This window comes from Nyctibius grandis, chromosome 1 (genome assembly GCF_013368605.1).
Source record: "Nyctibius grandis isolate bNycGra1 chromosome 1, bNycGra1.pri, whole genome shotgun sequence".
NCBI classification, from domain to species: Eukaryota; Metazoa; Chordata; class Aves; order Nyctibiiformes; family Nyctibiidae; genus Nyctibius; species Nyctibius grandis.
The window spans coordinates 117,285,977-117,430,155 of record NC_090658.1 but is presented as its reverse complement, the minus strand read 5'-3'; the positions used below and the strand labels follow the sequence as shown (position 1 = coordinate 117,430,155).

General features: G+C 42.8%; 1 protein-coding gene and 1 long non-coding RNA gene across 7 annotated transcripts; both read right to left on the bottom strand.

The window, feature by feature from the left end:
* Window positions 1-33,433: 33,433 nt before the first annotated feature.
* On the bottom strand, window positions 33,434-135,663 carry LPIN1 (lipin 1). Of its 5 annotated transcripts, XM_068409813.1 has the most exons (23): window positions 132,497-132,581; window positions 131,553-131,593; window positions 100,355-100,411; window positions 77,589-77,789; window positions 76,195-76,290; window positions 74,624-74,958; window positions 74,128-74,247; window positions 72,866-72,973; window positions 67,454-67,583; window positions 65,209-65,518; window positions 63,636-63,729; window positions 62,100-62,287; window positions 59,699-59,792; window positions 58,248-58,317; window positions 55,245-55,337; window positions 53,761-53,837; window positions 51,625-51,769; window positions 48,967-49,115; window positions 47,471-47,557; window positions 44,409-44,561; window positions 42,531-42,645; window positions 37,943-38,046; window positions 33,434-37,113 (listed from the first exon to the last, which is right to left on the bottom strand). In XM_068409813.1, exons 3-23 carry the CDS (start codon window positions 100,400-100,402, stop codon window positions 36,954-36,956), a joined length of 2,877 nt encoding a protein of 958 aa, XP_068265914.1. In that variant the 5' UTR covers window positions 100,403-100,411; window positions 131,553-131,593; window positions 132,497-132,581; the 3' UTR covers window positions 33,434-36,953. The 5 variants fall into 5 exon arrangements, with proteins under 5 accessions (XP_068265914.1, XP_068265922.1, XP_068265929.1 ...); XM_068409821.1 differs by lacking the exons at window positions 131,553-131,593; window positions 132,497-132,581 and adding an exon at window positions 135,577-135,663; XM_068409828.1 differs by lacking the exons at window positions 131,553-131,593; window positions 132,497-132,581 and adding an exon at window positions 133,166-133,281.
* LOC137668396 (uncharacterized) lies at window positions 98,202-100,348 on the bottom strand. Of its 2 annotated transcripts, none has more exons than XR_011048934.1 (2): window positions 100,267-100,348; window positions 98,202-98,787 (listed from the first exon to the last, which is right to left on the bottom strand). It is a non-coding gene; the product is annotated as an uncharacterized lncRNA (long non-coding RNA). The 2 variants fall into 2 exon arrangements; XR_011048930.1 differs by lacking the exon at window positions 100,267-100,348 and adding an exon at window positions 99,674-100,257.
* Window positions 135,664-144,179: the final 8,516 nt, after the last annotated feature.

Genomic DNA, 144,179 nt, shown 5'->3' with positions numbered 1-144,179 from the left:
GTATAATCATGTTTTCATTTGCAGCTTGGAGAAACTTTCTGAGATTTCACACTTGTCATCACTCATGTTACCTTATTTTTTAAAAAAATTCTAAGACCTTTTCAGAAACAAAAAGCAGAAGAAAAAAGAAAAACAACTGCTAAACAATGTTTAAAAAAATGTAGTTGCAAAGCTTTGGAGCTCTGTGTTTTGCAGGAACCCTGTGTGCAAGAAGAGTGCGGCCTTTGTTAAAGATAAACCTTATTTATTCATTTTTATTCCCTGTGAAATACATCCACATCCTAAAAATGTACAAATCTTTGACAAGTAGTAGTTTACACATACTTCATAAAGACTTGTCAGAGTTTAATAGTTGAAAGCCTCAGGCAGTCTGTCTTCACTGAGCGTGTCCCAGCTCCTTGTAAGTTCTGTATGTGGCTGAATCGTACATGCTTCACAGCCACTGGAAAAAGAAAGTTTAAAAAAAAGTATTTTGCAGCACAGGGCTATAGGAATGAAATCAGTTTTCCTCTGTAAAGGCTGTCTCCACATGTCCTGAGATGGAGGAGTCCTGGGGACTGGATGTGTTACCAGGGACCTGGCACTCCCAGTCCACCCGTTGCTGAAATAGAGCATTGCACAGAAGGGAGCTAGACAAAAGTCTGTCAGGAGAAGGAAGCATGTAGAAAAAGGTGGGCTTTTCTGAACGAGAACACTAGGTCTAGATGTTGTCAAGGAATAGAGACTGGGACTAAACCAGGGAAACCATAAAATCATAGAATGATTTGGGTTGGAAGGGACCTTTAAAGGTCGTCTAGTCCAAGGCCCCTGCAATAAGCAGGGACATGTTCAACTAGATCAGGTTGGTCAAAGCCCCGTCCAACCTGACCTTGAACGTTTCCAGGGGTGGGGCATCTACACCTCTCTGGGCAACCTGTTCCAGTGTTTCACCACCCTCATTGTAAAAAATTTTTCACAGAATAATAGAATCAGTTAGTGGGAAAGGACCTTTAAGATCATCAAGTCCAACCATTAACCTAACATTACCAAGTCCACCACTAAACAATATTCCTAAACACCACATCTACACATCTTTTAAATACCTCCAGGGATGGTGACTCCACCACTTCCCTGGGCAGCCTGTTCCACTGCTTGATAACCCTTTCTGTTGAAGAATTTTTTCCTAATATCCAATCTAAACTTCCCCTGGTGCAACTTGAGGCCTTTTCCTCTCGTCCTATCGCTTGTTACTTGGGAGAAGAGACTGACACCCACCTTGCTACAACCAGGGAGTTGTGAAGAGCGATAAGGTCTCCTCTCAGCCTCCTTTTCTTCAGGCTAAACAATCCCAGTTCCCTCAGCTGCTCCTTTTCATTTTATCTAATCTGAATTTACCTTCTTTTAGTTTTAAACCATTACCCCTTGTCCTATTGCTACAGGCCTTACCAAAAAGTCTGTCCCCGAGTCTGTCTGGGAAGGACACAGCAAACTGGGAAACCCGGAAGAGGCATAGGGGATAGAGCCTGGGAAGAGCAAGGTGTGCTATAGGTCCAAGCAGTGGGCATGGCCATGCTGAGGGAAGAGGTGAGACTGTGTGTGTGTGCAAGGAAACTGCTCAGGAGTGCACAAATGGGATGAGGACCTCAAGGTCAGAGACTGAGTGCTAGTGCAGAGGAATAACACTGACAGAAAGAAGTTTGAGGGCTGACCAAGACTGACTGAAGATTTGGTGAGGGAAAAGGAGTTTTGTGAAAGGAAAAGAGTGAGAATGGGATAAGAATCCCTAAATGGGGCATACGTGGACTTTCTGAGATTTCTGTGGTGGTTACTGCTAGGCACTCTGCTAGGCATGGGACTGGGATGGGACTGGAACAGGACTGGAACAAGAACAAGCAGCCCAAGAGTTCTGCTTAAGGGACAGAAAAGCTGAACATAAACCTTCTCAGAGCTGCAAACTAAGCCCAAAACCTTTCAGCTCAGTCCTTTCCCTGACTACGTGTCCCATGCCCTGGTAGTGCACATGTGCGAAATCTGCAGCATCCCTGTTAGATCAAGCAGCCAAGCTCTGCCAGATGCAGTACTGCTGGTGAGCAATGAGCTATCCACGTGGGACAGCACAAGGGAATGCTGGGAAGAGGAGGTCAGCTCCAACCTGTTTAATGTGAACAACATCTGATATTACTTAGTCCTTAAAACCAAGGAAAACATGACAAGATTGGTGAGCTAGATGGTCCTCCATTGCTTGTAGTGCATGATCTGTACCCCCACTTCTCCTAGGACGCTTCTGCCCTGTCCTGAGTTATTTTCAGGACCCAAGAGCTTTTGAGATGCCTCAGGACCTGTAAGGTAATTGCCAATGTCCTGACATGGTCCCTACTGGATGAGGAGACTCAGCTCCCTAGTATGCTCGCCAGAGCAGGGACAAAGCAGAAGGACCAGAAAACGTTTGGTTGTAACAGGGAGATCAATGAAGGAATTGAAATCCGTATCTGAGCAATAGGAAGGTCAGAGTGTAATTTCCACTTGTTCATGACTGGAAATAACAACCCTGGTTTAAAAGATTTGCACAGTTCCTCATATGATCTTTGTGTCAGAGGCAGGGGTGAAATCCAGTTCTCCTGAGTGACATTCATCTACCTCAGCCACCAGACAACCCGCTTTCTCCCCCACCTCATTCATTTCATATCTTCCAACTTGTGCAACAAATGAGTCAGGGGACTTAACAGACAACAGATGCCTTCACAGCACAGTTCTGATTCATCCCCCTGGCAGAGTGGGAAAAATCATATGCGACTATTTAATTCAAGACTGTAATCTAAGAAAGTGAATGAAAAACCACAGACAACATTAATTCTGGTATTTTGTTAATTTTTAAATCTTTGCATCTGCAACCCTAGAAATGTTCTGTTAATAGTTGTTAGATATTGGGTGGGGTTTTTTGTTTTATTTTGTTTTCTGGTACAACCTATCTTAGACTGCACCACATAGAATCAGCTTTATAAACCCAGGGCAACAAGAGCACAAAGATTCACGTGGATTTATCTTTCCTGATTCACTATAGTAAAAAATCTGAAACTACTAATTCACTGTATTCTTATCCACAAAGATAGTCATATTCAAACAAAAAGATACACGAAAGACCCAGACTGATTTCTACTTCTATATGTATTTGATCTCCTTGTACTGGTTCTGTATATACAATTGCATATTTTTCTGGTGTGTGCTTTTACAGGAATCCTAATCCTTGAAGACTTTGGAGATCTGCCATCTGGCCTGGTGGCAAATGTGATGCACAATCCATGGAACAGTTCTGATGCTACAAACATTCAAAATAGGGTAAGTTTGTTATGCAAAGCATATACACACACACACACAGAGGTCAAAATGCCCCAAATGAGTCACATGTTTTCATTATCCTTTCCACTGGGCTGCAAACATTTGCCATGGAAGATAATAATGCAATAGATTCCCAGCAGAAAAGTTCTCTGTAAAGGAAGAAAAACAAAGTTTTTCAGACATTTCCTACCTGACTACAGATACACTCACGGGATTTGATGAGCTACAAAGATTTTTCATGTGTCAGTGACAAGACTATGATTTCTAAGCAAATCCTTAAAATGTCTCTAATTTAGAGACTATGTCCCCATACTGCCATTGATTCTTCAGGTCCTTGACTATAGAAAATTCTCCATAAAATAAATATGAAGGACATTGAAATATTGTGCCCTACATGATATGGCTAGGCTGCTTGAAGCTTCTTGAACTGCTAGTTGCTGAAGAATTGGAGACAGGGAAAGGACTGACAAGATCAGCCTCAACTTTAGCTAGTAGCTCCCATCCTGCACCTGACCTACTGGGACAGGGGCTGATTTGAATCCAAAGTCCCATTCGCCAGTTCATAAAGAAAGCCAAGATCATAGCACAATAAGTAAGTGAGTCTTCTCAGACTGACTTTGTCCACTCTTTGATTATGAAGGGGACAGAGGAGTTATTCTTACTGTTATTCATCCTAATTTAACTTGCCAGCTTTATGTGTTCCTAGTAGTAAACAGAGAGGGAGAGGCATTCATCTACAGGACCATTCAAAGCAGAAAGCTGACTTACATACTCTGAGATGAGATCTGTATCACCCTTTCATAGCAACGCTTAAGACCCAAGTGCCTGATGCAACAGTACAGCCAGTAGACTCAGAGCTTGGAGAAAGCTCGTGAACACTCCTGCCTGAGTTTCCTTGTCTGGAGAACCTGCCAGCTCTCCTCAAACAAGTTGACACAGAGGCATGTCCAGATTGGACTCTGGTGTTAGCTCACACACTGAGTTCATCAGACAATACTGAAGGTGGCTTTTGAGCATCTGAGTCAGGCTTCACCTCTGAATCACCTTCTGGAAAGCTTTCCTTACCACTGAGAAGAAAGAGAGGTTGAGAGATTTCCCAAGTAAATCACACTTGACTTTGTGACTAACCCCTCCCTTCCACTCACTCTTATTTACAAATCAGGCATGCTTTTAGCACAGAAACCAAGCCAGAGAAGTTCAGATCCAGATATCTTCAAGGCTGCTAAACAAAGGTTTGAACTTCAATATCTCCTTAGGTATCAATTGACAGGTCTTCAAACTCAAACAGATTTTTTGGTCTATCATGCAGTGTTTTACGAACTCCAGCAAACTGCTATATTTGCTATTAGTTGTTTAGTTCTACTGGAAGTATGCATACATTGTCATAAATATGATGCAGTTGAAAAAGGCCCATCTTCTCATACATATCCTCCTCATTATAGAAAACGAAATAACAAGGAAACATCCAGTCAAGAGCAGAAAGGGATTAGGATACAATTTCTATCAAATCTTCAGCATACCTTTCACCGACTCTTGTATTTTCACTTTGTAGGTGCACAGTGTGTACTATACAAAGTGCAAATGTCATCAATCTACTGTTTACAGTCTTTCTAACCTGAACTGCTAATAAGTTTTACACATTCATTTTTCAGTATAAATTAAGTCTGTCAGAATGACTCACACTTCTATATAAAGGAAGTTCTAAACATATTTAAGGGGAAATTTAGCTGCCAAAGTCAGTTAGTTTGTTGAAGTAAGAGGAATCCCATGTTTCTTTGTAACCTTTCAAAGAACACGGTGTTTGACAGATGCAGACCTGCGCAAGACAAGTGGTTTTGAAACTTGTTTGTGCATGTATGCGTGTGTGAAAGAGAGCATTTACAGACTCTGGAGAGCAATTCTGGAGAATTTGAAGACATACTTTGCCCTTTATTACTAGCTAGGGCCTTTCTGTAAGTTAAGTTAGTGATGTGTGAGGAAGGGCTTGCATGCCCATTTTTTTCCCCTGGTTGTGTAAGTTGATATACTGAAAGACATTACTCTTCGTACAAATCTTGCCTTACTGGTGTCCCCAGTTATAACACTACTGCTTGTTGCACTTTCAAGATCATCTTTTATCATTAGTTTCTGAAAGGTCTCATATAAATATTGCTGCTCAGAATGATCTTATCGAGAAAAAAGATGTAGCAAAGGAAAGATCTTGTAAGCTAAACATGGCCGAAAGCCAAACAATTCTACTTTATAGTTTTTCCAACCAAAATGGGAAAAATTTAGAGCAATGCAGAATTTCTTCATCAATTTCATTGGTTAGCTAGATAAGAACCTAATTTTCTGTTCAGGCATTGTTTCAGTGGAAATATTCTGATCAGCTCCTAATGAGTCCCCCATCTCATTGTTGGTGAAGGAGACCTTAGAAAGATGAGATGACATGACAAGAACGCAGAGCAAGCTAGTTGCTTCTCCTGCCATTACTATCCCATATCCCACAAAGAGACATGGGGACATTTTCTATGTCTCTTTGAGCTCATTATGCTGCATTCAGTCCCTCATTTCCCTCTTCGGACCTGGAGGTCCACACACTGGATGAATTGTTGTCTAAAAGGCACGCCAGTAAATGCCAGTATGTCTGTCTCCAAAGCACAGGCCGCTGTGCAAGACCAAAATTCACAGCTTGAAATCCCAACAGAAAGTGGGAACATCATTTGGCCCTGGGCCAAAAAGAAAAAGAAGCAAGAGGAAGTCTAAATTGGGAGCATGGTGGTGAAAGCACTCAGCTGGGAGGAGAAGGATGCTGGTATGGGAAGCATGACTTGTTACTGAAGAGGTAAGGGAAAAGGGACCAATACCCTTGCTGATTTACAACGGGCAATGCTGCTTCATTCTGGAGGGGTTGATAAGAAGGGTCACAAGCTCCTTCCTCCAAACTCCACTCCTGGACTACAGCCCACATCCTTGAACTGAGGTTATTAAAAAAATCCTGAAGTCTGAGGTATCTGGGAAGAAGTCTGGCCTACTTTCTAAAGACAGGTTGCCCTCACCTCCAGGTTGTACACATAAGCTTCTTCAATTTACTGCCCTTAGGAAGCCCAGGCATGCCCCTTAGGCAAACTGTATCACACAAAACAGTTGGAGCCTTTCCCTAGATGCCTAGAAAACTTAGCCAGTGAAGGTATAGTTCATGCTGAGTATGGGCCTTGTGATTTACATTCTTGGTCTTTAAGCAAGATAAGCCATCTGAGTCCTTCCTTAGCAGTCTGTGACCTTTTATGGATTTCAGCCCTTGGTTAACCATTAATGTAACATGTCCCAGCATGCAGCTGGAACTGCAGAGGGATGTCACTCTTTGACTTTTCCTGCTTCTCAGCATCTTTTTCAAAGAACAGAAAATTTTCGACAGAAGTTTCTTCGCTTCAGGATCATGAGAAGATCACCTTCTAATCCAATAGAGGATTAAAGTAAGATACATGTTAATGATGAGGCCAATTAACTAAGTTGCTAAGGATCAAAGGAAGTTTTAACATGCCACCGTCCATTTATCTGTGGGCAGGTAATGCTGAATTCACCCACTACCGGAATTCTTATAGTGTCCTGGGATGGGTGGGCGCAACATTCTTTTACAAGGATAATTTCCAGTTCAAATTGGAGCCCACTTTCAAGACCAATCTTCTTTAAACTCTCTATTTCTCTTTCTGAGAGTGTTAAGCCAATAGGGCATCAACAACAGGTCGTGAGAGATTGCTGTTACGTAATCAAAAGAAGAAGTGCCTTTCCAAAATATTATATTTAGTTCCTTTTCTGGGGAAGGGAAAGGAAGCTCAGCATCTGCTGAACTGTTTCAGGTCAGGCCAGTCACCATGGTAACAAGTTTTTCTGATATTAGAAAGTATCACTTGGGAAGCGTGGTTAGTATAATAGCACCGTGGATCATTTTCATATATTCACTTTAGACTTAGGGCTTAAAGGCACTATGTCCATTTATTCTGAAAAGACTGCGACATAATGCTCAACATACAGATCATAGGTGCAAAAAATTGTGCACACCAAAGAAACCAGGTGATCTCAGTCAAATACAGGCCTTGAAAAGTTTGGCTGGCAGAAACACAGATTTAGCTACCCAGTAACCTGATTAATACGCATAACTGTCCTAGCCCCTTTTTTCTAGGTTGACTATAGTATAACAGTATTTGTCTACTATTTACTATAATTAGATGCACAGATGCACAATATTTCTGAGCAGTGGAGTATTACCTTGAATAGTGACTGTACTTGACTGGTTTTATTTCTTGTCACGTTAGATTGAGCTGTATTTAAAGTATGCTGGTTTTGCTTTTAACAGTAAGGGTAAATATGTAATTTGACTACACTCAGGGGTTTTTTAGTGTGTAATGTCATTCTCTTCACTTCTTTCCTTTCTGGAGGTAGGCACATGTCTTCTAGACGTGCTTGAAAAGAGCTGCTTAAGGATATGGTGGATTCTTAAATTAAGTCTGTTGGAGGATTTGCTCTCATGGCATAAGAAGTGCTGGATTCAGTGCACATACAAGGGATGAAATCTGATGTGTACAAGGCAGAAGGTCAGACACACCTATAAACTGCAATAAAAGTATTGAAGAGTCTTCCTTGTCAGCTAAACAAGTCCAAAATTCATGATTGGACCGAAGAGGGCAGTTACTTCAACTTCACCGATCCAGTATAAACATTACACTTCATGATAAAGCATGTGGCCAGTTCAAAACTGGCTGAAGGAAAGAAGCCAGAGAGTAGTGGTCAATGGGACAGAGTCCAGTTGGAGGTCTGTGTCTAGCGGAGTTCCGCAAGGGTCGGTTCTGGGACCAGTTCTATTCAATATATTCATTAATGACTTGGATGAGGGATTAGAGTGCGCTGTCAGCAAGTTCGCTGATGACAAAAAAACTGGGAGGAGTGGCTGACGCGCCGGAAGGCTGCGCAGCCATTCAGAGAGACCTGGACAGGCTGGAGAGTTGGGCGGGGAGAAATTTAATGAAATATAACAAGGGCAAGTGTAGAGTCCTGCATCTGGGCAAGAACAACCCCATGTACCAGTACAAGTTGGGGGCAGAGCTGTTGGAGACCAGCGTAGGGGAAAGGGACCTGGGGGTCCTAGTGGACAACAGGATGACCATGAGCCAGCAGTTTGCCCTTGTGGCCAAGAAGGCCAATGGCATCCTGGGGTGTATTAGAAGGGGTGTGGTCAGCAGGTCGAGAGAGGTTCTCCTCCCCCTCTACTCTGCCCTGGTGAGGCCGCATCTGGAGTATTGTGTCCAGTTCTGGGCCCCTCAGTTCAAGGACAGGGAACTGCTAGAGAGAGTCCAGCGCAGAGCCACGAAGATGATTAAGGGAGTGGAACATCTCCCTTATGAGGAGAGGCTGAGGGAGCTGGGTCTCTTTAGCTTAGAGAAGAGGAGACTGAGGGGTGACCTCATTAATGTTTATAAATATGTAAAGGGCAAGTGTCAAGAGGATGGAGCCAGGCTCTTCTCAGTGACATCCCTTGACAGGACAAGGGGCAATGGGTGCAAGCTGGAGCACAGGAGGTTCCACTTAAATTTGAGGAAAAACTTCTTTACGGTGAGGGTGACTGAACACTGGAACAGGCTGCCCAGAGAGGTTGTGGAGTCTCCTTCTCTGGAGACATTCAAAACCCGCCTGGACGCGTTCCTGTGTGATATGGTCTAGGCAATCCTGCCCCGGCAGGGGATTGGACTAGATGATCTTTCGAGGTCCCTTCCAATCCCTAACATTCTGTGATTCTGTGATTCTGTGTAATGTACTGCAAATACATAAATATGTGTCTTACACTTTTTTGTACAGGGGATTAAAGAAAATGTTTTGCCAGCCACCTTGTTGTGAGGAAGAGCGAGCCAAATTCTGATTTCACTTTCATCCATGTAAGCCCTGAGCTGCCAAGCGAAACTCCTCAGGATTTACAAGCTGGTAAAATGAGCTCAGGATCCGGCCCGGTATATTGCATGAGGTAATGCTCACCCGTATAGCTGGCTGGAGAGTTTCCTTATGGACCAGGGAAGAACACTTGGTCAGTGCAGGAATCGCCAGGTGAAGCTCCATGGCCTCTGTTCCACATGAGTTCAGACTAGATAATCAGAGTGCTCCCTTTTGGCCTTGCAATCTATGAATCTATTAAATGAAAACAAATGTTACAATTAATCAAGCTGCTTTTCCTCTTCTCTAACCCACAGGGTTAGTCATGAAAAATTGGCCTCTCAAGACATGGTTCTTTATGGCTATTTTAACTGGTTTTGGTGCAATTCTGCCATGAATTAAAGACACGAGAGGTGTCAATCTTTCAGCTTCGTTTTTGCATCTGCTACCTGCCGGAACTGAAGTCCTGAAATCCTTACTCAGTTCTGGCTTAGCTGAAGCTCGAATCAAGTTAGACCTTTGGAAGGTCTAAATAAGTAATTTCAGGGACAGAAAGCAGTAAGTGTTGTTAGACTGGTAACATACAGCAGTAATGTAGACATGTGTCTGTCAGCTGCAGCCTACAACTGTAGGATGCTGAATAACAACAAAGGTCACATGTCACATATGTGGGCAGAGTTTAACCTCCTAAAATGGAAACCCTGTTGCAACATTCTTGTGTAGAGGGTTGAATTATTATAATTGTGTAAGTGTAAACGGGATACGTCATATATTTTTACCTGGATCCTGCACTCAGCATCTATTTGGCATGGTCATAAGCCACGTCCAATGTGTGCTGCAAAACCTGAGACCCATCTGTGGGAACACAAAGCACACAAAAATAGAGATGTTGCCATCACAAAATAAAAATATGACATCTTTACAATCCTACCCAATGATTAAGCTACCCTGAAAACAACTATTCTCAGTCATATTAGTTGCTTAGCATAATAGTTCTACTTCTTTCTGTAAATAAAAAAATAGGAATTGTTAAATCTGTCTGAGGTGTTGAGTAATTTGCCAACAGTTAAAACCAAACAAAATGTACAAGCTGCAAGATACCCACACTTCGGTTGCAAAATATTATCTTCATTATCACGTAAAGCCTTGGAAAATGGGATTTATGAAGCTGAAATACTGCTGTATGTAATGTAGGTTGTTTATTGTGCTTGATACAATGATCTGAGTAAAGATCTTTGCACTCAGGATAATCTTTTCAAAGAAATTTTCAGAGCTTATTTTCCAGAGAAGATATAAAATGAAAATATATTCTTCCTCCTTTTCTCACCACATACTTATATATCTACCAGCCTCTACTACTTTGAATCACCGTAATAGAGTAAGAGATTAGATGCTTTCAGTTATTTTGAGAAAAAATAGAAAATAGCAGTCATAAAATTGGTTGAATATGAAAAAAAAAATGCATTATTTCATGTTTAAATGTATTGCTGTTAACTTTTACTGTCATTCTTTAGGCTTAGACATGTGAATTACCAAACATGCAGGTAGAATATGACCTGACAGTTCATTGAGGTGAGTTTAAAATGGCAGTGTCTCCTGTGATTACCAAAACTAAGAGTGACTTATACAGGCTTTCCTACCAGATCGAATAAAACCTTCTAATGAGACTACCATCATGTAAATGAACATATCATTATATGAATGATTCAGAGAATTTTAGCATTTGTATTGAAGGGACTTCACATATTGCATCCTATGATCTGTGACAAAGGACAGTGCTTTGGTGCCTTCTTGCAATTTTTTTAGGTCTCATAGGATGACTGAGACATCTGCATTGGGCTGGCAGAGATGACCTGCCTCTCCTGAAGATACAGCTGGAGACCAGCCAGAAGACTCTAGAGCATCTACCATGGCACTAGACATCAAAGTTTAGCCAGCAGAATTGAGCCTGAGGTACCTAAGTTCTCACAGTATTAGCAGAGATCTACTCAGTACAGTCACCAGAGTCTGAAGGGTGACTCAACTTGTCCAAATGTAGACAGATAGTGGCTAAGTGCCGGTTCACAACAACCCCATGCGATGCTACAGGCTTGGGAAGAGTGGCTGGAAAGCTGCCTGGTGGAAAAGGACCTGGGGGTGTTGATCGATGCCCGGCTGAATATGAGCCAGTAGTGTGCTCAGGTGGCCAAGGCCAACAGCATCCTGGTTTGTATCATCAGAAATAGTGTGGCCAGAAGGACTAGGGAAGTGATGGTCCCCTGTACTCTGCACTGGTGAGTCCACATCTAGAATACTGTGTTCTGTTTTGGCCCCCTCTCTACAAGAAAGACATCGAGGTGCTGGGGAGAGTCCAAAGAAGGGCAACGAAGCTGGTGAAGGGTCTGGAGAACAAGTCTTATGAGCAGCAGCTGAGGGAACCAGGGTTGTTTAGTCTGGAGAAAAGGAGGCTGAGAGGAGACCTTACCGCTGTCTACAACTACCTGAAAGGAGGTTGTAGCGAGGTGGGTGTCAGTCTCTTCTCCCAAGTAACAAGTGATAGGAAGAAAGGAAATGGCCTCAAGTTGTGCCAGGGAAGGTTTAGATTGGATATCATGAAAAATTTCTTCACAGAAAGGGTTATCAAACATTGAAACAGGCTGCCCAGGGAAGTGGTGGAGTCACCATCCCTGGAGGTATTTAAAAGATGTGTAGATGTGGTTCTTAGGGACATGGTTTAGTGGTGGACTTGGCAGTGTGCGGTTAATGGTTGGACTTGATGATCTTAAAGGTCCTTTCCAACCAAAACGATTCTATGATTCTAAGCAGCCAAATCACTCTCTAGGTTTCAGTGACTGCATTAACTACATCTCCACTGACTATAACAGGAGTCTAGATACCTAGGTTATGTGTAGATGGGTATACGCACGCATGTGGAGTCTTAATCTCAAATGGATTCCCAACCATAGGGCTCAATTGGCTGCCCATAACATTTAGTGTCATTTCAGATATTCAGGGTACCACTCGTGGCATCTAACTGCTTTTCAAGAAAGGCAAAGGTCTACCATATGTCCTGCATTACACCTGCCATCATTATGGGGATGGTTCAGACACATTTTGGCATATCAGCTGGCACTAAGAACATAAATTCAGGCAACTGACCTAAGTCCATAAGGCCTAGCCTTCCTTCCATAACACCTTCAGCAACTGCTGATGCATTCCAGATTGCAAAGACTACCGACCCTAATAAGGACTAAGCATGTTTAAGGTAACACTATATACAGAGTTGAGCAATTAATTAACCAACTGCTCATCCAGTCTGGGTGTTGGGAAAACTCAACTCACTAGAGCCTTTAGCTGATGGCAGTCACATCCTTCCTGTCTCATCATCCATTACCACATTCATTTAGTGGTATTTTAAATCTTTCCTGTCCATGACTGCATTGACAAAATAGATTATCAGGGGCAACCAAGCTCAGACTGCCCAAAAGATGGTCAAATTAATAACTGGGAGGGGGTGCTCCAAAATTGTCAAGGGCAATCAGAATTAATGCTTGAGAGGAAATAAAATCAAGCAGATGAAAACCAAGAAATTGGGACTTCCCTGAGGGATGACAAAAACACTTTAGAATAATGGCCCAATTATTTAATTCTGAATTTCAGTGAAAAACCTATAAAAGTACTTAAAACACCCCCATTAGCAGTAAATGAGCTCATCTTGATTAATGTTATTAAAACAATTGCCAAAGGGTTTAGTAATGATAAAGTCTTTTATCTCAGGTGATAAATTCTTAACATTCTAGTTACATTAGGATAAAACATAAAAATAAAAGTTTATTTTAATTTTAAATTTTCTAATTTATTATATTCTTTCTTCACCCCTTATTTAACCCAGCAACATGTGCACATTTCCACCCTAATCTTAGTAAGTGTTTCACAGGAAAATTATTCAATAATTTTCCCACTGTTTCAGTTGGGTACTTAGGTGCTTCAACCTGTTCTTCCCACTATGTTTGGGCACTATTCAAGTCACCAAATGAGAAGATTAATCCCTCTAATGACTCTCAACAGTTAGTGGCATGGGATGGGCTCACTCAGATAGTCTGACCCACTGTCTGACTGCATCTGCTGCTTTGTAAGGATCTGCCTTAGACACCTTCATCAAATGCCTACATTTAGGTGGATGAATCCCAGTCTTCAAACTCTGCGCAGGCATGCAATTAGAGTAAGAATCCAAGCCCAGCTGAAGCCATTAAAAAGACCCCTGTTGACTTCAATGCTGAATTTGCCTAGACTTATGGTACTGGTAATTGCGAATCATATTTGATAATTTTCACATCCATCCCACAATATCCTGGCCTTTCCTTCTCAGGAGCCTCGGAAGAACAAAATTGAAATGAGTTATGGATTTTGTCTGTGGCACACATATGAAGGATCCAGGACACAGGAGTCCTGCACCACCCAGGAGCAAGCCATCTCACGTATGGAGAAGGCTCGTCCTTGCCCACCTCCATCCCCGCTGGAACAGCAGGGAGAGAAGCTGAGGAGGACACAGCCGTGGTGCTGCCTTCCTCTGCCAGCACCAGTTATGGGCCATTGCAGAGAAAGTCATGCTGTCTTTCTGAAGTAGCTCTGCTGCCACTGTGGATCATGATAGCCAGGGAAACTCCAACTGCACTGTCTACAGGAGCTGAGGTCTCACTCTCAAATAACCCTAAGTGCTCAGCTCCTTGGTATGTAAGTGCCATTTGCAGAGGACAAAATATGCAGAAAGCTTTTATTTGCATGGGTCAAACCTCAGAGTGCACAGCAAATCATCATCTTTGAAGAACTTCAGAAGCTCTAATTCTTTTTCCTCATATATGTGTGTGCATGTGCTAAATCCCTTCCTTTCCTCCATCCCAATGATGAGTGCATATTGATGTCACTGTACTGATGCTGGGTAACAGTTTTGCTGTTCTTCAGGCTCAAATGGTGTGATGTGCATGTCAGAATACCTTGAGAAGGTCCTTAGAACCCTTACTTACTTTTCTCATGTTCCTTTGACATGTCAGCAGGCATTTTCCTTCAGTCAGGGCTGAGAGCAAACTGTGACTCATGAGTACTCAAGCTGTGTCGCACTGAGAATGACAGGAGGTTGCTTTTCCTTATCTTCTCTGTTACAGGCTCTTCTGGCTGCATCAGGGCATACTGAGGTTTGCTCTTGGACAGACATAAAAGGGAAATTTGGGAAGCTTTCTTCTCCTGTGCAGTCAGATGAGCAGTAGTCCTTAACACTGAGTAATTATACAAATATCTCTGTGAAAGCCCTTGGAGACGGGTGCAGACAGCGCCATTGCCCTTCTTACTGGCTTCTGTATATGTGGCTTCTCCTCCTCAGAGGTACTGGGAGTATGGTGCCTATGTGGCAAGGAGATCTGAGGATCTCCCGTCCTCAAGTAGACACAATGGAGAGACCTATAGGCAACCTGTGAAAAGCAGACACAGTGGACTTATAGCCACCAGCTGCAAATGCAGCATGCTGCATGAGCATGTACAGCCTCTGGTGAAGCCTGCATGGCCACAGCTGGGCTGTTCTAGGTTGTTACAGCATATCTTCATGGACCTCTGTCACACCTCTGCAACGTGCTGCAGACCTAGCTTCATACCACACAACATCTCCAGCTCTTCATCCAAAGCCCTGTAGACATCAGTACTTCCTTGTGTTTTTCACAAGTGGCACACAGGACAACCCACCGCAGATGGATACAGCAATACACAGGATAAGGGTCCTGCTAGCAACTCCCATTAGTGACGCCAAGAAATGCTGAAGTGGAAAGAAAAATCACAGAATCACAGAACCAGCTAGGTTGGAAGAGACCTCTGGGATCATTGAGTCCAACCTTTGACCTAACACCACTGTGTCAACTAGACCATGGCACTAAGTGCTACATCTAGTCTTTTCTTAAACACCTCCACCATCTCCCTGGGTAGTCCATTCCAATGCCTAATAACCCTTTCTGTGAAGAAATTTTTCCTAATGTTTCCAAAAAGGTGGCTTCAATCCTGTTAGGCCTCTTGGCCAACCTGCTTCCACATATTGTTATCAAGTTGTTAGAGATGCTGACAAAGAGCTCACTTGATCTGACGTGACCTTTGCTCAGAGTAAGTTTTTGATGTTATCTGTGTGTCTGTGTATGGAACAGCTCTTGGTCTGCACAAAGGGAAGTGACAAAGAAACCTGAGCCTGTAAATGCAGACCTGGGAAATAGTAACACCAAGGGATTTCAGGAAATAAAAAGAAACCCAAACAAGTTTTAATTACTTTCTCTGACTTGAGTACTTTTTTAAAAAGTTACTCATAAGTTGTGCAAAACATCTGGTTTTCCATTTCCTGACATTTCTTCAACAACTTGAAAGATCTGATCAATTCTCTGGAAATGTATAAAGCGTGAAATGTCCTCAAGTTTCACAGATCTTTTCCTTTCATCCCACATTTTGCAACATGTAGCCTTTATTGGATAGCAGTTTGCAATTTGCTTGTCTTCACCAAAGCTTTTGCAAAAGTCTGTATTTGTTGCTGTTGAAAAACCCCCTTGAATTTTCAGTAGTTTCTCTCTATGTGCCAATGAAATGGAAGCAACATGTGCTTTCTTGCAGCTTTCTGGAAAATATTCTAGTTCACAACTTTTGACTCCTAAGGACTCATTTGGCTTCTGAATTTATTTCTCTCTGGCTTTATTTAGTCTCTTATTGAAATCCAGACACTTTTCTCTTTCTCACCCAGAATTTACTTTCCATCTTGCCCCTCTCCCCCCTATCCAGTTTCTCCTGCCCAGGGCTGTTTTTCTTCAGTTCAAAATCACAGAATCACAGAATGGTTGGGGTTGGAAGGGACCTCTGGAGATCATCTAGTCCAACCCCCTGCCAAAGCACGCTCACCGAGAGCATGTTGCACAGGGTCACGTCAAGGCGGGTTTTGAATATCTCCAGAGAAGGAGACTCCACAACCTCCCTGGGCAGCCTGTTCCAGTTCTCTGCCACCCTCAAAGTAAAGAAGTTCCTCCTCATATTCAGATGGAACTTCCCATGTTTCAGCTTGTGCCCATTGCCCCTTGTCCTGTCACTGGGCACCACTGAGAAGAGTCTGTCCCCATCCTCTTGACACCCACCCCTAAGGTATTTGTAAGTGTTGATAAGTTTCCCCCTCAGTCTTCTCTTCTCCAAGCTGAACAGACCCAGTTCTCTCAGCCTCTCCTCATAAGAGAGATGCTCCAGTCCTCTGATCATCTTTGTAGCCCTTCGCTGGACTCTCTCCAGTAATTCCTTATCTTTCTTGAATGGGGGGGCCCCAGAACTGCACACAGTACTCCAGATGTGACCTCACCAGGGCCATGTAGAGGGGCAGGATAACCTCCCTTGACCTCCTGGCCACACTCTTCCTAATGTACCCCAGGATACCGTTGGCCTTCCTGGCCACAAGGGCACACTGCTGGCTCATGGTGAACTTGTCCACCAGAACACCCAGGTCCTTCTCTGCAGAGCTGCTCTCCAGTAGATCAGCCCCCAACCTGTACCGGTGCATGGGGTTATTCCTCCCAAGGTGCAGGACCCTACACTTGCCTTTGTTGAACTTCATGAGGTTCCTCTCCGCCCAGCTCTCCAGCCTGTCCAGGTCTCGCTGAATGGCAGCACAGCCTTCTGGTGTATCAGCCACCCCTCCCAGTTTTGTGTCATCAGCAAATTTGCTGAGTGTACAGTTTGTTCCTCCAGGTCATTGATGAGTAAGTTAAACAGGACTGGGCCCAGTACTGACCCCTGGGGAACACCACTAGCCACAGGCCTCCAACTAGACTGAGCACTGCTGATCACAACCCTCTGGGCTCTGTCATTTAGCCAGTTCTCGATCCACCTCACTGTGCAGTTATCTAAGCCACACTTCTTGAGCTTTCCTATGAGGATGTTATGGGAGACAGTGTCAAAAGCCTTGCTGAAGTCAAGGTAGATAACATCCACTGCTCTCCCCTCATCAACCCAGCCAGTCATGTCGTCATAGAAGGCTATCAGATTGGTCAAGCATGATTTCCCCTTGGTGAATCTATGTTGACTACTTATGATGATTCCCAGTCCTACAGGTGAACCCTGTACAGCCCACAGGAGTCTGTCCAGCCACATCCACACCAGCAAGTTAAGCAGAGCCAAGACACAAGCACAGGTCCCCATCATCTGAACCAGAGAATGGTTACAGCCGGGCATACTCCAACCAATTCCTGGGCACAGCTAGGGAGGTCGCACAGTGCAGGGACTGGACTAGACCAGGGACTATTCACTAGTCAAGTTAGATGCCATCACTCTGTTTTGAAGGCAAAGAGATTTTAACAGCATGGACTTTGCCAGATGGCTTAAGGGACAGAGAATGAGACCTCAACAGATGTACTCTTGAGGTCCAGCAGTCCCTTCTCAGAACCTCTACCCTGCTGCATTTATGCCAACAAAAGCAGGCGTACTGGAGGCTGTTAACCTGTCCTGACCGTCGAATGTGTCTCCGTCCTTTGGAAGGTTCACAACCTACACGAGCTTGTGAACAGGACCATGAACACTGTTTGCAAATGCAGGTGTTCCTCTTCCGATTTCCGTCTGGCATGGGTTTTCCTGACCCCTCCTCCCCATCCAGACACTCCCCATACCAACAAAATGACTTTCAGTGTGGCTGGCTGGATTGTGCCAAGTGACTACTGCTACGCAGGTGCTGGTAAATTCCCATTGAGAAGTAATGCTGAATTTGGCTGTAGGTGTTTTTCCCCAATTAAAACTAGCAGGTCTGAGCTTTCTGTATGGGGGAAAGGGAGTGTGAAAAAAATAGAAGAGCCCCATTCAATTGCACAAGCTTCATGAGCAATTAGTAATTCAGAGGGGAAAGAAATCATGAACCAAATCATAGGAAATGGCAACAGAGCTGCAAAGATGACATCATAGTTTATTTGCATTATTTAAACATCTTAGACATGTGTGCAAAGCTCAGTGGAGAACTCCAGTGCTACATGCCAGTGAAAATCAGCTTTTCATTCAGGATCAAGTCAAATAGCCTTCTGACTTCACATCGGAGTGCTTTACTCATCTTTTTACACATGGCAGCTAAATAAAGCCTCTGTCACCATTAGCTCCGCTGAAACAACCTTGGGTATCGCATGATGATGCGTATGCTTTATCTGATGTGCATCCGGAGAGAAAGCTAACCAGAACCACAGGATATTTCAGACCTCGGGGGGAGGGAAGTGAGCAACTCTGCTGTGGAAAGTAGCTGGAAGCTATCCAGCTTCCCCAGGCCAGTCAGTCATGAATATCCTGCCTTGGCCACAGAGGGGTTGTGGAGGAAGCAGGCTCACAACAATTGGGAAAGGTTTGTAACCACAGGAGTCAAATGAATGAAGCCAAGAGGCCGCCAAGTGATGCAATTCATGGAAAAAAACAAAAAAGAAAAAAAAAAAAAACAACAAAAACCTCCTCAGCTCCTACACAGGAGCATTCATCATTCACTGTGACCTTCCAGGAATGTGCTGACAGACACAAAGCGTTTTGTGTGACATTGTGCCAGTGAACTGGAGTGACTGCTGCTCGCAGCATTGTTTCCTAACAGCAGGGCACCATCTTCTGGAGGCTGCACAGGCTGTCCCCACCGTGCCTGGGGTAGTGCAGGGCGGGGGATGATGCACCATCCCTCTGAAAGCAATTTAGGATCTAAAAAAAAAAAACCACCAAAACCGTGTTCAGACCTCATATTAAAACCAGCCGCTGCCTCAATTAGGCACAGGCGCCTGAGTGCCCCAGAGGGGTGTTGGAGGGGAGGGGGGTGCTGTGCAGGGACCGGATGGAGCTGGGGGAGACCTCAAAAATGTCATATCTGCTGGGGTGGCTGGCAGACACCATTGTGCTGCTCATCAGCACAGCCACTGCTGGACAGATGGAGAACAAAAAAAGAGTGTATTACAAAGAGAACAAAGTACATTTCTCACCTTTGTTGGGTTTTCCTGTATTTTCTGGGGGTGAAGATACATCTGGGTATTTGTTGACCCAAAGGAGGATCGATTTGATCCACCACCTCTGGGTTTGCTGCCTTTGCTGCTGCTGCGGTAGTAGTTGTGGTACTGGCAGCAGAAAGCTGGTATCTCCTTAAGCCACCAGGAACTGATATCAGTTAGAAAATTTCAAAGTAAAATATACTTTAATTTTAGGTGTATTTTATGTTAAAAAATGCAGCTTATATACTGGATACAGGCATATCTGGTGGCTTACACTGAAATTTATAAGATAAATTAGTGGCATTAGGACACCATTTCCCATTGACTCACCCATTAGTCTCCTTAGGCTGTTTTGGCCATGCCATGCCTTATTTCTGCTTCCAGAGCACAACGTCCCCACCACTGCGGCATTGCCTGGGGACAACCTCAGTCCCCACAAGCCTGCAGACACATCCTGCTCCCTGCTCATGATCACCCACCCATCAGGAAAGGGGGAAACCCAGAGCTGTGGCACCCCACAGGGCTGCGGGGCGAAGGCAGCGAAAGGAGGAAGAGCGCCCACTTGAGTCTCAGCCAATTCATCAGCTTTTCACATGTATGGAAATACTGCTGTAGGTACAGGGAAGGCACAGGTAGGGTGACTGAAATTTCCCTGAATTTTTATTGTAGGAAAACCCTTAGGAAGATCCCCAACATGGCCCTCTGCCATAAAGATACAAGCAGAGCTGTACACAGCATTGAGAGATGCAGGCACTCCTGTAAAATCAGTAGCCAAATAAATAATGAAAAATAAACAAAAAATAAATTAAAATGTCTTCTGTGAGTCTCAGTATACACCAAGATGTTCAGCTCCCAGAGCTGTGTCTGCTAGGAACAGGAAAATTCAGAAATGTTACTAAAATCACTCTGCCAGCAAAAATGTTACAGGAGGGAGACACATTTGGGGTGGCAGGTTTTTTCCCTTCAGCTGCACCTCTGCTGCCCTGGGTGCTGCCATTGGGGCTGCAGCAGCATGGTGTTTACAGACACCACTTCCTTATGTGCAGATGACATGGCCCTGGAGATTTCGAGGTCATATCAAGCCATACTTAGTGCAGATGACAGTGTCTCATTCTTCAGAAATACCTCCAGGGCCCTGTTCATGTCCTCATAAGTGGGGTAAACTTTATTCCCTGGTGATGAGCCAGGTAACACCTTGTTGGTTTGGTTATGCCTCCCATGTCATCTCTCAGATCATCTTTGTAGAGTCTGTTGCCCTCCCTTTTCTACCCAGTCCAGACACTAACTCAATATAATGTACATTTGCCTGAGTACAAGTAGAGTGCATTTTATTCTCCCCTGTGTCCAAACTCTTAGACTCATAAAAAAAAATTATCATCTGCTCCATTTTATACCTGCAAAACTCATAAGTCCTATGCCCTTTGATGTCTGCCGTACATTTCTTGCTATTCTGCTCTTATTAAAACAGAAGTCACATATTTTAGCTGAAGGACAATGCCATAGGTACCATGAACAGAAGTGTCTAGGCAGCTAGGTACATCTAGGAGGACAAGCTGCTGACCATCAGCTGAAGGGTGGCCAGGCAGCCAGAACGTTTTCCTACCCTCCTCTTCTATTGCTTTTCCTGAAAACCTTCCAGAACATCACATCATGTGAAGGGAGAAGGAGAAGAAGGAGTAATTCAGGAGCATGTGGTGTTAAGCTGTCCTTGGCACCTGGTGTTTGCCTTGCTGAGGACTTTGGCTGCCAGGTTGGCAATTCAGAGGATGCAGGACAGCAGAAAAGAGGCTGTCATGCTGCAAGTATGGATGGTGCAGCCCTCTCTGAACAACAGGTCTGACTGCTCTTGGCCAGACTTTGTGCCTGAGTAGACCTGGGGTTCAGCAGCCTCACAGCCAGGAGGAGAGAAGCCTGTCCAACAGGACAGACAGATGTGGGTAGCAAGGTCCGGGAGATCCTGGCCATGGCTGGGGTTGCTTACTGGGGGATCCCCATGTGTCTTGCTCAATTTCAATACTGCAGACTGGAATAGGCTCATCTGAACAAGAAGAAATAAAATAAACAGTTCCAGTAAAAGGTGCAAGGGGCTGCTGGCTCCACTGTGTCCTCCACAGAGCCAGTGGGTCACCTGGCCAAAGCCAGGGAGAGGACACGGTCAGGTAATACGAAGACAGAGACTGGGAAATTAAGAAGCCAGTACAGGAATGAGTGTAGGATTACAGTCCAGGCTCAGAGACGTAGGACATGGGGAAACAGTTGGAGAAAATAATAGATGCTACAACGCTTTAATAAAAAGAGAGTAGAAGATGCCAAGATAAACTTATTCTTCTGTCCTTGCCCGGAGCTAAATTTTCAGGTCCATACAGGTGATGAAATGATCAGTCAGGCAGAGATGAAGGATTCACAGCACCTCTGTGTAGCACTGCCACTGTAAAACTGGGTGCTCAGTGATGTCCAGTGTGCTTGAGACAAGCATTTGGGTTTCTCACTTCAAAACCAAACACGCTGCTTCATTTCTCACAGTCCAGCTGCAGCCCTCAGCCTCCCACCGCTGCCGTTGGCTGCGGTCACCAGGCTGTTCCCATGCCCCTCGCTAGCTTGCTTCTTGGCAGCCACTTCTGGGAACAGCCATCTGTGTGCCCCGTGTATCTGGGAGCATGTGATCCTGGGCAAGCGCTTTATACCCTGCATGCCTCGGATCAGACTGGCTGGGAACTGTTCCCATGGACTTCCTCAGTAATTGCCCACTGGTCTCGTACATCGTTTGTTGGAAAACGGGGAGACAATCAAAGCAAACCTGTAGGGAAGCATAAAAAGATCAGATCTAATCTAAGCTGTGGGTAACAGCCTGGCTAGACAGAGTAAAAGCTTCCAGTTACAATTCATTTAAGAGACTAACTTGCTCCTATTCTGTGCCTGATGCAATAGCCCATTTTTATGAGGTAATCAGCCAGAGCTCTCCAGTTATCTCAGGGAAGGCTTCACCTGCCAGTGAGCAATGAAATACTAAGCCCACCTGGTGTTAAATGGCATAATTTAACTGGTGGTAGTTTACACCACTGGATATCAAAGAAAGATCTAACTCAGTATCTGTAATGTTACTGAGAGGTAATACCTGTCCACTACATAAGTGTGGGTTGTGGCAGCACAGCACCAGAAAGTCTGTGAAATAAGAGAGTATTGTCAGCATGCATGGGACCTTCATCCCCAGGTATCCCAAGCCTTTTGTGCTTGACACATCCCATGAATCGTTCCTCCCTGTATAAAGACAACAGAGTTGTGTCTACCTTTCCAAAACAAAGGCTGAATTTCCACAACCACTTCACTGATTTACGCTGAAGATCTAGAAATCTGACACAATGCTCTTTAAAAACAAGGTTATAGATATGACAATTTATCAGAAAAGCAGGGCTACCACACTGTAGTAAGGAAATGAACACAATGTTTTCTTTATCATGAAATCAAAGCATATTGCATTCAATAATTGCCAATTACTTTTTTTCTAATTTCACACATGTTGGAACATGGAAAATTGGGTAAGGGGAGGCTTTTAAGGAGGAAATTGCACGTTACAGTTTTTAATATGTTTCCATAACTTCCAAGCTTTTCAAGAGTTACTGATGAATTAGAGGATCTTAGTCCTGAGAACTGAATTTAAACGACCATAAAAGGACTTAAATTTCAGATGATGGGTGCTCAGCCATTCTGAAATTCAGGCGTTATTGCAATGTTTCCAGTTAGGCACCCAAAGTCATTAGTCACTTCTGAAAACCTTGGCATAGAGTAAAAGAGAAAATCTCCAACTGAGCTAACATCCTTCATGTACAGTCTCATAAAACAAAAACTAGAAAAAAATGTCCTAAAGCCCATGAGTGAGTCAATCTCATTCATTGTGACTGCACTAAGCTGTAAATTATTTTTATTTAATAATAGCTAATACCTGGCTTTTATACAGCTTTTTTTTTTATCAGTGGGCTATAAATGCATTGTAATCTTTGAATACAGCATCATGGAGCCATTAGTACAAGAATTTCATCAGTGTAGACAGACCATCATAGCAAAAGAATCTGGCTAAACAAAATACACACCAAAGTATTTGCTCCTCAGAAGACAATGGGAAATTTTAAGCAGGCAAAAATTCTGATGCCTTTCTCACATATTATTCTTAAGAATGGATTTCTCGGTCAGATCAAAGGCAGTTGCGGTGTTACTTCTTTCTCTGGTTTCTTCTGGTTTCTCCCACCAAGCCAAAGGGAAGGTGGTTCTATCGCAGAACCCAGCATCAGGATTTCTATCCTATCCTTCAGAGCGAAAGGGCAGGAGGAAGCGCGTGGGTGCATGGTGTCTCCTAGGACTGCTCGTAGAGCGGTTGTTCAGGCATTTAACCAAGGCTGTACCTGAAACAACTCCCTGGCCCATAAGCCACAGAAATTAACTCAAGAGTCGAGGCACCAAAATCATCCTCCGCATCACTCTCAGCCTGGGGTATTTAAATATCCTTGTGTACTTACTGGGGTATCAATAGTTTGGTTGTGGCAGCAGGTTCATTCAAGATGTGCCAGCATCATGTTCCTGCTGGCCAGGCTTGGTTTACCATGGAGTTACTCGCTGCCACCCAAGATACCGCATGCTTGCATGAACCTGATCAAGCAGAGGAGCCATTTGCAGATGGGTCTGGCTTTCTCAAATTCAAAAGCTTCAACCTTGCACGGCCAGCAAGCACCAGCGCTGGGCTCCAGAGCAGAAAAGCCAAAGCAGTGGTTATTGCCCGAGCAGGACCGCATTTCATCCAGTGCAGCAGGTCTGTGCCAGATCCGTCACCCTGCAGCTTAGATAAGCCTCAAACTGAGCCTAAGCTGCGCCGAGCTCTACTTCTCTCACCACAACATTTTTGCTGACTGGAGCCAAGTTTTCTGAACACTCTTACACGGGGTTGAAAGTATGCGCAAAGCCAGGCTAGAGCTGCAAATGGAGCCCGTCGTCTGGCTCCTGTATGAGGCCTTATAAAGGTCACTTCAAAAGTATATTTGTAAGCATTTTTGTAAGCGATGCCATACAGCTTTTCTGCACAAACCTGTTGCACCGTTACTCCTAGCTAAAACTGATGCTGGACTTAGGCAGGCTGAGGGTTGATACAGGAGTGGCAGCTCCAGCCATTTTCAAGAGGTTAATAAATAAAGTCCTTGTGAAACCTTTGCAGCCAGCCTTGGTGCCACGAGCAGCTATCGCTTCATTCCTGCCACAACCCTACTGCCTCGCCTCCTGACAACAGGGAAGCAGATGAGCATATAGGCAGGATCAGACCCAACGCAACCCCAGCTCACAGTCCGTCTGAAATAGAAACAGCTTCGGGTACTGGCACGCAAAACAGACAGCTCTCAGGGAAGGTAAAACATCTAGGAAGAGAGCAGGATCTGAAATGCAAACACAAGTCTCCAGGAAAGAAGGAGGGACAGGTGGATGCAAAAGAAGAGAGAAATGCATAATAGGCAATAATCCATCCAAAACACCAAAGTGAATCTCCTGGATAGATGCAGTCAATACAATTTTCTGGATATTTTCTTTCTAGTCCAGTCTTAGATTTCTGTGGTTATATGGTAGTTTTATATATTCATCTAACAGTCAGACCAACCCTCTGTCTCATTTTTACCTAGTTTTAGAAGCTGGAGTTTCATTTGCTTTGCAAATAAGACTTTCTTTTAATGTAAAATGCTTCCAGATAAAAAAAACAAGCCCACACCTGACAAATTGTCACATAAAAACTTTAAAAAGGATTTTAAAGAGTTAAGGACTACAATATAATTGTATAGCTCATCATTAAAATAAATACTACTTTTTCATCCCTAAGTGCAAAATATGAAATATTCATGTAGGACAAAATATTTTGCAAAAAAGGAACATAAAAATTATTATCCCACTCCAGAAAACAGGCAATTGTTTTATTTGACTTATGTGCTTACATCTCTTGGATTTACTGTTTGCTTACCATATGGGTGGCCATGCATGTGGTTCTTACTAACACATATTGATCTATCAATTCTATTCTATGATTCTATGAATCAGTTTCACAGGTAAATTAGTAGGTACCTAATTTGACCACATATCTGGAATTTCCCATTATTTTAATTAAGAATTGCAACCACAGCATTATTTTCCAGAATGGTTATTACTATTATCTTCAGTATTCCCCACCAAACACTCTCTTTTCAAAGGCAACGTTTTGAAATTCAGATTAGTCAAAACTCTACCTCCATGTTTGTCACTGGTACATTCTGGAAATGTTATCCCTGGGTCAACACTCTTGTTGCTGCATTTCAATTAATGGTGTGAGCCCTTCTGATTTGCATAACAGCCTATTTTTTCAAATCCAGCTGGAGCCAACACCATATTACCCCCTTTCACAAGAGCACCTGGATAGCAGTGACCTGGACACCGCACCTTTGCCATTATTCAGTGGATGTCAGAAGTGCTCAGAGCTTCTGAAAACCAGCCTGAATTTGTTAGGTAGCTAAAAATACATAGGCACAGGCTTGCTTATGAGCCGGAGCTCTTTAGCCTCCCCACCCTGCCTACACGTCGGTGCCCCCAGCTATTTCATTTTCTTCTCGGCGATGGGGGCTTGGAAGTGCTGTGATACATAACTGCATCCTTGTCACTTAGCAACCTCTGCTGTGTTCCCTAAATGGAGGGTTGTTTTGAAGAATTCATGTAAGTTCAGCATTTATAACCAAATCAAAGGCTTTTCCCTCTGTCACCAGATAATTAAAGTATAATAATCAAAGTTTAAAATAAACCCGTGAGGGCTGTTTCTCACTGATAGAAATAGAAACTAGGAAAAACTGATCTAAGGTTCTGCTGCCAGTTACTGAGATTGCATTTACCTGATTTTTAAACCCTTGCCACCTTGTTGTGAAAGGGCACTGCTGAGCTGGGGTGCTTGTGGGGAACAGCTGCCCTGGAAACTGCCTCTTGCCAGAGCCTCAGGCAAGTCTTAGTGACACTTGTAGTTTAGTACAGTAAGAACAACTGTAGTGGGAGATGTGATTGTTTCCTGACTTATTTGTATCAGTGTAACTTTTAGGTTGGATGGATTTTAGCATTACGGCTTATTCTTCTTTTTAATGTAAATAATAATAATAAAGTATTGTTACATACACAGGAGAAAATTTGAAGCAGCATAACTGCATGAGAGGCTTGTTCAGATTTAACAATGCACGTATGGGTAATACAACAATATTTTTTGCGTGCACCAAGCCAGTGACTGAAAATACGGCCCAGTAGCCCTGAATAGCTGACAATGGCTATAAGCACATGCTCCTCTGCTGAGCAGATTGTGGGTGATGGTCATCTCTCTGCATCTTGACCCTCTCCACCAGCTGCCAGCCCACCCTTGGCTGCCTCTGCCTTGGCTGGTGGAGACAGTTTGGGGTGGGGAGGGAAACCGAGGCAGGGCTGCATGTGGCTGGAGACACCTTGTGCCATGGGTTGGGCAGCAAGGAGGGTCTTGAGAGGACGTGGATGCTGTGTATACGGACCAGGACACTGGTGCTCAGGTCCATCAGCAAGTGCCAGGCTGCAGCTGAGACTGAAAGCCAAGAGCTGGCTAAGCCGGCTGTGTGTGTACAAGTCCTGCTCAGCCCTCCTCGCAGGAGGGGGTCCCCATCCCCAGCTGAGAACTTCCTCCCGAGCAGCCCCGGGAGGCACCGAGCAGGAGACACAGGTGTGTAAGGCTCTTCGAGTGATTTTTTTTTTCCCACAAGACAGCACTAAAAAAGGAAACGAGAAGCGGCCTCCTTCATGGCTGAGATTCGCTCTGGAGGGCTGCTTCTTGCCTGCTGCTCTCCTCCTATGTTGCAACACAGGAAATTTGCTTCTGCTAACACCTGGTGTTGTTTCAAACAGCCAGATGGTCCTAACCTCAGTCTCCTGTAATTGATGGCCTACTTGTCTAACCCTGTAACTATCTCTCACTTTAGACACAGATGCTGCATCTCTCTAAATACCGTCCCACATTAAAACATCCTACCTTCCTGTTTCACACATCAATCAATGCGGCAATTCTTACAGAAACCAGCAATGGCCTGTGTAAACCAGGAGACAGTGGGTGTCAGCAAGCGGAGAGAAAATTATGCAGGCTTAAATTATAAATTGGGTGTGCGGTTGAAGGATTTAGACTCGCATTGCAAAATTAGCTGGGACATAACCAGCAAGAAAACAAACGTTATGCAGTGACCCCAAGAGCAGATCTCCTAGCTGTTTGGACTTAGCCCACAAAAGTCAGGACGCCCTGGTATATACTGCTCTCTGTTACGATGACGAACACTAATTTGGTGTTTCTATGCACCACTCTAATTCTCTGCCCATTTCTAGCAAATCCAAATAACCTTATATTTGCAATATCAATTTTCTGGGTTCTTCTGGTAGGTGGTCTTACTGTAGGGATCGTGATGAGACATACTAGAGGCCACCACATTACCAGAAGCCATTAGCAAAGCAGTGACACTTCATGAGTTTGAAGGCCAGAAGCTTTTGACTTGACAAATTAGGGTCTGCCCTGAGATCCCTGCTTCCTCTCAATCCTTGTTCTGAATAGACCAAAGGCTGACACAGTACCTGGGACCTTGACAATGGACTCAGGAAACTGAAGCTGAAGTCCCTGAGGGTACCAAGACCTTTTGTTTCCTGATGTTAAATGGAGACAGTATTCTTCCCTCTCTCGTGGGCCAGCAAGGACAAAACTTGACCATCGGGTGTTCAGAAGCTGAGCCACTGGTGGTGGTTCAAATATCTTTCTTCCCCAGTTCCTCAGTTTCATATCGCAGCATCTCACAGGCGTTAATGCCTTGTCCTCAGAGCATGCCTGAGACAGAGGAACTGCCTTGTCTGTCATCCCTGTCTTGTGTATGGAGAACTGAGCCACAAAGCACATTGAAGGATTCACCTCAGCCAACACAAGATGTCTGTGTCAGGGCACGGGCTGGATCCCATTCCTGACTTGGGACCAGGTTTTTGCTTCCCAATCAGTCCTTCCATCTTGGGCAGATGGTTTTGATCCCACATTTTCTTTACTTGTGGTATGCCACTGCTCATGGTCTCATCTGGATGTGGTTATGTCCATGCTGTCAAGTTCACTGTTAGACACCAGGCACGTCACCTTATAAGGTCTGCCCACAATTACTATAAGAATAAAGAGGTCAGGTGTAGGATGGAGACAGACATAGTAAAATATAGGTTGCAGTTTCATGGGACATAGACAAAGGCATAAGGTCGTGCTTCCCTCTGAGCCCATTTAACTTGCTAATGAAGAACAAAACTATCCCAGGAGTACAGCGAGGGAGTGGGGTGGAGAATCAGGAGGAGCAAAGGAGCAGACAGGGAGAGTGACTTTTTTCCTTTAGGCAGAAAAAAAATGGTAGATCAGATCAGGCGCCCATGAAACCACAGCCTTGGTTTACAAGAATTTACTAGGTCAAAAGAAAATGGAAGTGATTCCACGCCAATGAGAAGCAGTCCAGAAACGAGCCTTGCAGGGAGGTGTAATACTTGTGCGGGCTCTCAGGCTGTGCAGAGAGTGCATTAGAAAGCAATGTGGGTGTGAACAACCGAACTGCTCCCTAAGCCACCATGTCTCAATACAATCTGTAACTGACACAAAACAAACAACCAGCCCCCCTAAAAAAACACCCCACCCCATCATACTTTGAGAAATAAAGACATTTCTCATGTTATTTCCATTCACACAGTACATGGATCAGAAATTAAGTCAGGGAGTTGCATTTTTACGTGATGCCTGGATCCCTATAGGAAAGTGAGCATGATAACATTGGGTCTCCATCTTTGTTTCCTCTCAGTACTTTCCCAATAAAGCTGCTTCAGTTTCTGAGCCTCACAACTTTTCCTTCCAATTGTTGTCTCTGCCAGCTTGAACTTGACAGTTGAGATGGGTAGCTGAAAGGTCACATTTTTAACACAATCTGTTGAATTCTTGCTTTCCCGACATGTTTATTTGTTCTCAAGTATGATTTTCTGTACCTCCCCATCTACAGTTTGTCTCTAAGAAGCCTGTGCTAGCAGAGCTTTTAGATTTTTCTGGCCTTTTTGCAGAACTGCAGGGATGATCTCTGGCTCCCTATCATGCTTTAATATTACACAGACTTGCACTAGACAGAGGTGAAAGCAGTTCAGGATGAGATAGTGCCTCCTCTTGAGATTGAACTGAACTACAGAAGAACTGAAGCACCTCCTTAAGCCCGCAGGAAGAGCCCATCCCAAACCCTCTGGAAGGAGAGATCCCAATATCTCATTATCTGACCAGCTGGGACACGCATGGAGAAAGGAGCTACAGCCCAGGGACCCAAGACCCCCAGCTCCTCCCAGGTACAGCGTGGACAACCCAGCAGGGTGCAAGCCCAGGCTTCAGCACGCAATCCCCTCTCTGGTATGCTGCTGGCATGGTCCCTGGCATGACCTCGGCCAGGCCAGCCAGTGCTCCTCCAAGCAATGCCTGGGCACAGCCTGAGGGTTGGCAGAGGCCAGGATCACCCCGGCTTGGCAGCAGGCAACTGGACACTTGCCAAAGCGTGCCAGCGAGGGGGACAAAGAACGGCCCCTGCCCTTTACTGGGCAGCGATTTATCTGTACAGATGTAGCCACTGAGCCTGAAATATAAATAGTTGTATCTAGCAATGGGGAATGGAAACTGTCCCGGTCACTGGTTTTGATGTATTTATGGCTGCTTTTAACGTAAATCTAAGTTTTCAGTGCTAACGGTCCAAGCTTGCAGAGGATTCTCTCCCGCCACCGTATTTTTGGCAAAAGTCAGAAACAAACAAAATACATCCGCGTCTCCTACCTCTTTGCCTCCAGTACCCTAAAGGGATGAGAGGGGCTGGGAATCAGATGGAAATCTTCAGCACTCGCTGTTCACGCTTCAGATTGAGGTCATAGCTGTGCGGATCTGAGCAGCCATCCAGATGCTGACGGAGCTGCTCCTGTGTCAGTAAGATCAGAGAAAGGCCCCCACTGTTTAATTTCTGGGTGTTTATTGGCTATAAATCAAAGGGCCAACACATATTGAGATATCTGGGAAAAAGTCTTTTTTGCCTGTGTTAACAGCCATGTTCTAAGATAAAGCTGTTATTTTAAAACAAGACCTATTTTCACTTTGTGCTAGTCTTTTTAACCGTCCCGAAAAGAAGGATGTTTATACAATTCTGCGAAGAAACATGAACTGCTCTACTCCATTTACATTTCTTTGTTCCAAAACGTATCCCTCTTGTTGAGATTCCAGCAGACAAGGAAAGCAGACACAGCGGTTACTTTCCAACGTGAAACTTAAAACCACAATCTCCGAGCGCTCACAAAACACAGAATGAGTCACAGGAAGGGGCCACTTGCTTGCAAAACTCATTAAAAGCAAGGCAAGGCAAAATGGATTTCCTGTATCAATAAATAGATCGCTGGCAGCAGGCAGCACACCTGACAGCGCTGGAGGCTACAAACCGGCCCAACCATTAGGGAAGGCAGATCAATTGTTCAGCTCGGAAACTCTATCTCCCCAGCACACAGTTTTCTTGGCGTTAAGTTGGCTTAATCCAGCAAAGTGCTTAAGAATATGCATAAATTTCAGTGCAGGGAGGGGTGACTTAAGCACATGCTTAAATAGGCTGATAAATTATGTCTGTATTTATTTTCCAAAGAAAGCCTGATTGATTAAAAGGATGCACACATGGTACTACAGACATGTATATACTGCAGGAGAAAGCTTTGTTTCCCAAATTCATGAAAAAAATAAAGAAGCCCTAGTCCTTACCTAAGCTTAAAATTTAGCTGTAATTGCAATTTTGTTTTGCTGTTAGCAGTACCCCTTGGACACTTAGGCATAGATTTCCTTTTGGTCAATGTTATTCTCTCCTGCTTGGCAAACGAAGCCGAAACAGCCTTCTCACCTCATCCATGCAGCGCAGACACACGGGATTTCAGGCAAGAGTGCTGAAGAGGCAGAAGGCAGAGCTCAGCGCCTGACCTGGTACCACCTAGGTTCAGCACGGGGATGGAAACAAGAAGCTGCTTTTTGGCCACTTGCTCTGTTTTTGTTCCCTTTCTCTAGTTCCTCCTAGGAGAAAACTTATTTCTCGTTTTGCCTTTATTTTTCTCCCTCACATCTCAATGGCTGGAAAGGTTTTGATGAGGATCTCTTCTCAAAAGCATCCAGCAAATGCAATTCCTCTGCACCATTGCCAGCTTTTCTGCAGAGCCAGTCTCTCGTCTCCCATTTACAACCAGCCCTTTCCTCCTGTATCTCCAATGTGCTACAGAACAAAATCAGGGTCTAGATTTTACTGCAAGCAAAAGAGCGAGGACTACCTGAGGTTGTGGTGCTGTGAGTGTACTCCCTTCACCACCATATTTTGCTGGACTTTTATGAAAAGAAAAAAAACAAAACCAACCCTAAAAATCCCCACACCAAGAAAAACCTCCAGGCTTCACCTTTTTATACATTCACAGAAGAGCTGAAAGTTATGTTAGTTACGTTTTTAGGCACTAGCTCTTAGTACCAACGGTCTTCTGCCTCTTGCAACAATCTATCCTGAGGTACTTGATGGCATCTGCAATGCATATTGAATTAAGGCTATTTATTTTAAGAAAAAAAATAATGTAGTATTTTGGGAATATTCCCTACCTTCCCCGTGGCATCAAAAAAACCCTCCAACTTCATGGTCTTTGCTTCTCAGGTTTGCACCCTCAGACTTTTCTACCTGTAGTATTAATGGGATATTCCAGGAGCAATGAATACGTCTTTACGAAGTTTGGTTTGCTGATGCATTTCTCTGACTTTTAATTAAAAAGGCACCTTCATTTCAAAGCCTGTCTCCAGAGCTCCAGTGTAAATGTTTGTACAAGCCAGAGACATACAGAAAATAGAGAAGACTGAAGGAGCAGTGACTGCAGGCTGCCCAAATACGGCTGCTCTTGTATTTTTAACACAGAACTTGAGCTGCCGCAGAGCCTTATCAACCCCAAACATCTTTGTTTTCATACCATCTAACACAAGGCTGGCAGTATCACTGCGGCTGCCGTCAGTTTGCTCAGCAAACCCTGAAGAGGGAGTAAAAGGCAGCGCTGTGTTCTCAGGGGCAGGAGGAAAGAGCATTTGCTTCTCACCAGCAGAATGGCTAATGGCAAAGACGAGAAAAAAAGAAACAAAAAAAGAAGCAAAAAAAAAAGGCAGGAAAAAAAGGAAAAAAAGAGAAGAGAGAAGAGAGAAGAGAGAGGAGAGAGGAGAGAGGAGAGAGGAGAGAGGAGAGAGGAGAGAGGAGAGAGGAGAGAGGAGAGAGGAGAGAGAGAAAAGAGAAAAGAGAAAAGAGAAAAGAGAAAAGAGAAAAGAGAAAAGAGAAAAAGGAAAAAGGAAAAAGGAAAAAGGAAAAAGGAAAAAGAAAAAAGAAAAAAGAAAAAAGAAAAAAGAAAAAAGAAAAAAGAAAAAAGAAAAAAGAAAAAAGAAAAAAGAAAGGAAAAAAGGAAAAAAGGAAAAAAGGAAAAAAGGAAAAAAGGAAAAAAGGAAAAAAGGAAAAAAGGAAAAAAGGAAAAAAGGAAAAAAGGAAAAAAGGAAAAAGGAAAAAAGGAAAAAGGAAAAAAGGAAAAAAGGAAAAAAGGAAAAAAGGAAAAAAGGAAAAAGGAAAAAGGAAAAAGAAAAAAGAAAAAAGAAAAAAGAAAAAAGAAAAAAGAAAAAAGAAAAAAGAAAAAAGAAAAAAGAAAAAAGAAAAAAGAAAAAAGAAAAAAAGAAAAAAAGAAAAAAAAAGGAAAAAAAAGGCTATCTGGTCGCATTGCCGTGAATGACAACACTCCCATTCAAAACAGATGGCTTGTTTTTCCTTAGGTCACACTCGGAATTAGACAAAAGGAAGATTCAAAGAAATTCTGGGGTGGGGTAGGATTCCTGACTGGTCCAATTTGCTCCAGTTCCCATCTGGTTGCTCTTGGTCCCGAGGTGCTGTTCCCACACCCCAAACCAGCCAGAGCCCACATCCTGGCCCCGTCTCCCTCAATAAACTCTTTCCATTTGAAAGGGCTCCGGGTCAAACGCTGTAGCTGAACACCAAAGTTTTGCAAGTGCTGGACATTACACCGGATAGCTCTGACAAGAGACGGGCAATTGAGGCTGGAGCTACGAAAGCCACGTTTTAGTTTCAGCAGTTCTGCAAAAGCACTCAGCCATTATCAAAGCGTACAGAAAAACAGAAAAGTCAGGAAAAACTATATTTGCCTTTATTACAATATATATTTCTACCCTTGTTGCATTCAGCAGATCCAAATGAGGTGTTAACATGATTTTCATCATTGCAGTAGCACATACATATACAGAGTAAATACTGTATATAAATAGGTTTTGAAATAATAATCCATACCTACAAATAAAAAATACCCAATACCCTGTTTCTTCTCCCTCCCTAAATTACAGCAGTAACATTTTATCTTCAACGTAACTAACGCAACAAGTATGGTATTCTTTCCCTCACACAACACAGCTGGAGCAGTATGGTCATCAACTTCAAGAAAATAAACATTAGTCACTCCTCACTGCTGCATATTTTAGTTTATGTGTATTGTATAAATAGAATATACTGTGATTTCATGTGTCTGCTTATTCATGTTAGCCAAATATTCTTTCTGTAACAGAAACCAGCATTACACTACAAGCAAGGTTGAATTTTTTTCTTTCACAGAAAGAGTAGGAATTTATTAAACCACCCCTTTTTCTTCTACATGAATTAACAAAGCAGTTCAAATATTACACTAAAATTGCTCAGCTACCAAATCAAAATGTCTTAAACTCTCTGAAAAAGTATGGTGATGTTTCTCGCAGGTCAAAACTTTGATTTTTGTGTCTTCTCTGTGAGCAAATTTGATAAACATTAGTAACAGAAACACAGATTCATTTCACTGTTCAGCTATATTTCAGCTTTCAGCTACAAAGGGGTACACAGTATGTCAGAAGTAAGGCATTTAACTTCGCAGAATCACCGAAATGTTGGTCAGAAGGGACCCCTGGAGGTCACCCAACCCAACTTCATGCTCAAAGCAGATGATTGCCAACACTAGATCAAGTCAGCCATAACCCTGTGTAACCAAGTCTTGAAAAACTCCGGGACAGAGACTCCGCAGCACCTCAGGGTTCCCTGTACCGGTGCTGCACTACGCCTACAAATCCGATGGAATTAAAATGACCACTCATTCACACTATCATTTGGTCTGAAATACTAATGGCAACAAACAACCCTGGGTTAGCTACTTATTAAGTTATAAATAAATATATCACAGGCTTTACTTGTGGAGAACTTTCAGGGATCATCTTTTCTGGTGGAAGCAACAGTGTGTGGTACCCTAGGAAAACAGATCTTAACTACTGTTAGGGATAAAAACCACAAACCTGACAGCCTCTTACTGAAGGGAATGGCTAGCTTGGTTTTATTTTGCATAATAAATGGATTCAAATAGGCCTCTACTGAAACTGAATTAAAATAGGATGCAGTTAGTATATTCATCCATTTATTCAATCATTAACGACATGTATTGAACAGATACTTAAAGGAAAGTGTGGCTATACTTAGAGATGCAACCATCTCAGTTAGCAACCTGCAATCCCCACTGATTGTCTTTCAGAAAATCCGCACCACATTTCTTCCATCTTTAAGTAAAAAGATATTTGCATTTTCTTTAAACTTTCAAGAGAGCATAATCAGTCTGGGTTACCTCTTTGTTTTTGTCTAATCCTAGTACCACCAAAGCAGGCATGCAACTTGCCTGAAGCAGCAACGTTCATGTGAAAAGGAAGACTTAGGGAGGGCTCACCACTGCACACTGCAGCTGTATAAAGGATTGCACTTATATTCATTACTATTGAAGGCACAGAGAAATCATAATTTGGCCCCCTGACATCCCAGATAAAGTCTGCAGCACTAAAAGTTAGAAAACCCCTACTAGAGAACTACCATCCTACCTACATCGCTGTCACTCTTGACATGCAAGAATAGAATTTGTGATAGAAATATATATATTTCTATAGAAATAGAAAAATGTGATACAGAGCAGCTGTTCCCAAACTTTTGGGTGCTAACCAACAGCAATCACATCCTAAATTTCTATATATAGAAATATATATATTTCTATAGAAATAGAAAAATGTGATACAGAGCAGCTGTTCCCAAACTTTTGGGTGCTAACCAACAGCAATCACATCCTAAATTTTCTCCTGGACCACTCTGCCTTGCTATTATTAAACTCTTAACTGAAAACACTACAAAGCAGCTGCAAAACATGTACTATAGCCCCACAGATCACAAGCTGGCAGACACCACGACTTGTGAACCATTTTTTTAGCCATATTGAAATACAATATACATGGAATCCCATGATGCCATTTTCAGTGTTTCAGAGAACAATTAGACTTTTAAACATATTTTAAAAGGGGAAAAAAAAGGTTTCTTTCCTAGCTACAAGCACATTGGAGGATCATTTGGCGTATGGTCACTTGATGTCTACATGTTAAGTAAAGTACCGCATTGTGTAAAGGCAGACCGTTTGGAAAACATTATCAACTGCTCTGCAGTACTGCTTTTAGCACGCAGTCAAGTCTTAAGGCTGTCAAAAGCAGGTAGCAAAAAACAGTATCTACAGCTTGTGTCTGGACAAATAAGGCAAAAAAAAAGATGAAAGAGAAGATTTCATTATCTTGGAGGAGAGTAAATTGCACTAAAAGTATCCATTGTTTATGATACAAAAACAAAAAAAAAATCTATATGGTAAAAACCTGAGATGCATCATTCACCAGCATCAAAGTTCACATTTTAGCCAAAATGATGTTTCAAATAAAACTACTCCATTTTGACAAAATCCTCAGTGTTCTTGGCTCAGTAACAATCTTGAAACTCAGCTCATTCTGTGGGTAAGATGCCTTTACTGAAAATTACTGACTTCAGTAAGATGGACACTACACACAGCAGCCCGTATCTTCCATTTGCACACTCACCTTAGTTATTCTTGAAGCATGGTACTTCTCAAATTGAGAAAGACCGCCAGAATCTGGCCATCTTATTTCATTTGCTTTCTATTTAGATTACACATCATTTATTTCCTCAGAAAAGTGGTACCATGTCAAAACAACAGGCTGGAATAAATCAACACAGCTCAACTGGCTTTGATAGCTACACTGATTTACAACAGCTGAAGACCCAGACCAGTAATTAACTCTTACACAAACAGTTGTTGGTCAAGCAAGGGGGAAGAGGAAGAATCATTTGCTCCTTCAGAGAAAGGGATTTTGACATATGTGTTGCAATCCCTGTCCGTGTCACCAGGCGATGTCAGAAATGGTGAGCACCTTCAGCTCCCTTACTTGCAGGAGGTTCTGCTGAGATGAAAGATGACTTCAGTGATGCAGAAGAGATACAGAATCACTTTACAACCTTATGGCACGTTTAACTGCAACTCCAACATCACTTATTTTATTTGACCTTAAACAATGAAACCGTATGGCACAATTTGAGGAGCTGGGTGAAGAGCTAGAAACACAACTCCTGTTCCTAGTAGGACTCCTTCTTGTCATCTGGAAATGTGACAAAGTATGAAAAAGCATTTCTAAATTTGCTCACAGCAAAAGAATACAATGCTCACAACATCACAGATTCCAGCTGAACCATCAACAGCAAAAGCCAAGTAGTGTCCTTTCAATACAAGCTAACTCCTTCTTTGAGTTTGGAGATGCAGTTAAGATGAGGCTGGACGTGCATCCTGAGTTTCAAAAGGCTGTAGAGGTTCTCTCCAGTAGGTGAACTGACTGTAGGTATCAGAACAAGGGAAGTCCGAAGAATGGCTTCTTTTTAGCAAAGGGAAAATGTGATCTACCACTTCACATAGTCTGACATAGCTGGAAAATAAACAAATAAAAAGAATGCTGAACCATTTCAGATCTTCTTTCTTTGAATTTTTCTAAGTCCCCAACCACTAAGGCATGGCTATGCTTACACGGACAAGTCACCCTCCTCAAATGAATAAAACTAAACTTGATTTTGATGCCCAGCTTCCAGAGAGGATTCACAGTTCAGATAAGAAATTAATTCATTCTAAGCAATGATACTGACCTAGAAACAGATGCCATTTTCCGCCCAGATCACCTGCCAAAATATTCAAGCCTTATATTTTGCTTCTCCATTTCTGTCCAGCTTGGCTCAAGCAGCTCCCTCCTCAATCAATTATTCATATTTTATACACATATGGCTCCCCTTCAATTAAGGACACTCTTAACATTACTAAAGGCCATTTCCATTCAGTGTGAGGTGCTACAGTGCCTAAGCATCTGGCTGGAAGCCCTCAGCCCTGTCTTCAGACTGTTTTCTGGCTTTTCTAGATAGAAGCTCCAGGAAAAGGAAATTTTTAAAAGGCCATGAAAAGGTAGATGACTCCAGGAAACTAGCTCGTCTCATTTTTATGCAGACTAAATTGTACACTGATAATTCCTTTACATGATTGAAGTAGATGGAATATATTAAACTAAATACTAAACAATTTCTTTTTGTCAGTTTAACTGAAGGAAAGTGGAAAGTCTACATTTTATTCTAAATTTTTTACGTTTTGTTTGAAATATTCTAAGGAAACTTTCATTAGTAAAATCAAATGCATCTTTGGGCAACTTGAGTCATAAATTAGAACAGCAAATTAATTTATTCTAAAAGGTGTTAGGGATAGAGATTACTTACGATGAGATGTTTGTCTTTGCATGCTCTTGTATTAGTTCTCCTTTGGGGTTAACTGTAAATATCCTGTTTAAAGAAACCCCCACCTGTTTGTATGAATAAACATCCTAAACAGAAGAGGAAAAAAAAAAAAACAAAAAAGAAAAAGAAAAATCATGATTCTGTCTTTGCCAACAATGTTTGTTCTTGCTGGAATATATTACACAGAAGAACATATTTGCATAGTATTGGTACTAAATTTACCTAGTTAATGTGTATCTGAAATTCTCCCTTATGTTACAAACAAGATCAGTCTAACAAAATGTTCATGAAACAGACAATTTGCAGCTAGGTAAGGAGCTTGCCACTTCTGTTTAAACTATTGATCAAAATCATGTTCATTTTTTCAGTAACTTCCCTTGACACAAAAATAACATTCAATAAAAAAACAATTATATTTGGTGTAAAAGCATTTGCACTTTCATTTTTCTTTCATAGAATATTTCATTTCTTGAGTGCGTTGTACTGAGTATCTTGCAACAGTGTACGGAGGTTAAAACATAACTGACAAGTAAAATAGTGATTACTTTGTAAGGACAAGGTCACAAAAGGAAGCCGTAACAACTGTGTCTACATTAAAACCCCTGGAAACATTTCCTAGCTCCTGAGTTCGGATTTGTGCCTTACCCATATATTGACTCCATGTCAGAGCAAGGGGGAAAGAAGGGAAAGCAAGGAACACATGCCAAAACAGCAGCAGTGAGACCCAGCAGGTAATGCAGGTGCAGCTCTGGTAAGTAGGAGGCCTGCATGGATGAACAAGGAGCTCCTGGATAAACTCAGGCACAAGAACGAAGCCTACAGAGGATGGAAGCAAGGGCAGGTAGCCTGGGAGGATACAGGGAAATTGTCTGAGAAGCCGGGGACCAGGTTAGGAAAGCTAAAGCCCTGACAGAAATAAATCTGGCCAGGGATGTCAAGGACAACAAGAAATGCTTCTATAGGTATATCAGTGATAAAAGGAAGACTAGGGAAAATGTGGGCCCTCTCCGGAAGGAAACGGGAGACCTGGTTACCCAAGATATGGAGAAGGCTGAGGTACTCAACGACTTTTTTGCCTCAGTCTTCAACGGCAAGTGCTCTAGCCTCACCACGCAAGTCGCAGAGGCAGGGACTAAGAGGATGAAGAACTGCCCACTGTAGGAGAAGATCAGGTTTGAGACCATCTAAGGAACCTGAAGGTGCACAAGTCCATGGGACCTGATGAGGTGCATCCACGGGTCCTGAGGGAACTGGCGGATGAAGTTGCTAAGCCGCTATCCATCATTTTTGAGAAGTTGTGGCAGTCTGGTGAAGTTCCTGCTGACTGGAAAAGGGGGAACATAACGCCCATCTTCAAGAAGGGGAAAAAGGAAGACCCGGGGAACTACAGGCGAGTCAGTCTCACCTCTGTGCCTGGCAAGGTCATCTTGGAAACTATACTGAGACACATAGAAATCAAGGAGGTGATGGGTGACAGCCAACATGGCTTCACCAAGGGCAAAACATGCCTGACAAATTTGGTGGCCTTCTACGATGGGGTTACAGCACGGTGGATAGGGGAAGAGCAACTGATGTCATCTACCTGGACTTGTGCAAAGCATTTGACACTGTCCCGCATGACATCCTTGTCTCTAAATTGGAGAGACATGGACTTGATGGATGGACCACTCGGTGGATAAAGAATTGACTGGATGGTCGCACTCAAAGAGTTACGGTCAACGGCTCAATGTCCAAGTGGAGACCAGTGACGAGTGGCGTTCCTCAGGGGTCGGTATTGGGACCGGCCCTGTTTAACATCTTTGTCGGTGACATGGACAGTGGGATTGAGTGTGCCCTCAGCAAGTTTGCCGACGACAGCAAGCTGTGTGGTGTGGTCGACACGCTGGAGGGAAGGGAGGCCATCCAGAGGGACCTTGACAGGCTTGAGAGGTTGGGCGAACTGCATGAAGTTCAACAAGGCCAAGTGCAAGGTCCTGCATTCCTTGTTAAGGAAAGCAATGAATAACTTTTGATCTGTTCTGAAGAAAAACTTGACAAAAGCAAAGATGAAAATAACTCCCAGAAGATCAGAGCAAAAACAAGCTTCCATTTTACTAACATAAATCATGGTTTTAAAAGCTGAGGTGGTGAAAGACTGGAATGTTAATGAAGACAAAAAGATTATTTTTATCTCTGCATTGTAAAGACTGTTCCAAAAAAAAGTAACTGAACAAAAGTGAACAGCAGTCACTTCAAGAATTCAGCATCCTGGCAGTCCATCCACTATCTACACCTGTAACATCCAGGAGAACTGAAATGTCACCGAGTTTGTAAGGGGGAAAAAAATAAATAAATAAATAAATAAAACCCAAAACAAGCACTGCAGAAAATTGAGAAAGCAATGATCCTGATCTTCACAAAGCTAGTGGCACATCTCACACCTGAAGACTGCACTCCAATAGCGATAAGAGGAGTGAGTTAACAGTAATTCTTTTAGAAACATTAACTTACTGCTTTACTTGAAATTTTATTGAAGCATGCATGAAAATAATGATTTTATTTTATTTCCCTGAGGTTCAAAAAAATGGAACCAGAGGAAGACATCATCTATAATATAAAACAACAAAAGTGTTTAAAAAGTTATTTCAGAACCATATGTCTAAAGGTACCTTGATAATGGAAATTAAGCTGTGTATAATACAGCAATATAGCAACTGGACAGTGAGGACCTCCTGTCTTCTGACATAATGCTTTTAAAAATGTAATTTGCTAAAAGATGAAGCTGAAAAAGTTGCTGCTTATAAATGTCAGGAACCCTAACAAAAATATGAGGCATATGTAGAAACAAAGTCCCACCAGAAAGGCATGCTGAATGCTCTCAAATGTAGCTACAACATCCCTGGTTTCAGTGCCAAAATATCTTGCCAGGCATCTGTCCAACATCAAGGCATCTAAACTGCCCAGTCTCTGGATGTTCATTTCACATTCGCAACGGCCAATGTCCCCATTTATACTGATAATTTTCCCAAGCTATCAACGTTTCTGCTAGTGAATGTATCTCAGCTCTTACAGTGCTGAGCAGCTAGGGCTGGAATCCATGGTCCCTGGGTGCTTCAGTGAGAAGCCTTTAGCACTTGTGGAGTCAGTGGAGAGAGATGGTCACCTAGCACATGAATTATTCTCTCACCAGATGTGTCCCATTCCTCTCCACCAACTAAAGAAAGACGTAAGCAACTGGAGTGTTCTCTGGCTAATCATACTAGGAAATATGAAGGGTCAAGGACCACTCTTCTCAAGATCGAATTGCATGGCCAGGACACAGGCATACAATTAAGGGGTTTAGCTTCCAAAACAGGGTGGATACACCCAAGCTGCATGTCAATGGTCCTTAGCCATAGACACCAACCTGGTGTTACCAGGTTTCTTGTTACACGTTACTATACCACATATCAGTTTCTACAGGAAATATTACCCGACAATACAGAGCTGGAGGAAGTACCAAACGCTCTGCGGGGCTCCCGGGCACAAACAAGGGGCCTACCTGTCCAATTTAGTTAGCATCTGAACTTAGGTGCCCAGTGAAACTGTAAGCATCTAAAGAAGTAGGTTTTCTATAGATCTCCTGCTGAAAGCGGGATGCTTTGAAAGACTTTTAGTGAAACAAAGCCTCCATCCTTCCTCAGGCACCTATAATGATATCTACGCTAGTAAACTAAACAGTGTGAGTGCCTATTCTCAGACTTGGAAGTCTCTTGACATTGTGTCAGTATTTCTAAACTCCTATACCACTCCCCTCAAAAAAACCCAAACCCCACAACAAAAAACAACCCCCCACATCCCCACTTACACACACCACCCAATATGGCTATATCAAATGCCCACTGGGGAGAGTCCATGCCCCAAGCTAACACAGCAATCACACCCAGAAACTGCCTGGAAGACTGATAGCTGCCTGTGTCAACACAGTCTCTTGGATCACACTAACAATTTAAAAGAGGGGATAATGACATGCCAGGGTCCCTGCCTCTGCCCTAGACCCTGAGACTGTTTCCTTTTCTGGATGCATAAAAGTATTCTTTGGGCTACAAGAGGAAGGAGTAAGAAAAGCCTATAGCCCTATTATACAGCTTTCAATGGGTGACGGAGATCTGTCTTCCCTTCTGCAAACAACGTATCACTTTACAACGCAAAGTAGAACCTTTTGATTTCAGTGGGACATCCAAGTTCCTTTGCGTGTACTTAGAGTTTGAAGTGTAAGTCCCACCAATATTCATCTGAAAGATTTTCTGCCCTTCCACAGGTATCTCACTGACATTGTATCAGTGTGGAGTAAAATGAGATCAGTGTTTTCACACAAGCTTAACTTCTAACTTATGCAGATATAACGTAATTCCTTTTTGCTCTTCCATCTCAGTTTGCATCCTACATTGTGAGATCTTTGAGTAAGAACCTTTATATTTTCCTCTGTACAGGGTCTAATAAAGTATTGTTAACCCCCATTTAAAGCTTCTAGGTTCTAATGTAACAGAACCATGAAATAACAGCAAACTTTCTGTTCTCTGCCATAGAAATAAATTCAGCTATTACTTACAGCAGGTCTGTTTCCAAAAGCAGCATAAAAGGGTTCTGTGTTAGGATAAAACAAATTTTTGATGTCTGTCAAACACTGAACTTTAAATTTTTCTGGCTTCTTTTCTATCACCTCCCTGAAATGATAAAAAAGGGAGGCTAAGTAAGTACACATGAAATACAGCACAAACCATTTTGTTTTCTTCATTCAACATTTTCACTTAGCTGGAGCCCCAACCCTTCTCCAATAAATCTTCACTTGGAAATCACGGTGCCCATGAAGACAAAATAGCATTCCCAAGCTTACATAATGGGGACAGTAAATAAATCCTCTGAAACAAGGGAACTTCTATTGAAACCAATGTTGTAAAAATGGCTGCTGAGCAAGGATGGTTGATTACAGGGAGTAGACACTAAATAAAGCCTTATGAGACATAAATTGTTATCAAGTAAACTGCTTCCTGAGAACTACAGAATGATTCATAGATTTTTATTAGCCTTCACTGTGTATAGCTTTTATTTTTTTAAAAAATTTTTAAAAGGATTGCAATTACCATATGTGCTAGAAGCACCTCAGCCTGTTAAGATACTTCCACAGCCAGGGCCCTCCATCACTGTTATTTAGCAAAACTTAAGCAATAAAGGAATCTTCTATTTATCTTCAGTTGCTCCTTACAGAATACAGAATTCATTAATGAACAGAAGAGTTATCTCATCTCTAGGCAAAAGCCCTTTCACAACAGCTTCTCTTGGCAAGGAGACTGAACAGGTGGCAGAGTCTGGAGTTCCCATAACACAGGAAGATGCCAGCATGACATGAAAGCACTTAAGAAGCTCAGAATCCCACATCCTAGCCCCAACACATATGCCAAGGAAGATGTCAATAGTACAGAAGCTTCACAGAAGTACTACAGCCCTTTGGAACAGCAGCTCCATATATAAATCAAAGTTTGAGAATGTGCAAAAGAGGAATAAAGCCATCTTTCCTCAGTCATGCATACACCTGATCTCAGAGCCCTCAAAACCACAATGATTAAATCTATGTACAACAATGAAGTCATTTATTGCCCACACATCACAGCAGTTACAATAGTGTATGCTGAAAGATGGGCATTCTTTAGTCTAAACAAGATACCAAAAAGAGTATCACTTTAAATGTATTTCTAGATATGAGGAGCATAAGATAACAGTAACTACCCTTTCATTGCATTTATTATCTAATCAGTCTAAGAAGTGCACTGTAATACCTCCACGTCTCTTATATTTAGAACATGACTGGTAAGACAGGTGGTAGCATGTCACTCAATCAGGAGAATATCTGAACAACCTGCCATTAAAAATTCTAATGAAATTTATCCTGTCACAGCAGCTTTTAACAGCTTAAAATATTTTCAGTAATCACTTTACATGCTTCACTGAATTAGGAAGAAGGTAGGATATTCATAATCTGCGCTATTATTTTTCACTTATTACAGTTCAACACCTAGAAAGAACAACGCTGTCCACACAGAATACCACAGCGCATTCAGGAGTATAAAAAGTTCATTTCATTTTCACATTAATTTCTTCAAAACCCACCAAGTAATATTCTTCCACAAAAAAATATTCATGCCAATTGGAATACCTTACAAGTCAAGACGAGAGTGATGGTTATTAAAATGTGTATTGTGTGTATATTAAAAAGATGTATATTGAGGCATGTCTAAGAGATAAACTAAGCAACATGACTGTCTACGGAATTCTGGTCTTTCTCTAACAAAATTTCTTCTTAATTAAATTTTGCATCAATATCTAAAAAAAAACATTATGAATTATTTCAAGCACTCCCACAAAAACTGATTAGAATTCAGCCTCCACCAACCTCTGAGTTTCTTTCTGCATAAAAGTGAAATGGCAGTACCTGTGAAATGCTGAGAATAAGCTGCTTGGACTCAGCAACACTGGCCCTTGAGGCAGCACAGTTCCTCGTTCATTGACCCAGTGCAAGTACCCTCTGGTCATGTCTGCCATTCCAATAGCACGTGCTGAGCAATACAAGAATTTATATCCATTTCTGTGAACAGAAATAAAAGAAGACATTACTGTAAAAATAAAGCAGGTATTTTGACGTTAATAATTTTGTGGGTTTATTTTTACATGAATCAAATCACGACTCAAACAGACTTACGTTTCACCTAGACTTATTTAAAAGGAATAAAAACATTTATGCCAGAACCTTGGATAATTAAAATCCATCTAGCTCCACACAGTTAGTGATTTACACCTAAAGAGGACTCATTTATCTTGGTCTTCTTATGTCTTATGACTTCTTATGGTTTTCTATCTGCCCCTGCATACTGGAACCATACTCTTCAGAATTAACTGAAATGACATCTGCTAAGAGGAAAACACTTGGCATAAAGCAGACAAGGGTGTATTAATCTTCTCTGTATTAACAGTGTTGTACTCCTGCCTCTTGGGCCTCTGCAAAAAAAGATCAGTCTATGTGAAGCAGTAACGTATTCCTTCAAGTCTAAGCAAATTTGAACTTCAAAATACAGTATGAGAAGTAATCTTTGACTTGACACTGAAATAAAAGTTTTGGCAGAAGTTACAGGTTACCCTTGATTCTGTTCATGATAGAACAGAGTCCAATTATGTTAATTCAACTTAATAGCAATTTATTTTGCAAGTCCGATAAAGAAATTGTTCATAAAATAAAGAAATATTGTATTCAGTGCATGCATGGTCATTAAATCTAACTATTGAATATTTATATAGCGTTCAGCTATAATATCTAGCCACTACATAATTAACTTGGTAATCTGAAAAACAAGATGACTCAAATCTATTTTTTTCTCTTATGTTTAAGCCCTAACAATCGACAATGCTGGCAGGCATAGAAATAACAGCTGCAGTTAAAAAAATTAATTAACATTTTCAGCAAATGTAATGTAGAGGTTATACACAGAACTAAATACTGCTCAGCATGTGAATTCCCAAGCTGTCCTGTCTTTTCTGTGATCACACATGTCTATTTACAATAAATGCACAGACAACTGTCTCTGGCATAATTTAGATTCCATCATCCATAATTTATAATTCATCATCCATGTAAAACAAAAAGCAATAAACCAACCTTAGCATAACCCTAGTTAATCTGATTTGTCCTGTGTACTAAGAGGACAGCTCTGATGTGTGCCAGAGGCTCTTCAAACATTTATGGTAATTTGAATATATTAGAATAGCTGAATTTTATGTAATAAAAGAAAACCAATTCTATTTTCTGCATAAAGCAGAAATATCAAGCTGAACAGACAGCAGTCAGTAATCCTCCCTGTAAAAGTTAAAATCTGAAAGCATTACTCAATATATCAGATACTTCATCTGATTCCATTCAGACATCAATCAATTTTTCCCCTCATTTCTTTCATTCTCTCAATTGCTAATCACAAAACTCACCATACCCTCAGTCTTTGATCCTCCAGTGTACACAACAGCTTGACTACACTGTAAAATGTACCCAGGGAACCAACAGCTCACCTGTACTCTTGCGCTAGCCTTGCTCACCTAGAAGCATTCCCACACATCACCCCATGTGAGTTGGTACGGTCTGGTTGTTTTCATCCTGCTCATATTCATCAGAGGAAATATCCCAAGTTTTTTGGAACATATTGTTCTAGGTCATACCAGGGTACCCTCCCTGTTAATGACATTAACTGACCTAAAGCACAGCTGATCTACTGTTGCCCAATATTTCAATAGCTAATGGAAAAAAATAATTTTTTCAAAACATCGTTAGATCTCAGGTATATTGAGTTACTTTTTGAGGATGCCTGTCTTTCTCCATGGATTACACAGAGTGTACAAGCCACATGTAAACATGACGAATTCTGGTCCTTACATCCACATAGCACAGAAGGTATTTATTATTGTGGACCAACAGGCACCAGTGAAGATCAACTATTGAGCTATAATATAGCAGCTCACACTGGTGTTGCCAGGTAAGAGCCAGTTCCTCAGGCTCTTCACAGCATATGTCTTATTGACTTTCAGTTCCTTTGGATTGCACTTTAAGCAATGTTTACTTATCACCTAGCCTCAAAATTAAGCAACGACACAAAAATATTCTAAGACTGATCCTTCCTAAATTTGCAATTTAATAATGGAATTAAAAACAAATATTTATGTACAGAAATAACAAAATAAATTGTATAATCATCAGTAGTAAAGATCATCATCAACATCTTTGAAGCTCATCATTATTTATACAACAAACAAAACAAGAATATTAGCAGTGAGTATCCAAAATGGGTCCGTTTCTACTCAAAATAAGATACCATGATGTGCTTTAACGGTGAGATTTGTCTTGCTTAACTAGAAACCTAATGTTTAGACAGCTCAAGTCTAAGCTGTTTCACTAATCTCCCTTTCTAGCCACTGGAAAGAGAGGGAACTCCCCCAGACAGATTCATCCCATGTTCTAGACTTCATCCCTGCATGACTGCAGGTGAGTGAAGTTTGGCAAGAAGAACTCCACCTACAGTGACCACCCTGGGGTAAACAGTCCTTACGCATTTCACAATCTCCTCAACAAGGAGAGAAGGGAAGGTGTAAAAGCATCTCATGAATTAATGCTGCTGCAACTCCCAGCTTGCAAAAAAGTTCCACTTGCTGCAACTGCACAACTCATTCAAATTACTACAGCTTTTGGAACTAACGGTAGCTGTCTGTTTGGGATGGCTGGAAGCAATCACTACTCATTGTTAGGGGGCTTTTGCTTTTGATATCACAAAGCAGGTTTTGCTCTGGATATCATACAGCAGATGTTTACACTGTGTAAGCATCACTGAACTGACGAGTTATTGATGAAATTGTCACCCTTAGAGGTTAAGAGAAGCCTGGAGAAATTTCAATTTTTATGTGCAAATGAAAAAACACAAACAAGCCACAGATGCATGAACAGATTTACTGAATACTCACTGGCTCACTTTATGGTACAACTTCGCAATCCCTTGGTGTGTCCAGTCTTTGCCAAGAGTCGGCAAAATATGACCTAAAGTATCTGACCTGAATAAAGGAAAAACAATATAAATGAACTGAAAAATACCCAATACTTATAATAACAGATGAGGCTGTAGCCTCATCAGACCCGTGTAGCAGGCTGGACAGTACTAAGCTTACTTTTTGAGGTTTACATTAAACGTTTTCTAAATAAGTCAAATCTACCCATAATGGAAGCTCATGGGAAGTTACAAGCCTGAGACAAGTCACATTCTAGCTTACTTCAAACTAACGTCTCCACGTAAAGCTGGCAGTTGGTCATGTAAAAGTATTATGAAATAGTTATACTGGTTTCAATGTATTTCCTGCTTTACATGAGAGAAAATTACTTACACTGTAATAACATCTAGAGTTGAAAGAAATGAGCACCTCACTTGACTAAGCATTATACAGATACACAGCAAGAAATCCACACCATCAGTATCTTGCAGCTTAGAGAGAAAACTTTGGGCAGTGGCTTAGTATGGATTTGCAATGGTATTGTAAGGTGAAGTGATTCAGTAACTCTCTAGTCAGCTCAACAGCAGAGAGAATTCACTTTATTGAAGCTTAAGAAAAAAAAAATGGGGGGAGTGAATATTAATTTATGTTGGCACCACAAAAAAAAACCAACAACTTTGCCCTACAATGGATAATCACATGGAAGAAAAGAGTTTCAATTTAAAGCAAGTATTTTAATTCACCCCAGATTGTTCTTGGAAATTATTTTTCCTTGTTCTTTTTTTCTAATTAGATATACCTAAGTTTAACTTTGAAAGAAATTGATTTTGAAACAAATCTAAGCATTTCATTTTAAAAGGTCAAAAGAAAATGCTTTTATTTTTATTAGGTGTTTCCCTGTTCAACACACAATTGTTTTCCCCAATGTTAAATAAATAAGTAAATACATAAATCAGCAAATGAGTGAATTGTTTTGGTCACTCCAAAATTGTGGGGTTTACCCAAAGCACTAATCTGAAACTTTCCATCAAATTCAAATTCTGACATTGATTCTGGAGTCTTGTCTTCTAAACAATAATGCCTCTCACTGGAATGCCCCAGTAATGCCTTTTAAAAGGGAATTCATGTGTTTCTTCTTTATAATGTTGCCAGTGTACTTTGCAAGTGTGATGCAGCAAGAAGGTTACGATTTTGCAGAAGGTTCTCCAATACTACTGTAAATACTATCATGAAACACCAACAGGTGAAAAATAATGGGCACATATGGCATGTGTCTTTATGAAATTAAGGATTCAGCTACTGATTCTTGCATTGTTTGAAAGCCAAATGATTAAAAAAAAAACCCCACACACCCCCCACAAAACACTAGAATACGATGATTCTGTGACTCAAAATTCCCTGTAAATTACTTTTTCCTTTAGTCACAAAGACAATTTGTCCTTGCAGATAAAGCCTCTCCCTGTTCATGAACTCACCGTGTGATTGTTCCATCAATGTCAGAAATAATAACTTTATCATCCCAATTCCATAGGTAAATGGTGCCTTCACAGCGGCAAGTGCCTTGATACTGTGTTGTAACGCTAAAGGTCACATCATTGGGGCCATTCTTAAGCTTTAAGCTTTTCTGCAAGACATTATCAGCAAGATAATCAACAAACCGAGCATGCAAAACTGACACAGTGCAAACACAAAGCCACAGATGATCATTGCCCTGAACCTTATTGCTTTCAGCAGAGCTACTGTCTAAATAATGATAGCAGAGGTTTGCCCTGTGTGGTATACATTAGGCATTGATTTATAGAGCAGAACAAAACAAACAAACAAAAAAAATTCTCTTTCACAGTCAGGGATATGAAAAAAAAAAAAACACCACAAAAAGTTCACATAAACAAGTTATGGAATAGCGACTATCCATGGGGGTTTTCCATTCTGAGATATAGATACACATGCAGAGAGAAATGTGGGTAACAAGGAGTTCCAAGAACTCTAATTAAGAGTATTTATATGGGGATTTGTGTTCTATGGTATTACGTCTCTTTCCTATAATAACCCACTTCCCATACCATATGACCTATTACCCTTCAGTCTCCACCAAATTTCCTCAACTCTCCCACTTCCCTGCCCTTCCCTCCCGCTGTGTCCTGCGTCACTTAGCAACACGCCGGGCAAGACACTACTGATTTGATTCTATTTCTAGACCTAACCACTCATTTTCACAAAACCTGCAGGAGTTTAATACTTTAAGTGTCTCTCTTTCTTAGTTATATTTCACTGCAATTGTTCAGTGAGTTAAAAAGTGAAAAGGAGGTGAGAATGCAGAACAACCGATGGGTAACTGATGAGTCTCACCCACTGTTTCATCAAGAAACCAATCTAAACCGAGTGCACCCTCAGTAAGTTCACAGACAAAACCAAGTTGGGCGGGAGTGTTGATCCGCTTGAGGGCAGGAAGGCTCTGCAGAGGGACCTCGACAGGCTGGATCGATGGGCCGAGGCCAGCTGTATGAGGTTCAACAAGGCCAAGTGTTGGGTCCCGCACTTGGCTCACAACAACTGCATGCAACGCTACAGGCTTGGGGAAGAGTGGCTGGAAAGCTGCCTGGTGGAAAAGGACCTGGGGGTGTTGATCGATGGCCGGCTGAATATGAGCCAGTAGTGTGCCCAGGTGGCCAGGAAGGCCAACAGCATCCTGGCTTCTATCAGAAATAGTGTGGCCAGCAGGACTAAGGAAGTGATCATCCCTCTGTACTCGGCACTGGTGAGGCAACACCTCGAATACTGTGTTCAGTTTTGGGCCCCTCACTACAAGAAAGACATCGAGGTGCTGGGGAGAGTCCAAAGAAGGGCAACAAAGCTGGTGAAGGGTCTGGAGAACAAGTCTTATGAGGAGCGGCTGAGGGAACTGGGGTTGTTTAGTCTGGAGAAAAGGAGGCTGAGAGGAGACCTTATCGCTCTCTACAACTACCCGAAAGGAGGTCGTAGAGAGGTGGGTGTCAGTCTCTTCTCCCAAGAAACAAATGATAGGACGAGAGGAAAAGCCTCAAGTTGCGCCAGGAAGGTTTAGACTGGATATCAGGAAAAATTTCTTCAGTGAAAGGGTTACCAAGCACTGGAACAGGCTGCCCAGGGAAGTGGTGGAGTCACCATCCCTGGAGGTATTTAAAAGACGAGTAGATGTGGTTCTTAGGGACATGGTTTAGTGGTTGACTTGGCAGTGTGAGGTTAACGGTTGGACTTGATAATCTTAAAGGTCCTTTCCAACCAAAATAATTCTATGATTCTAAAAGTAGTTTTAGCTTCAGCTAATTTCTGCAAGGTTTCTGAATCTGAAAAGTATCAATATATTTGTCTAATCCTTGCTTTCTGTTTGCTATAGAAAATTACCAACACATCCCATCTGTCTCTCAGGAAAAGTTCTACATTTCTTACAAACTGTTCAGGCAGTGAGTGATGGGCTGTTTAATACTGTACACTTTCTGTGGGTTTCCTTCAGAAAATTAATTGGCTGTAGATAAGACAACAAAAAGTATTTCCCTAAGTAGCTCATTTTTCCAGATCAAATTGGAATATGCAGAACACAAAACTGTAACAGTTTTGTCACCATTAGTCAAAACACCTCTGTCACAGAGGAAGAGAATTGGCTCCAAAAAAATTAATAGCACGGCCTCATAGTAAATTCACAAGCAGCTCTTTCAGAAGTTACTAACAGAAAACTGTATTTATGTAAAATCTGACTGTCTGCCTATGAAGGAGGGCAAAGGAAAAGAGAGGAGGAAAAAAGAGAAGAAACACCTGTGGGTTAACATATACACATTATGCATAATACAAAAAGGATGTGGTTCCAGTACACTTATTCAGGTGACAAAAATACATCCTTTGGAATTTAATTTTGATATTTTTCTAAATGAGATCCCATGTCTCCCAATCTCTGAACCCCAGCACTTGCTGCAAGGTACAACATTCATGCTTAATACTGAAAAGAGAAGGGAAAAGATTTTTTTGGAAAAATACAACAAGAGAGAAAATTAAATGCAAGACGTAAGAGCTAATTAAGTTTTGCAAGCCTGAATAACAGTATTGTTCATGTTATATTAGAAACGACATTTCAGGACAAGGATGTAAAATTAACTCACAAGCTGGTCAGAAGTGAGTCGAAGTGTTTTTTTGTAACTGATTCCAGACAATAATGAGAGATGACTTGAACTGGTTTGTAACGACCCAAGGTTTTGTTTGGCAGCTCTAGGGTCTTCATCGCTTGAAGAAGATTCATCTTTTATTCTGGAACATTGCACACACGGAAAATGATGTTATCATGTCAGTAAATGCATCTCAGTGTCCATTAAAAATGCATTAACAGTGAGTCACCAAGTAAGTCATTGATTCTCTGCTCCTAAGTACTGTCTCACAGGAGGCCATTCGGATCATGGCTTTAAATATATCAACGAAGTGCCGAATTTTCATTCACACATGGTCCCCATTATTCATACTTGGATTGTTCTAGCCATTCACTTGTCTATAAGCTAGTTTTCATTACTTAAATTTAACGGATGTAAATTAATGTGCCATATTGACTCAAAAATCTCACAGTGGTAAAAATACCCATTAGATAATGTAACTACAAAAATTCCTCAGTTCTCAGAAGCAGAAAGAGGCCTTTGTTATGTTGGCTTTCTCTTCCCCCCCTTTTTCTCCTTCCCCGAAGAATTTAGGAATTAATAAAAAAAATCCAGGTGACGGACATTTTATTATAGACAGTAACTCCTCCTTCTCTTTCAATGAGCAACTTTAGATCATTGGATTACTCTTTTCCAGGATTTGCAGGATTACCCCATTCAGGATATGATGATGAAAAGTCATAAAACCTGACATCCTTTACACAATTCTGTTTAAATGCACATCAGTATAATTTTTTTTTTTCTGCTACAACTATTTTTTCAGAAATTTGTTAAGGATATTTTTCTTCAGAGATAAAGTTTTCCTACAGCAAACAAATCTATCACCTTAGGCAGAAGGTAAAAATCCTTTCAAGATCCTACAAATCTCATCTTTAAAACAATCAGCATTTGGCCTCTTATTTCGATCACACCTGGATGTTGTTTGACGTTAGGAAGCCTTGACCTAATACCAAGGTATCACATGTCACGCCTAGCAACATTTAAACGCCTATTTTATCCTTTGTAACATCGGATCTCAAAAGCTTTACTCAACATTCCACTTGTCGCATTTTGCTTGTGAGCAATAAACTCTTAATGACAGATTTCTAAGGTCAGTTAAAATCCAAAGAATACCAATTACAGTATCTAGTCTGCTTGAAGTCTTAATCCTACTTTAAAGCTTATCTTTAAACAACCATGTAAGAAACAGACCTAAATGTTCACTTTTCATCCTTAAAAGGAAAATCAGCCTTTCCGATTTACTCTGTGGCTCTCACAAACTCAGAGAGGCAACTGAGACAACAGCTTGTCTCCTACAGCACGAGGAATCCTCCCTTCCAGCACATTTGCCTGGACTGCAACGGTTGACCTCCAGAAAGAATGACAGCTAATGCCTTTTTGTTTCATAAAGGTGATCCTTGAACTTACTTAATGAGCATAAAGCATATTTGAACCTGGCCCTTTTCAGCTCTAAGTGCGGACAGCATACAGACAGGCTGTCTTTACAGTAAGATCTGTATATACAGAAAAGGGGCAAGGTAGGAGAGCTGTCCCTCCAAAGCATGTTAAAGCTCATCTTGGGGAACCCTCCTGAAGGGGAGATTCCGGCCATACAGTATGATTAGCTTGGAGCATGAGAAGGAAGAGACTTCTGCAATCCTTGAAAGAAGTAATAGAAAACCATGACTATTGCCTGTGAAAAAAACCATGGAAAGTCTCAGGCCCCTGAACTTCCCAAAATATGCAGGACCAAATTAAGTTGTCAGGACATACATATAAGTAAATCAGAAATTTTAGCACCTGGGATCTGACAACAGCATGGGGTCATCTGTGATGTTCCTTTCAAAACTCCAGAGAGATACATACAGCTTTGGAGAACTGCTCCAATTATTGTTGGTTTTCAAGGGGCTGGAACATGTGTCATGGAACTGCCAGCCAAACCACAGAAATGCCATGGGTAGAGCCTTCCTATCTGCACTTATTTGGTGCAATGAATAACAAACTAAACATACTTCACTGATGTAGTATTTCTCTGTTTAAGCACAAGAGGTAGCTTACTTTCATTTTTAAATGGTAATTCCTGCTCATTTCAGGTAGAGATAATTTTCAGGATACCTGTTTGACATGCTCATCTGTGAAGAGTCTTCTCCTGTTAGTCCACTCGCACTCATACCTTGCTCTGGCTTTGTTTCCTGTAAAAACAGAAGTATGAGGAGCTGTGCATCTCTTGCTGGGCAAAGAGCAAATGTTTTTAGAAAAATATTTGAAAACCAAATTCTGTCTTGTACAGACTTGGTAAAAGTCAACAGCATGTTCGCTTCCTTTGCTTGTAGGCAAAGTAAAACTTCAGGGTTTTCTTAAAGAATAAAGGCTGCACAAAGAACTTAAAATTGCAAATATAAAACTCAGAAAAAGAATTAAGATTTAGTCTTGCATGGAAGAAGTACAGAAATAACAGATTTCACATCTAGCACTGTTGAAGTTCTGGGATCAATCCCAAAACTACTCAGTTTATGCACCTCAAATAGCTAGATTTCACTTGAAAAACCAAAGTATGACTCTGAAGAAGAAAAAAGAAAAATATGATTACCTGTCATAGAACCATTAAAATCTTTAATCCAATAAAATTTCCAAACTGCTTTCACCTTGAGTACATGCTAAGCTCTATCAATTTCATCCCACAAGATTTTTAAATAGTGAACAATTTTATGACACACACAAACAACACCTCCCTTTATCCATTTATAGCTGCCACAGCTCAAGAGGTAACCAAATACTTTCACTCAGAGAGAAATTCTAAAAACTTCAACAAACTGTAAAAATGAAAATCTCTTGTTCTGAAGCTCATACTCACAGATCAGTATATTGGTTATTGCTTGCAAGGCTAGTCATCAGTTCATCGACTGAGGCACAACCATAAAAATGTATTAGAAGTCATTTTCTTCCCTCAAGTACTAATGCTTCAATAGTATAAATTAATATGAAGAGGTTTTATTAGCCAACTTTAAAGATTAAATATGTCTAGACAGGAGATCAATATTTCATACAAAGTTTTCCTTTTTTCACTGTTCTTTAATGTTCATTCACAGCTTTAAGACTGTTACCACAAATTTGAATGCTCAGAAAATAAATTCAAAAAGACTTTAAAACTAATATACAGTCAGTTTCCATCTTAGGTATTGCTGAATTTTACAGCCCACACTACTCATAAATATGTCTGTTCTTCAACTACCAAAAGAAAGCTGCAGAAAGGTAGGTAACCTGCATGAAAACATTAAATTAGAGGCACAGCTCTTCAATTCCAGGTTCCCAAACACAGATTTAATCCATAGATAATACAGCCTCAGGTTTGTGTAATGAAACGAAATGCAGAACCAAAACACCGCAGGCAAATGTTTCAGGTAGGGTCTGACCCAAAGCTTTCTAAAGTCAAAAGAAGTCAGACTTTAGACCCTGTTTAAACATCTTTTAATGTGTATATCCTCAGTCAAACTGAATATTGAGTTACTCTCAGAAGCAAAGTTCTGAGGGATGATTATGGAGGTATCCATCCTTCCCACTGCAATAAGAAGGAAACTCTGCTTGCTTCTTAAACTTACCTCTTTAATAGTGCTGTTCCTCCCTCGCCATGAAAACCACCACCTTCCACCTTTCTTGGGCATCTTGTCCCTCATTATAGATTCCACAGTAGCCTGTGACAAATGGATGGTAACATAAAAAAAAACCAAAACAAAGGACAACCTGATATATGTAAATGAAAGAAAGTGCCAAACACACAATTTTAACTGATAATAAATAGAATAAAAGTAAACATACTGTCTGTGGACCATAAATTCTACTAAAGCAAAATCTAATGGTATCCAGAGCTGCTCTGAAGTAACTTAAGCATGAATACTTATGGTATTTTTAAAAGGAAAATAAAAAAAGAGAGAGAAAATTAAAGAAAAAAAAAGCATAAATAGGTATTAGTATAATGTCTAGAATGGAGAACCTACTGTTTTTAAGTTGAAGTTACTTAGTGCAAATTATATATTAAAAAAAAAAAAAAGAAAAATATCACTTCCTGAAGGAGCTCTCATGCAAAACAGTAACAAACCCACATGCACAAGATATTCTCATTTAAAAATAACTACAAAGTTCATATTTAATCACCAGTTTGGAAAAAAAGCAAAGAAGTTACTAGTTTTTATGCGTTTATTATGATGCTATGATTTTGACTGACAATGTTTGAACCTTTTTTATTTTTTTTAAATCCTGGCTACTTTTCATATATAAAAGACCTCAGCAGAGAAAAGCTTCCTTCAATACCCATAATGACTGGATACCCATAATTTGCTTCAATACCCATAATGCACTGTAACAAGGAGAGCTGAATTCTTTCACTCAGAGAGCAAGCTAAAGACGAGAAGGGAAAATATTACAGTAAAGGTGGCCACAGTATTTGGTACGCCCTAAAATAGCTTAGCCACTGGCTTTCTGAGATGATAGCCTCCACTGTGAGCAAAGTCAGCAAAGAACAACTGTGATGTTGATTGGTGATTTAAAAAAAAATATAATTATTCCAAGAACTCTTAGCAGTTGAGAGGGCTGAGTTCAGCTAACGCGTGGGACAATGCATCGCTTTTTAGTTTTTCCACAGGTTCTCTTCACTATACTATCTAAAGTATACAAGAAAAGAAAGATATGACAGAGGAATAAAGTCGAGCAAATAAGTTGAGAACTTTTTAAACAAAAATAAGAAAAACAAGGAGCAGATGGAGCTACTGAGAATGGAATGCAACTGTTGAGAACAATGGCTGCAATTTAAGGAGGTTCTCAAACATACGGACAACTTCAAGCAGATGTGCTGTTGACTTTTAGTGACATAATTCACATGCTTACAATTAGCCATGTTTAAGTGTATTTTGCAGAACATGAGTGATTTTTTTGCAAAAACTCCAGTTTTCAATCACTTCATAAAGCCTGTTTTGATAAGTATCTTAATATCCCTGTTTTGATAAAGTATCTTAGTATTTCAATTCCTTTGTTCCATTATTACAGCAAATGAAAAGTCTAATTAACAAGCCATTAAGAAAACCATGATGACTGGTAGCATAAATAAGTAATTTTAGTTTCAGAGGTACAGTTCAGCCAGTAAACTTTCCCAATCATACAGCCTGTTCCAACTATGTATATTGGCTTCTCCACTAAATTAAAACTGCATTCTCTACAAAGTTATCGCCATTCAGAATATGTTAACCATTAAAAAAATGAACACACTGAACTTCACATTCATAGAAGACTTTTCTTAACTGATAACCTACATGAATAATGGCATAACCATGATGCTATTGAAAGAATTGCCATTTCCCTTAACTTAACAGCAAAAATATTTCATATCAATTCTTTCCATTTACTCATCCTAGGCAAAACCCAAAGCATATGGCTCAGGCATCAAAGTGTTTAATTAAAAAATGCAGTTTCCTTGAATTATCTTTATTGCCACTGAAGACCCAATAGGAACCTATCAAGGTCTGAATCACTCTGTGGAAGTGCCCAGCAAACACCAAGCAGGGTAACTATATGTCTTCTGTAGGCATTTGAGTTCCATGGGATGAATCCCACCTGATGATTACTGGAATATCTGCAGTAAAGCACAAAGCATCTGGCTCTGTGACATCCTTGAAATTCAAGCCAGGTTTACCAGATGTTTGGGACTTTTAGGATCAATTTACTTTATATTGGGATGCTACAGTGCAGCTATACATGACCGCATATATAGGCAATGTGGCACTAAAACAGAAAGAACAGAGTGGTAGAGAGTATTCTGGGCTTTGAAGAAATTTTTATTCCACGTTCATGGCAATAGAGACAGCATTTGAATTCACATAGATTAAACCCAAAGACATGTGAAGTGCTGCAAATGGCAGAAGGAAAGTTTAAGTTCCAAAATGGATTAAATCCATGGCTAACCAGGATACAAATTAGTGCCAATGGTGCTACTACTTCTTTATATACATTTACAGTAATGTGTATTTCTGTCCTGAGCATCTATGTGGCACCAGGTCACGTGGAACTGGACTAAGTTCACCAATGCATATAATATAAGCCAACATATAGCTGTCACATAGTCATAGCTATCTGCCACTACCTACCTGGGTTGGTTAAGAACAACCAACCGACAAATAGAAAATTAGCAAGCTACAGGCTTTTCTTATCTAGTAGTTAAAGCTTATTCCCTGAGGTTAAAATTCCTGGCCTCTATTTTTATTTGATAATATATGCTGTATACAGATAAAAGCGAAAGCAGTCACAAAAGTATTCAGCTACAGCAAACACTAACATGGGTCAATATAATTTATGTTTACAATCCATATTAATGAAAGAAAACAGGAAGTTTCCCTCCTTCAAAATATTTGGAAAGATCTTAGCCTAGCAAATAAACACTATTCACAGACTAAATTTAGTCCTGCTTATTTAGCCCTTAGGATACGCTAGATGGCTACGTGTGGATGGATACTACTGATGCGCAGATTCTTTTGTACAACAACTCTCATCCCTGCCTTAATAAAAGGCAGAATGTCACAACTCCTCCTCTTACCAACCTTCATGCTCAATCTCACCTTTGGCAAAGGTTTCTGAAATGCCTGCATTGCCAGCAGAAGGGGACCAGCTGTCGTCCAGTTGTAGTACCTGGGCATGCAAGAGAGACGATTACTGCATTTTGTAATCCCAAGGTTCCAATTCACAATCTACCTATCATTAGGCAGGTTAAATCCATGAAGCCTCTTTAACACAGGTCAAACTCTGGCCTGCACCAGTAATAGCAGACCCACTTTATTCCACATATGTTCACAGGTATTTACGGCATATACTTTTCAAGGTATGCAAGAGAAACTAGGTCCTTAAGCAGAAAAGGTATTTGTCGTACATTTCATGTCTGTACTATAACTCATCATCACAGCATGAGCTACATTTTTCACAAGCTGTTTTCACTTTTTTCCATCAAGTAACTACATAAAAGTTAGGGGCCGTAGTCTGTAGGATGTCAAGCTTTTGCTATTATGTGCTGAACCTGGGTCAACTCTTGTTACAGACAGTAGGACAAATACAGAATTATCATCCATCTGTCTAGGGAAGCTGAAGCTCACATGACATCCGGAGAATATGACAGTAAGATCCTCACTAAGTACTCCTCTCTTCCCAGCGTATCAGTAGGCAAGTAAACATTATCATCAATCGCAGAGAACTATGGCAGGGAAGCCATAAGCGACTCACCTCAGACCAAAGAGAGGATCAGGTATGAGGCCGTAACGCACACAATACAAACTATCACATAAGGATGCACTAGGCAGGTCAGATTTGTATAAGCAATGTCTATGACTAAGGGCAGCCTAACCCCTAAGTGAAGCACAGTGCCATGATCTCTCCTCTACTCTGTAACACTGTATGCCAGATGCAAGGATGTCTCAAGTTAAAACATCCCCCAAAAAGCTGCATCTGGCATAGACCATAGTGCTGCACTGCTGCCAGCAATAGAAACATATGAAATATTGTCTTAGCCTTGCAGAAAGAGAAGTCACATATTTCGTGGGTGAAGTTTGACAAGTCTTGAAAAGCAATGCCTCCACAGAGGCACATTAGCAAAATATTCAGTATATACAGACAAACCACTGGGTACAGAGTGCTTGCAAGCAGTCTGTCATATCCCTGTAAATATTAATTATTCAAACTCGCTCAGGGCAAGCCTTGACAAGTTCACATCCTATTTCATTTTTACTCTGCCAACTGAGTGTGGACACTATTAGCATATAATACTAGCTTCTTGAAATGCAAATTGTGTCAGTTAGCTGTAACAGGTCATCTGAAACTGCTCTTTACTTTCCATTTAAAGGAGGAAAGGTAACTAGAAGAGCCTTAATTCACTGGAGAGATGACTCTTTCTGGATGAATCTAAGCTATGAAATTTCAAAACCTATTTTTCAGCTACGGTTAAACTGATCTAATGCACTGAAGTGCCACAGAAGTGTTTTTGTTACAACAGTAAAATATTTTTTTCCTGAAATATACTTACTTATTTCCAATCTTAACCACAAGGTTAGGGTCGTCAATGATAGCAGGACTGTCCACAAACTGCTGATATGTTACTGCATGTTCTAAGAATTCCTCTGTGGGGGGAAAAAAATACGTATGTAAAGCCTACAGAAAGGTGAAAATGTCTGAATAAATACCCATTCCACTGGCTGTGACTCCTTTCACAAAATCTATGCAATTTACAAGTGATTCACATGACAATACAGCTCCAATAAATCACAGTATATTTGAAATGTTTTAATAACTAGCTTTTGAAGAGCAATCAGTCTAGCATCAGGCTCATATGATTTTATGATGCCATATTACTGAAGAAAGTGCAAGTCTTAACGCATTTATCATAGAATCATAGATTCATAGAATGGTTTGGGTTGGAAGGGACCTTAAACCCATTATCTTCACATTATGCAGCTGGAAGTTTAAGGCACAGAGCATTGTAAATGATTCATCTAAAAGTCACACAAGAAATTGGAGGTATAGTAGGAACTCTGGTTAAAGTTTCCAACTCCCCCTCCTAGTGTCTCCATTTACAGACCACCTTTTTCATTCCTGACACCAACAGCTGTGAATTTCCTAGCTATACACTGTACCAAGTGGCAAAAGCACCATTAACACTATTGTGATACAAACTCAGTACTATGAGGAAATAAAAACACCCATAAAATACTTTCAAAAACTTTACAGAATCACAGAATCACAGAATGTTAGGGATTGCAAGGGACCTCGAAAGATCATCTAGTCCAATCCCCCTGCCGGAGCAGGATTGCCTAGACCATATCACACAGGAACGCGTCCAGGCGGGTTTTGAATGTCTCCAGAGAAGGAGACTCCACAACCTCTCTGGGCAGCCTGTTCCAGTGTTCGGTCACCCTCACCGTAAAGAAGTTTTTCCTCATATTTATGTGGAACCTCCTGTGTTCCAGCTTGCACCCATTGCCCCTTGTCCTGTCAAGGGATGTCACTGAGAAGAGCCTGGCTCCATCCTCATGACACTTGCCCTTTACATATTTAGAAACATTAATGAGGTCACCCCTCAGTCTCCTCTTCTCTAAGCTAAAGACACCCAGCTCCCTCAGCCTCTCCTCATAAGGAGATGTTCCACTCCCTTAATCATCTTCGTGGCTCTGCGCTGGACTCTCTCCAGCAGTTCCCTGTCCTTCTTGAACTGAGGGGCCCAGAACTGGACACAATATTCCAGATGCGGCCTCACCAGGGCAGAGTAGAGGGGGAGGAGAACCTCTCTTGACCTGCTAACCACACCCCTTCTAATACACCCCAGGATGCCATTGGCCTTCTTGGCCACAAGGGCACACTGCTGGCTCATGGTCATCCTGCTGTCCACTAGGACCCCCAGGTCCCTTTCCCCTACGCTGGTCTCCAACAGCTCTGCCCCCAACTTGTACTGGTACATGGGGTTGTTCTTGCCCAGAGGCAGGACTCTACACTTGCCCTTGTTATATTTCATTAAATTTCTCCCCGCCCAACTCTCCAGCCTGTCCAGGTCTCTCTGAATGGCTGCGCAGCCTTCCGGCGCGTCAGCCACTCCTCCCAGTTTTGTGTCATCAGCAAACTTGCTGACAGTGCACTCTATTCCCTCATCCAAATCATTAATGAATATATTGAATAGTACTGGTCCCAGTACTGACCCTTGAGGGACTCCGCTAGACACAGGCCTCCAACTGGACTCTGTCCCATCGACCACCACTCTCTGGCTTCTTTCCTTCAGCCAGTTCACAAGCCACCTCACTACCCGATCATCCAGACCACACTTCCCCAGTTTAGCTGCGAGGATGCTGTGGGAGACCGTGTCAAACGCTTTACTGAAATCGAGATAGACCACATCCACAGCTTTACCATCATCTATCCACCGGGTTACATCCTCATAAAAGGCTATCAAGTTGGTTAAGCATGACTTCCCCTTGGTGAAGCCATGCTGAGTGCCCCTAATGATCCCCCTATCCTTGATGTGCCTAGAGACAGAACCAAGGACAAGTTGTTCCATCACCTTTCCGGGGATGGAGGTGAGGCTGACCGGTCTATAGTTACACGGGTCCTCCTTCTTGCCCTTTTTGAAGACTGGAGTGACATTCGCTTTTCTCCAGTCCTCAGGCACCTCTCCCGTTGCCCACGACTTAGTAAAGATGATGGAGAGTGGCCATCCACTAGTATATAGTGGATTATTAAAATGAGTTAAAAATCATAAATCCTATATAAGTCTAATATTTTAAGTATGAAAAATTCTAGGAAACTTATAATTACAGGGACAGTATTTATCTTCTCAACACATTCTTGAGTACAGCCACAGGAGGGCACCGCTTCCTTGGTCTAGGATGATAACACTTGGCTGACAGCACATGCCTGTAATTCAGAAAGTCATTCTGTACCTTTGGTTATTTCTTTGCTGTCTGTAAGGCCTCCACAGAGAGAAAGGGCAATGGAGGGCAAATCTCGAATTCCATCCGAGGTGCTTTCAACTCCACTGTCAACACCTGAGCCCCCGACAGACTGCGGAGACTGGCTGGCCGACCGCAGCCCCGTGTCGTTCGTGTTCTTGCTTTGGACGTTATCCCCACTGGAAAAGAAAATCAGGAACTCAGCCTTTGTGTATTCATTCCCAAAATCACTCCCTTCAACAATCATCGTTTACATCTGACACACACTTAGGGAAAAAGAAAACAAAAAAAGAAATTTGCTTAGATTTGCCATAAAAATTAAACAAAGTAATATAGGCCTCAAGTACCCTCAAATATTAGATTGCTTCTACTTACTTGCCTAAACTAGGCATATATAATTATAGCTTCACTTATTTACAAGAGGTAGGAAAAGTAAGACAATAAACTGTACAATCTTAGCAGACAAAATAATGCTACTATAAGCAGAGGTTATACTAGTAGAACTATTCCCATACAGGAACAAGAATAAACATATTCGTTTATTATTTAATTTATATTAATTATACAAACTGACAGCTAAACCCAAAACAAAGGATGTGTATGCTTGTGTATTTATATGTCATGGATATATAAATAAAATACTCTACATATAAACTACTAGGATTAAAATTTTAAGAAACAATAAAATCATTACACCCATTTAAAGCCTGTGTATAGATGAGATCATTATTACAAAGTGCAGGCTCATCAAACTCTGCTTTCCATTCCAGATTTATATGAATGCATTTGAGAAATGAATTTTTCAGTCCAACTTTTTTCTCCATATTACTAATGTTTCTCAGTTTTACTGAAATGCTAATATTACAACAGCTGAGTTTAAGCAAGCAAGAAAGAAAAATAAAATATGCAAACTACTTTAGTTGTTGCTCTATGACTGTAGTCAAGACTAGAGTACTACGTGGAAAGAGGACTATAAATGTTCTAAGAGGCTCTAATAAAGATGGGAACAAGTTGGAAGTTGTATGTTCAGGGTGCAATATTTTCATGAATAAATTTGTCATGTGTCTTTCAAAAATTATTTTCTAACATTCATATTTATAGGTGATCACCCACAGTAGAACAACATTAGAGTAACAATTTTGTGCTAATAGTGTTAACAGTAAGGTATGTTCTTCACTTAGTAAGCAAGGACATGGGGATAAATATATCCCAAGGCCAACTGCTCTCCCAGGGCACGTGAGTAACACTCACAAACATCAGTGTACATTACGTAACAATCCACAACCAATATACGATGCTTAACTGACCAAAATAGAAAATCAGCTTCAAGCACACTTCTCATGCCCAAATGCAGAGCCTTCTAAAAGCTCTAATATTCCTCTACAGAGTTTTATTTTCCTTCTGTCTGAACCTCTGCTTGGACTCTGAAAAAGAGGTCTTATCTGTTTGGCAATGAAGAGTTTGATCTAAATCTGGAAGGTGACAAGAGTTCTTTGAATAGTAAAAATATAAGCAAAGGACTTATACTTCTTGGGGAAATAAAGTGCAGCAACTTCTGGATCCATGTCAGTGAGGTCATCTAAATAGACACCATCAGCGCCAAGATGCCGGCTTCGTTTGTCTGTAAGGGACGGCACAAATAAGCTATTAATGAGCATTTTCTGGGTAAGAAGCCAGAACTGTTATTACTGTTTAACTATTCATTTTAAGATTGAGAAACTAGACAAGTTATAACATTTTGCGAACTGTATTTGTATAAAATGGTACTGCCAAAAATTTCAAAACAAGTTGCTCATGTACATTGTTCAGACTTTGAATACACAAAATGGAACAGCAGAGGACTAGTTCTGAGCTATGCTGAAGCCTCCCTATCCCAGACAAAACCACTGGGAATTAGAACTCAGTGGCCACTGTAGGCAAACAGCAAAAGGAAATTTTTCTGAGTATTTGCCTAGGCCTATTATCACAGTAAGGCAGTCAGAGCATTTAATCTCCTAAGATTAAATGAAGAACTAATCTTCAATCCCCCCTTGCAAAAGGGAAGTAACACAACAGACTAAACTATAGTCACCAACACACTGTAACTGGTTTGTTATGGAGACAACTCGCTGTTGAGCACATACAACTGATGCGTTGTGTGTGCACATGCACCATTGCAGGGGACAAGACAACCCTCCTAGGTCTTTCACTAGGTCCAACACACAGTCATCGCTGTCCTGTTGTTGCTGGTACGCCTAGACAAGTAACCACTGTAAGGCCAAAACCTAATTTGGAATTCATTCTAAAACCCACGACTTCTCACTGTTCAAATTTCCAACATCAAACATCAGAAAAACAACCAGAAAAAGATGTTATGTAAAGACTGACTAATAAGCAGCGTAACACTGTCATTTTTGCCTTCAAAGGCAGTGGAATGCATGGGGAAGTGGCTAAGAAACTTGTATGTTTACTGATTAAAAAGCAGAAGCACAAACTAGGCTTCTATGGGGCTTACATAATTATAGAATAATCAGAGCTCTAAAACATAACATCTGTAAGCAAACAAATTTCGTGTGAAGATTGTAACACTTATTACAAAATACAAAATATAGAGCCCAGAAATTAAGAAGCAGAAAAGCAGGTGGAGTTATATTTCACAAATTCAGGACAGGACATGTACCACATAGAACTGAAATTGCTCATATGAAACAAAAGTACCTTATTTTCTGGCAAATCTGTTGTTTTTTGCAAAAGACGAACTACAACTTTGTACTAGAGCAGAGAGGTTCCACAATTACCAGCAACATATAACAACTCAGAAAGTAGTCAGAGCAGCTGAACCAGCAGATCTACAGTGTGCTTGTACCAAAAAGTGAAATCTCTGAATCTGTCAAATACAATGAATTTGGAGCAAGTTTTGTAGTCTTGCTCTTACTATATGGCTCCTGTGAACAGCGTGCTGTACAACTCAGGTTTTGATGGTTCTTTCCAAAGCTTATCCCTTTCCAGATCTGAAAGTGCCTTCAGGGCACAGATTAATTTATGTGACAATGAGGTGCTTTATCACCATGAAATTAAAGACAAAATCATACATCTAAAAGTGCAGAATCAATAGCTTTACCTTTCTTTCTAGAAGGAGAATCTGTCTTGCCAGCTGGTTGGGCTGAGCAAGCTGCAGCTTGTTTTATTTCTTCATTGGCAGGCAATGGTGGTACAGCTGCTCCTGGAGACTCTGTCTCTGGTTTATTTGTCTCAGCTGGTAAAAGCTCACTTTCATCAGCAGTTGCTGCATCTGCTTGTCCAAGGGCAGGCAGAGGAGACACAGTGTTAAACTCCTCTATAGGAGAACTTTTGATGACCCGAAAGTGAGTGCTTTCAGAAGGATTTACATCCACTACGCTGGGTTCCTTTGCTTTGAGCAGAGAACTGGCCTGTGAGGAAAAATAAACAGATTGCTATGAAGAAAAGCTCTTAAAAAATGCAAGAGCCAGAGTTTAACCTGTTTTGCTCACTCCACTGAGATCAGATTCTCAAGGTAACCAACTACAGCAGAAAGCCACCAGTAACTGAGGTGGAGACTACAGTGTAAAAAAGACCTCTCTGTTGTGTGTTTGCTTGTGCAAAATTCATGTTTATCTTGGGGTCAGGAAAGATTTGCTCTGCAATGTGCCCTACAGTCTTCATTTCCCACTCACCTGGCTGGGAGCACATCACAGCTCCCACCCTACCCTCCTTCCTTCCTGCGCAAATCCTAGCTTTTCTTCAGAAGATAACCCCAACAAACATGGGAAGGGAGCACAGACTGGAGTCCTCAACGCAATCAGGATGCTCTCAGGGACCAGGACAGGGGTACACTGTCATTCATCTATACTGCAGATTTAGATTTTAAATCACTTTATAGGAACAATTCTAGTCTCTCTGAGTGTGGGGCAGGAGGTGTTCTTACAAAGGGGAGCTGAACTCCTCCAGCAGCAGCTGTATAGCTGCTATAACCTTCACGTCATAGCAAACAAACACTTACATGAAGATCGACAGCATCCAAAGCATAACCCCAAAGCACTGGGTGCAGGTATGGCCAGATCAACTCTGAGTAGCTTGGCTAGGGACATAGACAGGGACTGCAAAGGGAAAAGCCTCCAGGAATAAGATTTGCAATACACACCAGGCTGTGTGACTGGGATAAAAATGAAACACCCAAATCTACTAACAGGAAACCCTAAATTCTAGAATGGAAATGCCAATTTGAAACTCCTGCCTGGACCTGTGCACTTAAATGTGTTCTCTATGTACAGAAAATAGCTCCCAATTTTCTTGTAATATACATGAGGAGGAGAATAATGCAGAGGTGATGGGACAGCTCATCTTTCGCCTACCAAAGAACAGGCCAGAGCTCTTCTGAAGGAATTAAGAATTCTGGATTCCCATCCCTGCTTTTGTCACTAGCTACCAACAGTGAATTAAAGATAAATTATAATAGTGCCATTATAATTCTGGTGCCACCACCAGAATGCAGAAGTCTTCATTCTGAGGAGAACACCCACTTCCCTGGCCTGCAAAGCAGGAATTTTGTTTCTTTATACTGTTCCTGACCCAATCACTCCTGCAGTCCTTTCTGCAGAGAAGCCAACCTTCAGCAGAAGGGGCCAAACCCTGCACCATCCCTGCCCCCATAGTTGTAGTATGCCACTGAAACCTGCCCTTTATTTCTCACACCCTGAAGCAGGCATAAGCCCTAAGTGTCCCCTTTCCTGTGTGAATGCTCTGACTCCATAGCTATTGTAAGGGGCCGGTCAGTACCTGACTGACCTGCAGCATACTCAGTTGCACATGGCTACTGCGCAGCATGGGAGACAATGCTGCTGGCACACTACAGATCCTGCCATCCAGCTGGGCCAAATGGCTTCAGGGAGGAGACAGGCACCAAGCCAGCCAAGAATGGCATGTCTGGGCACGCAGAGATACAGAACTGCAGGTGTTTCTGGATGCTTATGTACTCAGGCAACCGATTTTAATTTTTGTGAATCACACTGCTGACACCAAGCACCTAGCTTCCATCTAAGACCATTTATGAATTTCAATGATTTACCAAAGGATTTGATTTATATGTTATTTAAGCTTCTAACTTTTTCAGGTCTTGGGTACTTCTTAATTTTCTACTGTAAATCATCGGTGTTGAGAATGTCCCTGGCACAAGGTACTTTCCTGTACCTCCTAAGGAGCAAGATGCAATTCTCTTACAAAAAACATCGCAATTTTATGTAAAAACAGGATCCATTCCCTCTTCAGCAGTCTGCAATTGAATAAGCACATGTGCCCCATTAAAGCACAACAGATGCTAGCAGGAATTAAAAAATTACGCTGGATACCTTTGCAGCCTGAGGTAGCTCTCCCCATGCCCAGTGCATGTGGGGATTATTCTTCAGTCCACTTCTGTCCATAGGTTTACTGACTAATTCTGAGTCACTTTGAGGAGTAGGAGGGCGTGAACCTGATGGGCTGAAGAAAAACAAACAAAAAATATTACAAAACCTAAAGTAACCACAATGCACTAAGCACTTTCCAAACTGATATCCACCAACCAAAAGCATTAAAGATCTAGATAATCATTAGCCAACTGAAGGTGTGAAAGCATGGAAAAACAGTTTAAACAGTTCAGGATCCTCTTAGACTGGCATTCAGAGGTCTCATCCATTTTTTAGTAAGTGCTGTCACAGCAATAGGATTTGAGAAGCTGAAAGAAATGGAACACAAGCATTGGACCTGAACATTTCAGAAGGATTTTTGGTTTTCTGTGTGGAAAAAAGAATGGGGATAGTACTAGCAGCAGTACATGAAGAGATGTTAGTATTGTTATAATGGATGTAAAGAAATTACTCACTCGCATCAACAAGACATTTTATCCTGACTAAGTAATAAATTAGTCTAAGGAATCCAGTTGATTACTTCCTTCTACTAACTTGTTCAGTTCTACCCTTGGATGCATGTTTATAGTGAAACCAGCAGGACAGCTAGACAAAGAATTTGAGCCCTTCCAGTTCAAAAATATTTAACTGTTTGTTTTGCTGACTACTCAAAATAAAATATTTAATAATTAATTAGTAAACTATCAGTTTGTAGCATATTTTTCATGTGGCGAAGTCAACAATGTGATGTCAAGTCAGCCATTAATAAATAATGATTCACTGATTTCAAGGACAAAAGGAAAAATTCTGATTATCTACTCTGCCTTTGTGCATAACGTAAGTCATAGAATTTCACGCAGAACCCCCTGAACAAAGCCCACTATTCTTTGTCTGAGCCATAGTATATCTTTGGTACACTTGTGCAATCCTGATTTAAAAACTACAAGCAACAAAAGAATCCACAACATTCCTAAACCAAAGGTCCAAACTGAGTTACCTTCACTCTCAAAAACAAAAGGTTTCCCATGTTTAGTATAAATTCTTCCTGTTTGTTTTATTCTTTACCTTCTTCTGGATAAACTGAATATCCAAACTAGTTTTGCTCTTTCAATGTAAGGCAGTTTTGTAGAGCTAGCTGGTAGGGAAGTCATTGGTCACAGGAAAATAATTACTTCACGCTAACACAAATCAGCTTTTAAAAATCTGTGTATTTTACATCTGAAAAAATAGCAACCTAATTATCCACATTATTCCTTGCTTCCATCTATGATGCAGTAAGATACACTTTGAATATGGACAAACGCTATGACTTTTTAGCTACAGATAATTACGTTATCTAACTAAACTATAAAATTTATAAGCAATACCACTGTAGAAGATCTTTTTTGGTCCTAAGAATTTCATATTTCTATTAGTCCTTAGGGTATAACCTACCATTTGACAGACGGAGGAATCAATACAATGTGATTTAAAAAGTATTTTCAAGCGCTAAGAATTCAAGAAATGCCTGGTGTGTTTTTCAGCAACTTCTACATCGCCCACTGACAAGTTTGTAGAACTTACAGGATTTTCTATGCACCTGGGGCCCATTGAAACCTTCGAAATCAGGAGCCTGGGCACTTCAGAAAATCTCAGCAGGCAATAATGCTTCTATGGCTGCTTTAAACCCAAAACATCTAAATTTGAGGAAATGTCACTGCACGAGTTAATCTGTGCACTACTCCCATTTTAACCTACCAAATACCTACTGTTTACTTACACAGAATCACAGAATCACAGAATGTTAGGGATTGGAAGGGACATCGAAAGATCATCTAGTCCAATCCCCCTGCCGGGGCAGGATTGCCTAGACCATATCACACAGGAACGCGTCCAGGCGGGTTTTGAATGTCTACAGAGAAGGAGACTCCACAACCTCTCTGGGCAGCCTGTTCCAGTGTTCGGTTACCCTCACTGTAAAGAAGTTTTTCCTCATATTTATGTGGAACCTCCTGTGTTCCAGCTTGCACCCATTGCCCCTTGTCCTGTCAAGGGATGTCACTGAGAAGAGCCTGGCTCCATCCTCTTGACACTTGCCCTTTATATATTTATAAACATTAATGAGGTCACCCCTCAGTCTCCTCTTCTCTAAGCTAAAGAGACCCAGCTCCCTCAGCCTCTCCTCATAAGGGAGATGTTCCACTCCCTTAATCATCTTCGTGGCTCTGCGCTGGACTCTCTCTAGCAGTTCCCTGTCCTTAGAAAGATCTCTAGTCTGGGCTTTGGGATATGTTCAGCCCAGGTTTACTCACCCAGACAGATGACCTGAGAGAATACAGGCATTGCTTCAGTTTGGGCTAGAACCTCTGCATTTTGCAGGGAGAACACTGATGGGGGTGGGGGGAAACCTTGCCTTTTCCATAATTTTCCCTGAAAATACAGTTCCCTTGTGAGTGGGAAAGAAGTCGAGGCTGTTACTCAGCACCAAGAACCATGATGTATATTCCCAGACACACACATGCACGTGCCAGAAATATGGCACTTGCATACGTGTGTATGTTAAAAAAGGCAGAGTTCTGCTCTAAGAAGGCTCTTGCTGCAAAAGGCTCCCCAACGAGCCATGAACGCGTCTGGGTTATTGGTTCAGAGTAGATATAGCTACAAGTATAACCATGGTAAGTTAGGAACAGGGTGAGCATCTAACCCCCAAAATATTACCTCACTCTCCGAAAACAAAGTACACAGAATACACACTATCTACTGAACTTTCAACACAAGCACAATGGAGACATCATAACTGTCATTCTGTAAATATTACTTTTCTATACAACAAAATATAAGGATTTAGTAGTAACAAAATGTTAGATCTTCAGAATTTTTTTCAGTTGATTTCTCCTTGTAGATTAGTGTACAAATGGTAATACAACCTCAGGGTAGACCAGAATTACCACTGCAATGTCATCTTAATTTAAAAGGCCCAAGGCCAAATCAGACTGCAAACATGCATCCACAAGGCAAACGGGGTAAATTATTTTGTTTGTATAAAACAATTCTAAAGCATTCTCGTTCCTTATATCATCTGGAACATAAGCTGGAATTTTCTATGCCACCCACAAACATTAATACAGGGTTGGTGGCCTCCCAATGAGAGCTGGTTTTCCATTACAGAGAAATACCTTTACTTTTTTCTGTTTAACATTGAATAGCTACTTTCTCCAACTAATATCCTTCTGGAACAGCAACAATAATCTCTGTATCTTATGGACGCAGATGGCAATTATGCCTACTACAGTCCTGTCTGTGTAGTTCTGCTTCCATATGTAATGCCAGATGTAAATCTTCTTTACCTGCACTGAGACTACTTTGGCTGTTACTTACTTCATACTATTGCCACCAAAGTAAAATGAGACTGAAGACTAATAAAGCTCACAAGCACATTCCTTTAATTTTTTTTTAGCTCAGTTAGGTCAAACTAAATCCTGAATTAATGTTACGTTTGCACTAGGGGTCAATAAGGCTGAATACCAAGACTCCATAGGATTTGTAACCCAGTGCCAGTACCCTGCAAATGCATCCATGGATCAGACTCAAAATGTTTTCTTTATTCCTTCCACCACCAACACGTTTGTCCTGGGCTGAATTATGCCTTGCAATTCCCCCATCCTTTAGTTAGGCACTGATCCAGCCCAGCTGAAATTCTCTTGCCTTACATAGATTGTTGAGATATTGCAGATCAAACTAGAGCCACTCATCCTGTCAACACTGCACAAGGAAGGGAAACATCAGTTCAGTCATTTAGATCAGCATATATGATTCACATCCCATAAATGCTGAATATTTGTGTCACAGTCCTGTGTATTCCTTAACAGCTACGATTGCACTTAATGTAATCTAATGTCAAAAGAATAAGGAACTTGGCCTGTAGTTGGCAGTTCTGCAACAGCAAACCATGCTGATCTTTGCAGTGTTTCCCACTGAAAGCAAAGAGAGCCCTGAGAAAGCAGCAGTGTGACCTGAGAAAAAATCCTGTCTCGACTGAGGCCAAATAAACCGAGAAAAGATAGAAGGAAAGAGGCATACCTCATGTACATGTCACAACAATAGCTGAGAGCCTCTGAACCTCCTTTGAGGTGGCCATAATAGAGTTTCTTATTTCACATACAGAAAAACATTTGCAGACACAGAGAGGGTCTTACTCAGACAAGTTACTACAGCGCTTTTGCTGTCTATCTAGACTGCAGGACAGGTGAACTCCAGAATAAAGTTCATGGAGCCACCCAGAACACATCACTGCTCCGTCCCAACCTGTGCGCCTGCCCTTCCTTCCCATGAAAAACACAGAGAAGAACAGCCATGAATGTCCCAGGATCTCACCTTGACTTGGTGCTGCAACATGGTCAGGTTAAAGAGGGCAGACCTAGAAGCTGGGAAAACCTCAAGATTATCATCGTCGATACAGCCTTTGGCACCTAGTATGGCACCCATCTTGAGATAAGCAATGAGCAATTCAGCCTGATTTATTACTCAAAGCTTCCCCAGCACTAACGGAGAATTGTAGATGTCATATTCAGACACCTACTTTAAATTTTTTAACAGTTGTTGTGACTTAATGAGAGAAAGGGCCTGGCTGCAGAATCTTGAGACATCTCGACTTCAAGATACCATAAAATGTGTCTGTATTCACTTCTAGCTCTGTAGAAAAGAGTCCACAGTCAGAGGAATCCTACACTACAGCAAAGGCTTAAGTCTGGGTCTCCTAAACCTTAGATAAAATGCCCTAACTATTGTGTCATCTTTACTCTGTAAGATGCTCTCCCACTGTAATCCAACATACAGAAAGTCTTCCCCTCCCTCAGACCAGGGAAGAGAAGTTCTCTTTTGCTGTTGGGCTCTTCCCATTACAAGTTTTGTGCTTCTTATTGCTCACTTAATCTCTGAGGCCTTTGTTTTGCTTTTACTTTTGCAACCTATGCACAAGCAAACAACTCCGGAAAACCATGGGATAAAAATGTCATTAAAATATACGCTGACTGTAAAAAGCCACACGGAAATGTCGATCTTGAGAGGAATGTAAGTTTTCACAAGCTAAGTTCTTCCTTTTTTTTTACCATCTTAATCAACTTCAGTTTTAATCCAGGTTTTCATTGGCCTGATTTTATATTAGCCATCCTCATTCAATGGATGATTCATCAAGGTAACTTACCTCCAGTCTATGCCCACAAAGAAGCAAACAGAGGAAGTGGTTTTCAGTGTCACCTTCTTTCAAAGTGTCTGGGTTAGCAATAAGTGCAGTTGTAAGATCAACGAAGTTCACATACTATTAATGTGTTAAAAGTGTATTAGTGTGTTAAAAGGATTAAAGAGCAGCCCAGAAAAGAGGGAGGATAACTGTTCTACCTGTCTGGAGGAGAAAAGTGAGAAGATTGTTGAGGACAAGAGTTAGATAGGCCTCCGTCTGCTGGAACACTGAGAAGAGAGGATTGCCCTGTGCAATCTATAGGCTTACTGGACAGCACAGCATGTTGGTAGAAAGAAAAACAGGGTTTCATTATTCACAAGTGCTGATTAACGTAAGCTCTTTGTGCATTAGCTACATGAATGCTGAATGTACATCTAGAGTTTTCAAAACCCAGAACACTGCAATCAAGAAACAAACAGAACATACAGTTCAAAAAGCCATCAAAAGGGCAAGGTACTGACACATACTATCACCAGATGGGTGAAGCTAATCGCATTAAGCTTTCCAGTCAGTGGAGAAAGTTTCTTCTAGAACGCAATTCAAAACATTTAAATTAAGCCCTTGCTCTGAAATAATCTCTTTGCTCTCCCTTCCTCTGCCCCTCAACTACAGAGGCAGTATATTGAGATTAGACTTCTTAAGATAAGGTCTTGTGAATACTGCTCCACTCCAGCAGTCTGCATGGAGGATGTGGGGCACATGTGCACAGGGGCACACACAAACAGAGACTTCAGTGGAATTATAATGCAATGCACATTAAGTGAAAAATTGTCCCTTTTTGACAGTGTTCCACAGACACAAGAAAGGAGGTCCAAACTGATCTGTTTTGACATCAAAGGTATACGAGGCACACAAATACACATACAGGAAAAAGTAAGCAAAGTACTGTATGTGTTCTTTTCACACAATAAATATTTCATGTCTATCTAACTGTGCAATTCAATAGATTAGCTTTGAAAGGGGCACAAAAAGCTCATATTCTTATTCATTAAAAAAATCTTTTTTATACATCAACCCAATCTTGCAAGTCTGTAAAAGGATTACACCCAAAGTACTAAAGATTTATATACTTGCATTCACTGAAGTCCTTACAGGTGTGTGCATCAGGCAAAGACTCAGATTTCACAAAACGTTCATCTTCTCTACAGGATTTATATGCAAACAGCGACATTAACAGATATAAATACTCTTCAGAATTTGTGGACCTGCATTTGTATGCATGCATTTGTTGAAACAAGGATGAAACTAACCTGAAGTTTTTGTACACTATCTGATTTCAAATATTGAAAGCATTCATCTAGTGGTTGACTGTGATCATGTTTGACACCAAAATTTTTAGTAAGACTTCACATAGCACTAGCATATAAGACATTAATAGAAAGAGAAGGATTATTTAGAACTGTACTATCAGAAAAAGTACCTTTGATGACGTGACCATTCTCCATCTGAATGAGGGTAAGATGCAGACTGAGAAAACATAGAAACTGAAGGAGCCTTTATGTCAGATACATCATCAACAAACACATCTGGAACAGGGATCCTAGGTATAGGGAAAGACGTGACATTAAAAAAACAAACTTGATTACTGAACTGTCATATGCTTCAGATAACAAAAAACCCCTACTGCAGAGAAGAATTAGTATAACCTGAACTAAAAGGAGATAGAGAAATGTTATCTGATTCACACCTCCTAGTTCACAGCATGATGGACGATTGTTCTTATGTTTTCAATGACATTTTCATTATTTTTCTAATTAACATTCCCAATATCTTTCTAGCCTAAAGCTTTTTCTTGAAGAAACACGGTCATCAGCGATGTGTACTGACTTAAGACAGAAATTAGTGTTAGAAGGTATGGAATGGAACGTTAACCCAGCAGTAGATTTCCATTACATATGTCAATTCCACTGTGATACCTTGAATTGTCCAACGGTTCTTTTTCTTCTTCTGAGCTAATCTCTATAGGAAACATGTCTTCATCTTCTGATGTGTCTCCATTGTCTTCTCTTTTTAAGCTGTCTATTTTATGGGTAGACTTCCTCCTCTTTTTCCTCCTTTTTTTCACAGAGCTACAGACTGGAGGTGTTTCAGTAGAAGGCTGGGATCCGTGGGCTTGGGGTGGTACTTGTGAGGATGCATTGGTGTCCAGGTTTCTTATCCTGTCTATGGAGTTCCTCTTCAGTTGAGCTTCCATTAAAGCAGTTCCCTCAGACAGAATGGGAGATGTGCAGAGATGATAAGGAATTACTTCCTGAGAAAGAAAAAATTCAAACCATGCAACATATTAATTCTTCCACCAGTAATAAATCTGGTTCTAAAATCTATGCCCAATTGCCAAAATTTAAGTCATTTATTCCTCAGAAAAGTAAGAAAGCTTAGACATCTGGATGCTCAGTATGATCCCATAGCATATGGAAATTGTCGCATAGCTGCATCTCCTTAGACAAGCCAGGAACAATACTCCTAATAAAGAGGATCCTCTGAGCATCTGATGTCGGCCAGGTTGTGGCATGAGTCTCTATCCACTTGATGCTAGGTACAGAACAGAAACAAAATCCTAGTTTATAACCTGAACGTTTTGAAAAATCCAGTTCTCCTTCACAACTCAGATGACACATAACAGTCAGACAGATCAGCAGTTTATAACTTCAATCACATATATACATCTCTAGACACTCACGGAAGTATTTCTAGTAATTTTCAGTCACCAAATAACTGTTAGCACACAAAAGTTTTAAATATAAATATCAGAAGATTTAAACATAAAGATATAGAGATGAGTACTGCACATGCACACAGCTCTCATCTGAAACCAGTAATATTGTACTCAATATAAGAATTTGAAAACTCAACCCACTCTGGAGAGTGACAAAAATTATTGGGGATATGTGAAGAGAAATGCCTGTAAAAAGCTTTTTTTTATGTTACATTATGTGTGGATTATTCAAAATTAGTGTGACCATAACTTATATAGACTAGTATTGAATCACACAGCTCAACAGCAGGCATTCTCATGTAAATGTAATAACAGTTGCAAGATCACATCTTTGGTGAGCACCAGAATTACTACGTGCACAGATGTTTCCAGGGCATGCACACTTTTGCTGGCAGTCTGTTGAGTGCATATGTTCAAAGTAAAGATTTCTGCAAAAAACAGGTCCATGGACATATTAACCTCTGTTGTACACCTCTTCATAGCATGTGAACTCTGTACATGTTATTTCTGTTCACACACTGGCATGAACACAGACTGTGATTTATTTTTCAGTTATATGACTACCTTCTTTAGACTTTTCCAAATCTCAGCAACTCAAAAAAATGAAGTAACTGCATAGTATTGAATTTCCACAGCAGAAAATTGTCCAGAAACTTTCAAAACTACAAAATGGGTAAAGGTATATTTTTCAACAAAATTCCTAAACTCAAAACTGACTCTGAAGAGCATGCACTGAATTTTTAACAAATTAAAATTAGTTTTGACTCTCACCTGATCATTATCCATCTCCTGCACAAAAAACGCCTCTCCATTGTCTCCTAGTTTCATGTGCAAATCTACAGCCTCTCCATTAACTTCTATGTCAACCTGGAAGAAAAGAAATAAATTCTCATATGAAAAGAAAGTTATTTTAGGTACACAGTTCTTATTCAGCTATCCTACTGCTGTCACTGGACAAATGCTTCTCAGGGAAGTGTAGGAAACAAAGATAAAATAGTGAACTTCTCTGTTTCTCTCCTCATCCCTTCACAAGGCCATCAATTGTCAAAATGTTTTTCTAACTCATTCAGCTTCAGGAAAATTTATAGCCCTTATACGAAGTCCTGAATCTTTTTAAATGTAATTCTGAATGCTTCACTCACCACACAAATCTTTTTGTTCTTTTAATTCATAGCCTAATTTTGAATTGTGCAAGAAGTACTACCACATGCAAATTCTTAATATGCTGTCTTTCAAATTCATTAAACAAACTTCTCTTTACACTATGAGAAGCACAAATAAGAAAAATTGTTTTACATTCTCGACACAATTCATGTGTCTGTTTCTTCCGCACATTTATCTCACCGCTATACAGCCCCAACTATTTCAAATTCTTCTCAGGAGGATCTCTCTCTTTGCCTGTAACTGTTCTTGCCACCAGCTCCATTTTCACTGTATTTTTTTTGAGACCTGAACAAGTCTATATTTATGTTATATTTCAGGACACAGTATACTACTGGCACAGCAACATTTTGAACTTTTACCCATCCTAACTATTGGAATTCCTTTCTCATTTATGTAAGAATTGAACAATGTCCATGATGACATTAGGATCTTTCTGCTAAACAATTATAGCTACATTAGAACCTTTACTGTATGCAGTTACAAATTATTTCCTAAAATAATCTGTCGTGCATTACTCACGGGCAACTTCACATCTGGTATGATATTGGCAGGTCACTCAGCCTAATTACATTTATCTCAAGGTCCTCACTGCTTTTTCTAATTTCAGTTAACCTCTACACTCTGTTATCTGAAAATATTGCTTCATTATCACCTCCCTTTTTGTAATCATCATTGAACATGTTAAACAAAGGGGTCTTAATACAGTCACTAATAAAATCTAGTATTGGCCCAAACTAGCACATTCAAAATACTGCTCTATTGAAAATAAATGTTACAAATGTCATGGCTCGTTTTGTTTTTATTATAGTCAATGTCTTATGAATTATGCTTTGAAATGAAAGAATCAGTACCATTCCTTTTAATCGAACCTTGCCTCAATTTGGGCACTTTAAGTGTGTCTAAAGAAAACCTTGACTAGCATACCACAGAACACTCAGTAACTTTCATGACATTAGAGCTAACCCACAGAGAGAACACATCAACATTGTCAACTTTCTTACCACTTTCTCCCTAGAACGTAGAACTCCCAATTTCCCAAAGCGTACGTGGAAAGGGGAACACTGAAGATTTCCATCTGGCTGACGCACAACAATTATATCTATACATCCCGACAATGTGGCTGGGTTTAGTCCCTTATAGAGCTCCTTCACAGTTACAAACACTTGCCCTGCTAACTGTCCAACGTAATTCATGGTTTGGACCTGAAAGGCAAAAGACAGAACAAATAAGATTTTGATCCCTGCTTTTTATTTTAGAGACATTTGAGAGATGGAGATTCCAGCAGTGGGGTACTCTCCTGTTTTACAAATTAACAACATCACATAGAATCAGTATTTCCCACCTAATTTCTTTACAGCTGATGTGACTTTGTAGAGAGCTATTAAAAGACAAAAGCAAAAGAGACCTTGTAAATCAGAGAATTGCAGCAACTTTCAAAAGTTCATAAAATCAGTTGCATTCAAAACCACTGTCCGACTTTTCGACTGTGCAGCTCATAAACGTCTCCAATTATCTCTGAAGAGAAAAGCATTACTTCCAAAATAACATCTCCTCCCACCATTTATTGTGCCCTCAACACCAAATACACTTCTCTCATGTATTTCTACAGGCTTCCAATGGCAAAGCAAGTGAATGGTTTTAAGCAGATCTAATTTTCGACTACACTGACGTCAAAGACTATCTTCCCACTTTACAGGGATTTTTCCTGTTAAAAGATTATTCTAATGCATACGCACAATAGAGATGCATTAAGGTTTGACAAGTAACCGTCAATACAGAGCGTTTGAACATTAGAGTGCTTCCTAACGCAACTTTACCATTCTTGTTTTAAAACCAGCCTTTCAGTATTAGCAGGTTTATTAAAAATTAGACACGTGCTGATGGTTGAAGTGATTGGCTTTATTTCCCCTGCTGCTGGATTTATTTAGTGTTTAGCAGTTAGTTTCCCGCTTAGAATCACAGAATGGTTTGGGTTGGAAGGGACCTTAAAGATCATCTAGTTCCAATCCCCCTGCCATGGGCAGGGACACCTTCCACTAGACCAGGTTGCTCAGCACCATCCAACCTGGCCTTGAACACTGCCAGGGAGGGGGCAGCCACAACTTCTCTGGGCAACCTGTGCCAATGTCTCATCACCTTGCTTCTCTCTGTTAACGCATATGCTGTTTACCTTCCATTAATACACTGAGTTCCCTAAACAGGACAGCATGCATACTTAGAAATACTTAAAAGTTCAAAAAGTCTTTTACGGGCTCTCAAAATATGAATGAATTTAAGCAGATACCTTCCTGAACAGTACAGATTTTAAGGACTTCCAGTGTCTATTGTTTTCATTATTTTTCCAACACCTCTTACAGATTCTAAGATACCGATTTCAGCGAAGTGCACTCAGTACAAAGCATATGCCTCACATGCAAGTTCTTTGCTAGGTTGTACTACATCAACTGGACATCAACAAAAGAGACACTTGCAGGGTAGACAATGCTAAAACTCCCATTGATGGTGACGAGAACAGAACTGAGCTCAGAGCCTGAGAGACAGTCACCGCACTGAGCTGCGCAGCATGTGTTAGCCAGCATCATCTGCTACAATAGAGACTCTTTCAGCTGGGTGCCATACACAACAAAAAGATCTAAGTGTCAGAAGCTGTAAAAATAGCTCCAATTTTTAACTGTGATTTATACTTAAAAACAAAAAACTATTAAAAGAAAGAACACAGTGAAAGCATTACAGTAAATCGGAAAGTTAGGAAATGCTATAATTAAGGCTGGTCTCCTCACACATAGCTGTTCTAATTAATTAATGATCATCTGTGTTTTTTTCCAAAAGTCCCTTCACATAGGATGGACTGAAGCTTTGCTTTCTTCTCTGTTTCCATTGCAATACACGGGTATCAGGACACAAACTATGCTCTAAAGGAAGAATTATTTATGTTATTTCAAGCTTTATGATAGTCAACACTACATTGCTCCTAAAAAGCAATGATGGTCTCCCCATCTGACATCTGGGGAGCTGTATCACAAAAAGATTAAAACTAGGCACTTACTTTGGAAACCAAACAGACTTTTTTGAAGTATTTAGTATACAAGATGTTAACTAATGAAAGAAAAATCCCTAAATACTGTTTGGAGAAGCATTTCTGCACAGCCCTCAATTCAGGCATCTAGAAAGTGCCACCTTTGTGAAAAATCAACACAGGAAAACTTCATGGCAGAAAGAGCAATTATATTCAGTTCTCCAGTATTCAACTGGTATTAGCACTTCTGCGCTCCTATTATACATTCGAAGCATGCCTTCCTGAATGCAAATCTAGTGGTAAGCTGTTTCATAGGGAACTGCACTTGAACTCACACCACACCCTATGCTGTGTCACAGAACAATAGGTTGGAACAGACCTCTACAGGTCACCTGGTCCAAAAGTCTGCCCAAAGGAGGGCCAACTTGGACCAGGTTGCCCACAACCTTGGTCACGTTGAGTCCTCACTATCTTCAAGGACGGAGATTTCTCAGCCTCCCTGCACTCCTGTTCCTATGTTTGCCTGTCCTCACAGCAAAAATTTTCTTCCCAATATCTAATTTGAATTTCCCTTGTTGCAACTTCTGCCTGTTGCCTCTTGTCCTATCGCTGTGCACCTCTAAGATTCTGGCTCTGTTTCCTCTATACCCCCCAACAGGTAACTGAATACCCTGAAGACTGAACAAAATCAGTTCTCCTAGCCTCGCCTTTTACGTGATAAGCTCTTAGCCCCCTAATTAACTTGGTGGCCATCATTTAGGACAAGAGGAAACGGCCTCAAGTTGCGCCAGGGGAGTTTTAGATTGGATATCAGGAACAATTTCTTCACTGAAATGGTTATCAAGCATTGGAACAGGCTGCCCGGGAAGTGGTGGAGTCACCATCCCTGGAGGTATTTAAAAGACGTGTAGATGTGGTGGTTAGGGACATGGTTTAGTGGTGGACTTGGTAATGTTAGGTTTATGGTTGGACTTGATGATCTTAAGGGTCTTTTCCAACCAAAACGATTCTATGATTCTATGATCTGAACTCTTTAAAAAGCTGGTAGCACACAGGCTCAAGCCTAAGCTCAGAAGTGAGCCTCCAGGGTGACAGAAGTAAGCAAACTTTTTAAATTAGCCCTTTGCTTTGGAAAAACGCTTCAGTTTCTACTGAGGATTTCTCTAAGCTAAAGCACAATAAGAAACACCTTTCTTATTGAGCTAAGATTAAATTTAAAGATGTCGATAATTAGACTCAAAATTACATGGTGTAGTTCACCCCAGTTAATGCTTGGTCTGCTGAAACAACAAAATTTCTAGGTGCAAAACAGCCACAACTTCCTTGGTGGGGAAGGAGTTGCTGGGACAGTACATACACCTCACTGCTGAGGAGAGTTAGGGCCAAACAACCCAACTATGAGGACTCACACAGCCTCTTAACACCAGCAGGTCTCCTAAACTCCTAAACAGAGAATTTTGCAACTATTCTTGTTCACAAATCTTAGCCACACTGCATGCCCCGCCTTAGGACACAGAGATTATTTTTATACTTGTGAATTTAAAAATTAGACAGCATCCTCAAGCTCTGAGGCCAACTGGCCCAGCACAGCTTGCTTCCGTACAGTGAAAATCTCTTATCCCTTAAAAATAAAGTGCCACATTCAAGCTGTCAGCTGGTAAAGGACTCTCCTTTCAAGCTGAGCTGAACCTGGCCTGTGCAACAAAATCACAGTGGAATTAAAAAACAGACTGGCAGACTAATCACATAAACTCCACTTCCTCAGGAACCCAGACAAAAGTGGTTTTATATTTCAAACGTAAGGAACAAAAGATGCTGTAGTTAAAATGGGGGAGAGTTCAGAAACTGGACTCTGACGGATGTAGGCCCTTTATCCTAACTTTTATACATGCCAACCAAAGCTGAGATTGTTTGGAGTCAGAGGTTTGTGAATTTATACTCTGAACCTAAAGTCAGTCCATACTATGTCAGTACTCCAGGAAACCAACATTCCTCAAACCCCAGAGAGACTGCATGTGGTTTTGGAGCAACATTTTACTCTGGTCGCTCCAAGAAGTCTTTCACTTACTAACCAGACAGTAGCAACTTCAACAGCAAACGTGAGTTTACGTCATGGGTTAAACCCCCAGTGCCTGCCTGTTAATTATACTGAGTTTAGTAAAACTCTTGTTCTCATACCGTGCTAGTGGACACAGCATAGAATATTTTTTGCTGCCGAGAAAATTGAGAATCCTTTTGATCTAAGCTTACAGCAAGTGACAACAGTCTGTACTGCTTCTCTCAGGATTTTCAAATGGCTTGAGGTTTGTTCTTTGCCAGGAGACACTCCACAGCCCTACACTATGCATCTATTATGAAATTACACGTATTTTCTAGTATCATTTTTAATGTCAATTTAACTAGCATCACCTGCCACAAGGCTCAGAAAATTTCCAATTATTTTGATTGTTAGACAGCAGTCATTTTTCGGAATTTATAATCTCATGGAAAAATAAGTGAAAAATAAATAGCTAGGTGTTACCTTATTACTTAACTGATCTATTAACTTAGCAAAGATTAACCTAACAAAGTTAATCCTTTAAAGTCCCGCTCTACTGGATGCCACGGTAAGATCAAATGCACTGTCATCTAGATGATCCACTTCTTTCATACAGGTACACCACACTATGTCCTAATTCCACTGGAAAGCCAGTAACTGTACCCTTTGTGGCCCGTTTTTTACAGCCCACCTCTTGCCCATACCATTTCATCTTTCTTTGTCTTATTTTATAAAATAAAATACTGAAAGACATAGGAACTAAAGGCCTTTTTCCCTTTTGCAAGACCCAGTGTCTCCTCAGGTGCCACAACACAATGCATAACAGGTTGTGGGGATCTGTTCCGTGTCCCCCTTTTTTTTTTTTCTTCTTCCTTTCGGCATTGTCTCAGAAACCGTGTGCCACTTGCTCAGAAGCCATCTTGTGGAAGCCCGGCCGACCTGACCTTGGCGACGTTTTATGACGCAATAAGTTAGGCGCCGACTTGACCAGGATGCCTCTGCCCTCCACGCCCTCCCCGCCCTCCGGAGACACATCCGGCGACAGCCTGACAATGGGCCAATCCTACGGCGCAGGAACCGTACATGTCCCGCCCTCGGACCTGTGATTGGTGAGAACTGTTGACCGGCGGCTCCAAGTCACATGACTCTGCCGAAAAACTCTATAAAAGAGGCCGGATCGCTCGACCACGCGGGCCCCCACCGCCATCTTCCAAGAAGGAACAAAGGACCCTGCGGGACGCCGCTGGATCTCAGGGGTGGTGACTATCCCTCTCAACTGTTCTCTTTTCCTCTCTTTCTTTTACTCCTCTCTCTCTCTCTTCCTTGCTCACTGAGTTGCCTCATTATTGGACTTAATAAAGTCAGAGTTAAGTTTATTGATACCGTGCCTCGGTTGTGCTTTGTCCGAACTCAAGGATCACGAATCTATTTTATTTCGGGTCAGGATTTTGGGGGGGTGCTTTACCTGCAGGCAGGTTAAGCATACCGGGTGATTTATAATTTGGCGGGCCCCGCGTGGGGGCTGTCTGCATTGAACCAGGCACGCCGCACGTGGGCTGCACTGGAGTTACTAATTAGGTGGGTCCCTCTCGGGGACTGTCTGCATTGTATTTCTAGATTTACTCCTTTTTACTAATTAGGTGGGCCCCCCAAGTGGGCTGTCTGCATTTTATTTCTAGATTTACTCCTTTTTTACTAATTAGGCGGGCCCACGTAGGCTGTCTGCATTTTATTTCTAGATTTGCTTTTGAGGCAGACCTTAATCCGGAACCCAACACAGGTTAGATATCCACACACGTCCAAATTACTTAGGGATGCAAGGATGATTTGCAGCAATGGTAAACATAACACAAACCAAACGCTCAGCACAAAGGAAAACAACACATACAGACACATCTTTCGGTTATGCTTTTAATACCTGATGTCATGATGAGACCCTGGTCCACAACTGAAGTGATGGGCATAAGCACAAAACAAATTGACGTACCTAAGAATTTCTCCATACAACATGTGAAATGGTGAAAGGGAGCCAAAAATTCATGGGCCAGTGTTCAGTTAAAATAAATCACTGCAGCTCTGCTGCTGACACTGAAACTATGACAATTTTACAAACCTGATCCATCTGGTCCCCTGATTTGCCCTTGGCTTCTGTTTTGAAGATGTAAAGCTTGAGAGAGACCAGACTATATTTGGGAATCAGACTGTGGCCCCTTCAAGAGAATTATTCCTCACTTACAAAAAAGTAAATGACAATATTTCAAAGACTCCTAGGTAAGTGCCTACTGCCACTCTTTTAGTATGTATCAAACATTTATTTTCTTGACTCTGAAGCGATTCAGTTTTGTGTGCAGTATTGAACACCAACTCCCTCTAGAGCAATTAATGGAATTTTACTATTGACATATTCTTTACCATGAAAACCGGTATTAGAGGTTACATTCTAAAAAAGATTTATGATAAAAATGGAGGAGAGAGAAGGAAGTATTTCAGATGAAGATTCCCTAGATGGATTCTTTCAAAATTAGGCTTAGACCTTCATGTCTGTACCACAACCACAGTAATGATGACTTCTTAACTACAAAAGCTCATAACAACTATCATTCTATTATATTTAAAAGAGGTACTTCTGTTTATTAGTAAATGGTCAATGCATTGTAAAGTCACTAATGCTGTGTGACCATCACATTCAAACCTCTTAATACTTTAACTCATTTCAGGTTGGAAACTGAAAATCATTAAGAACATTCGAAAGCCTTTTTCTTAACTATTTGTTAGCTCCTACATCAGTCCAACTCAGGATCGCTGTCATGAACTCCCACCCCACTTTTTTGAGTAAATTCCCAGCCAGAACCTCACAGTTGTGCATTTCTCAAACCAAAATCAGAGCCTGGATTTACTTTCTCTAGAGAAGCAGCGAAGGCATGGCACAGCACTTTGCGAGACCTCAGTTTAGGTCCCTACTTTCCTACAAGATTCCCACACAGTCTTGCAAAAGTTACTAAGGCTTAGATCTTAGAGGGTGTTTAACTCTCACTGGTTTCAAGCAGGGTCTATCGCTGTGGCTATACCTCAACTGCACCATGCCAAGCTCATCAGAGTGAGATATTGTATTGGGTCTGCGTGGCAAGGTTTTGACAGCAGGGAGGCTACAGGGGTGGCTTCTGTGAGAAGCTACTGGAAGCTTCTCCTATGTCTGACAGAGCCAAATGCAGCCGGCTCCAAGAAGGACCCACCGCTGGCCAAGGCCGAGCCCATCAGCAACGGTCGTAGCACCTCTGTGATAACATAGTTAAGAAGGGGAAAAAAACCACTTGGGACAGAACAGCAGCTGGAGAAGAGAGGAGTGAGAATATGTGAGAGAAACAACTCTGCAGACACCAAGGTGAAGAAGGAGGGGGAGGAGGTGCTCCAGGCGCCGGAGCAGATATTACCCTGCAGCCCGTGGTGAAGACCATGGTGAAGCAGGTTGTGCCCCTGCAGCCCATGAAGGGTAACAGCGGAGCAGATATCCACCTGCAGCCCATGGAGGACCCCACACTGGAGCAGGTGGATGCCCAAAGGAGGCTGTGACCCCATGGGAAGCCCATGCTGGAGCAGGCTCCTGGCAGGACCTGTGGCCCGATGGAGAGAGGAGCCCACGCTGCAGCAGGTTTGTGGCCCCGTGGGGGATCCACGCTGGAGCAGTCTGTTCCTGAAGGGTTGAACCCCATGGAAGGGACCCACACGGGAACAATTCATGAAGAACTGCAGCCCGTGGGAAGGACTCACGTTGGAGAAGTTCATGGAGGACTGTCTCCTGTGGGTGGGACCCCACACTGGAGCAGGGGAAGAGTGTGAGGAGTCCTCCTCCTGAGGAGGAAGGAGCAACAGAGACAACGTGTGATGAACCGACCGCAACCCCCATTCCCCGTCCCCCTGCGCTGCTGAAGGGGGAGGAGGTAGAGAAATCGTGAGTGAAGTTGAGCCCAGGAAGAAGAGAGGGGTGGGGAAAAGGTGCTTTAGTTTTATTTCTCATTATCCTTCTCTGATTTGATTGTAATAAATTAAACTAATTTCCTCAAGTTGAGCCTCTTTTGCCTGTGACGGTAATTGGTGAGTGATCTCTACCTGTCCTTATCTCGACTCATGAGACTGTCATTATATTTTCCCTCCCCTGTCCAGCTGAGGAGGGGAGTGATAGAGCAGCTTTGGTGGGCACCTGGCATCTAGCCAGGGTCAGCCCACCACAGACATAGACAAGCACTCTCCTTGCATATTCTTTTTTCCTGGGAAAGGAACCTGGACACACAAGCGGGAAGGAAGCCATAAGCAGCCAGGACCCTGATTTGGACAAGTTGTTGAGGGAGAACTCCAGAGCACTCTGCTGAGCAGCGTGATTCTGGTTGTTCTGTAAAAAGGAGGGCAAACTCCGTCCAAACCTGATTACGTGCACATTTTTTCCAGACTTCCCCATAGTTACAGTGGCACGGGACAGACCACGTTCCTGCAGGTGATTTGACAATACATCTGGTCAATCGGGAAACGGGTGCAATTCACTTGTATGTCCCAAATCAGAAAGCAACATGCAGCACGTGGCTGGCTCTACACCAGAGTAAGAGCCTTTTGCTTCCTGCCAGCCAAATCTCCAGAAATATTTTAGCATTGGGATTATTCTGGGCTTAATTCTGTTAGAAACTATTTGACTCCTATTCCAAGTTAGTCAAGGCCAGTGCCAAAATCTGCGACTTCTTATAATGGCCAGAGAGTCAAATGGATTAAATGTCAAACTTATCTTCCAAGCTGCCAGTCCCTTCCAAAACCCACTCACTCACTCACAGATACGGACTTTGACTATGACATGACTGTTCACTTGGTTCTGGTATTGCACTATCTTTCAAATACTTGAAACATTACTTGGCCCAATACTTTGCAAAGTCTCTGTAAAGGACAGAATATTTTCTTAAGAGCAGCTGAAATCAAAAATTCAAATTGAAGACTCAAAACTTGCCTGTAATGAATCCTCGTGTTCAAACGAAGGGAGGACTGGCCTATAGTCCCACAGCCAGGGTATCAGACTGCACTCAAGAGGCCAAGAGAATTATTTCATGGCAAGTTGAAGCATACAACCACAGTCCCCACACCAACCTCCCAACCGTACATTCCCAACTCTCCCAAATCTTGCCCTTGTGTCAGCACTGAAAACTAACACCACTAAAGCCATACAAAAATAATTTCCAGCTGGATCAATGGGATGATCTGACTCACCACATACGCATACAATTGCTAGTATCAACTAAAGAGAGAAGACGAGAAAGAGCCGGTGGTGGGTAGTACAGGGACACCTCTTTTGGCATTTCAGGCAATCTTGAAATCGTATCTCAAGACTTGTCTCCTCCTTTCCTAGAGATCTCCTGGGAGACCTTCCACATTTCCCTTGATCTCTCTGTGTTCCAGCTTCCCAACTGTACAGTCCTTCCCAGCTCATGGAGACACTTTGAGGGAACGCACACGAGGGCTCACACCCTTTTGGACTGACGCTGCATAAATACAATCAAACTTTAGAACAAATCGAAAAGTATAAACTGATCCCTGAAACCGAGAACTTTTGAAATAACTGGAGAATATATGGTAGATCAAGGGCTGTGCTGCCCTGTGCTACTGTCCTGATGTCAGAGGAGGAACATAAATCAGAGTGGAAGCACAGCAGCCGCTTTACTCTATTTTGAACCTCATGTGATTTGGCATCCTTTCTTTCAGTGGGATTGGAAAATAAATTTGTTCTTTAGGCTATAACTTTATATTTTACGCATTTTCAGAGTTTAAGTAAGGTCTTACTGTATTTCAAATGTTTTTGATGATTGCTGAGTGTATGTGTGTTCACAGAGAAATGGATGTGCGCACCTGCACATCCACAGGTATGGAAAAGGGCCAAAGACTAACGCTTGCCCAACTCCCTTACAAACAGACCACGCTGAGTCAGGTAACCAGATATTATCAGGCAGTCTATATTCCGCTGTACTGAAATGGAGCTATCAGAAAAGCAGAAACTACCTAAAACCATTAGAAGCTATTTTCATGGCTTTATGCCTAAAAACATGACATAATTATGTTGAGTCTTTCCCATCTTATCTCCTTCACTGTCTCCCCACTTTTTCTCCAGTTCTCTTCAAGGAATTAGGCTCATTTTACTCTAACAGTATATCCATCTGACTTCTGAGTACAGTGATGACAGCAAAACCTTATCTGTGTACAATAAACATTTGCTGGTATTTGTTTCCTAAGACAGCAGAGACACAGATAAAGCTACCCAGAAAATAAAATAAACAAACCACTCCAAAACACCCTCCAGACTGTGAACCACATCAGAGGTCAACAGATCTACCGAGGTCGATGATTTTACATGTGAAAGCAAAAATGATTTGCTAGTTAGTCTGCAACATCAATGCTGAGATCCTCTTATTAGTACAGGCCTCTACACAATTCCTCTTTTTGACAGAGATAACAAAAATATTGCACAGTTTTGTCTCCTCCCCACTCCCCACAAGATACATTCTCTTTTACTTTCTCTTCTTGAAGGTAGAGGAGATAATCAATACAAAAACTAATAGCTGTTCTTAGGGGGGGATCACATGAAAGAAATCCAAAATATCTGAAAGTTTAGTTTCGTATGTCGCAATCGCACTACTGCCAGCCAGGCTCTGCTATGCCATTAAACCCCTCCGGCCTGTTACTGCTTTGATTATTCCGTCTCAGGGAAAGTATCAGCCGAGCAGTGGTACTAATGCAGCAATGTGCATCAGCAGTCGCCAGCCAAAGGGAGGCAAAATACCACCTCTAACGTAAAAGGTAAAAGGGGAAGCAGCGCATAGAGGGGCACTGGACTTCACAAGCTCACACTGCTCGGCAGGAGCCGGGACCCCAAACCCGCACCCCCCCCGCAGCTGCCCGGCGCTGGGTACCTCCCTCTGCAGATAAACCTGGAAAGCATCACAGTTCCCCCTCCCCTCTAACCCCGTGCACAAAGCACTGTCAACCCCAGGTGAACCCCACAGCTCCGCTGCTCGCTGTCACTCCCAAAAGCCGGACTCCTCGGAAAGGAGAAGGCAAGTGCTGCGAGCAGCCGCCCGGAGCCCCGCCAGGACCGGCGGGGTGCCCAGGCCGGAGGGACCCGCCGCCTCCAGCGGCTCCAACGCTCGGCGGGCCAAGCCTGGCCCTCCCCGCTCAGCTCCGCGCCGGCAGCAGCGCTCCCCTTCCTCCCCCTCCCCGCGCACCCCGGCACCCACCTCTGCCGCTCGTCGCCGCCTTTGTGCTCGCCGCGGCGACAGGGACGCACCCGGCTGCCCGGCGGTGCCGCCCCGGAGGAGGGACCGCAGCGCCCGGGGAAGGCGCGGCGGAGCGGGGGGTAGAGGGGGGGCGCGGAGGGCGGCAGGGGCCGTTGCTGGAGCCGTCGCTGTCTAACCCGCCTCCCGCCGGCGCACGGCGGCGGGGAACGGCACCGCAGCGCGGGCAGGCCAGCCCCCGCCTACCGACCGCCGCGGGGGGCAGGCAGCACCACAGCCGCCGCCCCCCCCACGAGCGGGGTCGAGAGCCGCAGGATCGCGTAACGGCAGCCGGGGGCGGGGCGGCGGCTGGGTGGCGCGGCCTGGCGGCGCGGCGGCGCTGAGTCAGCGCGGGGAGGCGCCGCGCTGGGGTGATCCCGCGGCCGGGGGCGGGCGGCCGCCGTCCTCCCCCTGCCGTCCTCCCTCACCGCCGTCCGCCCTCGCCGCCGTCCCCTTCGCCGCAGTCCTCCTCGCCTCCGCGGGGCCGCGGCGCCTCTCATGGGTCCCCCCGCGGAGAGCGGCGGGGGCAATTTCTCCTCCCGCTGCTGTGCCCTGACCGGCGGGGAGCTTCGGCAGCTCGGGGTAGTGTTTTTGTTGGTTTACTTAAACCGTTACTTCAAGCTTGAAATAATCACAGAAATACCTTCTTTCTTTTTTTCATTTCCCAGCTAATTTCAGCCGATGTCAAAATAACAAAGGCAGCATCTTTATTCAAGTTTGTAGATGGGAAAACCAGAGAGTGGAAAAGGGAATCGTTCTGATCCTTGAAAGGCAGGGATTGAAGCCAGGGACCCCAAAGCATCAGGCCATAGGAAACACATCTTTCAGTATCATATGCTTTATCGCTGTAAACAAATGCGATGAAATAAAGTTTTTCCACCAGATAGTGGTTCCCTTCCATTTAAACCATATTGTAACCTGCTTTTACACTGAGTGCCTTAGGCAACTAAATGGGGAAGTGGATGTCCGTGATAAAGATTAACTGATGGAGGGATCTTCCAGGCTTTTTTTACAGAAGGCGGAAGAGGGCGGTGCCAAGTGCCAAACAAATGAGTGGGAAACAGAATAACACAGAAAAAAAAAGAGGACAAAGAATATGCACAAAAAAAGGATCAAAGTTCATTCGTTGAAGAAGAGCCTGCTAATTTTAGGCTTGAAAATAAGTTTTTCAGAGCTGGATTTCGTACATCTACATGTTCTAGTCCCCAAAACGTACACAGAGCTGAAGCCTGGGAAGAGTTCCTTGTCGAGTAATTAGCGCTTAAGCCTTCCATTTTGTGTTCCAGTTATACTGTAAAACAAACTCAGTGCAGTCTTGTCTAGGTCATCATTTGATTGTAATCCTTCAAACTGTTTTTCTCCAGCACATCTTCCTCCTGTAGTTCTGTCTCCACATCGTCTAGTCTTTGTGCAGCGCACAACTACAACTGAACCGCTGGGTGACAGGGCCTGGTGCACACTCACAGACTCGAATCCCTGCTTCTTCTCCATTCCCAGTTACACAGCTATGCTCATGAGTTCACCTCGGTTTTAGAACAAAAATGTCAGCGAAGACATTTTCTGCCCAGGCACAGCAAACAAGGGTGTTTACTTAATCCCAAAGAGAAAACAATATGGAACTGAGCCCAGAAATACCTGCAGTTTCATTTCCCAGGCATATCGTATCTAATCCCTTGTCAGTGGGCAGTCAATAGGCAATGAGACGTGCTGGTAAATGATCCCCTCCCTGACGTAAATACAAGAAGCCATCCGTGTCTGTGCTAGCTGTGGATGCTGACCAGAGCTCTGCCCGCCACATTTGTGTGAAATACGATCCCGTTTTGTGTTCCCTCTGAGCGGGTGGTGTCCTCTAGCCATCACCATCCAGGACTGCTCTAACACATTGTTCCACTACAGTCTTTCATTACTGTACTAAAGTAAAAACATGATCATAACACACTGAATCAAAACCACTGTCTTTCCACAGCCTCAACAACACCCACCCTTCTCTGCCTCTTTCAGAAATCCAGAAGCTAGAGCCTCAGCTTTGGAAGCACCGTATTGTGTTTAGGTATTCATCATGTTCAACCATCTGCTGCTTGACGTAAAATAACCCACAGAATAATGCTCTACATTTTAAATGGTTCCATGTGCGAGGTCATGTTTTCTCTTCCTGCTGAGCAGTGTAAATATAGCCGTGATACACACAAGATGCTGTGGAAAGTGCCAAATGCTTGCACAGCAACAGTAAGCTTCCATTAACAGCAGCGCACCATCTTCATCATTCTGTACTTTTTTACTCGGTTCTTACTGATGGTGTGACCACGGTGCAGGGCGGTGTTCCTTGGATTACTTCTCTGGAACAACCTCTGCCCACTGATTCCAAAATCCTTGCTTGTCTTGTGCTGCACTTCAACTCATAACTATTCTCACCAGTCACATCCATATAGAGGACCAAGCACTAGTACATAATCTTCCATTCCGTACAGGCCTTAGCATGGTCATGGCTGTGGTTTTGGCTCAGCCCAGTGCAGAGTTTGGAGGACAGTATGGTCAGGGATGATTCCTAAGAAGCAATCTGGAGTTACCCACAAAACCAGATGGCTGGGGGAGTACGGTCAGCAGGCATGCTCTGCCCTTGCAAGAGAACAGTCCCTGACAGTGTCATTTCCAAAACACACTCAGGAATGATGAAGTTCTGAACTATTACTCTTTTCTTCCTGTAACATTTCCCCCTTGACAGGTTTCTTTCTGGAGGCGTTGTGTTGGACAACACAAGTTTGTTTCCCAAGGTTTGAATTAAAACTTGTGAAGGACCTGCTAATGAAAGTTTTTCTTTCAACTCCTTTACTGGTCTGTTTATATCCATCCGTTGTTACCAAACTCTTGATTCCTGTCCCAAAGAGCTCATAGTTTACGTATTCACTCTGTGTTTGCACAGTTCTGCCACAGTGGAGTTCTAGCCTATGAGCTGGGCTCATAGTTACTGTGAAAATACAAGTAAGAAAAAAGTTGAGCTATGTAGTCTTCTGTAAGTTCATAGAATCATAGAATGGTTTCGGTTGGAAGGGACCTTAAAGATCATCTAGTTCCAACCCCCCTGCCATGGGCAGGGACACCTTCCACTAGACCAGGTTGCTCAAAGCCCCATCCAGCCTGGCCTTCAACACTGCCAGGGAGGGGGCATCCACAACTTCTCTGGGCAACCTGTGCCAGTGTCTCACTACCCTCACAGTAAAGAATTTCTTCCTAATATCTAATCTAAATCTCCCCTCTTTCAGTTTAAAACCATTCCCCCTCCTCCTGTCACTACTTGCCCTTGTAAAAAGCCCCTCTCCCACTTTCCTGTAGGCCTCCTTCAGGTACTGGAAGGCTGCTAGAAGGTCTCCCCAGATCCTTCTCTTCTCCAGGCTGAACAGCCCCAACTCTCTTATCCTGGAGGATTCATAAATTAGTAATTAATAAAACTGGGTTAAAAAAAAAGTCTACAAGCACAGAAGAGTTAAATAAAGCTCAAGAACAGATTCCTAGAGAGCCTTACATAAGTTCATGGAGGGGAAAAAAAAAAGGCCTTCAACTCTAGCTTGAGACACTAGATTTTCCTAGCAAGTTTGTTGCCAGTGAGCGAAATAACTACTTAAACCAAAAAGTTAATTCTTTAATGCATTATCAGTAATGTCTTGCATTTCCCCCACTAAAACTGGAGTTCATGTTCTGGCACATGGTACCTGGGTTACGAATGACTGCAACTGTTAATGTATGCACACTGTGCATGTAAAAGTGATTCAGTAAATAAAAAAATTGAGCTTTTAGCTTTTAATTTATAATGAACTTACAAGCAAAGATGGCTCTGCAGTCTGGTGCTGACCTTCTCTGAATTAGTATTAAACTCAGAGTAGCTCAGGCAATATAAGTTAAGAGTTGTTCTAGTTTTATTCCAATGTAGACATCAGAAAGTAGTTGGACTCTGATTCTGTGATTACCTAAATAAATGTCCCACCATCTTAGCAAAGGAATAGTTCTCCTAACATAAGCAGATATTTTTATACAGTTCCTCTAGTTACCTGTGATAATCTACTGAATTCTCTGTCCGGTTCGCATTATTTTTTCCCTTTATTTTTCTTTTCCCTTCAAGTCCAATTATCTAGTACTTCATTTTGTCCTTCACTTGAAGGCACAGTAAGGCTGGTTATTGTAGTGTGTAAATCCTGGCATTTAATCTGCCTCTTAGCGCTTGATTTATTTGAGACCTTTTTTTAAAAAGTGTAAGTAGATGTTGTTTAGTTGCAGAGATTTCTAAAACGTTTGCCCCCCGCCACCACCACTTTGACTTTAACTTGTTGCCAGTTTTGTCTGTCCTGCTGGTTTTGCTTTTTCTCTGTTCCTGGGATCGACTGTTCCTGCTATTTCAGTATCAGGTGCTTGAAGGTCTGAGTAGCAAACAACTTACTTTGAAAAGAGAAAGAATACTGTCCTTGTCCAATATAAAGCTGTAGAGGACAGACTTTATTCCATATGAAACCATCTTGCTTTTGGCAGTGTGTTCGATCTGCCACGTTTAGGGAGATGCTTCTGGCCTGCATCAGCCATCAAGTCTGCCCTGCCTGAGCTCCTTGCACTTTGCCAGTTTCATCTGTTGGATTTTGCTTTCCATATGGTCACAGTTCCCGAGTATTTTAACTGTCTTCTGGCAGTCGCACATGCTAGCCAATACACTTCTGACATCATTTCTTATCTTCCTTCTTTGGCCTCACTGTTAAGAGATAAGATGATGACATCATCCTCAGGAGGACTGTGATGTCATCAGAAGTACTATAAAGTTGAAGTCATTAGTGAGGCAAGGGATGACAGGTGAGAAGGGAAACTGAGAGCGTTATTTTGTCAAATTATCAAACGTGGGACTGTAATTTTCCAGGAACTGTTGCAGCTGAAATTTGAGGCAGGGCAGGAGGCACTTGGTCAGGTACCAAAATGCTCATCCGTAATGATAACACGCTTATCAGCTGTCATGCCGTCAGGGCCTGCATTGCATAACCGAACTTAATTTTGAACTAAGTACTTTTGAATATTGTATTGTGACAGATACACTGTTTTTTCCCCCTCACTGAAAATATAGTCCCAAAAACGGGATCTGTAGCCGACGAACTACCAGACAAGCTTTTTTTTTTCCTTCCCAGAATATAACAAGTCTTGATGATGAATGTTCTCAAAAGAGCCTTTCTGTTTCCTCAAGATCCACATCCAGCCTTGCAAAACCATGAAAACCTCAATGCTTCCTTTATATTCTAGTTCTTTCCACAGTCAAAACTCACTTCTCTGCTACAAAATACTTGGCTACTGCGAAACAGAGGCATCTATTGACTCCTGTGATGCAAACATGGCCAAAGCAGAAGAGTGTAGCAATATTTAAATATATCAACCCTGCTGGAGGTCCACTTATACCAGTCCAATCGCATCAGAAAGTAATATAGCTCCAAATCTGTAAATAACCAAGCTTGAGCTCCCTAAATATAATCTTAGAAAGGTTAGAAAATCTTAAGCCCTGATAAAGCAAAGCAATCACAATGTACAAGATTAAGGATATAAGAGTGAAATCATCAACATGTTCTTTCTTCAGCCAAAGCCCAGAATTCCTGCATAGGCATGTTCAAACACAGACCTGTACTCTGCTCAGGCAAAATACGTACTGATGTTTAAATGCACACACATACACAAGAAATGAGAGGTCATGCACAACTGCATGGAAACCCCCTCCATCCTCTTCTGGACTGAAATGCTTTCCAGCCCAAAAGGTAGCTTTTCATCAGTCCAGTAAATCTATGCGTGACTAGCAAAGCTTTTGCCCACAATACTGTTTTCAAAGAACAGCAAATCAAAAGCAAGATGATCAGTATTATTTGTTTAGAACAAAAGAGTACAAAACACACTTTGAGAACTTCAAACAAAGCTGCTCTGCTTCCCAGGGTATAATCTTTTCTTTACAATTCCTGCTTCTCTTGCAAACTAAAACAGCAATCTTAATCCTGAAGATGAAAAGATATTTGGAAACCAGCTCCTTCTGTTGAGAAGGTTGTTGCTTTCTTCTCAGCCTTATGTCTGCAATTTCTACATCAGACTGCCTACCGATACTGAATTATCCTCGCAAACATGTTCTGAAAGTTATTGCTCAGGGATTATAAAGTAGCACATCTTGATTAGTTTACTGTATTGTTACCTCCTTACTACGCAAGCTAGTCCCTCTATCCTGTAGCTAGCAAAGATGTAACAGCTATAACCAACTTAATAGGAGGACAAAGAGATATATTTTTTATAAAGCTTTTTCTTATGGTAGGCTGAGCATTAAGCGCTTATAAAGCTTAGCTTGAAGTGCATTCTGTAACTCCACTGAGAGAGTAAAGTGTCTAAAATCAGCTTTATAGTAAAAGTAACAATATTTGGTGACAAAAAAATTCTTCACTTCTGTGCAGACCAGAGTATAAAAGTGGTTCTGTGTGTGCCCTTCCTGCTGAATGGTCTGAGTGTCCCTTGCTTGTAGTTACAAGCAGCAGGTTTACTTTCTGAAGTCAGAAAGTTCTGCACTCTCTCAGGTGCTGTCATTAGTTCAGGCTGTCGTCCAAACTGAATGAAAAGGGTTTTAATCTCCCCTCAAGAGAGAGGCAGATGTAGGATCCTGAGCAGGCTTTCAGGAGGAGAGGCAGCCCCTGGCTGCTTTCCCCCCTGCCAGTGAACTGATGGGGGAGGCCTCTGCAAGCTTTGCCCCAAAGTTGCCCTCTTCAGCCCTATCTTATGATTTTTTCTGGAAAAAAGTGAGATAGTGTTTTTCTCTCTCACTAAGACTCAACTATCTTGAATATTTGAAGTGGTAGAATGTAACCAGATTAGGGCACTCGCTTTCCCTCTGCAAGGCTTTCTGTAACAGCGATGCAGGCACAAGGGTGCAAGTCTATTCATTCAAGAGCTTTGTCCCTGAGGTCTTTTCACACTGTGTTCTCATTCCTTCTCGTGTGCCAAGCTGTGAGGACACCTTTGGATGTCAGATCTCTCTGTTCTTTAACCTCTAGACTGAGTATCAGGTGATTTTGGGGGAGAGGTGAGATACTGTTTTGGGATAACCTGTCTTAGAGGCATTTTCTTTGCAATTCCATTCTTGGGGATTTTAGTGATTATGGTTTATGCCAAGGACTATGCTTGTTTTGGATTTAAGGTACAGTCATCCTTTGAATGCTTGTCATAACAATTTCTTCAGGCAAAATTTGAGCTGTATGGAACAATGATAATGTTTAAAAATATATTTGGCTGAAGCAAATGATCTTTTCAGTCTTGCTTGCTGTCAGAGCTGACTTAATCTTACGGCTTCTGGGATGTATGTTCTCATGATAGAGATATAATGATCAAGATTGTACTGAAATCCTAGAAACAAGTTGAGGCACAGCATTAAATCCTGCACATGCAGTCACAGGACAATAAATCCTCCTTTATTACTTGCATCAAGTCTGAGCAATTTCTCAGTAAATAACATTGTTTACCGCAGTCTTTCTCTTATCTAAGCAGTTCACTCTCCTGGTTTAGGCTGAGGACTTGTACAAAACTCACTGGTGCCTCTAAGTCAGGTATTTCAAAGCAGGAACATCATCATTTATTTCAGTTTTGCACTATCTTTCTTGACATCTTCTGTAAGGACATGCATATCTATGTGACCTTATCTGAGGAACTGGCTTCATTTTTATGATTTCTGCATCTGGAGTACTTATATAGTTAATAGATGTGATTGGCTTTGCAAGAGCATGAAAATGGTACTTTATTTCAGTTTCATGTTCAAATTTCTGTGAGTGGGAGCAGTGTTCCTTGTAACACAGTAGTAAATACTTCCCTCAAAATATTCTTGATGTCAAAGGGAGTGCAGTCTCTCCAAAAGTGTTACAGCACTACAATCCCCTAACATGGTAATGAGTGTTATTTTAGAACTGTAATTAAACAGTTTTTCATCTCCATCAGCCTAAAAATAACAATTTGGAAAACTCAGCTTGGGTTTGCTGTGACAAAGAATATATCAGCCAATTTGGATTTGGAAAATTAAGTATTTAATGGAGGAACTACAGTCTGTGGACTGAAAGAAAGTATTTCCTTTTTCTGATTTTTGCTGTTGTGTTGAAAGCTGAATAAAAATTAGAATTTTACCCTAATAGAAAGATTCAGTATTTTAATATTAATATTGAACAAAGACTCTGAAATATAAATGGGTCTTGATGTATACGATAAACAAAAGTTTTTGCAAGTGAAACATCTGTCTTAAAGGGGGGTTATTATGAATATGTAATCTGGCTAAAAAGTATGACACATTCGAATGGCTCTAAGGAGGCGATCACCCATTATAAGGAAAACTAATACAATGTTGAACTGAGAAATTTGAAACCATTTATTTGGTCCAGTATTAAAATACTGTAACTGAATGTGTAATCAGCTCTGCCTGCTCTACTTCTCATTCTCTAGACTCTGACCCTGCATAAAAACCAATGAGAGTCAGCTCTGTGTCATGTATTTCTGTTCACGATTTGAAAAAAGCTTGCAAGCACTTGCACATACATGCAAGAACTTTTTTAAAAATTATGTTTCAGGGTTATTTCGAGAAAATGGCTGCGTTCAAGAATTAGCACTCTGTGAAAATCATTTATCCCTGTTCCATAAATTTGGCAGCAGTGTTTCTGATATACAAGCATTTTGCATAAGTTCATGGAAATAATTTATTTCAGTGAAATTAGTGGAATCCTTTTCGTTAGGTCCTGCGTGTTCTGGGATAGAAAGCCTTTGTCCTGGCAGGCTGTATGCTTTACATGTTCCGTTATGCAAATCTGAGAATTCATCAGAGGCTTTGCCCCATTCCTGCTACCCTTGTTATGGTTTACCGTACAGTTTATCTACTGCAGACAAATCTACATGCCATGAACCGTCTCTCAAACCTAGCAGCTTCTGCCCACAAAAGCAACATAAGCTTGTTTTACTGTTATCCACACGTCAGCGACATTGTGTTCAGCGTATCGTGCGCAAAGAGGATTCCCATCCCAGAGAGTTTAGAGCCTGAAAACTATCATCAGGCCTGACACTCAGTTCACACAAAGCAACATAATCCCATTCAAGCCAGTAACTCTGTATTACACAAGCAAAGGGTATTGCTCATTGTTTCAAACAGGTGGAAATTATTTTTAAAAAGCAAGACTAGGAACAGGCAAGCAGATAGTGCTTTGTATCAGGCTCTGCCATAGTACAAAAAGAGACAAAGGCCTAGTGAGAGAATACAGAAAATAATTCTATTTAATAGAGTAAAAAACAAAGTCATACCCACAGGTAGCTCAGAGTCACGTCAAGGTACATGTCTGCTTCTGATCCAAACACTTCAGACACCCTGTTTTTCCCCATGCCCACCCCCACACTGCAATTTGGGCACAAACAAAAAAGCCTCCCTGTGCAGTCATCCCGGTGCTATCAGCTGCCCCTCCCCTGCAGCCCTCGGTGACAGCCCAGCTCATTCACCCTGCGTGCGTGGGGTTGGGATCATGCTTATTGCTCATCTGCATTGTCCAGGTCAGATGTGATTTAGCCTGTGCAATTCTGCTTCCTGTGGCAGATTCAGGTTGATATGGTTTTCTCACTTTCTTTTTCATACTGCTAACGTGTCTGTACAGACATAGGCACAGCTTGGTGAGAACACGTCTCTTGCCTGCAAAATCTTCGGGATTTTTTTTGTTGTTAGTCGTTCACTAATTTCCCATAATCTCCCTTCTGTGTAGCATGTTTTAAATAGAGCACATCCACATTATAAAATTCTTCCTCTTCCTCTTCTTCACGTATTTCTGTACTACGTTATGAGTAATCTAGGACAAACAATGTAATAATGATCTATAAATATAAATTCAAAATTTTGCCCAAATAAAACATAAACTGATTCTTCTTAAAGTATTATCTTACTGAAAGAATGCGTTATCCTCAGTTCTTTCAAAGTTACAATACAAGTTCACATGACATGTTTTGGTTACCCAGGAGATGTTCTTGTAAAGTTCAGAATCTCACCTGAGTGCAGATCCGAATGTTTCCCATGTTTGGAAAGAAAAGATCACATCTGTAGTATTGTTTTACATGTATTTAGTTTTCAGATTTTATGTTGTCCTTTGCTAATTGGAGCCCTTTCCTGTTTGTTTTACTGGCATTTTGAATTCCCAGGTACCTTTCTGCATAGCTCAACTACTGAAATGGATGTCCAAACCCAACCCCTGCCAACAGCAACCAACCTCACCCTCATTTCAGACTGCCTGTTTGACTTATCCGCCTGTACAGTTTACATGACATTGCTAATATCAAACTCATTGTAAAGGTTAGATCCTCAATTTGTAAAAGTTGACATACCTTCATGGAGAGCTTGACCCATATCTGCCAGACCCACACTTAAAAGCTGCCAGGCTCTACCAACCAGCTAGCACACCGAGAAGCTACATGCGAGTCTCCAGAAGAGACTCCGGGATCAGAAAGGTTCCTCTGTAAACCATAGAGCATATCCTACACTGCACTGTGTAGGTTGTATGGAAACACCCGAGGGGGATCTATGTGAGATAGCAGAATAGCTGTGCTAACATTGTACTCCACCCAGGCTAATACATCTCCTGTGAAACCTATGCAGAGCTGTACGGTGACTCCAATAGTTCAGCTGAGCGGATGTGTCTACATGGCACTGCTTGGTGCTGCATAGAATTGCTGTGGTCCTACCTGTGATTTCAGACATGTCAGCCTCTAAATGTTCTGCCCCACCGTCACTGTAAGAGTAGGTCACTGCTGAGGAATAGAGTCCACAGTCACTTAGGAAATCATCAGGTTGTTTCCTGGATCTGTGTCTTTTCCATCCTTTACCAATCGTTCAGCAGTGGCAGCTCTATAACCAGGGTGGGAATTAACATTGTACCTCTCTCATTACCTCTCCTGATGAGTTCTTCTGCCCAGTTTGTGGCTGTGTCCCAAGACCACCCCCTCACAAATGTGCTCTCTGCCTTTAGCAGCAGGCACATCTGGGCACATTTTCCCTCGCTTGGGACATGTGTCGCATCTCACATTTGTCACAGCTTTGCTGATTCTGTTCCTATTGCCCAGGTTAAGTGCCAAATTTCTGAATTTTTGTGCTGTTTCCATCCTTATCCTGCTAGTACTGGCCAAATGTGAGGGCCACCAGTTTCACACAGCCACCCAAGCTTTCACAGCAATAATAATACCACAGTGGACATTTAGTAACGCAGTGTCCAAAGGGTGATGCTTGGACATGCTGTGCTGGGTACCAGAAGGTGGACAAGAGTTAACCACTGCCTTACCCTGTTTTCCCAAAGACCCATCAGGCTTCAAGCTGGGCCTGCCCTAAGGCAGTGGAGTTAAAAAGCAAAGGAACAATGAAATTCTTACATTTAGATTGCGAGTCCAGACATTTCGAATCCAGCCAGGATCTTTCATCAATGGAATCTGAAAGAAAGAAAGAATAATGAGGAATAACACAGTTAAATGACTATGCACAGAAGTTAATGTATCCAGGCCTCAATTATGGTCCTTGAAACCCAGCTGCTCTAATAGCTACCTCTCCTGTGATTCCTTTGTAATCCACATTGCTCTTGTATCATCCTCACTTTTTATCTGTACTGAGACATGTTCTCGATTCTCTCTTTCTGTCATATCAGTTTTCAGGGTTTTTGTAGAAGGATTTAATCCTCTGCTAGTAGGTTCTGTATCACCAGCCAGAGAGAGCTTGGAAGCAGGAGATCCCTGTGAGCTCAAAAGAAGCATGGACCACAACAAGTTCCGTTTATTCTTTTGCAGGATGGGGATGCCCAATGCAAATCACAGAGGCAGAGCTCTAATCCCACCCCACTGCCTAGGGAAAAAATCTTTTCATATGGCAACATCCCTAGATCTGTTTGTGGTACACGAAGACCTCTAATACCCAGCAGGATAGGAGAAGGAATTTTGTAGGAAAAGAAGAGCACACTTCATCCCCTCTGGAGCAATCTGGGGTTCAGGGGCAACATAGCAGAACCAGGACTTCATTCCCGGAGTAGTCCCCTGCTGACAGGGACCACAGGAGCCCCAACGCTGAGGTGGCACACAATTACCGTGACAACCTCTTTCTGAATAGATAGAAGTAGGAGTGAATGGTGACTTCATTTTTAAAGAAACCACAGTTGCAAGACACATTGAAATAAATTAATACCTAGTAAAAAGGGTAAGCTTCCAGTGTTGCTGGAGATGATGGGATTCATGTTTAAAATAAAGAGAAGACAGTAGAGATCTGGCATGTAGCCCTTCTCTGTTCATGATAGTACCTTGCCCTTGAGCATTCCATTAGGGATTGCACCACACTATTCAAACACAATTTACCGAGTCTCTCAACAACCTTAAGACCCAGGAAGCATTATTAATTCCATTTTCCAAATGAAGAAACTGAGATACACCCTGATTAAATGACACTCTGTGTTGCAAAGGAAGTCTAGCATCAGAATTAGAAACAGGTCTTTTTCCATATGGCCCATTGGAGACGGTCCTGAAGGGCAAAGGAGTCCAGGAAGGCTGGACGTGCTTTAAAAATGAATTGCTAAATATTCATGAGCAGGCTGTCCCGGTGTGTAGGAAGACAAGCCGTCGGGGAAAAAGACCAGCCTGGTTAAACAGAGAACTTAGGCTAGAACTTAAGGAAAAAAGAGAGCCTACTTGCTCTGGAAGAAGGGTTGAGTAACTTGGGAGGTCTATAGGGATGTTGCCAGGTCAAGTAGGGAGAAGATTAGAAGGGCCAAAGCTCAATTAGAGCTTGATTTGGCTGCTGCAGTCAAAGATAACAAAAAAGTTTCTACAAATACAGTAACAGCAAAAGGAGGGTCAAGGAGAGCCTCCACCACTTGCTGAATGAGGAGGGTAGTGTAGTGTCAGGGAATAAGGAAAAGGCAGAGGTGCTCAATGCCTTCTTTGCCTCGGTCTTTAATGTCAGGACCGGTTGTCCTCAGGAGACTCGGCCCCCAGAGCCTGAAGTTGGGGATGGGGGGCTGTGTGAACCCCCCGTAATCCAGGAGGAGACGGTTAGTGACCTGCTATGCCAATTGGACACCCACAAGGCTATGGGCCCAGATGGGATTCACCCCAGAGTAATGAAGGAACTGGCAAAGGAACTTGCCAAACCACTCTCTATTATCTACTGGCAGTCCTGGTTAACTGGAGAAGTTCCAGCTGACTGGAAATTAGCAAATGTAACGCCCATCTACAAGAAGGGTCGGAAGGATGATCCAGGGAACTATAGGCCTGTCAGCCTGACCTCGGTGCCAGGCAAGGTGATGGAACAGATCATCCTGAGTGCCATTACATGGCACATGCAGGACAATCGGGGCATCGGGGCCAGCCAACATGGATTCATGAAAGGCAGGTCCTGCTCGACCAACCTGGTCTCCTTCTATGACCAAGTGACCCACTTAGTAGATGAGGGCAGGGCTGTGGATGTAGTCTATCTAGACTTCAGTAAGGCATTTGATACTGTCTCCCACAGCATCGTCCTAGACAAACTGGCTGCCCGGGGCTTGGATGGGTGGACTCTTGGATGGGTTAAAAACTGGCTGGATGGCCGAGCCCAGAGATTGGTGGTGAATGGGGCAAAGTCCAACTGGCGGCGGGTCACTAGCGGTGTTCCCCAGGGCTCAGTTCTGGGGCTGGTGCTGTTCAATATCTTTATAGATGATCTAGACGTAGGGATTGAGTGCACCCTCAGCAAATTTGCAGATGACACCAAGCTGGGTGGGAGTGTCGACCTGCTGGAGGGTAGGAAGGCCCTACAGAGGGATCTGGACAGGTTAGATAGATGGGCCGAGACCAACGGCATGAGGTTCAACAAGAAAAGTGCCGGGACTTACACTTGTGCCACAACAACCCCCTGCAGCGCTACAGGCTGGGGGAAGAGTGGTTAGAAAGCGGCCCGGAGGAAAGAGACCTGGGGGTGCTGATCGACAGCCGGCGAAACATGAGGCAGCAGTGTGCCCAGGTGGCCAAGAAGGCCAATGGCATCCTGGCCTCTATTAGGAATAGTGTAGCCAGCCAGTCTAGGGAAGTGATCGTCCCTCTGTACTCAGCACTGGTGAGGCCGCACCTTGAATACTGTGTCCAGTTCTGGGCCCCACACTACAAGAAAGATGTTGAGGTGTTGGAGCAAGTCCAGAGGAGGGCGACCAAGCTGGTGAAGGGTCTGGAGGGTCTGACCTATGAGGAACGGCTGAGGGAGCTGGGGTTGTTTAGCCTGGAGAAGAGGATGCTCAGAGGTGACCTTATTGCCGTCTACAACTACCTGAAGGGAGGTTGTAGTGAAGTGGGAGTTGGCCTCTTCTCCCAGGCAACTAGTGATAGGACAAGAGGACATAGCCTCAAGCTTCACCAGGGGAGGTTCAGGTTGGACATTAGGAAGAATTTCTTCTCAGAAAGGGTTATTAGACATTGGAATGGGCTGCCCAGGGAGGTGGTGGAGTCACCATCTCTGGATGTGTTTAAGAAAAGACTGGACATGGCACTTAGTGCCATGGTCTAGTTGACATGGTGGTTTCAGGGCAATGGTTGGATTCGATGATCCCAGAGGTCTCTTCCAAGCTGATTGATTCTGTGATTGTTTTATCAAGTCTATCCTTTCTTTCTGTTCTCAGAAGCAGAACAGAAATACTGGCATTATTGCACCAATAATTAAACAAACAGAAATACTCTTACAGGCTAAATTATTAATTGAAATACAGATGTGTTGTATGCAAATGCTGGGTTTAATATAATTACATTTTCCTCTTGTATGTGCCTGTTTGGTTTTAAGATTCATCGTGGTGCTTTGCTGACCAAGACAGCGGCTTGAAGATATCATAGCAGTTGCCTGTTTGTGGATAACGTTGAATATTTAGAACATGAAATATCAGATCAAGCTCACAGTAAGTGTTTATATACTTGTTATTTGTATTCCTGGTGCATATAAAATACATATGGCATATATGTTCTACATTTTGCTAGGGAAAGTTTCATCTCATTTTACACAGTCTGAGGTGTGGGTCTCACTGTATATCTTTAGTCTTTGTCACTTTTTGAATTCTAGGAGCACTTCCACCTCCCAGAGAGAGGTGCCAGCCCCATCCAAGCCTTGACCATGTAAGAAGAAAACCCAGATGTGCTGGCTGGATGCAGTGTTTGGGGAACAACTGGGTTCATTCCCAGGAAAACATCTGCCCCACAGTTTGGCTGTAGCCTCTGGATTTCCCAAAGGAAATCAGCTGTGCAAAACAAGAACCAGGTAGGGTACCAATCTGCCACGTGGGCACACTGCTGGGTCCAGAATAGCTGCTGTGGAGATGGGCTGGAAGGAGCAACTGTGAAGGCAGGCAGTACACTGGGAGGTGCCACCTTCTTACTCCAAACATCGGGGACATGTTGGCAGAGTGGATCAAGGTTTTTCTGTATTAACTCATCCCTTCTTCCTCTTTCCCCAGCCTTTGCAGCCTGATCTGGAGCCCACCCAACTAGAAACAGCTCAGATGAGTAGATTTATTTTCAAATAGCTATGTTCGTGAGAGGACTAGACTGACCCTCCCTCCCTCCCTTCCTTCCTTTCTTCCTTTGTCCCTCTGTCTCTCTCTCTTTCTCTCTCCTTCTTTCTCTTTCTTTCCTTCACTTTTGTTCCCTCTTTCACTCCCTCTCTCTTTCCTTTTCTTCCTTTCTTAAAAACAATCAAAGTTTCTGATAAATCACATCCATGATTAAATAAATAAATCTCAGAAACACAATAATAGGAACTGCCACAGGAAAACAGTACATTTCATTCGCAGAGAAGTCAACAGTGTGTTGCAACAGAGTTGGTAATTGTACAATAGTGCTGCTGCCTGTGCATTCAGTTCCTCTGAAAAACAGTGATCAGAGACAGTCCTGTAAAACATTCTTTGTGTACTGGTGTAACAACCACGCGACTCTCCAGGATCCCTGTCAGAAGTTTAAAAGTACAGTTAATGCTGCAGTTAAGTATTTGATCTTTAAAGCTGTCTAATCTCTGCTCCTGCTCGCATTTGAAAAACAACCCTAAGGAGCTTTCATTCAGTCCTGCAAATAACAGAAAAAGTTAGTATTTATTGAATGATATTTCATGCATTGTTTAGAGTAACTGTTATAAATTTCCTATTTAGTAGGCTTGGAAATGCAAACTGACACGAGTAAAAATTATTTTTTAAAGCAGACACAATGAATCAAATCTTTTCTTCAGCTGTGCCAGTCTCTGTAGTCATGCTGCTGACCGGAGAACAAAGCTAACGTGGGGAAAAGATGACTTTGCATTTAAGCTAGTGTAATAGGACACAAGGGCTATTCCTGTACAGGAAAACTAAAGAGAGTCAAGGCACAGGCGGAGAGGCACTGGGACACTCTGGTCTGTGCCCTGATGCTGGCACAGCTGCAGCCCCAGCCAGCTAGCAGCTCACAGCTTGGGAAAGAGCACAGAGCATTTCCAACAGGCATCTGAATGGGGCCAACCGGTTTTGGGGGTTGAAGGAGCTTAACAGCATAGAGGTGACTAGATCATGCCAGGTAGCATCAAAGCCAGAGGATGAGCATTGTCACTGTTTAGTTCACTAGCACCGGTGTAGCCAGGAAATACAGATCTCCTCTGGAGCTACCTGAGCTTTCTTCCTTCCAGGAGTGTGGACATATCACAAGCCCTGTTGCTTATTTCTCCTGATGTCTAACAGGAATAATATCCTCCTAAGAAAGGCTTTATGACCCTATCTTGGGCAGTCTGGCAGCATTAAGCCAAGCTGTACTTTCCCCAGCTAAATATGAAATGTTTCAGAATTAAGAGATTTCCTATAGCTGATAGAAGATGGAGTAAAACAAAAGAAGATTCAGAGGTAACCGATATTGTAGCATATTGTGGCATCTAGAGGAGAACAGATTAGTGTATACTTCATACTCTCACTAGAGTGAAAAATACGTCTTATATAAAAACTGCAAGAAAAAAATGAAAAGGTGGTAACTGTAGTCCATGTCTCCTTGGGAGACGTATGGAGATGCAGTGAGCATGAAATACAACAGGAAACATTTAGGTATTAGGAAAACTTTATAATACCAGGAGTAGGCAAGCTCTGGAATGGCTTGGCGGAAGAGCCTGAAATCTTTCAGAGCAGGCTGAACACGCATTCGTCAGAAATGTTTTAATTATAGTTGAATTTGCCTGTAAGCATAGAAATGGACCAGATGATCTCCAAGTCTCTTCCAGCCTCGTGTTCTATTATTCAGTGACAAAGTGACACAGCAGGACAAGGCTGCATTTTCAGGAGTGCTTTCCTAGCAATGAAATCTCACAGTGGAAAAAATTCAGAAACTGTTGATGAAAACCCTGTTACATGAAATGTGTTGAATCTCATTAAGAAAACAGAGCAGAAACGAACTGTAGGGAAGCATGGCAGAGTAGCCAAGGGACGGGCTGGGTGACCTGAGAGGTTCTTCTGTCTCAAACTTCTGACTCAGTCTCACGACATCACCTGACTGATATTTAACTCATCACACTGATGCAACAGATGTTGTAAACAAAGTTACTCATTTGTGAATTACTTGGGTAATTTGAATCTGGTTCCTACAGTAATCATGCCTCTTAATGTAGTTAAGTACAAACTGTACATGTGCTTCGTTGCTGCTAATACCAGATAGAAACATCCTATTTCTTCCCTTGAGGAGCATCTGATTTTAAAAAACAATTATAAGACCCACCTCTGATGCCCAGAGGTGACTTACATTTCCTCTGTAGTGTGGGTGCCTAGTGCAGAGCAGCTGATCTGTTCTTTCACAGAGACCCTTTTCACAGAGACCCTTTGATGAGGGGATGCTATCTATCTCCACTAGAGTTTCTTTTAAGCAATGAAGAAGAAGGAGAGCTGCCTTCTTTTAAGATAAGATTACAATCCTAAATTCAGTACATGACCAAATTACCTTTCTAAATGACCTCCAGAAAGAAAACCATTTCCTAGTATCTGGGATAGTCAGGTTTGACCGGCAACTTTAAGTTTTCCTTGAGAGGTGTAACTAGAGTCGGGTGAAGCTTGGGACACCAGTAAATAATGTCAAAGAAATGTAACTACAGAGAGCTCTGTCAGAAACTGCAGTAGTGAGATCCTAGTCAAATGGCCAGACGTCTTCACCCACCAAGCCAAAGAGCTGCTGTCTACATTTTCTTTCTACAAGAAGGCTACCAAGATATAGCCGTAGGTCTGTAGGAGGCCATATGGGGGGCTACAGCACATGGAGATCAGCACAGAACAGTTTAAATACTTTGTAACATGAAAACCATAGTCAGGCTTTATCGTATGAAGTGGAGGAGGCCCAACAAGAAACCAGTTCTGCTTTATCGCCTCACTCAAACTTGGCCTGCGTCATTGCTTTCAAGTGAAAGGAGCCATTATACTCAAGCATTTTGGTAGCTCCATGATCCCAAGGCATCACATGGAGAGAGAAGCACAGATATAGGATGGGAAGGTCCCAAGCAGCTTGGAGCCTCCTTACTTGTCCAGCCCTCACAGCCTGTATTGCTCTGGGGACAGTGTGGGAGCCAGGGCAGCTCCTGCAGCCTGAGCGTGATGTTCTCCCAGCCCCATTGCTGCTGAAAATACGGATAGCTGCATTTTGCACTACCTCAAGTTCTTAAATTATTCTAAAATCTAGACCTATGCTGAATGCTTTTTAATAATCCAGCATCCATGGCATTTCTGTTCTGGAGCTCCAATCTTCCCACTAGTTGTCAGTGGGAGAAGAGGAACTGTTGGACTGCTTCAATCTGCAACAGATCCCAGGCACGGTGGTTTCCTAACCACATTTGAAAGTGAGTTTGAGCAAAGGTAGGAGAAACACTACACAGCAGTTAAAGTATTTAGCCAGGCACCTCGTTGAGTACATCTCAGCACTGGGCTGAGACTCCAGCACAGGTCTTTGAAATACACCCGTCCAAGTGCCTTAGACCAGGTCTGAATTCTTTCTGCTGAGCTCCTCCCATTTCCTAACCCCACTTAGTCACAGCAAAAATTATCAGCTGTTTATCTAAAATCCTATGACACATTATTGACAGCTGATAAAGGCTGTTTCCTCATCTCCGCCAAACCATTCAGCTCCAGGAGCGTGTTTGACGGCTGCCTCCATTGGCTGTCGTGGTGGCCCCACCGCCACACCTGCTGCTTGCTTTTGGCGGATATTTTAATGACTGCAGTTAACACCGCACCTGGGAATGTTCCTCTTAGGAACTACCCCAGGCTACCAAAAGGTGTTTCATGAGGTGATGTTTCCACATCACCCCATCATCACTCCGTCCCTCGTGGCATCAGCCTTTCCAGACCCAGAGGGCTCCCAGCCCTCTCCTTCACAGGACAGCTTCGCCATCAGGCCTGGAAATGGGGGCTGCTGGTTGCAGCTCTCCACCGGACCACTGAGGAAGGCCATACATGCCTTTTACAAGCAGAGGGTTAAAATGACTGCCTCCGTCTCGCAGTTAGGGGCAGAAAGCTGGTGGGTAGTGGAGCTGCACGACTGTGGTATCTGCACTACACATGCTCTTGTACATTGGGCTTAGCCTTGTGGCAAGTTTTGGGTCATCCGGACCCTTGCTGTTAAGTACGAGGCAGAGGAGTCCAGAGCTAGATTTGGCCAAAAACGGGATTTGCACCCATGAGGAATCTGGAAACCTTTGTGTTTTCATGATAAATAGAGAACTGTCCGAGCTGACGCTTGCCCTGTTGATATTCATTCTGATGATACCAGACGGTTTAGTAAAAGTAGGCCTCAAAGCAGGCCCTGAAAGGCCTACTCTGTGTAACCTCTAGACAGAACCAACTCTCCTTTCAGTAATTTTCCTTTCAGCTAAAATAACTGCCCTTTCTGAAGCTAACTGCATGTTTTGCAGACAGTGTCTGCTTCTAGGACTGATAACGCTTAAAGTTATAGTCATCACTGACTCTTGCTTGTGCTTATTCTTAGAGAATCCAAGGTCTCTGTTAAATTCATCATTAATTACAAAGAAAGGCCAAAGATAAACAAGACTGTGAACAACATCTTTGTAGTGTCTTAACTGACTTGATTTACAGCTCTGGCACCAGGAGAAGCGATAAATCCTGTAAGAACGAGAAGAGTATTTTTTCCTTGGAGCCACCTGCATGTGTCAACAGAAAGGCATCAACCACGCTTGCACAGAAGCGGGGTTATACAGCGGACAGCATAACTATGGGGGGATTACGACCACCAGAGACCACCCAAGACCCCTTCCCCAATTTAGTACGCATGCGCAAAGATAGTTACATAATGTATTAGCATATGCATAAGGTTTCTTGCAATAGGCAGGCTTTTCTCGGGAATTGTATGAATATTAATTTTTCTATAATGTATATAATGAGTGTGCTTTTGTCCCTAGGTGTGCATGCTAGGAGGAGAGATCCCCCATTCACTCAGCGCTGCAATAAACCAATGTCGGCTTTCTAAACTATCATTTGGTTTAGAGAGTTTTCTTGGTTACTATTTTCAGGTAACACTGAGATACCAGATACATGCTTAGTCATGTACACAGAGGACCCTCAGGAAGAAAAAAAAAGGCAGCAGCTATTAAGAAGCTCTTGGCTTAGTTCAGACATATTCTGGTCAAACAGGTATGGCAGCAGAGCTAAACCTGGAGCAGTCTGATTTACAGGCTTGAGAAACTGTGTTTGTGACACACGCTGGATCCTCAGGCTCTGGAGCACCCAGAAGTACACAGGAATAAAAACTGCTACAACTGCTGTGCTGCTGCCTGCTCTTTAAATAACACCAGGCACAGTTTGTGTGTGTTTTCACTCGCTAGTAAATTTTGCCATAAGTCACATACAAATACCTTACAGAGGCTTGTGGGGAGCTTTCGGAAAGGAGCATTTCCCTGTTACCATTTGTTTCCTGTGTAAATCCGGGCATGAGTTTCAGGAGTGGGGATAGGTTTGGGAAGGTGAAAGGCACAAAACTGGTGCTGCACGCTGAAAAGTTGTACGAGCCTTTCGTGTTGTGAATTGAAGCCTTTGTCCGTTTGCCTAATGCAGCTGCCTCTGCAGCGTGACATGAATGAGAGAGGTAGCAAGTGGGAGGTAATGGTCGCATCTGGGGTTGACCTTTAAAAATCAGCTGGACTTTTTATTCTTTCTGTTTACTTGCTTTGTTTGCTTTTAGACTCACAGGTCTTCCCTGTGGGTATCATAGCTGTTTTAGACTGCAGGTGATGCTTCCCATCCCCCTGCCCATTGATTTGTGGTAAACCTCCCCATCAGAATGCAATTTATTCAGGGCAGATTAATTTTTGCCACAGACTGACGTTGCTTCAAGTCAGTACTGATATGTAAGTACTTATGCATAAGTTACCATTCAGAGTCAGCAAGTGTACCAACAGAGTAATGTGCACATCAGATTTCAAGGTATGGCTTTATGACAGGATTGAAAGAGTGATAACAAGCCTGCATTAAAATGCAAGTGAATTAAAATATACATGGGGTTTTTTTCCCCTTTTCTCTGCCCATCTGGGAAAAAAATACAGATAGGTTTGCTACGATTCTTTCAAACCTTTCATGCAGTCAAATCTTAAAGCTTCACACGCACATTATTAAGAGCAGAAAAAATGTATCATTGTCTTATATGTAGTCGCCATAGTTTTTTTTGAAGAGATTTGCTAGCCACAGCCTTTTAGGGAATAAGTTAAGATCATTTTGTGGAACATGAGTATGTTTGTAATATGGAGAGGATGGAACTTCTGTCCTAAGATCAGATTTCTGAAGTGGTAACAACAGGAGAGGAAAAACAATCCGACATCGGAGAGGTGGGTCAGGAAGTTTGGAAACTTCCATTGTGGCTGGCACTATCGCAGGCTTTCTGTGCTCTGCTGCACAACCCAGCTAACCTCTCTCTGCTTCTGTTTTTTAAATATAAAATAAAGAAAACAGTATCCACCTCAGACTCCTGTTGCGAAACTGAATTTCTCAGTGTTCACAAAGGGTCTGACTTCCTTGGGTCAGTACATAGGGTTCACATGTAGTAAAGACTACATGTAAAAGTAAACACAAGTTCATAAATAGACTTCGGAAGCAGTTCCCTGATGGAGCTTATCCAGGAGATGAGAAAATAAGGAGGAGTGGAAAGCTAAGTGTGCCTTTCGTTCCATGTGATTTGTTTTTCTCACTAACTCTACACGCTGTTTAGGACTATTTCTAGGAAGAAGGAGGTGGTCGTAAAAACCAATCAGAATATGCTACAACTTTGCTGACTAGTAGATAAACAGCACGTGCAGAACAACAGGAAGTTTTTAACTCAAGTTCTTGGGGAGAAGCATCACAGAATGCAATGGGGCAGGACCGTATTATTCTTGCAGAGCAAGTTTAGTATTTGTTAATATAAAAAGCTTTAGAAGTCTTTAGAAACATTTTAGAACGTTAAAAATCCCTTGGGCTTAACTGGGCTTTAATTAATACTAAAATAATTGGATTGGCTTTGAAATTGTTTAACCATCTAACAATATCACCCTTTTAGAGGTTTCCTGACTCTCCTCCTACTTCCCTCTGTATTTTGCCTAAACCAGGCTCAGTGGTCTGGCACCTATCGCTCTCTTTTGTTAAATGTCATATAGTTTTTCTCCAGGCAGCGCAATGCTATGGGTGAAACTTTTACAGATCTCTGACTGTAGAGAATGCAGTTTACGTCACCAGCAGATACTCCACATGGGGCTGGCTGACCCCAGAAGAGAGGAACAGGTCCTAACATTAACTACAAGTGTCCATCTTACACTCCTGAAGATGCCAGTGCTGCTAGGCTGGTGGTGAAGCAGCGCTGAATTAATACAGCAGCAACCAGCTGCCTTCAGGAAAGCCTTGGGGCTCTCTGTTTTCTGGATTTGTAGCTTAACAACAATATGGAGAGACAGGTCTCAAGATCTGTGCCACAAACCTCCCCCAGCATCCAGTGACATGGCCGAGGACATCAGAGATCCACCTCTGTCAGTGGAGGATCCTGACTGGTTTTTCAGTTATCTACACAAGGCTGGTTTTCCCCACAATGAAATCAAGGAATTCAAAGCTCCAGTTCATGAATTATTTTTATTAAGTGTGTTGGATTTTAAAGGTACTCCTGCATTTGGAAGGATGAAGAATTATTAACTGCTCTGTGAAAATGAACACCTCCTAATACTCCAGGCTAGCAGGATCAATTTTTAAATTAACTTCACAGATTAGGAAGTCAGCAAAAAGTGAGATAGTGAAAAGAAATTATCTGTTCACTATAGCAGGCTCCAGCACGTTTACTTGTTTTCTCTTCATTATGCAATACCCATAATGTAATTATTCCTGTGCAAAGGGATTCTTGCAGAGAGCAAGCACAGAGGTTTAGCTGTTCTTCTTTTGCTTGAGGTGGCAACACAGGACTCTACGTTTTCAGAGCCTTTCTCACCCAGGTCACAGTTTTCATTATGTGGCATCAGTTGAGTAGAAAGATTTCCTGCCTCTGGGTTGGGTTGGTAGTGTTAGTTTTAGTGAGATAGCGTTAGATTTGGAGTCCCCATGGTATACAATGCAAAGATGTTTAACATAAGAACCCTCCTATATTCAGCCCAGATGCACCTATCTGACTTTAAGGACAGAGAACAGTCCCCCTGACTTCAAGGCCACCTTTCTTAAGTGGGATCAGATCCTGGGGCTGCCCCTCTTACCTTAGACACCCATAATGAAGATGGGTACCTCTGGATTCCCTTCCTAACGAACAGGAAGTGTCGCATTGCTAGAGCATGATCCATCTGACCTGCCTTAAGACGGCACGACACAGAGCACTCCAATATAGCCTGTTTTCTGTAAATGGACCTCTGATTACAGAAGACCATTTCTGTAACCTCCCACTATTCTTTTTCTTTTACATTTTTCACCCTTTTTCACCACAGGATAGATCTTCTTTTGTACCATGCCTAAAGCACACCGCTTCCATCAGGGGTTGCAGCTCCATGAAACAAAGTGAGCTTTTCTTCAGAAAAGCTCTTGTGGGCAATGGAAAAGTGAAAACAAATGCAAATACATCATGAAAATCAGTACAGCAGTCAAAAGAGCTTCATTTTTGTCAGTATTAAGTTATTCCAGGGTTTACAAAGGAAAAGAATGTGCACTAAGACTCACATTTTATACTGCTGTTGGTTGGCCTTCAGCAGGGCTTAGAAGCTTTAATTGTGGCCCACTTGGCCACAAGTTGTACAGGGACAAAATGAAAAGGTTGTGCCAGGATCTCTCTTTTGTGCAATCCTCCCTAATTTAAGAAAGTGAAGGATTTACAAATATTAACATTCAAAAGTCTGGTCAGTCTTTCACTGGCTGCTGCTCGTCACCAGTTTTATTAATATAATAAGGAACAAGACGTCATTAATGTAGGCAACGTAAGATGAGCTGAAAAGTTTGCTTGACTTGTATGGCAGGGTGAGGAACATGCTGCCCAGCTGCTGCAAGACTGGCGAGTGGTCAGGAGGTATGTCTGTTCCAGCACACCCAATGTCCTGGTTTCAGGGACGCTTGTCTGGGGATTTATAAAGGCCTTTTACAAAGCAGAAAATACACTGGCATTACGAAGCAAATAAGGCCACGGGTTTTCAATAGCTGTGAACTGGCACAAGCCGGTTGAAGTGGATAACTGCCTCTCCCATGTGGAAACATCATGCAGATCCCCAGTGAGCAGCATCCTCCCTAACCTCAGCCGAAGCCTGAGCGAGCTTACAGTTCCCTCTGTAGGCAATGGAGAGGTAAAGACGATTTCAAGGACTGATTTACTCCAACGGGATTGTTGTCTTTAGATTGCGGAGATTAATCTTTCTGTTGGTTCAAATGAACCCTCTTTCCATTGAACACAAATGTGATAAAAACCCTCCAGCATCCTATTTTGCTCCCTCTGACGTGGGTGGAGACAAAATGAGTCCATGGGAAAACAGGAGTTGGGAGCCCCAGGGAACCTGTGGGAATCCCTGGAGTGGCTGGGATTGAGGCTCCTTCCCCAGATACTATGCAAGGAAGGTCTAAAGCCTGATGCCTCTGGCCTTTGGCAGCCCTCCTCAGTCCCGGGAGAAGGCTCCCTCCAGCTCCTGCCAAAAGCTAAGGGAAAGTATTGCTGGGCTGGATGCCCACACATCTTGCAGACATCTTATATGGGTGTTCTGTAGAAGGTCTTTTCCCCACCACCCAGTGCCTCCATCCCTCTGGATCTGTCATCCCTCATGCCCCAGCTCCTTTTCACTCTCACCACTAGCCCCCTATCTCTGCCCAGCCTTTCTTCCAAACCCGGATCCATCACCACAGGCTGTCCCCTAATAAGGCTGTGCTGTCATTCAGCGAGGCTGGAGAGCTGGGCGGAGAGGAACATAATGAAGTTCAACAAAGACAAGTGTAGGGTCCTGCACCTAGGGAGGAATAACCCCATGCACCAGACAGGTTAGGGGTTGACCTGCTGGAAAGCAGCTTTGCAGAGAAAGACCTGGGAGTTCTGGTGGACAACAAGTTCACCATGAGCCAACAATGTGCCCTTGTGGCCAAGAAGGCCAATGGTATCCTGGGGTGCATTAGGAAGAGTGTGGCCAGCAGGTTGAGGGAAGTTATCCTCCCCCTCTACACTGCCTTTGTGAGGCCACACCTGGAGTACTGTGTGCAATTCTGGGCCCCCCAGTTCAAGAAAGACAAGGAACTACTGGAGAGAGTCCAGTGGAGGGCTACAAAGATGATCAGAGGACTGGAGCATCTCTCTTTCAAGGAGAGGCTAAGGGAGCTGGGTCTACTTAGCCTGGAAAAGAGAAGACTGAGGGGGGTGATCTTATTCAATACTTACAAATACCTTAGGGGCAGGTGTCAAGAGGATGGGGCCAGACTCTTCTCACAGAATCACAGAATCACAGAATGTTAGGGATTGGAAGGGACCTTGAAAGATCATCTAGTCCAATCCCCCTGCCGGAGCAGGATTACCTAGATCATGTCACACAGGAACGTATCCAGGCGGGTTTTGAATGTCTACAGAGAAGGAGACTCCACAACCTCTCTGGGCAGCCTGTTCCAGTGTTCAGTCACCCTTACAGTAAAGAAGTTTTTCCTCATATTTATGTGGAACCTCCTGTGTTCCAGCTTGCACCCATTGCCCCTTGTCCTGTCAAGGGATGTCACTGAGAAGAGCCTGGCTCCATCCTCATGACACTTGCCCTTTATATATTTATAAACATTAATGAGGTCACTCCTCAGTCTCCTCTTCTCCAAGCTAAAGACACCCAGCTCCCTCAGCCTCTCCTAATAAGGGAGATGTTCCACCCCCTTAATCATCTTCGTGGCTCTGCGCTGGACTCTCTCTAGCAGTTCCCTGTCCTTCTTGAACTGAGGGGCCCAGAACTGGACACAATATTCCAGATTCTCAGTGGTGCCCAGTGGCAGGACAAGGGGCAACGGGCACAAACTGAAACATGGGTAGTTCCATCTAAATATGAGCAAAAACATCTTTACTTTGAGGGTGCCAGAGCACTGGAACAGGCTGCCCAGGGAGGATGTGGAGTCTTCTTCTCTGGAGATATTCAGAACCTGCCTGGACATGACCCTGTGCAATGTGCTCTAGGGGAACCCACTTTGGCAGGGGGTTGGACTAGATGATGTCCAGAGGTCCCTTCCAACCCCAGCCATTCTGTGATTCTGTGATAGTCCTTTCTTACTTACAGGCTACAGGAGGCCCATGCAAAAGCTCGATACCTGGGCTCTGCAGTAAGCACTGGGTTAATACTTACTACAGAACATTTTCATAGTGCCTCATCTCTCGCAGAAACCTCCCTCTCCTACCCAGCTGCCCAGAACTGCTGAGAAAACTGAGTCGGGAAACTTGACCATTGCCTCTCCTGCTGCACTGACCTGTCACCCATTAGGCACAAACTCCCTGCAGGAAATCAGACACCTGCTTCGCTCTGCTTCTTGCAGTCATTAAGCGTTGGTATAGTATGTCTGCCAAATCCCTATTAATAAACCACCTTTTTGTCTGTTGCAGAGTTATGCCAAGATAAAATGCCATTCCCCTTCTACCATCCTCCTTCTTTGCGTTTCATGGGTCCTAACAGAGCTTTCTTTTCTTTTCTGTATCATTTGCTGATCTCCTGAGATTTGTGCAGCGCTTACAAGAGGAGGAAGAATATAAAAATCAGTGAACTAGTCACATAAATCAGAGTTACAGGAAACTGCCTGTTCTCAGCTATACCATTAGGGCCTGACTATCCACAACCTACTACCCTAGGAGGAAAAAAAGAGAGAGAGAGACAGAAAGTATATTAATTCTGAGCAAAACATAATCTTTATGGCACAGTTTATATCCAAATGTGTGGCTGCAGAAATGTTCTGTGGCCGTCTTCATGGGCTCCTACTTTACAAGTCTAATGCATCTGCCAGAGGGGAGCAGAAGGGACAGATGAAATGAAAAATAACGGAAACTTCGTTCTTCCATGATTTTAACTCCCTTCACTTAATGTTACATTTTACATAGGAGGGGGGGGGAAAGTGTTATTGTGTTTATAATCTGTTTGTTAAATGCATTACCCCTCTCACACACAGCACAGCCTCCGTGAATCTCAGAGTATATTACCAAAAGTGTTATTAGCATAATCGCCTTTTAACAGATGGAGCAACTGAGAAAGTTGCAGCTGGTTATTGAATCTCATCCAGCAGCACAAGGGAAAATAGCTCCATCATCGTGTCCCAGGCCAGCGCTGCACTGCTTAGGTAAGAGCTACAGTTCATTTCTCAATCTCAGCTGAGAGTCAAGTCTCACTTGACATACATTCAAGTTTTGGCCTCTAATACACACACAACCTAAAATTTCCAGGGGCAGGGATTTATGAGTACCCAAACATTTTTACCAAAGGTCATGTCTGTATTGCTTTAAAATTTAAAGCTCAGTTGCAATAACTGTTGCATTTCCTCTGACCTTCCAAAAATGCCAGGACTCAGCCAGTGAATCCAATTTAATTAAGGATATAAAGATGAAGGACACTTAAATACCTATGGGAAAACTCCCCTCCAAGTTTAATCTGTTTTGTTTTAAATTAGGCTAATACAAGTTAAGGAAACTGTTGTTTTTCAAGAGAGTTGTCATACAAATATTTCTTGCCATTTATTTATTTATTAAAGAGTATATTTCCATTGAATTTCCTAAGTGTCCCCCTGCAGGAAAGCCCCCTGCAGATGTCTTTGACTCATAAAAACCTCTAAGCAAAAGCTGGCAGACTGGAGGTGCTCAGACATTTCTGATGAAAGGAGATCCCTGCAGTCTAGAGATTTCTTAGAGATATTTACTGGGATGGATATCCCACAAAGTCCTGACTTATACATCTGCCTCATGTTTCTCTGCCTTCAAACATCCAAGAAACAATGAGTCTATGGGATCCTAAAATACTTAGGACAATCCATCATGATTTCCAGATTTTAAAGGAAAATTAATGATTTTATTAGCAGAGCTTGCAGCACTCCTAAGTACTTGTGTAAGTAAAAATTAACCTTGAGATGCTTGATTATATGTTATTTGCTTTTGTATGTATGGAGGATGTTAGCATCAAAACTGTACTACGTGCAGAGGGTGAGCAAAGAGAACGGTGCTTTATACCCCAGCATAATGCAGAAAAAACACCCTGGAGATGTAAAACACTGATGTAAAGGTAAATAAATGAAAAATTTCCATGCTGGTTAGCAGGTATACAAAATACCTGGATGTATTAACTGACCTTTTTTTCTTTTTAAGGATACATCCAATTTATTTGACCATGCTTGCTGCAGGCTGTTAATTATCACATTGCCTCATTTCTAGCAAGAGGAAGATAAATACTAGTCATCAGCCATAAATAATGTATGTGACCACTGGAGGTCACTTTGGCCTTAGAAATCCTCTACTTTAGAGGCCTTTTGGCAGCAACACAACTTTGCAAGAGCAGAAAGGAGCACGACTGGAGTTTTCAACTTGTTCATGAACATTCATTGGAAAATATTTATTTCATTTTAAGATATTTTGTAGCCCAGAAGGGCTTCAGGGAATTATAGCAAATTATCTTCATGAAACAGCTATTCTCGCTAATTTTTTCTGTATTATAGAGTTTTGCAATGCGGCTATTTTGGCCTGAAATACAATAACATTAATAAATCAGTGAATTGAAACAACAACTGTGGGATTGGGTTAGACTGAAAAAGAACATTTCTTTTTGTCTTTGTAGCAATGCAGACACGTTACTGGCTCTGTATTTAAAAGAAGAAAATGTGAAAACTATTCACCTGATCCGTGGATCAGATATCTACCACTTAGCTCAAAGGCTCCAAGTTTCAGGCTTTTACCACTGAAGAAGTAAAGAAGGAGCAAAGAAAAGTAGCAATATTCTGTCTACTGGATTAATTTCTAGATGAATCCTGCAAAATTTTACTCCTCTGAGGGTGTCATCCTTACATGATTGATACAATTGACTTCAGAGGCAGAGTGTGTCTGAATAAAAAAGGTTTTTTTGACCAGTCTCTATGTTCAGCCTCTTTCCTTTTGCAGTTTTTGTTGTTTGCTCAGACTTTATGAACAGGGGCTGCTTCCTGACCTCTCTTGCTTGGGAGCAGCCATGCAATCCCTTCATCCCTGGTATTCCCCATCTCTGTTGAGCAAAGGACAATTTGCTCATTCCCCTATAGCAGCGCATTTCAGCAGCGATGCCACAAAACCAGCATCACTCCGAGATCAGACCAAGGCTTTTGTGAAATTCGGAAGGCAGAGGGGGAAAAAAGGAAGAGAGGGCAAGAGAATATAGAAACCACACAGATCCCTCCATCAAGTATTTTCTTCTTGGCCTTTAAGAAGGAAGGATGGAGAATTTACTGTGAATGGGCATGTCTCCATTGCCTGGCAAGAGTGCCTGTAATATAGTGCCTGCTGTGTTTGAGTCAATGATTGCTCTTTTGTGCTGTGGTCTGTGGTTTTGATGATGAACTTCCTGGGAGACTGTAAAGATAAAAATCACAGCTTGCCACTTGTTGAAGATTTAAAGAGCTATAACTTCTAAGTGGTACTATTGAGGGATAAACAGGGTCTTGACTCCCACCCCTGAGCACCATGGGAGTGCTGCAGAATTTTCCAAGACACTGAAACCTCATCTCCCTGGAGACCTTATTAAAAATATACATTTTTAACTTTTCTTACTTACTTCATTTTTTACTTCAATTGCTGAAACCTAAACAAAACTCACACGTAAGCACACAAAATTCCTGTCCACGAGGGGCTGGATGGCCGAGCCCGGAGAGCAGTGGTGAATGGGGCAAAGTCCAACTGGTGGACGGTCACTAGCGGTGTTCCCCAGGGCTCAGTTCTGGGGCTGGTGCTGTTCAATATCTTTATAGATGATCTAGACGTAGGGATTGAGTGCACCCTCAGCAAATTTGCAGATGACATCAAGCTGGGTGGGAGTGTCGACCTGCTGGAGGGTAGGAAGGCCCTACAGAGGGATCTGGACAGGTTAGATAGATGGGCCGAGACCAATGGCATGAGGTTCAACAAGAACAAGTGCAGGGTCTTACACTTTGGCCACAACAACCCCCTGCAGCGCTACAGGCTGGGGGAAGAGTGGTTAGAAAGCGGCCCGGTGGAAAGAGACCTGGGGGTGCTGATCGACAGCTGGCGAAACATGAGCCAGCAGTGTGCCCAGGTGGCCAAGAAGGCCAATGGCATCCTGGCCTCTATTAGGAATAGTGTAGCCAGCCAGTCTAGGGAAGTGATCGTCCCTCTGTACTCGGCACTGGTGAGGCCGCACCTTGAATACTGTGTCCAGTGACATTAGATTGGTAATCTCTCAGAAAAATGGTTGCAAATTTTCCTGTGAGGGTGGCTATTGATACCAAAAGAGAGAAAATGAGTTCTGAGGATGGTCTCAGGGTCACTTTCCCTCCTCATTTCATGAACTGCAGTCCCGGGTGGGATGTGCCTTCTTTCTAATACACGGTGCATGTAAACTGGGAGCGTGGGGACTTGAGCTGTGAGGCAGCATGCCCTGTCAGGACAGGCATACACAAGGCTTTGCACTAAAATGAGCCCTTCTCTTCTCGCTGCTCCTTTGCTTCACAGGCAAGCACAGCTTTGCTTTCTGCTCCCACGCTCTCTTCCGCACTCATCTCTAGCCATCAACATATGCAGCTCCATTTGCAATTTCTTAATTATTTCTAGCTCTGTAAAAGTAATGAGATCCACAAGACTATTGCTCCCATTTTCTTAACACTCCCCCCATATATATAATTTTGAACAAAGTAGAAGTCAGTTCTGCATTTCCTGAATCATTTTGCCATGAATGCTCTTCTCCAATGATCCCCCCAACTTGCGCCCATTAAAACCAGAGAACACATGCTCTGGGGTGCCAACACGGTGGTCTCTTTTCGTGCGCACCCTGTTATGGACCCACAGGCTCGTGGCTGCCTGGGTGATGGCAGTGGGAAACACTCAGCTGATGACAGCATAGCCCTTATCGGCTCGTTGATTTGGAGGAGAAGCTCTTTGGGAGCCTGCAGCGTAAGCACCAGACTTCTGCTGCTTTTCAGGAAGCTTTGTCTTGTCTCCCAGAGACACGGGACTTTAAATGGAAAAAAGTTTTTGTGGGGTTCCCACGGGACAATGGTCACGTACTGAACGAGCTATGCCCAGGCATGTCCAGGGGGTGGTAATGGGGTGGTGATGAACTAGCCAATCATAATACAGAACAAGGGCCTTGGCTATGAGACCAACAAGATATGGGGGAAGTTGAGGACCTTGGCTATGAGAAAAATAAGATATAGGGAAGTTGAAAAATAAGAAAGAATGCTGCACCTGCAAGATATAACTTTTTAGCATAAGCCAATCAGAACTAATATAGAGGCATGTGAACAAAGCATACTAACCAATCATAATAGAAATGACATGTACACAGAGCGTGTACAAAAATAGAATAGTATAAATGTACCCTCAATAGAATAGTATAAATGTACCCTCAGATACGTAAATAAACGAGATCTGCTTAACGATCGTATTGGTCTGCATGCATTTACTCCGTGCCCTCTCAACAAGTGGCGCCCGAACAGGGACCTTCCCCCGGACCAGGGGCCTTCGGCCGGAGACTGCGGAGAAGCAGCGGACAACGGCACGAAAGGAAAGGGTGAGAGGAAGCCAGCTGTAGAGTGCTGCCCCGGCACTGGATTTTCGCACCGGCAGGAACGGATGCGGTAAGCCTGGGTTTTGCTAGCAAAGGAAAACCTGGGTAGGGCTTCCCAGGCAGCTGGGGGAGGAATGGGGTCTACCCTGACCAAGACAGAAGTGGCAGTGGTGAAACTCCTCCAACATATACTCTCTGCGAGAGGAATTAAATACGATGAAGCTGCGTTAAAGCAGTTACTATCCTGGGCAAAAGATAAAGGACATTTTACAACCTTTAATGATGTCTTTGAAGTGCCTTTATGGGAGAAGATTGGTGACTCTCTCTGGGATGCGGTGTCGAGTGGTGATAAGGAAGCCTATAAATTGTCTGCTACATGGAGGCTGGTTAGCAAAGCGTTAAAAGGAATAAAAGCAGAGAGAGAAGTCACACATACAGCTTTTATGGCTTTAGGACCGCAAGTGCCTACTACCTCACTGTTTGCGGGACCAACACCTCCCACGGCCCCGGTGGCTGTACCAGTGACAGCTCCTTTACCGCCGTGGGTACAAACGGCTCCGAAAAAAGCTGAGGAGCGGGGAGCAAGTAAAATAGATACAGATCCATCAGAACCGGTAGTGCGCCCTAAAACTCCATTTGGACTAATTGATTCAGACGCTGAACAGGAGACTTGTCTGAAACCCCCTCCAAAACCTCCTCCTCTCATTGAGCTCTCTACGGATGAGGCTGAGCAGGAGGACAAGAAGGAGGGTAAACCTGCTTCGTATCCACCTTTACCGGATTCGCCGTTTCCTGAGTCTGTTGAACAAAGTTTACATTCTGGCGCTAAACGACCACCGTTAAAGTTGCCATTTACCGAGTCAGCAGTACCAGAGTCACAAGGACTTAAAGGACCGTTACCATCACGAAATGGACACGAACTTGACATGACAGAGCTTGGCAGATGACTGGAAGAATTAAAGACAGAATTGCAGCAGCATCGTTCAGCCAACACCTCGGGACATGTGACTATGTCTCCCCCAAATCCCCCTCTGTGTTCGGGACAAGTATTAGGGCCACCTCAACGTCCTTTACAACTCCCTACTCCACCTTTAGATCAGGGCGGGGGGGGAGGTCTGCGTCCATCTGGTAATGTGGGAGGTGAGGGAGAGGGTCAGCGTCCGCCCGCGTATACAGGGGAAGGGGGGGGAGGTGAGGGGGGAGTGAAATGGAAAGGGGTCATTCGAGATGCGTTATTAGAAGGAGTTATAATTCCACAAGCATATCCGGTGATTGTGGGTGCGGGTCCTGAGGGAAGAAATATTTGGCAACTGTTAGATTGGAAAATTGTAAAAGAAGCATTGTTACTACAGTTAGCGAGGGACAACACAGATGAGGACTGCAGGAAAGTTGTTGCAGAGATGGTGAATCGTGGCCCCACCTTAACTGAGCTGATGAATGGTTGTGGGAAAGTAGGAACCACCATGTTTCAGATGGAGCATTTAGCAAAAACTTTTGCGGCGGCAGTTAAGGTAGTTCATCGTTGTTATACGTGCGGGCAAGAAGGTCATTTTAAGAAAAACTGCCTTAAGAAGCCGAGGTTGAGTGGGAGAGATAACTCTGTTTTGATGTGTCATTGCTGTGAGAAGCTAGGGCATTTTGTGAAGCTGTGCAGGTCTCAGTATAATGCTCAAGGTCAGCTGATAACAACCAGCTGCAGAATACAGGGAAACTGGAGAAAGAACGTGGAGGGGGGAACCGTATGCTGACACAAATGAATCTTCCCAACCAGTTCCAGGCCTAAGCAGTCAACTCGCAGCCTCTATTCCAATTGTTAGCAGGGGACACAAAATTAACAGCACCACGACAGACTACTGCAGAGGTACAGCAACTGATTACAGAAGTAGAAAGCAGGCTACATTCCAAATTTGTACATCGTATTGATTTGAATCAGGAAATACAAATTATCACTTTGTTTGATAGGCAAATTCCGTATGCAATAATTGGTCAATGGAATTCAGAATGATCAGATTCGTTACAGAGCTGTTGGCACAGATTATCATCAAAGGACGGATGCGATGTCGGGAGCTTGTGGCCAGAGATCCTGCATCACTAACCGTTACTATTGCAGCTCAATATTTTGAGTGGTGTATGGCTAATAGCTTTGCTTTACAAACAGCTATGGAGAATTTCTCGGGACAGGTTGTTGAGTGCAGAACTTCTAATTGCCACAGGAGTGTGGTGTACAGACACTCCTGTGGATGGAATTACCATTTTTACAGATGGATCTGGGAAAACAGGCAAGGCGGGCCTTGTCTGGTATTCTGACAGCAAGTGGGAATCTATGGTAGTACAACAAAAGGGTTCACCTCAGGTGGTAGAATTACGAGCTGTATTAGAAGTATTTCAGAATTTTCCCATTCCCTTTAATTTGGTTACTAATTCAGCATATGTAGCTGGCATTGTAAAGCAATTGGATAGATCTGTTATAGAGCATACATGTAATCAGTGTGTTTTTGAATTGCTGCGAGCTTTGTGACAAGAAATTCAAATCTGAACTGCATTGTTTTATGTTTTACATGTAAAAAATCATACTAATTTGCCTGGGTTTATTGCAGAAGGCAATGCCCGAGTGGACTTTTTGGTTTCCAGAGTGGAAGCAATAGCACAATTGCTTGTCAAAGTGCATAAAAGGATTACAGACATTACCGGACTAGACTCAGATGCTATCTATTTACCTATTAAGAAGGAATATCTACAGTGGTTAACAAATCAGTCAACGATGTTTCAAATGGCCTTACAAGACTTTACTGGACAATTGTTAACACATTTGCCAAAAGATAAAAAGCTACAGTTTATTTACAAACAGGATTGGGAAGAAAAACCTATCAGATCAGAGATACCTGTGACTGGACTAGCTGTTTTTACTGATGCAGGAAAGCGATCACATTCAGCAGTTATTACCTGACAAGAGGATGGACAATGGAAACATTGCAAATTCTCAGGACAAACTGAGGACTCATTGCAGACACTTGAACTTTTTGCAATATACCAGGTGTTTATAAAATGGAAGGACTTACCTGTAAATATTGTAACAGACTCTCTTTATGCAGCAGGCATTGTAAATCGAATTGAAAGAGCTTTTATACGACCAATAAGAAATATGCGACTTTACACCATTTTGCTACAGTTGCATCAAGCAATGAACCTCAGAGAGGTACCTTATTTTGTCACTCACATTCGTAGTCATCAATTTGATAAAGGTTTGAGCATTGGAAATAATAAAGCAGACACACTTGTGTCCTATACGCAAATATCACCAAATTTATTTGAACAAGCTTGCCTATCCCATCAATTCTTTCATCAATCAGCGAAAATGCTAGTGAAACAATTTCACCTCACCATGGCACAAGCACGCGAATTGGTCAGTGCTTGTCCTAGTTGTCAGAAAATTGGTATGGGAATTGGAATAGGGGTAAATCCTCGAGGACTGAGTGTGTTGCAACTGTGGCAAATGGATGTTACTCACATTGCAGAATTTGGAAGGCTCAAATATGTTCATGTACCTGTTGACACGTTTTCACATGTTATATGAGCAACAACACAAACTGGGGAAACAGGTCGTCATGTCAAACGACATTTACTTGCTTGCTTTGCAAGTCTTGGGGTTCCACAACAACTGAAGACTGATAATGGACCAGCATACTGTTCACAGATTTTTCGTCAATTTTGTCAACTATGGGGTATTACACATGTCACTGGGATTCCGCATTCGCCTACGGGTCAGGCGATTGTGGAACGTGCTCATAGTACATTGAAACAGCTTCTGCAAAAACAAAAAGGGGGAGAGGAGACTGAACCTTCTGAGAGACTTGCAAAAGCTGTTTATGTACTCAACCATTTAACTTTAGCAGGAGATAAGGAGCGACCCCCAATTGTGATACATTGGGAGGCAGTTCGACAAGGAGCAAGCTATGTGAAAAACAAAGGCAGAATGTGGTATAGGGAACCAGGTACTAACGAGTGGTTGGGACCAGGGGAACTATTACTAATGGGTCGAGGTTGTGCTTCTGTCTCTGCAGGCACAGGAGTACGTGGGTTGTGTTAAGACAATCAGTGAGAAAAGTATATGGAAGTAGTGGGATAATAAATCTAACTACTTCCAAAGGGGGAAATTGATGCCGGATGGTTTAGCAACAGTTTAGTAAGAGTAGGCCTCAGAGTAGGCTCTAAAAGGCCTGCTCTGTGTTACCTTTACACAGAATCAGCTTTCCTATCAGTAATTTTCCTTTCAGCTAGAATAACGGAGAATAACAGTATGTTCTGAAGCAAACTGCATGTTTTGTAGATAGAGTCTACTTATGGGACTGTTTGTAATAGGCATTATCCTACTTGTGTTACCCTGTTTGTTTGCATGTTTGCAGAAAGCTGTGCAACGAATGGTCAATACAGCCTTTTTGGCACAACAGAGAGCAGGATTTATGGGTAACCAAGGCTGGGATTCTCTGACCGGGCTCTGCGAGACGCAGGGAACCAGGTTTAAGTAAGAAACAAAGACAAAAAGGACAGGACAGGACATAGCTCGTTCAAAAACAAAAAGGGGGATTTGTGGGGTTCCCACAGGACAATGGTCACGTACTGAATGAGCTATGTCCAGGCATGTCCAGGGGGTGGTAATGGGGTGGTGATGAACTAGCCAATCATAATACAGAACAAGGGCCTTGGCTATGAGACCAACAAGATATGGGGGAAGTTGAGGACCTTGGCTATGAGAAAAATAAGATATAGGGAAGTTGAAAAATAAGAAAGAATGCTGCACCTGCAAGATATAACTTTTTAGCATAAGCCAATCAGAACTAATATAGAGGCGTGTGAACAAAGCATACTAACCAATCATAATAGAAATGACATGTACACAGAGCGTGTACAAAAATAGAATAGTATAAATGTACCCTCAGATATGTAAATAAACGAGATCTGCTTAACGATCATATTGGTCTGCGTGCATTTACTCCGTGCCCTCTCAACAAGTTTTAACCTTTGCCATGACTGGTAAGAGCTTGATAAATTTTTAAATGCGAACATCTGAAAGTGGGTAGCAGGAAACAAGTATGTACCACTGGCTTCAAAAATCTCAGATTTTAAGGCAGCCCTGGTTCTTGGAGATGTGTTTGTGCTTTCTGCCTATTTGGACTGAGTTTTTCTTATGTGCTCCACTTTTAGGAGTGTTTTGCACTTGCAGCCCAGATCTCAGTGTAGGTTTTGCTTGGCCGCTTGGTCAGGGCTGCTGAATCTCACCCCTGGGCTGACTAGTCCTTAGACCAGTCCCTACCCTAAGATATGGTGTAAACTCCTTCCCGAGGTGAGATTCAGCTGTCACAGACTGCTACAAGGAGTAGGAGAGTCAGAGAGAGAGGTTAAGGCTCCATTTGCATTTACAGCAGTGTAAGATGAACAAGTGTTATTAAAGCATTACTCATCGTGCAAAGAAAGGTTATCAGGCAAAGGCAGTGTAGGTGACAGGAACTGGGGGACGAAGCAGCTGATGGCCTTGCTACTATTTGCCTACCACTTATTGCCCTCACAGCCTTTCGTCCCCATGGACCAAGCTGAACTTTCAAATCTATATTAAGACAGGGCAGGCTCTCTGAGACATGATCTCCAGGTACAGAGGGATTGCTGACCTCTAGCAATCTGCTCTCAATAAAATGCAAAAGGACTCAGTCTCCAGTCAGCTCCCCAGAGAGCTGATCTGGGAGCTTGGGGGTGAACCACGGGGGAGGGTCCGGGTTCAATTTACTGTTTGTTTTTCAGTAGGTGGGAAGGCAGCACACGTGCTTGATGCTGAAGGAAAGCAGATCTGCGGTGAATACCTTTGAGACTTATTTACGCTTGTAAAAATACATCCTCCAGTGGCTGAAGTGTCAGCCCTCCGAAATGGGAGCAAGGGGCTGCAACCAGACAGCTCCTTGGGCTGTGGCTGCTGACCTGCCGGGCACAGCTGGGTGCAGCCACTGTGGGGGAAAGAAGCTCCTGCTTGTGAAAAGCCTGAGGTCTGCTCAGCAGATGGCTGCAAAAAGGCCTGCCAAAATAAAACAGAACAAGCCCACACTGTGGACCCCGTGTGTAGGGCAGTAGTTGAATCCTTGTGCCTGAGGTGGTACAGATGGCCACGAAGACAATCAGAAGGCTGGAGCACCTCACCTATGAAGACAGGCTGAGTTGGGGCTGTTCAGCCTGCAGAAGAGAAGGCTCCAGGGAGACCTTCTAGCAGCCTTCCAGTACCTGAAGGGGCCTACAGGAAAGCAGGAGAGGGGCTTTTTACAAGGGCATGTAGTGATAGGACAAAGATGAACATTTTTAAACTGAAAGAGGGTAGATTTAGATTAGATTTTAGGAAGAAATTCTTGACTGTGAGGGTGGTGAGACACTGGAACAGGTTGCCCAGATAAGTTGTGTCTGCCCCCTCCTTGGCAGTGTTCAAGGCCAGGTTGGATGGGGCTTTGAGCAACCTGGTCTAGTGGAAGGTGTCCCTGCTTGTGGCAGGGAGGTTGGAACTTTCCCGTTGAAGAAAGATGATCTTTCAGGCCCCTTCCAACCTAAACCGTTCTATGATTCTATGAATCAAATTGTTACCCCCACTGGAATTTGGTCAATCCAGGACTGCCTGCAGTCTTGGAGAAATTACAGTGTTTTATCAATGACCCAGTGTTTTTGCCTGGGACTGAGCAGAGATTGACAGAAACTTGCCGTTGAGAAGTCAACCAGTCCCTCTCCCGTGGCAGCATCAACTGCAGCTGTAGCACTGGAAGCAGATGGCAGCTTAATTGCAGCAAGGCTTTGCATTTCTAGAAGGCTTCTCCCAGAAGATCTTAAAACACAATATAAGCTTCAGGTTAAATTAACCTAAAAATCTGGGGAGAGGAGGGAAAGGAAGGTTACAGTTTTCAAGTGTGCCCATTTACTTTGGGTAACCAGTAAATGTGACTCAGGGGGGATTTCCACAGATGATCAGCCCTTGCAGTTCAGGTGAAATTTGTAGAAATTCCTCTGAACATGAAGCTCTCAAGCCGGGATCTCTAAGCAGAGCTACCTACAATAAGTGGAAACACTGGAAAATAAAACCTGAATTTTTCCTAGGGCCATATAGCAAGTTTGTACGTGATTCAGGAATTTTCACAGATCTTGTGTCTGCTATGCTTTGACAGGCCCAGTCCTCCATTATTACCAAAACTTGGTGATAATGAGGGTGGGTGAGTACTTTCAGTGTCTCTCCTGGATATTTCTGTAATTAAAGGTCAACAGCAGAAGGAGAAACCTCACCATGTGGAGAGCTTGGAGATGTTTTAATAATATTCTCTTTTCTCCAATGTGTTTTTTTTTTTTTTGTGAGATATGATACTGGTTTTCAATGCCCACCTCAAAGTGTAACTCAGAAAATCTCCCCCATGGCTCAGCCGCTGAGGCTGCTGGGGGGACACAGCAGGAGGGCAGCGATGCCCAGAGGTGCCGGGGTAAGTCAGGCCAAGCACCATGTCTCCATCCGAGATAGCCCTGTCGCCCTCCTGAATACAATTGCTTTTTGCCCCAGGCTGGAGGGGCAGAAACATTCTCCACACGTGGCCCAGCAGTGGCTGTTTTGGGCAATATTTGGTTAGAAGAGAAGCTCCGATGTGTCTCCCCCAAAGCAGCCCCACACCATCCTTCACTGGCAAGACAGCTGCCTGACCCGCAGCACAGGGATTTCAAGCACATTCTTAAAAAGAAAAGAAATAACCCCTGACTGAACTGGCAAAACAATAAAAAAGCTGGAATCCAGACAAACTAATCACTGGAATAAAGGGCCTTCCTCCACATCCCCGCCACCAACCTCATCCCCTCACATCACGCTCGCGCCTGGCTGCCAACAACAGCATGTGACACCAGCCCAGCTGCCACCGCACGCCCCACATGTGCCTGTCCCTGTCACAAAATGGGAAATCAGGTTTCTGTGCCCAGCACACAGCTGTCCCGACCACAGCACCCTTTTGCTGCTGTTGTTATTTATGGCCTGGCTTGGCTTTTTGGTGTTGTGGGGGCACAACCATAGTGGCTCCACCACCTTGCTGGGTTGCCCCAGCAGAGCAGAGCAAACAGAGCAGCATGGGACCATCCTGCAATGCAGCAGTGTCTGACCGCTGGGACCAGGGACAAGCATGGTTTCAGGGAGGCACAGTGAGTGCAGGAATGGTCCCTGCCCTCTCTAGCTCCCCCAGCCCATCTCGTTTGGTGAATATGCTCAAATGTGGTTGCCAGTCCCGGTGCCAGCCCTACGCTAGTGGTGAGGTTGGGACGAGTTCCTCACCAGGAACACATGGCCCAGCTTGTCAGACACTTGCAGACACTGTCACTGTCTGCAGGTTGGTAGAGTCTGTCACTGAGGGTTTGTCACCAGTGGGAAGAGGGGAGTGGGGAAGAGCCAGCCTTGTCAAAACACCAGTGGCACAGCACTGCCACATTTGGCTCCTGCATCACAGCCAGACCATTCCCCTGACATGGACATGTCTTCTAACCCTCTTTCTATACATCATGAACTTCTCACCTCCCCAGCCATCACCTCCTCCCACCTTTGCAGGGTGGAGTCTGGGGATATTGCCAGAACAGTGCTTTCAGGGGGCAGGAATGGACTGGGGAGGCTTTAGCCTGCCCATCCCAAAGCTATCCAGAACTGTGAAATAAGCTCTTCCCAACCCGAGAGCACACTGTAGCATATAGCAGCCTCTCCCCAATTTAGATATGGGCTAAACTGGTGCAAGAAGGGGCTAGAGGTATCCTCCTTTGCATTATCCATACAAAGTTGTGGCAAAGCACTATAACAATTGTAGAGGATTTATAATTGTCTCACTTTCACAGGAGTTCTAGAAAGGCAAATACTTAAGGATTGGATACCTAAATAGTCCAGCAGCAGCCTGGTCTTCAGGTCACACTGCTCTGGCAGAGTCCTCTCTTCTGAATATTCCCATTTCCAACAACACAGCTTAGTCACAATTTTCTATTGAAACTTCACGTGCCATCACATTGCAAATGACTGGAAAGAAAACTGACTGATTATGCAGGTTTTTAAGGTAATTTTTTTCTTGCTTCTTAATTTATGTAGTTACCATAAAGCTGTCTTCCTAAGTATCTTGCTGTTTCAAGTCTAAGGACACTTGTATTTAAATTCTAGTACCACCATCCCCACTGTGTTATATCATCTTCTCTCGGTGGTGCATAATTTATTTGTTATTTTTTCTTTATTCCTCCTCTGAAAAGCGCAGAAGCATAGAATCTCATTCATATCCTTAGGGAAAGAAAATGTCTCTGTGAAATCATATCTGTGTGGTCCTCTTGCAACGTCACGGTAAAGAGGAAGTGTTTTGAGGTCTAGATGCTTACAAATACAAATTTTTGCTTCTGGAAGCATGTAATTTTTTAATCCCATGCTACATTTCAAAGCCTAGGGCTCATATGTTTATCTTTGCATACCTAGGGAATCCTTTTATCAGAGCTCTCTATTATGAGCTTTTAATATTCTCAAATATATGCATTCTGTCATGCTCTCCAAGGACCACAATTTTCTCTGTACTCTACTATATACTGACATGCAGAAGCACTTCAGTAAATCTATGGAGGCAAATGGTCCTTCTTTTCCGAAGTCCTTAGCAGAAGCCCAGAGTCAGCAACTCCTAAAGGCCAAGAGCAACAGTTTCAAATGATCTTTAGCACAGCTATTTCTATCAGAAATCCAATGTGCTTTATATGCTGAATAACACCATTTGTTTAACTTGTAATAAAACTTACACATTTGTTGCAGAACAGGTTGTTCCACAGAGCAGTGGGATCCATGATTTCCCTTGGCAATTTAAGAGACTTATATGGGAAGGAAATTCCCAGAAGGAAACTTAAGCTAAAGTACACATCATACAAATGTACAGTCAAAATGTTGTGTAGGACATCTTAATTTTTAATAAAACTGATAGCCAGAAAACCACTGATGTTTGAAGTTTAAAAAAAAATTAAAAAACCCTGCCTTATTTGTTTCTGTTCAGAGTTTGGTTTATATTGAATGTAGTTTAGATGTTCCTTAGAGCTCCAACCCTCTGCTAACTATTCAGTACCTACCTCTCCACACCCAGCCTCCATTCTGCTCCATCTGTAGGGGATTTTCAGTGGAAACACAAAGTTTCCACTTACATTTAATTAAGAAATCAACATCTATAAATTATCTTCCTACCCATCAAAAATAGACATTCACCAACACACAAATACAGTTGCTCCCCAGGAAACCTGTGTCCTGATAGTGAGAAGAACTGGCATTCCTTTTCAACCTCCCTGCATATTCATCCAAAGATGAGACTATTTTAAATCCACATTACTATCATCACCTAAACCAATTTATTCTATGCCTTTTACCTTCAAAAAGCAGTTGTCTCTGATGATAACTCCTTGGATACCTGCAGGAAATACGTTCCGTGCTTACACACACATTCGTGCCTGACCACAAACACTTAGAAACCATTTCAAACATTGACATTTCCAGAAAAATGATAAATGTGTATGTCCATAAAAAGATATGGAAATTTAAGGTTATGTAATGAATCCATAAATACTAATTTCAAGACATACAATATTTTTTTAATCACTTTAATGCTTTTTCTAAAGTAATTGAAAGCCTTGGTTGTACCTCCCCCCTTTTTTCCTGAAACTTAGAGAATTCCTAGACCATTCAGTAGAGCTGTTCCTATTTCCACTCAAAGCCGTTTTGGAGTTAATCCATCTGTCTTTCCATCAGAAAATTATACTGACCCACATCCTCTAGCAGCATTAGGCATGAAGCCCAGGTCTTAAAACACAGGACAGTGCAACTGCTGTTAGTGGAGCATCAGTGCAGATTGTCTTTCATTAAGGCAGATTCTATCTTACTAAAAAAATTATGGCAAGGCATTTCTGTATTTGTAATAGAGGTCTCACTGACTCTTAATGCAGACCTTCAGAATAAACATTTACATTATTATTTACATTATTTTCACTCCATTATACCTAAAACGTATCTTTTAACAGTGCTGCTTTACGTGGCCAGTGAGACAGCAAAGCAAACAGTACAGAATCAGCCAGGTTTTCTTGTAGCATCTGACATACACAACAGGAGCAAAAGAAGGTTTTCCCCATTCCATTTTTTTAAAAATGCCCACAGGTAGAACTAGAACAGACAATCTAACCATTAATGAAACACAAACTTCAACAGGAGAGTAAAAAGCTGATGATGCTCAGTTCTGTCTAGGTTCACACAGCACAGCTTGTTTTTTTTTCTAGACCTTTAAGTGCTATTTATGCAACCTTAGGGCATAAGCTCTTACCCAAGACCAAGGGGAGCCAGTGAGGGTCTCTGGCTGGACTTCCTCAGACGACATCCTGAGTCGATAATTTTCCCCCATTCTTTGCATAGGCTACTAAAACCACTCTTGGTTTTGGCCATATACAAAAATGCTGCTTTCAAGTTTTAGCTGTTGACAACAAAGCTCCAGAGAATATAATTTCCCAGCGATCATGTTTGCTTGCTAATTTTACCTGCTGAAGTTCTTGGAAGCACAGTCAGAGCAAGAAACCTGAGCTCAGTAAGCCAGAGCACATTTTCCTTGCAACTGACTCCTCAAGTATCCTAATTAAGTCATAAGGTTCCATGAAAAACTAGAGCCTGACAAACACAAATTCACTTTCAAGCAGTCAGTATCCTTACTTTACTTTCATGCAAGATTTTTATGGTCAGACAATTTGCTGAGTTATAATTTCTATGAACAGAATGTAAGGGATTTTCACTGCCAACATTTTATTACCACCATTAATCATATTTAGTACAGATTTAAATAGTTTAATTCTGTTTTCAAGACAGGTTCTTAATGTCAAAGTCTTATTCTGCCATTCTGCACAGCCACACAATTCCACAACCATAACGATATGGATGTGAAGGCAGCACAGCTTTTCTGTTCCTCTGTGCAATCAAGTTTGAAAGAGGGCCATTTTCTTACCCGTTTGTTCCTTTTGCTCTTCTCTTTCTGTTGGGTTTGGTACCAGAGCGTAGAATCCAATTATTATAGATCTCACCCTCTGTAACTTCAGACAAACTTGCCCTGATAACCTGTGAGACTTCTGGGTCTGTAGGAGGGGGCAGCCGATTCCAGCATCCTGAAATCACTTCTGGCAGCTGACAGGAATGGCAACTTTGTCCCCAAGATCAGGCCTAGGGAAGGCTTTGTGCCTGAACTGACCACTAATTCACGGCTATTACATGCTTTCAAATTCACCTTTAGCTTGAATTTTATTATTTGTTATTCCTCTGCTTATAAGGCATCCGTTTGCAGTAGCTGGTGAAATAAAATCACTATCAAAAAACCTGAACCATTCTGATACATCTCTGCCTTCAGGCAAAGACTTCTAAATCTTTCCACTGAGTTATGTAGTGAAATGGGCTATTTATAGCCCACCATTGCAGAGGAGTCCTGGTGTTAGCTGTGAGCTGATAATGATTATCAAACGAACAAATATGCCCAGCTACGTTTGATATTTAACCTTAAGTTATATGCAAATGTAGTAAGTAGGAAAATAATTAAGTGATGGAAAAATAAAACTTTGGAAATACAGCATTAAGTAGAGAAACAGCCTGCTGCCAGCACGTGGCCTCTCATGACTGTGTCGCTTATCTTGGCAGCATGTAAAGATAGAGAGGAATAACAAGCGGCAGCCCTTTCTGATGGCTGGCAGCCCACCAGGCATTGTCAGCTTGAACATTAGGGTATCGCAGTCGCACAGGCTGTGGTTTGACAGTGTGTTGTTTTCAACAGCAACATCAGCATCTGCTGTACTTGCCTCCATCATCCTCCTAATCCCAAAATACAACATGCAGAGCTTTTTAAAGTCTGAATAAGTTTCCTAAAACAAGTTATTCTTGGGTCCCAAGAAAAGCTGTGACATCCCAGCTGAGAGGGAAGCTCACTGCTGCACAGAGTTGGCTTTAAGCTTTGGGAGTATTGGGAACGAGGTGTTATTCCTGTGCATCAATCAAAACTAACACAGCTGCCAAACTGCTGCAAATGTCTGACATGGCAAAGAAAATGTCAGCTTGTGTCACAGGACAGGCATCAGGTGCAAGCAACACACTCTCAGCTCACTCTAGTTACTCACTGGGCCTATGGGAGTCTGCTGGTCTGCCCTGAGCATCCCTCCTGCCCTGGCAGGCAGCCTCGTGCTGCCAGCTCTGACCTGCTCCTGCCTCTGAAACTCTGCCACTGGCCCACTGGGGCCAGTCCCCGATGGACTTCCCATCTGATGGGTGACTTAGAATCACAGGACATTGACTTGGAGGACGTCTGGAAGAGACTTAGTCTCTTCCATGTTTAACATCAGAAACTCAGAATCTGAGGTGGCCCAATAGCCAAGCCACTCTCGAATTGTAGGCTAACCCTTCGAAGAGAAAGCAGCACAGCACTTGAGTTACCAAGATGCTCAAGTTACTCGTTTCTGTTGTACACCAAATGTTAAGACTGTAAGCACAGAAACCCATTTATTAGCTATCTGACAGATCACATTTTCTTTCTGGAACAATTTTGGGGAAGGAAATTCAATACAATTCTTCTCGTTTCAGCTAAACAGGGAAATGCCACACCTAATGAATTTCAATGGCATTCCTGCTTCTGCTTAAAGGTCTATTCACTAAACTTGAAAGATAGGAACCACTGTTTGTTGGAGTAATTTTCCACTGTCCCACCCATTTCTTTTGTTAAATTGGCCTTCAAGCTGTGATGGGTAAGTATAACAATCTATCAGAAATCATTGTAAGATGTTTTGTGACGTTTATTTATAAAATTCTTCAAGAAGTGTCTGTGCATCTTTCCCAGCACACTGTATTTCTGAAGCCTGTGTCGTATCCTGCACCATCCAACTTCAGGACCTTTCTGCTCTCACCAGGAAGCACGAACAAGTACGAGCATTTCTTCTGTGCAATGTAACAACAACTGCGGTTCCTAGATCAATGCACCTGGTAGTCTGGTACCCTATGTCCAAGGGTGACCATCACGAAACACTTCTGATCAAGATATCCAGAAATGGAATAATAACCAGATGTAAAAAGAACTTTCTCCATAATTTTCATAAATTAGGACAGTGGTTCCCAACTTTTTCCCAAGGTTGCCATTCCCACCACCAACTCCTCTTCCCACCTTCTCCGCTGCCATGCTCACACAGCCAGGCCACTGTCTCTTTGCCTCCTTCCCAGTGCTCCCCCACGACCCCAGCAGCTGCTTTTCCCTCACTCCCCTCCCATTTCCCCACTCTCAGGACTTCACGACTTTGCTGCTACTTCCCTAGATGGTGTTTTCAACCAAAGACACACATGGAACACGGGGGCTGACAGAAAATTCACAGAAGATATTATCAGACTCACAGTTCACATAAGCTTCACAACAGTTTTTGGACTCCTGCTCAGCTCGTAGCCTCTGTGAGATTCTGTAGCAATGAGTTTCACTGGATAATTATTCAGTGTAAGCAGAAATCTTGATGTCAGTTTTAAACATTGCCTAATGATTTCACTGCGTGATCACACAGGGTAAACAGAAGCCAACTTCTTTTTATAAACAGCTTTTGTAAGTGCTGTATCATGAGAAGGAAAAAAACATTTGCAACCATCCCAGAAAATTTAAATATAGTAATATTAGCTCATGGTAACCTTCATGTGAACTTTATTTTGCTGAACTGATAATATTATGTCATCTTATTTTTAATAGAATAATTGTTCAACTTAAAGATTCATTTAAGTTATTTTTAAATACAACCACAATTACTGGGACAGCATCGCTCACCTAAAATAGTTTAACTTCCTCCAGCCTTTTCACATTACTGCAGTTGCTGTGGACAAAGCATATGGAAGTGCTCTTCTCTACTTTCTTTCAGTAAAGGCTTTTGTCTCAGAAACACCCATGGCAATTTATAGCACCTTGGTACCTGAAAATGGGCTATGTGAAGACAGTAAGAATAAAATCTACCTTACACAGGTGCTGAGTTGTAACTGTCCTGTTTTGCATCTCCTGCAGAGGTAAGATTCAAAATGCTGCATGTTCAGCCGGAGGATTTCAGACCGGTAGACAGTGCTGCCAGCCTGCCCCAACACAGATGCCATCTTGTCTGGGACAGATCTATGAGACTTATGGGTGATAAAACAGTATTTACAAGAATGATTTCAGTTTGAATAGAAAGAAATCACACCATCACCAAAAAACAGGTTCTGTGTGTTTGCAAAAACACATTCTGCACAGGTATCGTGATGCAGAATTAATCCAGTGGTTACCGCAGTACCCTGTGAGCCAATAACTGTTCTCCAAACGGTTACTGGTCCCTATAGGTAGTAAAAAGTAAAAAGTCACTTTGCTATCAATCCTGTTGTCTTCAAGTATTAAAAAAATTGTTAAGTTGCTGTTAAGAGTGCCACTCAACATTTTCTATAGCACCTCAGCACACACTGCCAGAATAATACTCCTTAGTATATTCAGAGTTTAAGTGTGTAATCAACACATCAGTCACGTAACAAGTGTGAAGACATTTCCTTCAGTTTACAACACTATGTGAATCTAAATCAAACATTTCAGTTGTCTTGAGGATTTTAATCAAAACCACATTTACATAGGAAGCAGCTTTATGAAGCCTTTCTTAAAATCACAACAGTTGATTCCAAATGTCTTTTTCTCACTGAGCGGGAGTCTCGCTGTCATGTCCGACACCCCATCACTCACCAAATAATATGTCAGCCTCAAAACTCCCTGAGCTGTGTCCTCCACTATCATCAATGGTTATTCTGGGCGCTGTCAGGACTGGAAATGTTATAAAGGCATTTGCAAATGACTAGAACCACTGAGTATTTCTTCAGGTGAAGACTGGAGCAGGGATAAGGGGTAGAAGATGGTCAACAGGCAGAGGATGTATTGGACTAATTTTACTTTTCATGGAAGAGCTGCGTCCTGAAGGAAGTAGGAAAAAGGAAAGAATACAGATTTTCCTTCACACCACCATAGTCACCGTATTTCTGTGACAGCTGATGAAATGTTAAGGCTGGTTGCTGAGGGGTGGGGGACGAAGTGTGAGCGGAGGACTCTGGTGGGAGAACAGAGAGGCAGAGTGGCGGATTGTGTGTGGGGCGGTGAAAGGCTGTGTCGTGGGGGTGTGGGTGTCCCAAGCGGCGCGTGGCAGATGGAAGCAAGCAGAAGTTGGTCTTTAAGATAACTGCAATGCGTTACCACTCTGAGAAACAGTTCTGTCATTTCTGCTACAGGTGCCACGGCAGTGGCTGGGGAACAAACCCCAGGAAGGAGTGATGTCTTGTGATGCCCTGCCAAGCCCCGCAGCCAGCCCAGCCCAGCCCAGCCCAGCCCAGCCCAGCCCAGCCCAGCAGTCCGTGGCAGATGGCCGGGACCTGTTGAGCAGGATGCTTGGGCCACCCACCTGAATTCCCCCTGCCGTGGAAATCCTGATTCTTTCGCACTGCACACAGGGTCCCTGTGCCCCAGCAAACACTTCCTACAGCAGCCAGGAGACCTGCTTGCCTCCCAGCTTCTTCCATGCTGGTGCATCTGATCATAGCCCCCACTTCCCTTGCTCTCCATTTTCCACCCTGTAAACCTCTACCCTGAGACTTCTTTGGGTTGTTTGTCTGTTACTTTTATCTCTTTCTTTTTGTGTGAGTGACACATTTCACCACAGAGTGTCACAGATACAGCCCTTCAAAAGCAGCCCCCTCTCAAGCAATATTTAGCAGCTGCTTTTAGATGTGGAGTGGGAGCCGAGATCACAACAGGAGGCACTTGCTAGGGAAGGATGAAATCCCTTACATCCTCTAGTGTTCAAATCATCTGTAATGCGCAGATGATTAGATACCAGACATTAGTGATTATGTGCTTGTGAAGAGTGCTTTGATAGTGGAGAGCGGATGGTAAGAATGAAAATAATGTCACCTTCCGGGTAACCTTCTCTATATTTGGATACTGTCTTTTGCAGAAGCTGAATCATAAACCAACTTGATAACCTTTTTTTGATAACCTTGATAACCTTTTTTGATAACCTTGATAACCTTAACCAACTTGATAGCCTTTTATGAGGACGTAACCAGGTGGATAGATGATGGTAAAGCTGTGGATGTGGTCTATCTCGATTTCAGTAAAGCGTTTGACACGGTCTCCCACAGCATCCTCGCAGCTAAACTGAGGAAGTGTGGTCTGGATGATCGGGTAGTGAGGTGGATTGTGAACTGGCTGAAGGAAAGAAGCCAGAGAGTGGTGCTCAATGGAACTGAGTCCAGTTGCAGGCCTGTGTCTAGCGGAGTCCCTCAAGGGTCGGTACTGGGACCAGTACTATTCAATATATTCATTAATGACTTGGATGAGGGAATAGAGTGCACTGTCAGCAAGTTCGCTGATGACACAAAACTGGGAGGAGTGGCTGACACGCCGGAAGGCTGCGCAGCCATTCAGAGAGACCTGGACAGGCTGGAGAGTTGGGCGGGGAGAAATTTAATGAAATATAACAAGGGCAAGTGTAGAGTGCTGCATCTGGGCAAGAATAACCCCATGTACCAGTACAAGTTGGGGGCAGACCTGTTGGAGAGCAGCGTAGGGGAAAGGGACCTGGGGGTCCTAGTGGACAGCAGGATGACCACGAGCCAGCAGTGTGCCCTTGTGGCCAAGAAGGCCAATGGCATCCTGGGGTGTATTAGAAGGGGTGTGGTTAGCAGGTCGAGAGAGGTTCTCCTCCCCCTCTACTCTGCCCTGGTGAGACCGCATCTGGAGTATTGTGTCCAGTTCTGGGCCCCTCAGTTCAAGAAGGACAGGGAACTGCTAGAGAGAGTCCAGCGCAGAGCCACGAAGATGGTTAAGGGAGTAGAACATCTCCCTTATGAGGAGAGGCTGAGGGAGCTGGGTGTCTTTAGCTTAGAGAAGAGGAGACTGAGGGGTGACCTCATGAATGTTTATAAATATGTAAAGGGCAAGTGTCATGAGGATGGAGCCAGGCTCTTCTCAGTGACATCCCTTGACAGGACAAGGGGCAATGGGTGCAAGCTGGAACACAGGAGGTTCCACTTAAATATGAGGAAAAACTTCTTTACGGTGAGGGTGACTGAACACTGGAACAGGCTGCCCAGAGAGGTTGTGGAGTCTCCTTCTCTGGAGACATTCAAAACCCGCCTGGACGCGTTCCTGTGTGATATGGTCTAGGCAATCCTGCTCCAGCAGGGGGATTGGACTAGATGATCTTTCGAGGTCCCTTCCAATCCCTAACATTCTGTGATTCTGTGATAAAATACTTCGCTCTCTGATACACGATACAGAACATGCTAACAATACTATCTGCAGTCATAATAGTAGATGACTAAACCAGGAAGCATGGAAGGCACTAGAGAAGAAGGCAGAGGCTGTAAAAGGTCTGTAAAAGCATGCAGGCAATGCCTTTTATTTTGTTTGCTACTACATTATCAAGTCAATCCATGTGATGGAGAGCTCTGTCTTCTTGCCATGTCCAAAGTCAGAAAGGAAATACCTAAAAGACTTGTGTACATAATGAGCATGGGCCAAGTTCTCTCGCAAAGGTCACTGTGACCGAAAGCCAGTAATTCCCTCACACAAAAGGCAAGACAAGAGAAGGGTGGAGCTGGGACCTGGGTTCCCAGCCCTACACCTGCACCTATGGTAAACAACTACAGCACAAAGAAGTTGCACCACAGGATGCCAGTCCCACCCAAACAGATTTGCTTTTATTTATCATTATTATTTATCTGTATTCCTGTATCACCTCAGAGTCCCAGTTAGACACGAACCTTATGTTGTCCCTCTCCCTGAGAGCTTACACTCTAAGGGAGCTTAGCTTGTAAACTAGGTCAGGGGTAAAGAAACTTTTGGCTGGAGCTCTGGAGAGTGTCTCTCCCTGACTCATCCACCATTACTTTTTTGGCATCCTGTGAACAAAATGCCCTATTTTTCTACCATTTTGGGTGTGTAGCTGGTTGCATGATGGGAAGTAACTGCACTTTGGTGACAGTAAGTGCATATCTGATCTTATAACAGGATGCGCTCCATCAGAGAAAGGTCTGTGCAAGCAAGTTTCACTATATATGATTGCTTGTGTCTATACTCCATGATGGAGAATGATTGCACTTGGTCACATGATAGACATACGTCTGGTGTGGCCAGGTCCTGAGACTCCTGTCCTATAGACAGGATACAGTAGGTAGGCAACTCATGGAGCAAAATGTTAACAGCAAAATGAAACAACACTCAGGAGTATGATGGTTTCAGCCCACTAGCAGCTGCATTTTCTCAAAGTTTTGAAGACTTTGTGGCTAAAGAGAATGTTAAGAAAGGATGTGATTTATTTTTATTTATTTATTATTATATACTTTAGGCCTTTTTTTAGTTTCTTGTAGAAAATGGATGTCTGAAGACCTGCAAAACAAATCTCAGCTCTAAAACACAGGAAATCGTGGGCGATTTAAGCGATTTAAACGCACCACCCCCTGTGATCGGGTGATAAAAAGTCTCCTGGAGGACAGGGACTAGTCCCTGCCCAGAGGGGAGAGGGAGACTCAGCTGTGACTGGGTGTGTCCCAGGGCGGGAGAGGCCGCAGCAGTTTGCAGCTCGTTGGGGAGGGCGCTGACTCCCTCCCAGTGCACAAGGCGAGGAAGGTGCCAAGGAGCTGTGAACCAGGGGTGGCACCAACAGGTATTTCCCAGTTCAGTGAAAGAACAATGGTATCTACCCGGCGGAAGAAGACCAAAATGGATGTGGGAACCCAGACAGAGCTCCCACGGAAGGAGGCGATGGTGCAGGTCGCAGGCTGCAGGGAATGCTACAGTGTCTCTGTGGTGTCAGGGGGCTGTGTGCGCTGTGAGCAAGTAGATGATCTGCTCGGCCGAGCGGCACAGCTGCAAAGCCAAGTTGAAAGGCTTCAAACTGAAGTAGAAAGGCTTAGGAGCACTTGGGAGGCTGAAATGGAGATAGACTGGTGGAGCCAGGCTCTGCCTTCCCTGCAACAAAAATGGGAGCACCTGCCGGAGAGCTCCCAGGATCGAGGGACCCCTGTACTCTGCCCCTCTCAGGTGGAAAACAATAACCTAGAGGAGAGGAGTGAGTGGAGGCAAGTCTATGGCCGTGGCAAAAGGCGAGTGCCCTCCTTGCCTACTTTGCCTCCACAGGTGCCTCTGAGCAATAGATATGAAGCCCTAGTGGAATACAGCCGGTCCAATAGGGATGTGGTGGAGAGGCAACCTATATCAGAGGTCCCACCACAGTCAGAAAAACCTGGCAGGCGTATAGCTACCTCCTCCACAAGGAAGAAGAGAAGAGTTTTAGTGGTTGGAGACTCCTTCCTAAAGGGATCTGAGGGCCCAATATGCAGAGCTGACCCTCATCACAGGGAGGTCTGCAGCCTGCCTGGAGCCCGAATCAGGGATATCACCAGGAAACTCCCCAACCTGGTGAAGGCCACAGACTACTACCCCCTGCTGATCTTCCAGACAGGTGGGGAAGAAGCTGCATCCCGTAGTCTGAGGGGGATGAAGAAAGACTACAAGGCCCTAGGACGGTTGGTGAAAGAGTCTGGGGCACAAGTCGTTTTCTCCTCCCTCCTTCCATTTTCAGGTGATGACGTGGGATGGAATAGTAGGATTCTCTCTATTAATGCCTGGCTACGAGACTGGTGCTACAGGCAGGGCTTTGGGTTCTTTGATAATGGCTGGTTTTATAAGACACCAGGCGTGACGGTAATACATGGGAAAGGTTTATGTCGTGGGGGCAAAAGGGTTCTGGGACAGGAATTAGCAGGGCTCATTCGGAGAGCTTTAAACTAGATTCGAAGGGGGATGGGGTAGTAGCTGGGCTTGCACCACTGGGGCAACGCTCTAGTGTTGAGGTAGACCAGGAGGCCTCCCATCCCCCTGGGGTGAAATCGGTGTGCTCAGCCCGCTCCCTGAAATGCCTGTACACCAATGCGCGCAGCATGGGGAATAAACAGGAGGAGTTGGAAATCCGTGTTCGGTCGGGGGGCTATGATTTAGTGGCAATTACAGAGACTTGGTGGGACGCCTCGCATGACTGGAATGTGGTCATGGATGGCTATGTCTTGTTCAGGAAAGACAGACCACTAAGGAGAGGTGGTGGAGTTGCTCTTTATGTGAGTGAGCAGCTAGAATGTATTGAGTTCTGTCCAGGGGCGGATCAGGAGCAAGTTGAGAGTTTGTGGGTGCGAATTAAGGGGCAGGCTGGCAGGGGTGATACTGTTGTGGGTGTCTATTACAGGCCACCGGATCAGGATGAGGACGGTGATGAGGCCTTCTACAGGCAGCTGAGAGCAGTCTCGCAATTACAGGGCCTGGTTGTTGTGGGGGATTTCAACTACCCTGATATTTGCTGGGAGGCCTACTCAGCCAGCCATCCTCAGTCCAGGAGGTTCCTCCAGTGCATTGATGATAACTTTCTGATGCAAATGGTGGATGAGCCAACTAGGAGAGGAGCGCTGCTGGATCTTATCCTCACTAACAAGGAGGGTCTGCTTGAAGAGGTGAAGGTTGAGGGCAGCCTTGGTTGTAGTGACCATGAGATGGTAGAGTTCAGGATCTCATGTGGCAGGAACAGAATAGCTAGCAGAATCGCAACCCTGGACTTCAGGAGGGCCAACTTTGGCCTTTTCAAGCAATTGCTAGGGGAAATCCCATGGGACAGGGTACTAGAAGGTAAGGGGGCCCAAGATAGTTGGTTAGCATTCAAGGACTGCTTCTTCCGAGCTCAAGATCAGAGCATCCCAACAAGTAGGAAGTCAAGGAAGGGTAGCAGGAGACCTGCATGGTTAAACAGGGAACTGCTGGGCAAACTCAATTGGAAGAAGAGGGTGTACAGATCATGGAAGGAGGGGCTGGCCACTTGGGAGGAATATAAGTCTGTTGTCAGAGGATGTAGGGAGGCAACTAGGAAAGCTAAGGCCTCCTTGGAATTAAACCTTGCAAGAGAGGTCAAGGACAACAGAAAGGGCTTCTTCAAATACATTGCAGGTAAAGCCAACACTAGAGGCAATGTAGGCCCACTGATGAATGAGGTGGGGGCCCTGGAGACAGAGGATAAAAAGAAGGCAGAGTTACTGAATGCCTTCTTTGCCTCTGTTTATACTGCTGGAGGCTGTCCTGAGGAGCCCCGGACCCCTGAGGCCCCAGAAGAAGTCAGGATAGAGGAGGAATCTGTCTTGGTAGATGAGGGCTGGGTCAGGGACCAATTAAGCAATCTGGACATCCATAAATCCATGGGCCCTGATGGGATGCACCCGCAGGTGCTGAGGGAGCTGGCGGAAGTCATTGCTAGGCCACCCTCCATCATCTTTGCTAAGTCATGGGCAACGGGAGAGGTGCCTGAGGACTGGAGGAAAGCGAATGTCACTCCAGTCTTCAAAAAGGGCAAGAAGGAGGACCCGGGGAACTATAGACCGGTTAGCCTCACCTCCATCCCCGGAAAGGTGATGGAACAACTTGTTCTTGATGCTGTCTCTAGGCACATCAAGGATAGGGGGATCATTAGGGGCACTCAGCATGGCTTCACCAAGGGGAAGTCTTGCTCAACCAACTTGATAGCCTTTTATGAGGATGTAACCCGGTGGATAGATGATGGTAAAGCTGTGGATGTGGTCTATCTCGATTTCAGTAAAGCGTTTGACACGGTCTCCACAGCATCCTCGCAGCTAAACTGAGGAAGTGTGGTCTGGATGATCGGGTAGTGAGGTGGATTGTGAACTGGCTGAAGGAAAGAAGCCAGAGAGTGGTGGTCAATGGGACAGAGTCCAGTTGGAGGCCTGTGTCTAGCGGAGTCCCTCAAGGGTCGGTACTGGGACCAGTACTATTCAATATATTCATTAATGACTTGGATGAGGGATTAGAGTGCGCTGTCAGCAAGTTCGCTGATGACACAAAACTGGGAGGAGTGGCTGACGCGCCGGAAGGCTGCGCAGCCATTCAGAGAGACCTGGAC

Bases quoted from the DNA above. Each gene is read 5' to 3' on its own strand.
- LPIN1 (XM_068409804.1), bottom strand. From the start codon at position 132,583: ATGCAAAGAATGGGGGAAAATTATCGACTCAGGATGTCGTCTGAGGAA. The intron at 65,519-67,453 runs GTATCCAGCGTA...TTTTCCTCACAG, and splicing joins AGCTACCTCAGGCTGCAAAG to GCCAGTTCTCTGCTCAAAGC. The intron at 62,288-63,635 runs GTATAAGTCCTT...TTTCTTTTCCAG, and splicing joins GCACTTTATTTCCCCAAGAA to TGGGGATAACGTCCAAAGCA.